Below are 144,179 nucleotides of genomic sequence, written 5' to 3'. Positions count from 1 at the left end.
TTTCAATTCAATTCAATTCAATTCAATTCAATTCAATTCAATTCAATTCAATTCAATTCAATTCAATTTTATATAGTGTCTATTACAACAGAAGTTGTCTCTAGGCGCTTTCCAGAGACCCAGAACATGACCCCCGAGCAATTATTACATAAACAGTGACAAGGAAAAACTCCCTTGACTTGAGGTTCAGGTTGTACCCCGTTTTGATTGCTGATGGTTCTGATGCTGCTCCCCAACAGATGACTGCAGATGTGACTGAACTCTCCACAACAGACTTACAGAAGAGATTCAACATCTTGCTGCAAACGCTGAAGGACCTGAACTTCCTCTATTAGTCCTTTCTTATAAACAGCATCAGTGTTGCATCTCCAGTCCAGTCTGCTGTACAGGTGAAATAGCAAGGTATCTATACTCTTACACCACCTCCACTTCTTTTTTTGATGGAAAAGATATCTGACTCAATCCTGGTTCTCCTACAATCATCTCCTTCATATTCAAGATGAGATGAATGCTCCCACCATGCCACAGAACAGTCCACCGGGTCTCTGTCCTCAGTCTCTGGTCCATCACTGATACCCCCCAAAACTGCAGCAATCTGAGTATTTCTGCAGATTGCAGGACTCTGACTCTACAGGAAGCCTGAGGTGTACAGCGTGAAGGGGAAACCATCAAACCGTCTTTGTCAGTTCTGCTTTTTCTTTTTGCAGGATGTAAAACTGCTGCTACAATAAACTCTCTCGGTAGATAGTCAGGACAGAACAGAACATTTTGAATACTTAAATTTTTATTAATGCTAAAATACGTTTGTTTCACAATCCAAAGAAATTTTAGGCAAAGGAAAGTCCTACAGAAGTTAAATTCTCTCCAGAAACTCTCCAGGGGTCCGTTTCACAAATCAGATTTAGTGAAAACTCTGAGTCTGTTAACCCTGAAATGAGGGAAACTCTGAGTTTTCCGTTTCACAAAGGGAGGTAACTCAAACCAGAGAGAGAGGGGTAACTCTAGCCTGTTTCACAAAGAGAGGTAACTTAAGCTCTCGGTCAGTTACCGTAGTAACAGACTCTCTGAACCTAACCTGGTCGCTAGCAGGTTTTCTTCAATAAACCCTGAGTTTCTCTCCATCTCCTCCCTCAGTGACGTCAATTCAGCCAATGGGCCTTTATGCAATACACATCCGTTTTCTGCACCACGGACAGCAAGCGGCAGAGTTAGAGAGCAGAAAAAGCGTATCTGACAAATGCAATTTAACTCATTCAGTTCATTTTATTCACTATGTCAGTGCAACAATATCACAGGAACATCCGAGTTTAACTTTAAACAGTTAAAGTACAAATGCAAAAAGGAGAAGGAGGGAGCAGAAGACAGAAAGAGAGAGAGTAAAAAAAGTCAAATATTTCCCTTAAACAGATTTATAAGAGGGTAGGGTGATTTGATATCTTACCTTAAAATGAACTTGTGCCTTCTTTCTTTTGTTTTTAAATTGCGTGGTTGTCTGCTTCCTTTTCATTTTTCTAAGTTAGGGTGCTTTCACACCTGTGGCCCGTTTGTTTTGTTCCGATTCAGGGGCTGAACCGATACAGTTGTTCCGTTTCTCGTTCGTGGAGTTTGTGTTCACAAGGCAAACGTCTGTACCGTTTCAAAGCTGATAACAAATTCCATGCGCGAACCAGCTGCTCTCTGATTGGTCAAATGAACCTGGAAGGAGTTTCCTCTTCCGCACCCCGGGATAAACAAACACGCCCCTTTCAGCGCAGCGCAGACTGCAGCCGTTGGCTTTGGCTGATTTATGGTTCCGCGTTACACCAACGCAGAGCCTACGGCATAGAATACGGCGCACATAACACTGCAGAGCGTGCTAAAAACGAGATTGATAGCGACCACTGTCGTCAGGGACGCTGGGACATCACATTTCAAGATATGAGGGGGGGTACAAGTGTTGGGAAAGATAATACCTAGTGAAATCCATCATGTTGTTCTGATATGCATTTGTAGTTATTTTATATGTATTAAGTAATAGAATAAATCGATAGAAATAGACACAGAGTAATTCCATAAATGCATTAAAAAAAAAAAACATTTACATTTTCCCCTGAAGCCGAGGTGTGCGGCTGCCCCTGATCTAAATGACAATAAAATTTCATTCAATACAATTCCACCACTGTTTTCATCTGTAATATTATAAGACAGTGTGCTTAAATGTTAAATGAATGCTGCATTCAAACTTACACATTGACTGCAGCAACTTTCTCCCACGCCAATTGTCTCTCCTTTGCTGCTGCAGCTGTGGTTTTTTTTTCCGAAATAGGCTCTCATACTCGCCATACGCACGTATTAACACGTCTAACTCCAGTGGCGTGAAGTATGTGGATCTTCAGATGCAAACTAATGTTTCCTCAAAGGAATTTTGTAAATTGAAATGTTAAATAAAGTAAAAAAAGAAAAAAGAAAACGTATGTGGATCTTTTGTTGTCGCCGGTTGCCATGGTGAATCGTTGAATCAGGTCTCATGCTGGTTTTTTATAGTTGTGGTGCACGCGCTTAACTCCAGGTGAAACTACTTAGAGTTGAGTAAATTAACTCTAAACCGCTGTTCTGGAACCGAACACTCAGAGTTTCCGATCTCAGAGTAGATCAACTAAGAGTTCAGGATTAGACTCAGAGTTTGTTGAACCTGCTTTGTGAAACGGACCCCTGGTCTCACAGGATGTGGCACAAAGGTCTTTGAAGATGTTGAATGTTCTGTCTTCACCTCCCGTAACAATAACACAAAGGCTGTCAACTCTTTATTCCGATCTTCAGTTTACATACAGTTGGTTGGTTTCTTTTTCTAATTCTTGCGGAATAAACACAGTAGGCCTACTCCATTACCCAGTATACAACTACGGTAACCCTGTTGTGTTGTCTGTCTTTATATAAATGTATATAACAGACAAGGCGTGTAGCTGGTCTCAACAAGACGTTTATTCCCAGACCGATATAATCACCGACTGCCGCTGTCATGGCAACAACAATAACTGACACTTCCAGCTGGCGCTCTGCTGAAGCTACTGCGCATGTGCTAAGCACCTAGGGCATGCTGGGTAATGGAGTTCCTGCATAGTAATCCATACAACACATCTTTCCCCCTAAATAAGAAATGTAATTTAAAGAAAAACCACACTATACTAAAGTGCATTTCAAAAACTTTTCTCAGTAAGAATTCTAACTGATTAATACTCTCTCCAAAGAAAATAATAAATTAAATTAAATTAATTAATTAATAAATTAATAAATTAAATTACATGCAAACAGCGTAAACAGAATCATGTATCATCAACATTGTCTTTGCACCTTTTCTTTTTTTTTTTTTTTTTAAACTCACAAACTTAAACTGTTGACTCAAATAATTGATAGGTAAGATAAACAGAATAAACAGTAAAATCCACGACACATTCTCAGCAGCTCGTAAGAGTAAAACTGTCCGTTTTGCAAAAATCCATTCATATTTAGCAACTCTCAATCAGTCTCTTAGGTGGCTGAATAAGTCTCTTAGGTCTCAACTGTCTTGCAACAGCTGGCGTTGCGGGCATTGCTTTTGGACCACCGGCAGCATGGTCAGGACCACTGTTAGCTGGCTCTGCGGAGTCAGTTGTGTCCTGTTGAACAGTCTCTTGAACCGTTTCGTTGTCAGTCAGCTTAGGCTGTAGTTGAAGATCCGTGCGGTTTCTCCTCAGAGACAGTCCACTCTCCGTCTGGACCCTGTAGGAGCGTGGAGCAACTTCCTCCTCCACCTGTCCTTGTTGTCTCCAAGTGCCCGTAGAGATGTCCCTGAGACGCACCATGTCCCCTGGCTTCAGCATAGGCAGATGTTTTGCTGTCCGGTCGTGCAACCGTTTTTGTTTCACTTTTTGTTCCTCCTTGTCTTTCCTGACCTTGTGTGCACCTCTGGGCGTCAGCAAGTCCTCATTCACCGGCAGGTTGGAGCGTATGCGCCTACCCATCAGCATTTGTGCTGGTGAAAGCCCGTTCTGCAGAGGTGTACTCCGGTAGATCAGTAAGCTCTTTTGAAAGTCGCTTCTGTCCTCTGATTTCTTCATCAAGTTTTTGACTATTTTCACAGAGCTTTCTGCCAGGCCATTAGACCTTGGATAGGTTGGACTGGAGGTAGAGTGTCTGAACCCCCATTCTTTGGCAAAGGTGGCGAACTCACAGCTAGAAAACTGAACACCATTGTCCGAAAACAGTTCGCATGGGACCCCGTGCCTGGCGAAGACCGTCTTGAGGTAGTTGATGACTGCTTTAGATGTGGTCGACTGTAGTGCTCCAACTTCAGGATAGTTTGAGAAGTAGTCAGTGACCACTATGTAACTCTTTCCGTCACAGTCAAATAAGTCAGCTCCTACTTTATAGTATGGTCTGTGGGGCACCGGGTGAGGCATTAGCGGCTCAGCTTGTTGTTTCGGCCTGTAGGTGCGGCAAAGTTCACATGACGCTGTTATCTGGCTGATGTCATGATTGATTCTTGGCCAGTACATGACTTCCCTTGCTCTGCGTTTACACTTGACTTCTCCGAGGTGACCTTCATGTATCTTTTAGAGCATTTGTTTGCGTAGTGAGGATGGAATGACATATTTGCTCCCCTTTAACACAATGTCGTCCACCACAGTGAGCTCTGCCCTGTGATTCCAGTAGTCTTGTACTTTCAATGGGCAGTCTCTTTTGTTTTCAGGCCATCCTTTTTGTATTGTCACCTTGAGTTGCTTCATTGTTTCATCTGCAGTAGTCTCTCTCCGTATTTGTTCTGTTTTGTCCGGAGACACCGGTAGAGATGTGATGATCATGTCCACATACGCTTGGATTTCAGTGGTTTTCTCACTGTCTGCACTTTCGCCCTTATCCACTGCTCTAGACAAGGTGTCAGCGGTGTACATGTATTTTCCTTGCGTGTATGTCATGTGCACGTCATATTTCTGCAGCCTGATCAACATGCGCTGTATCCTAACAGGACAGTCATTCAGCGGTTTGGCCATTATGGACACGAGAGGCTTGTGGTCAGTTTCCACTTCAAAAGCTTGACCATAGACGTATTGGTGGAAACGCTCACATGCATAGAGGCTTGCTAAAAGTTCCTTTTCTATTTGAGCGTACCTGGTCTCAGCACTCGTCAAGGCCCTGGACGCATAGGCGACTGGCAGCCACTGCTTGTCATGCTGCTGCAGCAGCACTGCTCCCAGGCCGTACTGTGATGCATCCGCCGAGATCCTAGAACTCTTCTCTGGATCGTAGAACTTTAGCACTGGCTCACTTATCAGAATCTCTTTCAGTTTCAGGAAGCATTGCTCCTGTTCATGGAACCAGATCCACTCATTCTTTTCTACGAGAAGGCTTTTGAGTGGTGCTGACTGTGTCGACAGCTGTGGTACAAATTTGGCGAGATAGGTGACCATTCCCATGAATCGTCTGACTTCCTCCTTGTTCTTGGGTCTTTCCATGTTGTTGATTGCTGAAGTTTTTCTCGGGTCAGGCTTGACCCCCTCTTCGCTGACAACATCTCCCATGAAGGTAAGTGATTTCACTCCGAACTCGCATTTGTCTTTATTGAGTCTTAGATTCACTTCTCTAGTCTTGTCTAGCACTTGTCTCAGTCTTTCGTCGTGCTCTTGTCTTGTAGATCCCCATACGATGATGTCATCCATCATAGTGTCTACTCCAGGTATGTGTTCAAATATCATGTGTATGGTCTTGTGGTAGACTTCAGGCGCTGACAAGATGCCATACGGCAGACGAAGAAATCTGTACCTGCCCTCAGGTGTGTTGAATGTGCACAGTCTCGAACTCTGCTCATCTAGTCTCATTTGCCAGAAACCTGACGAAGCATCGAGTTTGCTAAACCATTTAGCTCCAGCAAACTGTGCCATGATTTCCTCTCTGGTTGGTAGCTTGAAATGTTCTCTTTTTTTTTTTTATAACTTTTTATTTTTTCCTTTTTCACAAATAACAGAACATTTCCCCCTACACAGACAATCAAAAAGTGCATATTAAGTCAACATTAATACAGACAGCAAGATTACTTATTAAGACAATTCCCCTTCTTTTACTACAACCCATTTCTATCAGTATCCAAATACAACACAACATCTCCCCATCTTTGGTCAAAAGTGTCCATTTTCATTTGTAGCCTTGCGGTCATCTGTTCCATGATGTATACCTGCTTCAGTCTCTGCTTCCACTGTGTTACTGTCGGTGATTTACTGTCCTTCCAATTCACAGTAATCATTTTCTTGGCAATCAGTAACAAAATCCGCAGTATATATCGCTGTTCTGCGTTATACGTTTCCTTTGCTACAGCTCCCAACAAATACACTATAGGATCCAGAGGAACATTAACCTTGACAATATTTTTTATTTCTGCTTCGACATTTTTCCAAAACGCCTGAATTATTGGACAATCCCAAAAGATATGTGTGTAATCCCCAATTCCTCCACAATTCCTCCAACACATTTCAATCAAAGGTGTCTTGACAAACAAAGAAATATTCAGGGGAGTGTTAAAATATCTCATTTTTAATTTCCAATCAAACTCTTTCCATAATTGACTATTTAATCCCTTGTGACTGTCCATACATAATTCTTCCCACAGACTATCTTCGATTATAATATTTAGTTCCAATTCCCATTTTTCCTTAATATTCAGTGTGTTTTGTGTATCCGTTGAGATTCTTTTATATATCTGAGATACATGCTTTTTATTTGGGATACCCTTCTCTATTATAGAAATAAAATATTGTTCAATTTTATTTGGACTTTTACTAACTGTCTCTCTCTCCGTGTGGCTTGTCAGATAGTGTCTTATTTGGAAATATCTGTATAAATCATTTGATACAAGTCCAAATTGTTCCTGAAGTTGTTTAAATGATTTAATCACTGTACCATCAAATAATTGATTTATTGTGATAAGTCCCCTATTGGCCCATATTCGGTACCCACCATCCCCTATTGAAGGGGGGAACTCTGGATTACCTAAAATCGGCATGGCTCTCGAGATTGAATTTGGGCCCCCTAACCATTTTTTAACTGTATCCCACACTTTCAGGGTGTGTTTGATCCATTCATTCTCAATCTTAAGTCTGTTAATAGATTTAATACTAATAAACGGCAGTACACCTAATGTGATCCCCTTTGTCGTACTTTGCTCTATCTTAACCCAACCCGTTTCCTCGTCTTTCGTTATCCAAGACACTATTGCAGCCACCTGAGCAGCCCAATAATAGTTTTTTAAATCGGGCAAGCCCAAACCCCCCTTATCTTTTGCTAAGGTCAAGGTTTTCAGTCTTATTCTGGGTCTTTTGTTCTGCCAAATGAATTTAGAGATCAATTTATTTAATGTCTTGAAGAAAGAGACTGGAACTTTTACTGGTAAAGCTTGAAATAAAAACAGGAGTCTCGGAAGTATATTCATTTTTGTTGTCTCAACCCTACCAAATAGAGAAAGAGGAAGGATCTCCCAACGTGTCATGTCACCTCTTATTTGTGTAAGTAGTTTATCATAATTGGCTTTGAATAGTTGCGTGGGATGGGGTGTGATGACAATTCCCAAGTATCGAAATCCTTGCTTGGACCAACGAAAAGAGACAACATTATTTAGTTGCACGGGCCAATTTCCCGAGATCATCATTGCCTCTGATTTATTTTGATTAATTTTGTAACCTGAGATTTCCCCATATTCACCAAGACAACGCATGAGTGCTGGAATAGAGTTAAGTGGGTGTTTTATCATAACCAAAATGTCATCCGCAAAAAGTGCTATTTTATGAACCGACCCCTCCTCATCCGTCAGCCCATGAATCTCTTCATTTTGGCGAATAGCCTCTGCTAGAGGTTCAATGCTAATCGCGAAAAGGATCGGCGACAGCGAGTCTCCCTGTCTCACACCCCTCTCCACCCTGAAGAAATCAGAACAATGACCATTAATCTTCACTCTCGACTTGGGATCTTTATAAAGCAAACAAATCCAACTGGTAAATTTTTCTCCAAAGCCCATTTCCAATAGCGTATGTTCAAGAAATTCCAGATCAATTCTATCAAATGCTTTCTCAGCGTCCAGGCTGAGAAGCATCGAAGACTGTCTATTTTTAATTGCTATTGACTGCATATTTAAAACCCTCCTTATATTACTTGTTCCATGGCGTCCTGTAATAAATCCTGTCTGGTCCGGTTTAATTAATTTCTTTATGTATTTTTGTATTCTGGTTGCTATAATTGACGTTAATATTTTATAGTCCACACACAAAAGGCTTATGGGACGATAACTAGGACACTGCAAGGGATCCTTCCCCTCTTTATGTAGTACTGTGATAATAGCTTCCGACCACGAGTCTGGGGGATCTCCTGAATTCAGAACATAGTTATATACCTTACATAACACAGGGGCGAGGTCACTCACTAAAACTTTATAATATTCTCCCGTAAAACCATCTACTCCCGGTGATTTGTTGTTTTTGAGTTTAGCTATAGTTTCTTTTATTTCATCTTCTCTAATTGGCTCCACTAATTTTGTCGCTTCTTCATCTGTCAATTTGGTCATTTTTAAGGGGCTTAAAAATCCCTTAATTTTCTCTGTCTTTGATTCTAGGATCAGACATTTATATAGTTGTTCATAATATTTTGCAAAAGCTTGTGATATTTCTTTTGGGTGTGTTTCAATCTGATTGTTTTCTGGGTGTCTAATTCTTGGGATTACGCGACTGGACTGGGCCTTTCGAAGCTGAAAAGCCAGTAGTCTACTTGCCTTATTTCCCATTTCGTAATATTTTCTACTCATGTACCTGAAAGCCCCCTCTGCTTTGTATGTTAATACCTCATCCAGTTTCAACCTGACCTCTTTCAACTTTTTGAGCGTCTCCTCTTTTCTATTTTCTTTGTGTTCTCTCTCTAATCTTTTTATCTCATCCTCAAATTCAAGTTGTTTCGCTAGTCTTTGTTTTTTAAGTTGCGACCCTATAGATATAATTTTCCCTCTTATTGTGGCTTTTCCTGCATCCCATAACACAGAAGGAGAGACAGTATCATTATCATTCAGGGCAAAGTATTCAACCAGAGCTAATTGAATTTCCCTTTTTGTATGAATATCTGCTAATAATGAGACATTGAGCCTCCAAAATTTAAAATGATTGTTAGACCCTAAATTAATTTCCATAGTGACCGGGCTATGATCTGAAATTGTTATTGATCCTATATTGCTGTTTCTTATTCTGTATATGTCCTTTTTTGAAGTGAGGAGATAGTCTATCCTTGAGTAACTACCGTGTACATGAGACATGAATGTAAAGTCTCTATCCTTCGGATGTAAATAGCGCCAAACATCCACTAAACCTAGCTCTCTCATCATATTTAATAGAGCTTTTGACATTTTAGATTGGGGTTTCATTGTTATGGGTTGTCTATCTAATTTATTATTTAATGTACAATTGAAATCTCCCCCGATTAGGATAATACCCTCCCCTTCATCTGCCAAAAGAGCTGCAATTTTCATAAAAAAATGTGGGCAGTCTTCATTTGGTGCATATATATTTAAAATAGTTACTTTTTGTCCCGCAGCTGTTCCAACCACCATAATATAGCGGCCTTCACTATCTTGAAAAGTTTTTTCATTATTATAATACATAGATTTGTTAAATAGGATAGCCACCCCTCTTTTTTTCTCATTCCCATATGATGCACTGTAAACCTGGTCCACCCACTCTCTTTTTAACTTTGAGTGTTCTGATTCAGACAAATGTGTTTCTTGAATCAGCGCCACAGAACATTGCATTTTCTTTAACTGCCCTAAGATCTTTTTCCTTTTAATTGGGTTGTTGATTCCTTTTATATTATAGCTAACAAAATTCAAATAAGTCATTGTCTGGATTGTACCAAAAGTTACATGTCTGTGTATTTAAACGTATGTTATATACAAAATTCTGCCTAGACTGTATGCACATGAACAATTTATGGTCAACTATGTGTGTCAGGGGGAACAACAACAAAAAAACACAAAGAACCTTAATAAAATAAAATCGAACTTCCAAATTTCCAATCGAACACAGAGTTTTAACCCAAACTGTGTCCGATCCCCGCTGGTGTTGGGGCAGAGAGGTGTGACCTACCCTCTCTGTGGGAAAAAACACATAAAGTGCAAATAAAACCAATATTACACCTAAATGTAAGAAAGGTCTAAATGAGTGTAATCCACTCATGGTGAAAACTAACAAAACAAACAACAACCGGCATCCGTCTGGACTTAACATATGAATTGTAAATAAAATAACAACAATACATATCTTTACACTAGTGACTTAGCCTTATATGTATTCATTGTCTCTTTATCACTGTAATTACTGTCGCATTTCAGTCATTTTTTTTTTTTTTTTTTTTTTGACTACCTTGGCAGTTAAAGGTGGTTTAATCTTCTCCTTGTAGAAAGATCTTCAGGTCTGACGTCAACATCCCCCGATCCTTCCTCTTTGCGCTGCTCCTCCACTCCTCCTTTAATTCCTCCTCGACCCGTTCCCTCTCTCCACATCGCACCTCCACTCCCAGGTCCTTCAGCACCGCCGCAGCCCTCGTCAGTGTGGAGAAGGTCTTATTTCCCGTATCCATCTTGAGCTTCAGTTGCGCCGGGTACATGCAATTTGCCTGCACGCCCTGTCTTTTTGAGTTGCTTGATGACTTCGCGGACTTTTGCTCTTTTCTTTTGAAGTTCAGGGGAGTAATCTTGATCAAAAAAGATTCTCTTGTCTTGGAAAAAGATCTGCCCCTGGCTCCATGCTTGCTTTATAACCGCATCCTTAACCGCAGCATCCAGAAATCTCACAATGATGGACCTGGGGGGAGCCGCCGGGTCTGTAGGTTTGGATTGCAGTGAGCGGTGCGCTCTCTCAATCCTGACATCCAGCTCTGGTGGTAGTTTCAGCACTTTGTGGAGTAGATCTTTCAGGAATCCCACCATGTTCCCTCCTTCACTTCCCTCGGGTATTTGAAAGATCCTGATATTATTTCTTCTTAGTCTATTTTGGAGATCGTCGCAGGTGGCTGAAAGTTCGATATCCCGGTGAAGCAGGCATCGGAGCGCCCTCTGCTGGCGCATCACCGTATCTTCAGTTATGCCGGCCCGTTCCTCCAAATTTTTAATTCTCTCTCCATGTTCGCCCATTTGTTCTTTTATGTCTGCCACTGTTTGTTCCAGTCTGTCCAGGGACTTTTTGGTTTGGTTATGCCCCTCTTGGTTTTCCCTTCGAAGTTGTTTCAGCTCCTCCAACAACCCTTGCTCGTGTTGGTCCGTGTGGCTCGTGTGGCTGGCAGCATTTAAGCTAACGTTAGAGGGGCTCCTCCGTTGTTTATCATCTTTTTCTTTCGAATTTTCTTGTTTGCTGGAAGCTTTTTGTCTCGTAGACGAATACATCGTGTATTCTTTCTGATATGTGGACGGCAATTACTGTTGTCACTGATTTAAAAGTATTGTCCGACGGAGCACAGTTTCTAAGCTGCTATTCACTTCATGACGTCACCGGAAGTCGAAATGTTCTCTTTTTATTGCCTTATTAAGGTCCCTTGGGTCCAGGTAAACTCTCAGGGCGCCTGTTTTCTTTTGGACTATCACCAGCGAACTGACCCAGTCAGAGGGCTCATCAATTTTCCTGATGACCTCTAGTTTCTCCATGCGCGCCAGTTCATCTTTTAGTTTCTCCCGTAGTGCAAATGGAACTTTCCTGCAGGGATGCACAACAGGAGGGACACTTTCATCCACATGTAATTTGTGTTTTCCAGGTAAACATCCCAGTCCTTCAAAACAGTCTTTATACTCTTCCATGAGTGAATGTTGATCCTTTGCAGTCTCGGATGATGTCACTACAAACACTCTTTTGACTAGATTGAGCTTTTCACTTGCACTGAGCCCGAGGATTGCTTGAACTTTCTTATCCACGAGCAGTAATTGTGCTTTTATCTGCCGACCTTTGTGCTTGAAGGTTGCTATGCAGCCGCACTTAACAGGAACGCTTTCTCCAGTGTATCCTGTCACTTTTGTTTTTATTGGACGTATTTTGCTCTTCACAGTCAGTGTTTTGTAGTCCTCAATAGACAGCAGGTTTGCCTGGGCTCCAGTATCAATTTTGAACGGAATAACTGTCTTATTCAGTTCAATTGGCACAATCCATTCAGCTTTTTCAGAGTGACTGACCTCATTAACCTGCACAACATCGACAATGAATTCATCATCTTCTTCTTCATCATCATCCTCTTCAACTGTGTGAACTTTCTTTCTTGAAGATGCTTTGCAACATTTTGCATAATGATTGCTTTTTCCACAGTTGTTGCAGGATTTGCCAAATGCAGGACATGACTTTGGCTTGTGCTTGCCTCCACATTTACCACATGTGAACTCTTTCTCTTTTTGTTTGGTAAATGTTTTCGTTTTCCTCTGCTCTTTATGCACTGAATGCACTGCTGTTTCACCTCTCCGCAGCTCTTTTGCTTGTGCACAGGTGGTCTCTGCTGCTCTGCACATGCTGACACATTTATCTAGTGTAAGTCCATTTTCTCTGAGCAGTCTTTCTCTGAGTGCGTTATCCACTGTGCCACAGACAATCCTGTCCCTCACTAGTGAATCTCTCAGATTCTCAAATTCACATGTCTTGCTGAGTGTGTGTAGCTCTGCTAAGTATTGATCAAAAGGTACTCCTTGCTTTTGGTCATGGGTGAAAAACTTGTACCTCTCAAAGGTCACATTCTGCTTTGGCACAAAATACTCTTCAAACTGCTTCATTAGTGCTGCCACAGTCAGATTATCATCATTCAGCTGAAAGCTATTATATATGTCCAATGCATCTTCTCCAATTACATGCAAAAGGATGTTAGCTTTCAGTTTTTCATCATCACCCCCTGCTCCACTTGCTGCCAAATATATATTGAATTTCTGCTTAAAACGTTTCCAGTTATCAGCAAGATTACCAGTCAACTGCATACAAGTGGGCGGACTTAGCCTATCCATGACAGAACGACGGGGTAATGGGGCTTCCTCAGCTTTTTCTGGTTGCTGGTTGTCCTCCAATTCGGGCTCCAGATCCTCTTTTACTTGTTCGATCTGTCCCTCTTCTCCCGTTTCACTGTCACCGTCGGTTGCAGCCAGCGTAGCCGTTGCTGTATCTGTTTAATTCACGTCGAGACCGGCAATTTTTATTTATTTTTTTTAACTTACTCCTCTTCCGTGGCTCTCTCGCGGTAAAAACTTCTTCTTATAATTACCCGCGGCCCATTCTGACACCATGTGTTGTCTGTCTTTCCCAGACCGATATAATCACAGACTGCCGCTGTCATGGCAACAACAATAACTGACACTTCCAGCTGGTGCTCTGCTGAAGCTACTGCGCATGTACTAAGCACCTAGGGCATGCTGGGTAATGGAGTTCCTGCATAGTAATCCATACAACACACCTGTTAATTCAAAACACATAACATTCTAGGACTCCTTTAAAGCCGGGCATACACTGTGCTATTATCGGCTCGTTTTTCCAGTTGTGCGACTTTTTTTTGATCGGGCCCGATTTTGACCCAATCGTTGCTCGTGCCTCGTGCAGTGTACGTGGGGTAACGACGAGAGATTAACACCTCACGACGAGCTCCCGATCACAAATCGTGAGGTCGCAAGAAAATCAAGCATGTTTGAAATCCTGGTCGCTCCTCGTGAAGGAGTCGCACAGTTGAAGCAGCTGCGACCCGATTTGCCTCATCCTTTCACAGAGAGCATGCGCAATATCTGATGTCACGTCAAAAAACTATTATTTGTAGTTTAAAGGAGCCGTCTGTAAGAAATGGCCAAAACTGGTACTGCAGTCACTTTCAAAATATCGTTGAGCGACGTGTACCCTCCCCCTCCTCCCCCCGACCAGAGGTTGCCAGGTAGGCTGCAGAATGCAGCAGGAACGTAGGCTGCCATGGCTGCCATAATTAGAGCTGAGCTGGCAACCCGGATGCCGAAACAATACTGACTTGGTGATTGGGAGATAGGTGGAGGGTGGAGCTTCAGAAACAATACTGACTTGGTGATTGGGAGATAGGTGGAGGGTCTGTTGACATATCGGGGTCATTTTATGATTCGTTTTATTATTGCTCTTACATACAGCTCCTTTAAGTGTTGCAAATTCACATTACAAATCATGTTTTAATAGCAAAAAAAAAGACCGCATTTCCACGTACGGTGCGGGTCGCCGCGTACCCTGCGTCGTAGGCTCTGCGTTGGTGTAACGCGGAACCATAAATCAGTCTTTAGTGTGTGCGCTGTCTGCTGTTCGGAACACCTCTTTTTTCTCTTCTCATTTTGCTGGGACGCCGGGTTCCTCCGCCGAGACACAACTTTTGCGGTATGCGTTCTTTGTTGTGTCTAAAAATGACGCGCAGTGCCCACCCAATCAGAAACGGTACAGATATTTTGGGATTTTTTTAAATATATATATAAAAAAATACAATTATAAAAAAAATAAAGGATCCCCATAACCTTTGATCGTGTGGGCAGGACGCACGTTTGGGTGGACGTATGCGTTCTTTGTTGTGTCTAAAGCTGGGCATACACTGTGCGATATTTTAAATCGTTTGATTCGGCCCCATCTCAAACTGCACGACTAGATCGCGGAGTTCAAAAGTTCACAGCCCACGATTTATGGTCTCACACTGTACGAGCCGATGCTCTGATGCGACCCGTCTCCTCACACTATACGATCATAATCCTCCCGTCGGATCTCTGTGTACTGGAACTCGAGGCCGGTTTTGGGGCAGGGGTGCGCTGTGTCCACCCAAACGTGCGTCCTGCCCACACGATCAAAGGTTATGGGGATCCTTTATTTTTTTTATAATTGTATTTTTTTATATATATATTTAAAAAAATCCCAAAATATCTGTACTGTTTCTGATTGGGTGGGCACTGCGCGTCATTTTTAGACACAACAAAGAACGCATACCGCAAAAGTTGTGTCTCGGCGGAGGGACCCGGCGTCCCAGCAAAATGAAAAGAGAAAAAAGAGGTGTTCCGAACAGCAGACAGCGCACACACTAAAGACTGATTTATGGTTCCGCGTTACACCAACGCAGAGTCACGGCGTAGGGTACGCGGCGACCCACACCGTACGTGGAAATGCAGTCTTTTTTTTTGCTATTAAAACATGATTTGTAATGTGAATTTGCAACACTTAAACTACAAATAATATTTTTTTGACGTGACATCAGATATTGCGCATGCTCTCTGCAAAAGGATGAGGCAAATCGGGTCGCAGCACTGCTTCAACTGTGCGACTCCTTCACGAGGAGCGACCAGGATTTCAAACACGCTTGATTTTCTTGCGACCTCACGATTTGTGATCGGGAGCTCGTCGTGAGGTGTTACTCTCTCGTCGTTACCCCACGTTTACTGCACGAGGCACGAGCAACGATTGGGTCAAAATCGGGCCCGATCAAAAAAAAGTCGCACGACTGGAAAATCGGCTAAAAACGAGCCGACAATCGCACAGTGTATGCCCGGCATAAAAATGACGCGCAGTGCCCACCCAATCAGAAACGGTACAGATATTTGGGGATTTTTTTTATATATATATATATAAAAAAATAAAATTATAAAAAAATAAAGGATCCCCATAACCTTTGATCGTGTGGGCAGGACGCACGTTTGGGTGGACACAGCCCACCCCTGCCCCAAAACCGGCCTCGAGTTCCAGTACACAGAGGTCCGACGGGAGGATTATGATTGTATAGTGTGAGCAGACGGGTCGCATCCGAGCATCGGCTCGTACAGTGTGAGACCATAAATTGTGGGCTGTGAACTTTTGAACTCCGCGATCTAGTCGTGCAGTGTGAGCGATTTAAAATATCGCACAGTGTATGCCCAGCTTAAGCGGCAATCAGGTTTCCTCAAAGTTCTGTACATTGCAGGCATTTCAAGGTTCCATTAAAAGAAGTTAATCCAGGATTAATTCAATAATTTGCAGGAGGTAATTCAGGAATTTTAAGTATTCCTGGAGGAATTTTCTGTGTTTATTGAGCAGCTTCCAGGACTCCTGGAGTTATCAGGATTCTTAGATGGGTCTCCAGGGATCAGTGACAAGTTTCAGCAAGTCATTGAGAACTTCTCAGGGGCCATTTAGAGGTTTCCAGAGGTTTTAAAGGGTCATTGAGGGGTATCCAGGGTTCCTGGAGGAGTTTTTCAAGGTTCATTGAGAGATCCCAGCAGTCCTGAACTGAGTTGACCTGGTGTGCAGCGGCAGAAACGTTGCTATGGTTACCTGGACTGGGCTCAGCCTCTTCATTCATTCTTTATTCTCATCCTGTTTCCAGGCCTGGCCCTGCTCCAGTCCTGGAAACAGGAGAAAAGGAGCCTCAGTCTTTGAGTAGCTGATTCAGTGAGCACGCTCAGTGCACGACTCATAACTCATAATTCAGCTTATTTCATATAACAACACAATTTTATTGCCTTTCTTCTCTTCCTTTTTATAAAATTATGTTTGACACTTTTTTCTCGACATGTATTACTTTTTCTAGAAATTACTGGATTGATTTCTGTATTTTGTTAGATTTTTTATTTCCTCATGTGAACAGGCATATTAGTGACCATCATGCAGGAGTTTGGTGCTAGTTTCACAGTCAGTTTGCCTCAACACGTGTGTCATGTGACCTGTTTGTTGAGATGGTCTACAGAAACAAATAATAACGACACCAATAGTAAAAACCTCCTCTGACCAATTCCGGTCTTTTTCAGACGGGCAACTCTGTCCAACGCATTGATGCTGTAGTTTTATTAACAAGAAAGTAGGATTCAGGCAGCTGCCCCCCACAGCACCAGCAGATGGCAGCGGATACAATGATGATATTTAAATACAGCATCCTCTTTCCAGATGTTGTGTAATCAAGTAAACTCAAAGTTAATAAAAAAGGCCAGATAAGATAAGTTAATAAGTTATTAATGCCTTATGTCAGCTCTATATCAAAGATGTGATTAAGAGAGTAAGTAGGTATGTGTACATTCTGAGAGAAGCCAATTCAATCTAATAAGATATGTGAAAGGCAATAGTTAAAATGTCATTATCGACATCTACATGAATATTAAAACCTCCCACCACAGTGGCCTCATCTGTACTTTTCAAAAAAAGTCTGAGAATTTAGACAAAAACTCAGAATAATGGCTGGTGGACAATGCGCAGCCATAACAAAAATTATTTTTGTGGTTTACAATTTGGATGAGACAGACTTTAAATTAAGTGGGAGGCTGCAGAGGAGTGTGTAAGACTACAACTCTGCGTCCTGGTCTCAACCCTAGACTGTAAAAACAATGGAAAAAGCAGTAAGTCACATGGCCGACTGGTTTCTGGAGACCCATTTTGAAGCCTGTTTTTTGTCGTACGGGGGGGAAACCATATTGTTTGGTAAGCAGATAAGAACACGCCCACTATATGTCAATCAAAGTTACCACCAACTCCGTCAGTGGATGCCCAACGAAATATCTGAAGCCACTTACATCAGATTATACCGTTTAACATGAGTCCACTCAGTCCAGACCATGTCTGTGCAGTCTGGGTTTAGCTGTCTTAAACAGTTACAAACATATTGCTTTGAAAATTTTTTCCACAACAATCCCAACAATTTCTTAACGTTCTGTTAAGGGGTTGTGTTTATTGTTTGCTCTGCTCTTGTAGATGGGACTTTTATCACGTTTCTGGTGTTTTTCTGTTTCAGGTGTTTTGTGTGGAGTGATGGAGCTATGGGATTTGGGTTGTTTGATGTTGGTGAGTCTGACCGTATTGAGCATTTAATTTTTATCTGCTTTGACTTTTTTTCCTTCCTTGTCCAACAGGATTTTGTCTGGCCCCTGCTTTCGGCTGGGACCCCAGGAAATGTTCTGGGGGGATAATTGATTGGGGCAGACCGATCCATGGGAGACTCAAACACCTTTGGACAGACGGACTCAGTTGCCCTCTAGGTAGCTAGTGGTAGGGTAGCTTCACAGAAACATGCTCACATTTTGTCAGCATCTCAAATATGATTTCTGAAAGTGAGAGAAAGCCATTCCTCTAAACACACCATAAGAAAGGCAAGATTACAGTTTACAGCTGCAAATAGAAACCAATACCTTCATTATGAAGACATGTACCGGGGGCTGATGAGATTCAGATTTAATTGAAGGGTCATAATGACCATCGCTATCTTTGGAGGGGGAGGGGGAAGCTTGTAGGCCTCAGAGCACCATCCCCACTGTCACGTGTGGTGGTGGCAACATCGGGTTGCAGGAGGGATTGATGTGTTTCACATTATATACATATGGAAATTATATTCTGCATATCGACTGAAGACCAACAGAACCAGGCATTCAAGTTAGAGCTTGGGTGTGTGTGAAGTCTTCCAAATGTCCAATGGCCCTCAAAGATACTAAAGGGGCCTTTTACAATTTTTCTATAATTATTGACATATAAGACTGTAGGACTTACTTCAGTGTTACAATATTTGTTAACTATCACTAAAGTTGCTTTTGTCAACGAACCTTTATCACCTGAGGAAAACAAGACGAGACACAACGAAAATAATGTTCATGTGACGATAACGATAATTATCATAATTATATAATGCAATATCGTAGACGAATAAAAACAAGACTAAAACGTGTCTTCAGGTGACCAAAACGAGACAAGACAAAATTTTATAACAAAGATCCTTAATATCCATTTTTTAAGTAGTTTCCTCTGGTTTAGTTCTGCTGGGTGACGTCACGTCCTCAATCCCAGTCGCTGCAGCGGGGAATCAGATCCAGAAGATGCAGCTGCAGGTTTGAGGCTGATGCCGTTAACGCAGAGCTCTAGGTTCACGTCAATTAAAAAAAAAAAAAGGTTAAATAGAGAAAGGGTCCGATGGCCGGCCACGCGGGGATCTTCTCTGGGGCTGGGAGAAGAAGAAGACACTCTCACTACATAGACGTGGAAAAGAAAACTGAATGTGTCGTCGAAAAGGAAAAAGATGGGGAGAAATGCGGAAAAATAAATATGTTGTAAACTCAAATTAGAGCATTTTCTGTATCTGGAATGAATATATTCTTGAGTCTATAAGGTAACAATACTATAATAATAAGATAACCTTGTTTGGATTGTAAAATGGGTTTGGCTAAAAACAATCTTTGACTAAAACTAGACTAAAATGTAATCAGTTTTTTCCGACTAAAACGAGACTAAAATAGTCATGGACAATTCTGACTAAAATAAGACTAAAATGCTCAGACTTTCAGCTGACTGAAACTTGACACGACTAAAAGGAGAATGAACGTGACTAAAACTAAAAAAAACTAAACTATTAGCTTGACCGAAAGACTAGACTAAAACTAAAATTGAAAAATTGCTGCCAAAAACAACACTACCTATCACAAGCATTTCCATTGATGCTTTGCATGCTCCATTGATGCTTTCTGGTCTCCAGAAGCTTCGGACGGCAGTTCCACACCCTGTGGGACCTTTAAATGATACCAAGAGCTACAAGATTTTCAAATCTTCTCACAAATATCACAAAACTTTTATTGGTCCAGGTCAGTTATTAGTGCTACTCTACTAGCACTATTAGCCGGTTTATTAGCTCTGACCCTGACCTGATCAAGCTCTTGAAGATGGTCATGATGGCCCTTGTGAAGAAGTGATGAGGTTGTAGTTCCAGGAGCAGGGCAAAAAGGAAATATGTAAATTATCAGCAACTATTTAGAAGTAATTTAGCCTCTTTCTGCAGAGATTACGATGGAATGTTGTTGTCCATTGTCACAACTGAGCACTCTGTCTCCGAGCTATGTGAGGTGTCCATGAGCCTGGCAAGTCCTGTCTTGTTTGAATACTTGAAGATGAAGATCTTCATGAGATCATAGCGGTATTTTCTGTTGATAAAGTTGTAAAGGATAGGGTTGACGCAGCAGTGGACCAGCGAGAAGCACTGTGTTAGGTGCAGTGCCACATCAAGGAAGTTCTCCACCCGGCAGCTTAAGGGCAACACACTGAGCAGAGTCAGAGTGTCCAGCAGAAGAACGGCATGGAACGGCAGCCAGCACACCAGAAAAACCACGATGTAAGACAGGATGATCCTCCGGCTGATGTGTCGCTCCTGGTCTGAGCTGGGAGTGATCACTGCTGCAAGGAGCAGGTAGCTGACAGCTATGACTGGGAAGGGAACAGCAAAACCAAGGATGAAGAAGCTAAGCTGGATGCCCACCATCCACTCTCTTGGGTTGGTGGAGGGGTATACTGGCCGGCAGATGGCCCCGTCGTAACTTGTGGACTTTACTACCTGGAGGAAGTAGATCTCAGGGATGGACGCCACCAAAGCCGCCAGCCAAACCAGAATGCAGATCAGACGTCGGACCCCCTTCCTCCGGCGGCTGTTGGGGGTGTTGGAACGGAGCACAACGGACAGGTAGCGGTCAATGCTCATGCAGGTCAGAAAGAACATGCTGCCAAACAGGTTCATGCAGAAGACCAAGTGGGTGAGTTTACAGACGGCCTCTCCGAAAGGCCAGCGACCCTCCTGCAGCAGCGAAGTCACCCAGACCGGCAGCGTTACCACGACGCACAAGTCAGCCACAGCCAGGTTCAAGATGTACAGGTGCGTCTCGTAGCAGCTGCTGTCAGAGCGCAGGTTGACCCAGATCACGAGAGCGTTGGCAGTGAGGCCCACCAGGAAGATGAAGATGTAGAGGATGGACAGGATGTGGAGGAGGGCAGCGTGGCTGACAGCGCCTGAACACAGCAGCGTCTCCACGTGGGACAGGTTGTCGTGGTTGGCAGCGGTCAGGTTCAGCTCCTCCCACAGCTCCATGAGCTCTGTGAGGTCGTTTGTGCTCAGACTCATTACGATGAAGATCCACCTGGAAAATAGGAAACAAGAGGTGAGAAAGCTGCAAGACCTGAATCAAGAAATTAATCCAGGGCTTGAACTGGATCAAGATCAGGATCAGAGCTTTGAATTGAATCTGGAGTGGTATTTCAATCAGAAGCTACATCTGGGTCTTGATCAGGATCTGGACCTTTCACAGTTATAAACTGAAAAACTATTAGTTCAGTAAAGTTCTGAAACACTTTCATTGTTAAACACGCTTGTCTTTGGCGTTTGAGCCCCGTTCAATGTATGATCTTACACAGACATACAGGGGTGCAGGACTAAACCCCCTTTGAATCGGAGGTGGAGGTGGGACTGACTAGTGCTGTCACTTTTAAAAGGAAATCAAGTTCGAACGAATCTAAAAATTAACGTTATTGTTCGTATATACAACCCCCCCCCCAAAAAAAAAATAATACCCCAAAAAAAGTAATTATTTTTGTTCATTTGGCTTTTTTATTAATTGCAAAGCCTAGTAAACATTTACCCAGAGACGAAATGCTGTTGTATAATCATGGCTGTCACTGTAAGTCTCAACATGTCACAGTATTACCGGAACCGGTAACTGAGCTTGGTGGGTAAGACATCCAAAGGCATTTGAGGACACATCGTTCTTGTTCCTTACAGAATTGAAAGAACAAACGGGGTGAACGTAAACAGGTGCACGCACCTCAGAGGTTACCTGCCTGAAATAAGGTTAATTCAAAATGAAATGAAAGTAAAATCATATCAAATAAAGTTAAATAAAAGGTCAGGTTTATGTAAGGAAAAAAGTAAAAAGGCATGATCAATTAAAACTATTTTAAAATGAAATGCCGCTCTGTGGTGTAGTGGGTTAAGCAGTAGCTCATATACTGATGCTACAGTCCTGCAGCGGTCGCAGGTTCCAATCCCGGCCTGCGCACCTTTCCTGCATGTCATCCCCATTCTCTCTCTCTACCCCCTTCCTGTCTGTATACTTTGAATAAAGGGCCACTAGAGCCCCAACAAATCTTTAAAAAAAAATAAATGTCTTGTTATTTAAATAAAACAGTTTATTATGTAATGTGAAAATGGTGAGTAATGGTATGCAGGTCACAATGAATTAATACAGACATTTATAGAATAAAAAAAAAAAATCATGAACTTTTATATTATGAATGCATTGAGTTATTTCATAATTATCAATTAAAATCAGGTGTCATTTGATTGATTCCATGAGAAAAAGGGATTGTCCAGGATTACCAGGTCCTGACGGGATTTTACTACGTCATTGAACATCTTGAACATCTGCAGCTAAGATTCAGTTTCACCGAAACTGCTCGCCCCAAACATGAGACTGGTCATACTTAATGTCAGATAAAAGAAAAGTGCAAAGAATCTGCATTAGACATATGACATTTGACATTTGACATTTGACAGTTGCTCTTTTCTAAGCTTGAAAATGCAACATCAAATCCCGACGGGATCGGGAACAAAACTGGAAGAGAAAAAACCTCAGAGGTTGTTCAGAACCTGTTGTGGAGTTTGCGCTGCCAGCAGCCGTGTAGTCATGAACCTGGCAGAGGAGGTTGGCTTCATGTTCCCGAAGCGGGGCTTGTTGTCATCGTTCAGTCTGGACTGGAGGAGTTTATTTTCTATATTTTGAACACATTGAGCTCCTAATATCATGTAAAAATACTTTAGCCGAACAGTGGAAATAAAACTGTGGGGTGATGATGAGGAGCTTCAGTCGTGAAGAAAGTTAGAAAAGTTTCATTTCCAGTTTCTGATGGAGTGGTGATGAGTTCAACTGATCACTTCATTGTGGCGCGTTTGTCAGCTTATGTGGTACAGAAGGAACCCCCAGATTCTGGGGTGTCATACAATTATACCTGTCATATAAATTATATATATAAAACTCCATCATGAACAACCCCTCTCACCCCCTACATGACACCATGGGAGCCCTCAGCAGCTCCTTCAGCCAAGGACCACCCGCTGCAAGAAGGAACGCTACCGCAGGTCCTTCATCCCCACAGCCATCAGACTGTACAATAACCAACTCTAGTCATTCAAGTGCAATAACAGTAACTCTAGTCATTCAAAAGCAATAACCTGTTTTTTCTGAAAGTGCAATAACCTGCAATAAGTGCAATAACCTGCACATGTATATATTATTCATTTTTCGGTTTTTTCTTTTGTACATTGTTCATTTTTTATATTGCTCTTTTTTAATTATTTAGCTATTTATTGGTTATTTTTTTAGGATATACTTTTTTTTATATACCTTTTCATACTTTCGTGTATATTTTGTAAAAACTGTTGAGCGTGTGTATGTTTGCTGCTGCACAAGTGAATTTCTCCTCTGGGGGATCAATACAGTTTATTCTATTCTATTCTATTCTATTCTATTCTATTAAACCACCTCATACAACTGATTGATGATCAATGCTTAACCCCTGGACTTCCTATTTCTGATTGATCCTGCATTCTCAGTTTTAAATTATAATCCCAGGCCCCCCTTCAGACCCCAGAGCTCCCATTCACACTGAAGCGCCTGAACGCGGCGCGTAGATAATAGAAACCTCCGCACCGAAGTCGGCCCCAGACTCCGCTCGAAAATCCCTCAGATCACACTTTCTTACGTTTGTGTAAAGTTAAAGAAAAGGACACGCATCAAGAGACCTACCGAACGTCAAAGACGCCTCGCTGTGTTTGATCCGGCACACTTGTCAAGACAAACCGGGCACTCGGTGGGACAGACGTGTACAGAAAGAACCGGGACTCCGGAGCAGTTCTGACACAACAGACGGGATGAAGTTCCGTTAATGCCGCGCAGCTCCGACGTGAGGAGTCTGTGTCCTTCTGGTCCAGCGGGTCCGGTCCAGGGCCAGAGGAAAGTCCGCAGGTGTGAGGAGGACTAGAGGACTCTGCTGCAACAGCGCCGTGGACACAGAGGAGGAACTGGAGAAAAGCCGACAAAGACAATTAAAAACACGGAACCCTGCAGCCCCCCTTATTTATTTATTTATTTATTTATTTATTTATTTATTTATTTATTTATTTTAGTTAGTTAGTTAGTTCATATTTATTTCGGCCAATCACAAGCATAAAAATCAACAAGCAAGATAACAAACATCCACAGGTTTTTCTTTGGTCAACATTATTTTGACTGAAAAGGTACGAGCTTGAAGCATAAAGCTTATCTTGCCCACCTTTTAACATAATAGAATATGCAAAAAGAACAAATGAAGTATCATGAGGTTACACATAATAATAATAATAATAATAATAATAATAATAATAATAATAATAATAATAATAATAATAATAATAATAATAATAATAATAATAAACATAATAATAATAATAATAATAGTAATTAAAGCTGCAAGCAGCGATGAACGGGCCCTCGCACTCATGGCCACCGCCCTCCATAAGCATATCAGAAATGACACCAACCAGACTTTCTATGTCAAACCATCCAAAAGTTATGGCAGAAAATAGGGACTATGAAATATCGACCAATCAGAGAGAAGGGGCGGGGCTAACTTGCACCAATTATGGTCAAGGACTCAAAACCATGTCTGATGACTCCACCCACGAGTCTTTATGTCAAACCATTCAAAAGTTACTACAGAAAATAGGAACTATGAAATATCGACCAATGAGAAGAAGGGGCGGGGATGATTTGCAACCAATGTGGTTCAAGTATTAAAAAGCGAGTTCGATGACACCACCCACAACTCTCTATGTCAAACCATTCAAAAGTTATAGCAGATAATAGGGACAACCAATCGGAAGAAGGGGCAGGGCTAATTCAGGCCAATGAAGGTCAAGGACTCAATACCGTGTTGAGCCATTTTGCCACTCCCATTAATGCAAACCATTAAATATCAAATTTTTTGCCAGGCCTGACTTGCATGGAAAATTTGGTGACTTTTTGGGTACGTTTAGGGGGGCAAAAAGGCCCTCATTTCGTCAGAAGAATAATAAAGAAAAATTCCTACAGATACAATAGGGCCTTTCGCACTGTAAGTGCTCGGGCCCTAATAATAATAATAGCTGTAATAACTGTAATAATAGTAATAGTAATAATAATGATAACTAGACAAAATTCCCGGGAAATTTTGAAGTGCCACGGACTACTGCCGGATGATCGCGGGGCTTATTTGCACCCATGAAGGTCAAGGACTCAATACAGATTCCAATGACACCACCCATGAATCTTTATGTCAAACCATTCAAAAGTTATTACAGAAAATATGTAATAGGCTAATAGAACCGCTAACAAAACCGCTATCGGGACCGCTAACGGGACAGCTAACAGAACCGCTAACGGGATCGCTAACTGAACCGCTAACGGGCCTGCTAACGGGACTGCTAACGGGATCGCTAACGGGACCGCTAACGGGACCGCTAACCGAGCCGCTAACGGGATCGCTAACCGAGCCGCTAATGGGATCGCTAACGGGACCGCTAACGGAACCGCTAACGGGACCGCTAACGGAACCGCTAACGGGACCGCTAACGGGATCGCTAACGGAACCGCTAACGGGACCGCTAACGAGACCGCTAACGGGACAGCTAACGGAACCGCTAACGGGACCGCTAACAACCGCTAACAGAACCGCTAACGGGACCGCTAACAGGATTGCTAACGGGACCGCTAACGGGATTGCTAACGGGACCGCTAACAGGATCGCTAACGGGATCGCTAACTGAACCGCTAACGAGACCGCTAACGGAACCACTAACGGGACCGCTAACGGGACCGCTAACGGGATCGCTAACGGGACCGCTAACGGAATCGCTAACAGAACCGCTAACGGGACCGCTAACAGGATTGCTAACGGGACTGCTAACAGGACCGCTAACTGGACCGCCAACGGGACCGCTAACCGAGCCGCTAATGGGATCGCTAACGGGACCGCTAACGGGACCGCTAACAACCGCTAATGGAACCGCTAACGGGACCGCTAACAGAACCGCTAACAGAACCGCTAACGGGATCGCTAACCAAGCCGCTAACGGGATCGCTAACAACCGCTAGCGGAACCGCTAACGGGATTGCTAACGGGGTCACTAACTGGGCCGGTAACGGGATCGCTAACTGGACCGCTAACGGGACCGCTAACGGGATCGCTAACGGAATCGCTAACTGAACCGCTAACGGGACCGCTAACCGAGCCGCTAACAGGATCGCTAACCGAGCCGCTAACGGGATCGCTAACGGGATCGCTAACAACCGCTAGCGGAACCGCTAACGGGACCGCTAACGGGATTGCTAACGGGACCGCTAACGGGGTCGCTAACTGGACCGCTAACGGGACCGCTAACGGGATCGCTAACGGGACCGCTAACGGGATCGCTAACGGGACCGCTAACAGAACCGCTAACGGGACCGCTAACACCTATAACACTACCATCCCAAAATAGACACCTACCAATCCATAATAACACTAACATCCTATAAAAACACCTGCCATCCCATAATAACACTAACATCCCATAATAACACTAACATCCTATAAAAACACCTGCCATCCCATAATAACACTAACATCCTATAAAAACACCTGCCATCCCATAATAACACTAACATCCTATAAAAACACCTGCCATCCCATAATAACACTAACATCCTATAATAACATCTGCCATCCCATAACACTAACATCCTATAAAAACACCTGCCATCCCATAATAACACCTATCATATGTGTGTGTATGTGTGTGTGTGTGTGTGTGTGTGTGTGTGTGTGTGTGTGTGTGTGTGTGTGTGTGTGTGTGTGTGTGTGTGTGTGTGTTCATCTAAGGTCAAAAGGTCAGGGTTCAGAATTCTCCTTTTTCCAGGTTATACCAGCCCCCGGGTCTGGCACTCAGAAGGCGCGCCGATTTTTTCCAGTGGCCAACCGCGGTACTGCAACCAAAAATCCCATGCGGCCCAGAAAGCTTTTTTCCCATAGACCGCAATAGTAAAAGAGAAGCCTCTAAAACTGTTCACAGGACACCTCCAGCTGTAATCCCCGGCAATTACTAATCTTTGTATTCTATATTTTTAAGTCATGGACTTTATATCCGTCAAAAATGTTTTATAACGGCCAGAAAAGTAAAAGAAAAGTCTCTTTCTGGGCGTGACGTCACGGCTGACGTCACAGCCGTGTCCGTGCATTCCACGGATGTTTTATATTAATATATATTATATAATTATATTATATTAATACATTAATAATATATGTAATGCTATACATGTAATAATATACATTAATTAAGATATTATATTAATACATATTATATTAATACTCGCGTCATTGCCCCGGGGCATGATGGGAGGCCCCAGAGCATCATGGGAGGTGACTCAACTGCGCATGCTCTATGGGCCGCTGTATGCGGAAGTAAACCCGGAAGTCAGAGATTTTTTCGGCGGATGCGCTGGCTGAGCAGAATGCATTGAAATGAATGGGCGGCCATTTTTGACGTCCGATCCAGTTATTATTATAGATCCATGGGTTATACTCATGGATGTATTATAGAACTGGATGGGACACTAAAAATGGCCGCCCATTCATTTCAATGCATTCTGCTCAGCCAGCGCATACGCTGAAAAAATCTCTGACTTCCGGGTTTACTTCCGCATTATGCGGCCCATGGAGCATGCGCAGTTGAGTCACCTCCCATGATGCTCTGGGGCCTCCCATCATGCCCCGGGGCAATGACGCGAATATTAATATAATATGTATTAATATAATATATGAATTAATGTATATTATTACATGTATAGCATTACATATATTATTAATGTATTAATATAATATAATTATATAATATATATTAATATAAAACATCCGTGGAATACACAGACACGGCTGTGACGTCAGCCGTGACGTCACGCCCAGAAAGAGACTTTTCTTTTACTTTTCTGGCCGTTATAAAACATTTTTGACGGATATAAAGTCCATGACCTAAAAATATAGAATACAAAGATTAGTAATTGCCGGGGATTACAGCTGGAGGTGTCCTGTGAACAGTTTTAGAGGCTTCTCTTTTACTATTGCGGTCTATGGGAAAAAAGCTTTCTGGGCCGCATGGGATTTTTGGTTGCAGTACCGCGGTTGGCCACTGGAAAAAATCGGCGCGCCTTCTGAGTGGGAGACCCGGGGGCTGGTTATACTATATGAAGTCTGTACTGACTGGGTCATGTGACCAGTTCTGGGTCAGCCTAATCAGTCAACAGCTGAGCTCTGGTTGCCGGGCAACAGCAACCTCGAAATGAGGAAGGTTCCGGAAAGTTCCGGAAGGTTCCGCACTGACTGTGAGAAAACCCCAGATTTTTGCCTTGTGACAAGCCTCAAATAACTTCACCTTGTAGTGAAACCGTAGCTCTTAGCAGAAAAACGAAAACATTTTGAGAGACGGAGAACCCAGAAGATTCTGTAAATGTTATTTTCATACAGATATTCCTTAAAATGTGTTAGTAACGGCAATTCGAAAACAAAAATGAGATTTTTTTGAAGAAAAGTTTTTTTAACATTATAGTCAATGGAGAGCGAGACAGGAATTGGCGTGTCTGTTGGCCCCCCCGTTCAAATTTTGTGCACACCACGCCTGTCAAAGTCACATTATTTGAATCTCAACATGTATGCCTACATTCTGACCAAAAATGATCTTTCTAGCTTTTACGGTTTGGCCGTCAGCTCGAGTTACAAATACAAATTATGATCATTTTTTGAAAGTCTCTCGCACTCTAATCAATTAGAACCGCACTGAAGATTTGACAAAAAAGTGATTTCCAGTCCTCGCTTGAGCACTCATATCTTGAAAAGTGTAGTTTTCCTCCGTTTTGAAGTTTGAATGACAGTTCTACGTGCAAGTATGAGAAAGATATGTGACTCTGAAAAAAGGTGAATTTGGCTTTTTTTTTTACCTCCTCCCATCCACAGTGTTACATTCTGCCCCATTCACTTACATGGGAAAATCTCCCCATTAGTTTGGAAATTTGGAAATGTTTTTGCACTTCGTGCAAAAACCATTTGTGCCATCACTCTGAAAATCCACAGTACTGTAGTTAAATTCAGGGCCTACAACTTTCTATATTGGTTCAGAATTTTTCGAGTAACGGTGTGCGAGTGGTGAGGCCCCAAAGTTCTCGCAATGCGTTCCGGATGGGGCAAAAAGCGCACGTTTGTGCACGTTGCGCAAAAACGTGCACGCCAATCGCTAAAAGTCATACCACTCGATTCCCGCTTAAGGCGCACGTTTCTACGTTTTTACTTTTCGCGTTTTCTCAAAGCTGCGGGACTAGTTACGTGCCAAAGTTTTTACGGAAGAATATGGAATAAGCCTGAGCAATATTAAGAGTGCCTCGTGCGCAGCACGAGGCACTCCTCCTCCATTGCGAAGCTCAATGGAGGAGGAGTGCCACGTGGCGCAGCCGTGGCACTAATTAAAGCTGCAAGCAGCAATGAACGGGCCCTCGAGGGCCTTTTTGCCCCCTAAACGTGCCCCAAAAGTGAGAAGTTCCTCTTCAAGATTCTCATTTATCACCTTAAACTGATTTAAAACAAACAAAAAAAAGAAAATCAAACAACAAAACTTTATTAACATTTTTAATGTCAGAAAACTGACCGCAAGTAATTTGGCTACTTCTAGACGGGTTGCTGCATCAATATTTCACTTTCAAGAAGGTCAAAGGAGTTTCTGTTTTTACTTCAAACTAGGGCTGAAACGATTCCTCGAATAATTCGAGTAATTCGATTACAAAAAATGATCGAGGAATTTTCTCTGCCTCGAGGAATCGTTTAATTAATTAATTTATTTATTTATTTATTTTTTTCGTTTAATTTCACCAGCTCAAAGCCTCGTATTACGCCCGGACCACATTTAATGCGACACAACACGCTGACGCTGCGCACGTTAAAGGGGGGAGAAAGAGGCGGCGGATATGTTTGTTTTGTAACATGCCATGCTCAGGCAGTCTGCAATGGCCCAGACGGGATACACATGTAGTTCAGTGGTTAACTTTTATTTTTAATCCACGCTATATTCTTCTGGTCCGTTCTCCTAATGTTCCCCCTCTAAATGTTCCGCGTTAAATCGACGCAGAGTCTACGCCGCTCTCCGGCGAGGGCGGAGAGCGCCGGTCCGGCTGGCGGGGCTGCGCTGCCGTGCAGGCTGTCCACGGCTACGCCGTAGTCTACGGCGTAGGGTACGCAGCGCGCGCACCATACTGCGTTGTTGTAACGCGGAAGCATAAATCAGCCTTTACCCGGTATATAAACCTCTGTTCCCGCTACAGTTTTAACTAAAAGAAAAGGCAGAAAATGTCAGAAAAATAAAAACGTAATAAAGCTAACTGGGTAGTTTTCATTTCATTTTATCTCTGTAGTCATTCATGGATAAAACAAGCAGCACTGGTGTCTAATGTGCTCCAATACAGCAGGTCTCATAATTTTATTTTGAACACTGCCAAAACTCTAACTTAAAACTTAACTAGAACTTAAAATTTGCTTGACACAAATGAAAGTTCAATTGAAACACGTGGGAAAAACACCTAACATTTTAAGTTATGTCTGATATCAGGTGTAATGGCATTTTTAGGTTAGAAATAAGAACATTTCTTGGTAAGATCCTTAGTTTTTTGAGTGAAGGCAGTGAATTTGGTCAACTGGTGTAAATTCAGGGTTTTTAAATGCACAGCCATGAACCTACTGGATTATATAATTTAGTCTTGATGTCAATTAACATCTAACATCTTATGTATATTTATAATTGCTCTTTAACTAAACAAATATGTTTTATCCGATTACTCGATTAATCGATGGAATTTTCAGTAGAATACTCGATTACTAAAATATTCGATAGCTGCAGCCCTACTTCAAACGGTTAAGACTTCTCGGCAACTCAAATTCAGATGTTGCTCAGACACCTCTGATCTGACTGATGCTCTTTCTGCAGGACTTCTTTTCTCTCAAAACTTTTATTTTATATTTTAGGTCCCTGCGGAGGATTAAGCTGCTGTAGAAGATAGATGGATATTTGGTTTTTTAACACAACTCTAAGGGTTGTAGCAGCTGTATTTGAGTTTTAATCTCCATGAAAACACATAAAACCTCCCACAAACACGTAGCAACCAGATGCAAATCCAGCTTACTGCTCGTTTTTACACCTTTAGATCATTAAACTTGCTTTACATGAAAAAAAAAACACATTTACATACATTTGGTTTGATTTCCTTTGGTATTCATCCTGCTTTTTCTTAAATTTAAAGCTTAACGTGTGACTGTTTACAAGCTGATTAAACTGGTTTTGATGCTCCACAAACATCTATTAAACTTAGAAAACAAATATTGGCTGATTATTTCATTTGTAAACCTCGACAGACCACTGAAAAAAGGATTTCTTATTCTCTTATTTTAACGCCTGTATTTAAAAAACTGATGTTTGTACCCGCAGAATACATCTCATCCCAAAAGTGCAAAGATAACTTCATCTTGTAGATAATTTATGTCAAATTGGATGTCATTTCATCTAAAAATTCCTTCACTGTAACTTTTGAAACCTATTCATCACATATATTTAACTCTTTCATGGATAAATCACTGAAACGATTGAATCTTTACACGCAAGACAGAATATGAACCTGTCACCTGAGGCAGAGATGATGCACAGAAGAACCTTGTCCATCCTCGACGTTTGGCACTTCATGTCCGACCAAAGAAAAGCAGCTGCCTGCTTCACTCATCTGTCCGAGGTCATATACATGCAGAACGCATGAAAACATGCAAACGTTGGTACTGATTTACAAAAACTAATGCTTGATGTCACAACAGAATTGAGTAAGTTAAAAATATGGTTCACTGATAACAAATTATCATTAAACATGAGTAAGACAAAAATTATGTATTTTGGTAATCGGAGAGGTGATATGCAAATAAAAGTTGAATTGTATGGCGGCGATATTGAAACAGTAAATGAAATCAGATTTCTTGGAGTAATAATGGATGATCAAATTAGCTGGAAATCTCATATTAAGCATGTACAAAACAAAGTTTCAAAGAGCATTGCAGTACTTAACAGAGCAAAACAGGTTTTGGATTACAGGGCCCTTCATATTCTTTACTGTTCACTAGTTCTTCCATATTTTACTTACTGTGCAGAAATTTGGGGCAATAACTATAAAACCAGGTTACATTCATTACTCGTACTTCAAAAGAGAGCAATACGATACATTCACAAGGCTGGATATCGAGATCACACTAACTCACTATTCTTACAGTCTAAAGTATTAAAACTGGCATTTCAATCTGCACAATTAATGTTTAAAGCAAAAAATAATTCGCTACCGGATAACATTCGGAAATTATTCATTGGGAGGGAAGGGAGTTATAATTTAAGGAGAACCTAAACTTCAAATCTTTATTTGTGCGTACAACAAAAATACGTTTTTGTGTATCAGTTTTTGGAATCAAACTGTGGAATGATTTGAATTTGGAGTTAAAAGAATGTACAAACATAAAACAATTTAAAAAGAAATATAAAGACATAGTTTATTTGAGGTATAAAAATGAAGACTGATCACCAGCTGTGTGTGTTTTGCTATTTAGTCATGCTGTCTTTGTATATTTGTATAGATATACGTATTATATTCATATCATAGTTATATTTATATCATAGTCATAGTATATTTATATCATAGTTATATTATATTTATGATAGAGCTTACATTTGGTATTAAACAGGTTATTTTTGTAAAAATGATATATATTTATTTATTTATTTATACAAATTAGTGTATAAAGCGTAAATACAGGCATATAATTTATGTTTAGTTGTGGAAAGGGGGTGGGATTAAATAAATTTATACTTCCTCCCACTCCTTTTCGAACATGTAACTGAAATATGTTTTTTGATGTTCTTTTTTTTTTATGTGGCGGAATGCCCACCTGTATTTGTTTCTCTCTTCCCTTTTTTCTTGTTTTTTTTATATATACATGTTCGAAATAAATAAAAACGAATGAACGAACGAACAAACGAACGAACGAACGAACGAACGAACGAACGTTTTGCATTTTAAGGTATTGATATTTGAACTGATGTACGCACGCAAGTCAAAACAATTCAAACCAGTTTATTTACATCCAATTAACACAAATAAGCAATTTGACTGAAAGGGGCTTCTAAGCATGCAACAACAACGTTTTTACAGGTGAAATATAAAGGGAACTCATAGAAGTAAGATACGTATGTAAAAAAATACTTGAAAAGTGCTGATCCAAATATCTACTCAAATAAGAAAGTACAGGCTCTGAAAAGTATGATTAGCTGCGAAGCTGGTAAACAGTATAATTTATATGGAATCTACTTCATTAATGTTATTGTCTGAACAAATCATTAGTATACTAATGTACTTCATGATATAGTCCATTGGGCATTTTACACATCAAACTTGTGAATATTGAATTTTGGACCAGGATTGGCTTCTAAAATGTGGTGTCACAAATCCTGCTCATAGACCCGTCTCTTAGTCGACTTTTTTCAGAGCGCTTTCATCAGGCAACAATGGTTTCTCACTGCACAGGTGGTCTGTTATTGTTTTTTTTTTGTGGCCCTAGTGGCCCTTTATTCAAGTTGCAGACAGGAAGGTTGTAGAGAGAGAGAATCGGGATGACATGCAGCAAAGGTGCGCAGCCCGGAATTCAAACCTGCGACCACTGCAGGAGGATTGTAGCCTCAGTACATGAGCCGCTTGCTTAACCCACTGCGCCACCGATCGGCCCGTAGTGTAATATTGTGAGTGGCACACCCAGCAATAGTCTCTGGGTGAAAATAACCAAGCTTCTCTAGCGATTACCTGATACGATGAACATTGTGCAATGTCTGACAAATAAATAAAAAATGGAAGAAAAAAAAAGAAAAGGTTGCAGCTCAATGAAAAACCATTCACATTAAAAGACAGTTCTTGTGCTCCTCAGATAAGTTTAAACCTACACGACACATGCTACATCCTCTCTCTCCATCTCTACACTGCATCACTCCATCCCTATATGGGAGTCTAATGTAAAAGAAAATAAATCTAACAAAACCTTTTGTTAAGCTTCATGAAAAGCAGGGTTTCAAAGTTTCCTGAAAGTAGCTTAGCCCTCTTGGGTCTAAAAATCATTCCTGCCATGCTAAAAAGCCTCTCACAGGCAGTTGAAGCAGGCAGTGGCGTGTTGAGCTTCAGAGAAAGGTGGCACACAGATGGAAATGTTTTCAGGATGTCCATGGCATCCATCGGAACGGCCAAGTAGGACTCTAGCTAATTGGTGTTACGGTCCAACTGATCTGTCTGCTTGACTGTTGAAAAGAAGTCGTCCTCCTCCGACGACACCAGCGAGACAAGTGATGGGGCTGCACTACTCTGGTCCTTCAGGTGGGTTCAGGTGTAGTCAACGCCTATGGGGGATCCAAAGCCAGATGAAGAATAAAATAAAAAAAATATATTTTTTTTAAATTGAAAGTTAAATATCAAAAACCGTAATAACTAGCATGATGAAGTTGTACGGACCTTTAGTGCCAATCGGGCCAAGTGTTTGTAAATTTGAACGATGTCTCTACGATAAAGTTCGGCCGAGCAATAAGCGTCCGAATTTTTTTTTTTTGCTTTTTGGCATCTAACGTTGCCACAGTAACACTTTTGACTGAGAAAAGTAATGCCCATCGAGGCACGATGGAGACGCATCCAACGATGTATGCCATGCATGGGTGCACGTTGCGGTTCGGGCCGTATTAACGGACGGAAAAAAGTGCGGAGAACGAGAACATTTCAGGAAATTTTGATATGGGCATGCCCTACCGCCCATTTGTCCCCTCTTGCTGCTTTGGTTTGGGGCTGTAGTGTTTGTGTTCGGGGTGGTTCTATGTCAGTTTGAGGTGTTGACGGTTGTATTGCATTCATTCCTGTGCTCCCAATAGTTAATAATGGGGCGCGCTTTTTGGCATCTAGCGTCACCATGGTAACGCTTTTGACTGAGAAAAGTAATGCCCATCGAGGCACGATGGAGACGCATCTAACGGTGTATGCCATGCATGGGTGCACATTCCGGTTCAGGCTAGGTTAACGGATAGGTTTTTTTTTCACCATGGTAAAAAAACGTTTTCACCGGAATGTGGGCGTGGCCTTATTTGCTACTGTCATCTATCACTGGGTACGTGCATATGACGGTCCGCGTGCGTATGACAAACCCAACAAGCATGCTAAATCATGTTTAGCTGACTAAATTCACTCGCTAAAGTTACTCTAGAGACCATCTGGTGCCATGGCCAAGAGGTCTAAGGTGCTGGATTAAGGTTCCAGTGGTCTCAGGGGTGTGGGTACAAATTCCACTGCTGCCATGCAATATTTAGAAGCTCTTTAATTCCTCTTAATCACTTTTCTTCAGCTGCTCTTGATAAAATTTCATGTAAAGTAAAAGATTGGGAAACCACAAATAATGTATGCTGTTGTTGAAAAACCTGTGTGGACACCAAGGTCGCTTTAATGCACAGGCTTACCTGGGCTGAAGCCCAGGGGCCTCCCATGTTCAGGTTCAAATACTTTTGTAAAGTTTTCACTCGCCTTAAAAGGAACCCTGGCTATTAAGACATGTAGTCCCTAATTAGCCACAATTGTTCTCTTATACTAAAATATGTTGTTAGAAACACATAAAATAATCGAATTGCTTTAAAAATCTACAATGTTTATCACATATTTTGACCTGCGGGAGGCGCCATGTTTTACCTGCGCAATGCATTCTGGAGGCGATGACGTAGAGCGGTGGCTCTGGGAAGATAAGCCGCGTTAGTTTAACTGGGACGGGTATCTAAAACATAGATGAGCAGCACTCTCCCGGCCGTGGAGGCTGACGAGGGAGCCCATAAGACGTCTCGGTTCAGGCAAACTGGATCAAAGTTCTGTGATGCACGGGAGATCTGCAAAAATGATCAATGTCGTGCGCATCTTACCAGTGCATTAGGCTCCTGCGTAGACGGCGTAGGCTACGGCGTAGACGGCGTAGGCTACGGCGTAGACGCCGTAGGCTCCTGCGTAGCCTGTGTAGCCTACGCCGTAGACGGCGTAGCCGGGGCTTTAGAGCCTGCGGCGCACCGCCATCCGCTCTCCGCTCTCCGCTCTCCGCTCTGGCCGGGATGGAGACGTCGGTGGGCAGGAGGCACGTTTGGGTGGGCATAGCCCACCCCTGCCGGCCCTAAAACCGGACTCGGTGTTGGGTGATGACAGACCAGAGGCTGAGGGGACTGGCCCGGGACTTTGACGAAACGGGAGGCGCAGACTTCGCGTCAAATAGGCAAGAACATCTTTATTTAATTTAATGACACCAGATCTGGCTGGGGTTTTTATTGTAGCATCGGCTATCTGCTAGTTGAAACGTGTGGTCTGTTAGTCTATCTGAGTTTTATGGTGTTTTTGTAGTTCATGCTGTATGGTGCGGTACTTTTTTTTTTTTTTTTTACTTTTTTGTAGGTGCGCCGTCACCTTAATGTTTAGCTGTGTTTTGATCTGTGTTTCTGGTGCGCCGTCACCTGTTTAGCTGTGTTTTCATCTGTTTCTGGGTGTCAAAACAGTGTACGGGGGTTAGCAGGAGCCACCGTCTGACGTCACTACCCAGAATGTAAACAACAATGGCGACCTACTAGTTAAATTATATTTTAACATTTTATAAAAACGAAGACATCAAAAAGGTTTTTTATATCACATTGTTATAATTGATACCAACATTTATCTTTTAAGACCTACATGTCTTAATAGCCAGGGTTCCTTTTAAGCTCAAGAGCACTCTCAGCACCAGAAGCACAAGAAAAACCAGTTTACCTGAGACAGAAATGGGTACTTCATCCATTTTCAGAATTGCTAAACCTGACACAGACACAGAAGCGACGGGAACTTAATCCGTTGTCGGCAGTGCCACGGTTGGCATAGCGACAGATGCAACAGGGCCGTCATTGGTTGCTGCCGGTGGAGGCAGCTCCCGTCTCCCGGTGGACAGGGCTCAAAAGTGTGAGGTTCTGAGAGGTGGGGAAGGTGGATTTTGGTCAAAAGATTATACAGTAATTTCAGTTTTATTGCTGTTGAGTTTTTTTTTTTAAAACACTTTATTTATAGCTTTTTCCATGTTACAGAAGAATGAACAATCAATAACAAATCAACCCCGCCCACCCACCCCTCACAAGGTCAGAAACGATAAGTAAAGGAATAAATAGAATAAATAAAATAAAATGAAAATAAATTAAACAGAATCAACAAACAAAGGTAAACACATTATATCTGTATGAAGATATGCACTCACACACACCTTGATAGACTTATATTTTGGATTGAAAGCATGATGGGGACACTCTCTATCGTGCGCACAGATCCAGCTGGTCACTTCATATGCAGCATGTTAGGATAGTATCAAGTAAGAGATATGTTCTCAATGAATTCTATGAAGGGAGTCCAGACTTGAATAAATCTGTCCTTATGACCACTACGACTATATTTCAGCTTCTCTAGTGGGATCATAGAAAGCACCTCCTTAACCCAGTGTTTAAATGAGCCGACCTCCACTGCATAAGAATTAGCCTCCGAGCCATCAGTGTTAAAAAAGCTATGGCATTTAACTGCAAGATAATAAATTGTGTGTCTGAGGGTGTTGTTCCAAAAACAGTGATTACAGGATCGGGATCCACGTTGACACCCCGTATGTGAGATATAGCCTCGAAAATGTTTGTCCAGAAGCTGTTCAGAGACCCGCATGACCAAAACATATGACCCAGCGTAGCTGGGCTATGGCTACATCTTGGCCAATTTCTCGTTCGAATAGTGTAACCGATGCACAACTTTGAATTGAATAAGGCCATGCCTGATGCAGAGAGATGTGGTGTGGATACGTTTCAAACTATTTTGCCATGTCTCATCAGATGCCCAAGTCCTCTTCCCATTCCAATCTGGTGTTTTCCCATGATGGGGGGTCAATGTCTAGTAACGCCTGATAAATCTTGAGTATCCTCCTCTTCCCACTGGGATCCAGCTCCAACATGATATTCAAAACATTCTTAGGTGGTAAGTGTAGAAATGGGAAGTGCTTTTTCGCAAAGCTGCGCACCTGCAAATATCTGAAAAAATGACTCCTTGGAATGTTATTGTCCTTCTGCAGTAAGTCAAATGAAGCGAATGTGCCATCCACAAAGAGGTCATCAAAAAATACCACCCCGTTTCTGTGCCATGTTTCAAAAGCAATGTCGGTTTGTGATGGGGGAAACAGATGATTCCGTACCAGGGGAAGAAGAGTGATTGCCTGGTTAAGATGGAAATGCTTCCTGAATTGAAGCCATATTTTAAGGGAATTTCTAACAACTGGGCCCAAGCTTTGAAGACTTAAATTAGTGGGAATGGAGCTACTCAGGATGGAGACTGGAGAAAGTGACGGGTTCGATTCGAGTTCCATAGCAACCCACATTGGTCCCTTCTTACTTTCGTGCATTGAGATCCAATAATTCAGTTTGGAAATGTTAGCTGCCCAGTAATAAAATAGGAAGTTAGGCAGGCCCAGTCCCCCCGAGCCCTTGGGCATCTCTAATGAAGTTCTCTCAATTCGTGGAGAGGATAAAGCTAAAGATAAAGCTTGTGATGTGACTGTTCAATTGTTTAAACCATGACTTAGTTAGTAAAACCGGGATCATCTTGAACAGATATAAAAAGCGTGGTAGCACTGTCATTTTTACCGTGTTACCTCGACCTGCTAGTGTAATGGGGAGAGCTGACCACCTAAGGAAGTCCTGTTTGGTATGCTCTGGCATGATTGCAACTCAGTCTTTACCGTGTGGATGTCGCCTCGCAGCCCCGCCATCTCCTTCTCCAGCACCTCTCTTATCTCCACCTTCAGAATAGAACCAATATCTTCACGTAGTGACACGAGTAGCTCCTGCCTGAAGGTTTCCGTGGCCAGTGCTGAAGTCATGTCGGCGCGGGTCGGGCTGTCACCTGCGGCCGTGGACGTGCCAGAGGGATTGGGCCTCGGTGCAGATGCAGCGGTCTTGTGGGTTTTTGGCGCGTTGCCAGCCATGTCTTCTCACGTAAATGTTTTTAGGAACGTACTACTAAGCTTAAATAACTCCAAAAAACAAACACTTTGTTCCAACTAGTGCTATATTAACGGCTTTTAATAAGAAGGTCCTGGGAGCTTCAACACGGGCAAGGGTTTTGAGGGTTAATGGTTAAACTTCATTCTTCTCTCGTAAATATCCAATGCTATTGTCTTTTGTCCAGCTGCAGGGAGCAGGTTCAGCATACCAACCAAAAACCGGTATAACAGTTTCAACCCATTAACAGCAAAGACCTCGAGGACATCTTACAAAGCTGAATTTCTCTTTGGGATCTTTCAAAGTTGTCAGTTGTTTTTTGAGTTTGTGTAGGGATGAAGAGTGTGCTGTTGTAGATGTTGACGAGGTCCACGGTTGGATTTTTGCTGAAAGCCTCTGACCAGAAGAAATAATAAGAAAATAATAAATAATAGGATACATATTTGCCTTTTTAATTCTTTGTTCTTTCTGTCACAAAGTCAGCCATGTGGTTCTGTTCAGCCGTCGGTGATCATTTGCACAGAAGGAGATATTTTTTATTAAGTTTTCTCTTAGTGTTGGTCCTGGTTTCGATAGCCATCTTCTCTGGTGAAACTTTGAAAATCATTCCGGTTTTCTCTGCCACAATGCAAACAAGAAAAGACAATCTGATGGATCAACCTGACAACGGGGCTTCAACACCTGATCAGCTATACATTCCAACACAAAAAGGCGAATGCCCAGTGGAGTCTCCATTGCTGCGTAAGTGTAAACCAAGACTAATGAATAAATGTTCTGGGTTTCATATTCTGACTATTGGCTATTTTCAGAAGTTAATGAAATCCAGTTGCAAGTTTGTAAGTGATCTATGTTTACTTTGACTTAATGATATCATGATTGAAAGACAAAAACAACAAAAAACCAATTGCCCTAGACAAGTTAAAACAAGATACAGCTTTGTCACAACAATTCATCCATGAATTATCTTGGTTGGAGTTTTCAGCAGAGTGTGGTTCATAAATCAGATCTCACTATTCAGATTATTTGAATATAATCTAAGCTTAATTACTGTTTTTAAGCCAAGAATTTAGATCCATGAATAGAATGTATTAATTTTAAACTGGCTTGTGAAGCATAAAATTGTAGTGTTTGTAATCTTGAAACATTTCTGAATTATTAAAGCAGCACAAAAGACTTTATTTTATGTTATAATATTTGTTTTAATTTTATTTGAGGAATATTTGGTTAGAAGTGACTAAAAGAGTCAAAAGCGTAATCATAGAAGCGGACCAACCAAGATGCTAAGCAAATCTTAGTGTTATAAAACAAACTTCATCTCCAGGCTTAGAGGGTGACCTCCTGAGCCTAAATTTGTTTATTTGTGCTCTTTATAGACAGCTGAATGTAGCACAAAGTCCTTTAAAAACTCAAGATCTTGTATTTTTAGATGCTTAGGGTTGTCTGTCATCTAACAAGGCAGCAGCATTTGAAAAGAGACTGAAACTATGTGAGTTATTCATCAGCAGATCCTCATTAAAATGTGACATTTTGTTTGTATCTTATTCTAATTATCTGTGCTTATGTGACACAGAGGGACTCGTGAAGCCGTCCTTTGAGTCTTCTCTGACATTGAAGAATGTAGAGAATGAGACTAAAGGAGTGTCTGAGGGGGAGTATGAGCCCTCGGGCTGTACAGCGCGGCAGACCGTAGCTATCATCATCCCACATCGCAGACGAGAAACCCACCTCATCTACTTCCTGTATCACCTGCACCCATTTCTACAGAGACAGCAACTACACTATGCCATTTATGTCGTCCACCAGGTATCTGTCCCCTAAATAGATATGCAGTGTTTCATATCAGAGAATTTATGCTTAAACTCTTATTTCTGGAGTGAACATGTTTATTGTCGTGGCATGCGTTTTCTTTTCTTTTCTTTTAAACAGGCTGGCGATGCAACTTTTAATCGAGCCAAGCTCATGAATGTAGGGTATTTGGAGGCGCTGAAGGACCACAGTTGGGACTGCTTCATCTTCCATGATGTGGACATGATTCCTGAAAATGACAAGAATGTATATATCTGCGACGACAATCGGCCCAAACACCTGATATTTGGCAGCAATAGCACAGGATACAAGTAAGTATACAACTAAGATCAGAGGTTTATATAGACTAAGGGTTATTGGTTAAACTTTATTCTTCTCTCGTAAATATCCAATGCTATTGTCTTTTGTCCTAAAAGAATTGTAATTTTCCACAGGCTGCCTTACCAAACCAACTTTGGTGGAGTTACCGCTTTGACCAGAGAACAGTTTCAAAAAGTGAATGGTTTTCCAAACGTGTACTGGGGTTGGGGTGGGGAAGATGATGACCTTTACACAAGGTGAGAAACATAATAGAAGATCATCGCTGCTCTGTCATGTTTACAGTAGATGTGATGCATAGTCCTTCATTCATTTTCTCGATCATGCTGCTGTGATACACACAGGGTTCGGCTGCAGAATATGACGATTGTGCGGCCGCCTGCTGATGTAGCCCGCTATACCATGATGTTTCACAAGGGAGACCCTGGCAATGAGAAAAACCCAAATAGGTCAGTACAAGTAATTAATCTGTTTGGGGGTTAGGGGTCTTGCCAATGATTGGTTCAAATTATGAGACTAAGTAAGCAGACATTTTTCCCCGAGTAATGCCTTTTGCTAATTGTACTACTGTACGTCATCGAGACAACAGGCTGGCTGAGTTAATTGTCTAAGCAAAATTAAATCGAACAATAAAAAAGCAATAAAGTAGATGGAGGGAGAGTGACAACAGGACAATGTGGCATTAAACATATTGCAGGAAACTGCTCTTTCCTGGGGCCACAGCTCTGCCGCCAGCTACGATGAGATGCTAAAGTTACAAAAAAGTGGGCCCTGTCTATGTTTTATTGGCAAATGTCTCCATGGATCACTAAATGCCAACCTCCTGAGCATCTACTCCTCTTGAAGTTGTACCTTTTAATGAAATGAAATAAAATCAAAGATCATGATCGGCCATGTCATGTCATGAGAATCTTGACATCCTGGCCAGTGTCTTGCATGCAGCCATTCTAAGTAGTGAATATGTGGCTGTACAGCTGAAGGCCTCTTCCAGAATCCAGAGTTTACAGGAAAAATACTGTGCAGACCTTTTTTGATGACCTCTATGATTTGGGTTGATTTCAACGTGTAATTATTGTTGGAGATTTTAACATCCAGTGGAGAACCCTCACGACAAAGGGATTAAAGACCTGAGTAACACTCGGGACAACTTTGAGCATGTAACAGAGTGGGCACACTCTAGATATTTCAAAGGTTATGTGTCTGGTGTGGGCCTGTCTGATCATTCCTGTGTTTTCTGTGAGAGTACAATTTCAGTCCACATAAATGGCTTAGCAGTGATCTCAAAATGGTGTATAACTGAAAACAGTAGTGAGATCTGTAACCACGTCTTCTCTCTTACACCTGCCCTGTCTGGGGGTTCAGTCAATGAGCTTGTCAGTAGCTTCAATGCTTAAAGGAGCTTGAGGCTCCTTTTAAGAAATGAGACTCTCTAGCGCCACCCTTCACCACGATGGCCGTTGGGGGTACTGCAGTCAACAGTGAAGCCGTCACGGGAGAACGGGGAGAACGCACATGCAGCGTCATGTGACGTCACATCCGCAGGACAGCGCGGGAAAATCGGGACCGAATTGCAGCACATTTTGCAGCACACAGCCTGTTCAAGGCAACGGAGAGATATACTAGAGGGCTCATTCTTTTGGGTTTGGAACGCTTCATCTGACATTATTACTAGAAAACTTAAAATGTATACGGATTTTTTTCATAAATCCTGCCACAATCCGGCCTCAAGCTCCTTTAAGTGTTAAATGTTATGGACACTATTGCTCCCATTACGGTTAAAGTTATCCCTGGAAGGAAGAAATCTCCATGATGAAACTCCATACTGGTGAAAAATGGGAATAGACAGTGTCAGAAAACTGAAAGCAGATGGAGAAAAAGAAACCTCCAGATTCATTATTACAAAGAGAAACTCCACTCTCGTAATTTACAGCTGAGGAACGCAAGGAAGTCATGCTTCTTTGACCAGAAGCAGTTCTGGCTAGATTTACGCCCTGGGCTACATGTAGGTATATGGGTCTATTTAAATTGTAGGGATGAAATACAATTTATTTGGGAGCAGTTTGTGTTGTGTGGCCTCACTGGCCCGGGATCAGTCTATCCCTCGCCCCCCTTCCCCTTGGCAACCTCTGCAGTCGCAGGTTGTGTCAGTAGCAACTGAATTTAAATCCCCCGTGGCCTACAATTATATTAGACAAGCAGCAGGTTCAGCATATCAACCAAAAACCGGTTTAACAGTTTCAACCCATTAACAGCAAAGACCTGGGGTCCATTTCACAAATCAGATTTAGTGAAAACTCTGAGTCTGTTAACCCTGAAATGAGGGAAACTCTGAGTTTTCCGTTTCACAAAGGGAGGTAACTCAAACCAGAGAAAGAGGGGTAACTCTAGCCTGTTTCACAAAGAGAGGTAACTTAAGCTCTCGGTCAGTTACCGTAGTAACAGACTCTCTGAACCTAACCTGGTCGCTAGCAGGTTTTCTTCAATAAACCCTGAGTTTCTCTCTGTCTCCTCCCTCAGTGGCGTCAATTCAGCCAATGGGCCTTTATGCAATACACATCCGTTTTCTGCACCACGGACAGCAAGCGGCAGAGTTAGAGAGCAGAAAAAGCGTATCTAACAAACGCAATTTAACTCATTCTGTTCACTTTATTCACTATTTCAGTGCAACAATAACACAGGGACATCCGAGTTTAACTTTAAACAGTTAAAGTACAAATGCAAAAAGGAGAGGGAGAGTAAAAAAAAGTAAAATATTTCCCTTAAACAGATTTATAAGAGGGTAGGGTGATTTGTTATCTTACCTTAAAATGAACTTGCATAATTAATCCATCAGTGGCGGACAGCCTCGTTAATATCTTCTGCTGCTGGGGCAACATTGGACCATCACTTGCCTTCTTTCTTTTTTTTTAAATTGCGTGGTTGTCTGCTTCCTTCTCATTTCTGTAAGTTAGTAACACTGCAGATCGCGCTAAAAACGAGCGACCACTGTCGTCAGGGACGCTGGGACATTTCAAGATATGAGGGGGGGTACAAGTGTTGGGAAAGATAATACCTAGTGAAATCCATCATGTTGTTCTGATATGCATTTGTAGTTATTTTATATGTATTAAGTAATAGAACAAATCGATACAAATAGACACAGAGTAATTCCATAAATGTATTAAAAAAAAACATTTATATTTTCCCCTGAAGCCGAGGTGTGGCGGCTGCCGTACCCAATTGACGGCCCTGATCTAAATGACAATAAAATTTCATTCAATACCATTCCACCACTGTTTTCATCTGTAATATTATAAGACAGTGTGCTTGAATGTTAAATGAATACTGCATTCAAACTTACACATTGACTCGGGCAGCAACTTTCTCCCATGTCTCTCCTTTGCTGCTGCATCTGTTTTTTTCCCGATATATGCTCTCATACTCGCCATACGCACGTATTAACACTTCTAAGTCCAGTGGCGTGAAGTATGTGGATCTTCAGATGCAAACTAATGTTTCATCAAAGGAATTTTGTAAATTGAAATGTTAAATATAGTTTAAAAAAAAAAGAAAACATATGTGGATCTTTTGTTGTCGCCGGTTGCCATGGTGAATCGTTGTATCAGGGCTCCATTGATGCTGGCTTTTTATAGTTGTGGTGCACGCGCTTAACTCCAGGTGAAACTACTTAGAGTTGAGTAAATTAACTCTAAACCGCTGTTCTGGAACCCAAAACTCAGAGTTTCCGATCTCAGAGTAGATCAACTAAGAGTTCAGACTCAGAGTTTGTTGAACCTGCTTTGTGAAACGGACCCCTGGAGGACATCTTACATCAGCTGAACTCCTCTTGCCTTTTAGACATCCTGCAAACAGGTTTTTGGAGTCAGATCTGTTACTGATCATGAACTTGTCCTTAATGTCAGCTGTGTTTCCAGAGCCACTAAAAACAGCTGTAATTAAACCTTTGCTGAAAAAGGACAAGCTAGAGAAGAGATAAATGAACAACAACAGGCCCATCTCAAATCTCCCATTTCTACGTAAGGTCATTCGAAAAGCAGTTTTTTCAACAGCTCACTTACCCTTTAACCCAAAACAACTGTTATGATGCCTTCCAGTCAGGTTTCAGACTGAACCACAACACTGAGACGCTCTGACCAAAGTGTTTAATGACATGTCTGAATACAGACGGGGGAAACATGTCTGTCTTAGTTTTACTGGATCTCAGTGCTGGATTTGATACAGTTGGACACAATATTTTACTTGGAGAAGGTCAAATATGGAGAAAAAAAATGAGGAAAACATGGAGAAGCTGCATTCAGCGTCTCTGCTCCACATGTCTGGAACAAACTCCCAGAAAGCCTCAGATCAGCTGAATCACTCATGTTCTCAGCTGCATCTGAATAAAGCTCAGTTCCAAAACTTGATCATATTTTAACTACATATTTTACTTGTTGTTCTTATTTCTTTCTTTTTTGTTTACATTTTAAATCATGATTTTTATTTGTGTTTTATTGTTTTTGTAAAGCCCTTTAAATCACCTTGTTGTTTGAATTGTGCTATAGAAATAAACTTCCCTTGTCTAGTAGGGGGAATTAAGGGCCCTGTTTTAAAAATACTGTACTATAGTCTCAGTTTGTTTCAGCATATTCAAGATCAAGTCAAATATATCTGTCATGCCTTTTGTCTTTTAACTAAGCTCTTCTTTTCTTTTTTTTTCAATTCAAGGTGGAACCTCTTGGGACAAACATCTTCTTTGATGAAAACGGATGGAATCAACACCTGCTCATATACAACTCTGTCAGTTGAAAGATGGCCGCTTTATGTAAATGTTACTGTGGACATCGGGAAGCCGTAGAGCTGACCTCTCAATACAAAACCCTTTTATTGACCAGAACAAAGTTTTATATTTTATGAAGTCCAAGCCTTTGAGTGCACAAAAAAGCTGTCACAATCTGATATATAAAACTCACACAATGCACATTTTCTTTATTTAGGTCTTCAAGGTTAAATCTGAAATTTTCAATTCAATTCAATTTTATTTATATAGCGTCTAATACAACAGAGTTGTCTCTAGACGCTTTACAGAGACCCATACCCAGAACATGACCCCCGAGCAGTTATTACATAAACAATGGCAGGTAAAAACTCCCCTAGTGGGAGAAAAACCTTAAGCCAAACAGTGGCAAGGAAAAACTCCCCTTTAGGAGGGAAGAAACCTTGAGCAGGACCAGGCTCATAAGGGGGGACCCTCCTGCCGAGGGCCAGACTGGTGGGTCAGGGACGGCAACAGCACAGCAGGCAGGTGGAAGCAGCAACGGGATGACCAGGGGTGGGGACCGCAGGCCAGCACGAAATTCAACATTTTAGTTCACCTCCACTTCTGGTTTCCACCTTAAAGGGAAAATGTTTATACTGTGGATACGGAAAGTATTCAGACTCCTTTAAATTTCCCCCTCTCCGTTTCATTGCAGCGATTTGCTAAAATCAAGTTCATTTTTTATTTCTCATTAATGCAGACTCAGAACCCCATCTTTACAGAAAAAAGCAGAAATGTAGAAATTTCTTACGAGTGTTTCATTAGCCTGAAATATTGACCATAAACGGCATCAATCAGTAATCGGCTTTACTGTTGTCTAAAAATTCACATTGGCCATGGAAAACCTTTAATAATGACCAAGAAAAGTTATTGAGTACACAATCTGAACAATTATTGTGATCAATTTGTCATTGAAAGTAATGAGTTGTTGGGATGAAGAGTTTAGGATCACTTGGCAAAGATGCAAAGTCATAGTCTTAAGCATGTTTACATTAGTGTGGGATGATCTTTTATGTTTTGATATTCGTGGAGGACCAGACTGGTGGGTTATCTTCCTCTCGGCCCACCATATTGACTTGTTTCTTCCACAGAAGAGACAAATGAAACGCTTGTTCAGTTGGGGCGCCTTGAACAGTTTCAGTAGTCAGAGAAGTTTCTCCTGCATGACTGGAGGTGGAAGATGCATCAGGTGGTTAAGCAATGGGATATGGCAAAATTGATGGAAGAGCAACAGGCTGGGAGACATGCTATGGGAAGAGGGAAATAGTGGATTTCTTTTTGTAACAGGGTTTTTCCTCTTAAGAACATCTATAATAAATGCTAAATTGTTCTTATAAGCTGTCTTGTGACTTTATGTGGTATTGTTCTGCTTGTTCCACAATATCATCAGGAAATTAATACATTATCTGTCTCAGTCAGCACTGGCAGCAATCATCTATGCCAGTATAAATCTGTATCTTATTCTAAACTGTATCTCTGCTTTAGTCCTGCAATTCACTTAAATCGCTTAAGTACTCATCAGTTATAAATGAGAGGCTCAACCACACCAAGCGGGCTGCAGCGTGTGGGTGTAACCAGTAGATGGCGTCGAGACCACAATTACATCTTAAATATCCCAAGAAACGTTCTTCTTACCACACAAAAAAACGTGTATATATATATATATATATATATTATATAAATATGCATATATTTAAACATCTTCAAAAATCAATCCGAAATCAGTCTTTACTTGTCGGCCAGTGTGCTAGAAATTGTGTTTTTGTGCAAAAAGGAAAAGGCAATAATGAGTCTATGAATGACAACTTTAGAGTTGTTCATCCTCCACGACCACAGGCATGTAATTAGAAATACAATTGGACAAGTCTAGAATATGAGAATTTAAAGGGTTAATTTGTTGCCTTCTGTGGCGAGGATTTAAAAATATCTTCACATTCATGTCCAAGAAGAGTGAAAGCTTCTATGTAACGTGTGCATGTGAATAAAATGCCATTACTTTCTGTGCTGGTGTAATGCAGGTGTAAAACTATTTTGGTCCACATGGTGTTTCAGAGATGTCCAAAATCGCTTAAAACATTTGCTCTTTGCTGAACTACATTTTTTTCTTTTTAAACATGTTTCCTAAAATTCTGTTAAATTTGTCACAAGACTGCAAACAAAGAACACAACGCAAAGAAAATGAAGATAAAACTTTATTTACAAAACTCCTTGTCGCGCTTCATCAGCTGCTTTCTGCAAATGTGGCTTCAATTTAGGCCCCGTTTACACGGAGCAAAAACAGAGGCGTTTTCATGCGTTTTGGTCGTTTGTTTACACGAAAACTGAGGTCAAAGTCACCAAAAACGATCATTTCTGAAAACGCCGGCCAAAGTGGAGATTTTCAAAAACTCCATTTTCACGTTTGCGTCTAAACAGAGGAAAACGGAGGAAAACGGAGATTTAGGCTCAGAACGTCACAGAAACGTCACCAGCATCAATTGTGCGACCTGTGTTTACTGTAAACACAGGTGTGTTATATTATTATATATATATTTCCCCACCTCCGTTTATAAAATAATTTGTTGTTTTTTAAAAAAAAAACCCTTCCACACATAACCGAAGATCTGCTTTTTCGACCACATTCATAAGCATTCTAAACCTGTAGATCATCTGCGCCTCCCGGGGAAGCTCCAGCTTCCCAGCGTCTCCTTCTCTGTAAAGGTGCGGGTATGCTTCTGCGTCACACACACGCAGAGCACACGGCGCACCCGTGACGCCGTCACGAATCGTTCAGAGTTCTCCGTCTCTCCATTTCGTCGCGGTGCAGTACCCCCCGCGGCCACTAGTTAGCGATCTTTTTCTGAATGGTTTATCCGACTTTTTCCGGTCACAGTAAATCAAAGAAATAAGGACAACTATTGTGCAAAAAACAAAAACAAAAAAAATCACATATAAACGAAGAAAAAAGCCCTGGAAGTTCACTACTGATTCAAACCGGAAACCGGAAATGCTTTGCTTTCAAACGAACCAATCACAGCCCTCTCGGTCTGCGTGTGGTCGGCGTCTCCTCGACGCGTAGTTACAATTTTCGGGAGGTGCACGTCACTGACGGCGCATGTGACGGCGTGTCCTCTGCGTGTACAAAAACCACACGCCGTAGACACGGCGTCGTTTTGACGCAGAAGCATAATTCAGCCTTAAGCCGCAGTTAACGAGCCCGAGTCCCCCCGTGTCCCGGCCGCCACGGAGCTGCCGCGTTAATATCGGTTTAGCAGATACCCGGCTACGTGTGGACGGGGTCTAACTCCACTTCTCTGTCACTCCAAACGAAAGACTCTCGTTCAGTCTTGGAAGTAACTGGCAGTCAAGGCTGATTTATGGTTCCGCGTTACACCAACGCAGAGCCTACGGCGTAGGGTACGCGGCGACGCGCTCCGTACTGCCCCCTGCAGGTTTGGCTGCTCATAGCACCTTAACAGCGTTTTCATGCCGCTTCGTGTAAACGAGGATTTTTTTTAAAACGTAGAGGGGGAAATATCCGTTTTTGTAAATACCCGGCTACGTGTAAACGTGGCCTTAGTCTAAACCTTCCCAGAGGCTTTGATTCGGGGGTTTTCAACTAGAAAACAAATTATGTAAATAAGAAAACTAAATAAACTGTAAAGACCCCGATCAGCCTGACGAGGAACAAACGGGTAACTTGTTGAGTTAGCTGAAGCAGCCAGGATCTACAAGAGAACTTCTTTCAACTTTGTATGACCTTTTTTCGCTCCTTCATTTGGTCACGCACATGCAAACTTAAAATGGAAACTATTTGCATTGGAGGCTATGGATATGCAGACTGATGTATGCCAGGAATTCAAACGAATTTAATTTCATACTGTTCCGCCCTCTGGCGTTTGTTTTAGTTCCTAGCCGGACCCGTTTAGTGACGGACCAAAATAACGGCAACAGCTGGCAGTTAAGAAAGTCTAACTAACGGGTCTAACGGGTCTGCTTCATAACAGCGCTGGTGAAATCTTTGTCTGTAAGTGTTTTTTCTCGCCAAGCATTAAGATATTTGTGTTATTTATTTGTTTACCTTTGGTAATGCAGTTTATTACATTTGGAACTGAGTTTTGTTTATGAGCAGAAGTTGCGGTAATTCACCTGTCGTCCTGCCGACGCTATTTTCCGTTTGTCCAGTAGAGGGCAGTGGCGCTATGCCATAGAATTTACATCTGTTTTATTTATACATGTTTTTGACTGTGAAACAGATTTTATTGTTGTAAACAGCAACACATTACTACATTTTGTAATGTCTATTTCCTTTTGTCATTTCAGTTTTACAGAAAAGATTGTAATAGAAGAATTAAGAAATAAAACTGAGGAAAGCAAAACAAAACACTATCCTCAACGCAACTCTTGGATTCTTCATCATTATTATCTGGCTGTTGACTATCTGTCTAGTTATTCAGAACATAGCGAGGGCAGAATAGTAAAAAGACAGTAATAAACCAAGCTCTTCACGAAGCAACTCTACGCTTATTCCATCGTTGCCATCTTCATCCAAAACAAGCAAGATGGCTGAACGACAAAACAAAGAAGAAACACAACAGTCCTTGGTGACTAGATCCATCGCACAGTCAAGTTACAGATCATCAACAAGCTCTGCTGCACTCAAGGCTCGAGCCAGAGCCGAAGCTGCTCGCACACAGGCTTCATATGCTAAGAGAGAAGCAGAGATGATGGTTGAGGAGGCAGCATTAAAGGCAAAAATGCACATTCTAAAGACAGAAAAAGATGCAGCTGCTGCCACCGCAGAAGAGGCCGTTTTCGTGGCTGCTGCAGAAAATATAGAGACAGACTCTCGTAAAGACGTTGACTTACCCCTCTCGCCATCCAACGCTGCACAAAGGACAAGTGAGTACGTTTTGCAACACAGCCGTGAAGCATCAGAACACCTATCGATGCACACATGTTCACCACCAGAAATAGTGAAAGTTGGACAAAAGATGAGCAACCTTGAAATCAAACATGAAGATACTCACCTGCAACCAACTCCGAAAGACATGAACATCCATCCAGCTGTTAATGCCACACAACATATTCCTGCAAGCGTGCCTCCTGTGCAAACACAGAAAAAGAGACATCTAGACCCACAGGCGAATTCAACCTACCTGAGTCAGCCTACACAACAGAGATGGGCCCCTGACAATTCTCCACAACAGACAGCAGCCACGCCAGATGTTGCAAAATTCCTCATGAGAAGAGAAGTGGTCACATCTGGTCTAATGGAGTTCGACGACCATCCTGAGAACTATTGGGCGTGGAAAACCTCTTTTCTAGGCGTCATTGATGAACTCGCACTAAGTCCAAGAGAAGAGTTAGACCTCTTGGTTAAATGGCTCGGCCCAGCGTCCAAAGAACAAGCAAAAAGAATCCGAGTCATACACAGCTACAACTCAGCTGCAGGACTGAACATGGTCTGGCAAAGACTAGAGGAGATCTATGGATCACCTGAGGCAGTTGAGCATTCACTCCTGAAGAGGATCGAGGAGTTTCCCAGAATCACAAACAAAGACAATGTGAGACTAAGAGAGCTTGGAGATCTCTTGCTCGAACTGGAATATGCAAAGGAAGGAGGATACCTCCCTGGGCTCGCATATCTTGATACGTCACGTGGAGTGAACCCCATCCTAGAAAAGCTTCCATTCAGTATTCAAGAAAAGTGGATCTCCCAAGGGTCGAGGTACAAAGAATATCACCGTGTCCCTTACCCCCCTTTCACTTTCTTCTCACAGTTTGTTCGCTCTGAAGCTAAAACCAGAAACGACCCTAGCTTTATGATATCTCAAACTAATTACTCAGGGCCCCCCAAGACAGAGCGACTAACAAAGTACCACAACAAAGTACCAGTGTCTGTGAAAAAGACTGGCGTGTTTCCTGAAGCCACAGGAGAAAACAGAGCTATAGATCCAGACGGACTATGCCCGTTACATAACAAGCCTCACCCACTCAGTAAGTGCCGCACTTTCCGCAACAAACATATAGAAGACCGCAAAACCTACCTCAAGGAAAAGCAAATCTGCTTCAGGTGTTGCAGCTCGACCAAACACAGAGCAAAAGACTGTGACAAAGACATAATCTGCAGAGAATGTGGCAGCAAGAGTCACACATCAGCTTTACATCCTGGCCGCGCACCTTGGGTCTCAGAAGTCCCAGCAGGTCAAGGTGAGGAGGAGGAGACAAGCGAGAGTCCTCCAGCAGCTCTCCCTGCAGTAACATCAAAGTGCACAGAGGTATGTGGGGGAAACAGCAACGCCAAGTCCTGCTGCAAAATATGTTTGGTCAAAGTCTATCCTGAAGATCAACCAGAAAAGGTAATGCAAACATATGCAGTATTAGACGACCAGAGCAATCGTTCACTCGCTCGCCCTGAGTTGTTCAATCACTTTGGCCTTTGTGAAAAAACAGCTCCCTACACATTAAAGACTTGCTCTGGTGTTATGGAAACATCAGGAAGGAGAGCAAGAAACTTTGTGGTTGAATCCTGTGATGGAAAGATGAAGATCAAGCTTCCAACTCTCATTGAGTGTGAAATGATTCCAGACGACAGGGCTGAAATCCCCACACCTGAAATAGCCCGCCATTTCCCACATCTCCGACCTGTTGCAGATAAAATCCCACCACTCAATAAAAATGCCCAGATCTACATTCTGCTGGGAAGAGACATTTTGCGAGTGCATAAAGTGAGGCAGCAGTATAACGGTAACCATGACGACCCCTACGCCCAGCGTCTGGATCTAGGGTGGGTTATCGTAGGAGATGTTTGTCTGGACCGCACTCACAAACCAGACAGTGTCAGAGTGTACAAGACACACACTCTGCCTAATGGACGAACATCCATGTTAAGCCCCTGTCCTAACAAGATACAAGTGAAAGAGACACTTCAGACAAAAAATACTCACCAACCAAGTCATGTGGGCTGCTCACTCCAAGGCGAGGAGAAAAGAGAACTTGGAGCCACAGTCTTCGACAGCCATCCTGATGATGAAAAAGTAGTTCTGTCAGTCGACGATCAAACATTCTTGGACATCATGGACAAAGAGGTTTATATGGATCAAGCAAACAGCTGGGTAGCACCACTGCCATTCTGTAAGCCCCGCCGCTGTCTGCCAAACAACAGGGAGATGGCTCTGCGTAGACTCTTATCCCTCCGACGAACACTAGACAGACGCACAGACATGAAAGAACACTTTCTTGAGTTCATGAAAAAAGTATTTGAGAACGACCAAGCAGAACTAGCCCCAGAACTAGAAGAGCATCAAGAAAGGTGGTACTTGCCTCTATTTGGAGTCTATCATCCTCAAAAACCAAATCAGATCAGAGTGGTTTTTGACTCAAGCGCCAAACATGACGGTGTGTCTCTGAATGACGTTCTGCTCAGCGGGCCAGACTTAAACAACGCTCTGTTAGGTGTCTTAATGCGCTTCAGGAGAGAGAACATTGCAATCACCGCTGACATTCAGCAGATGTTCTACGCGTTTGTCGTCCGAGAAGATCATCGTGACTATCTACGTTTCCTTTGGTATAAGGATAACAACCTGAACAACAACATCACAGAGTACAGAATGAAAGTACACATATTTGGTAACAGCCCCTCACCATCAGTTGCCATATATGGTTTAAAGAGAGCTGCACAAGAACATCAGGGCGAATATGGCACAGACATCAAGGAGTTCATCATGAGGAACTTCTACGTGGACGACGGGTTGGCGTCAGTACCAACAGAAGAGGAGGCTGTCGATCTGTTAAAGAAGACTCAAAAACTGCTAGCAGCATCCAACTTAAAGCTCCACAAAATCGCTTCCAATAGCAGCAAAGTGATGACAGCATTCGCCCCTGACGAACTTGCAAAAGACTTAAAGGACCTCGACTTAGGGGCAGATCCCCTCCCGCTTCAGCGGAGCCTCGGACTGATATGGAATCTTGAGAGTGACAGTTTCAGTTTCCAAGTATCTCACGAGGAGAAACCATTCACAAAAAGAGGGATCTTATCAACAGCTCAGAGTCTCTACGACCCTCTGGGCTTCGCAGCTCCCATCACAGTTCAGGGAAAAGCTCTGATCAGAGAATTGTCATCCAAAGAATATGATTGGGATGATCCGCTGCCATCAGATAAGCAAGAGACTTGGAAGTTGTGGAAAGAATCTCTCTCAGAACTAGAGAAGCTACACATCAAAAGGAGGTATGTGTCTGTCCCTCTCGCTTCATCTAAAAGTTGTGAACTCTGTTTATTTTCAGACGCCTCCACACAAGCTATCGCCGCAGTAGCCTACCTGCGTGTGACCAGTGATGAAAATCAGTGCCACGTGGGATTCATCATGGGCAAAGCAAAGTTGGCACCGCATCCAGCTCATACAGTTCCACGTTTGGAATTGTGTGCCGCTGTCCTGGCAGCTGAGATGGCAGACACAATCTGCAGTGAGATGGACTTTGACATTCAAGCGGTGAGTTTTTTCACTGATAGCAGGATTGTTCTCGGTTACATACACAACACCTCCAGAAGATTCCACGTGTATGTTGCCAACCGAGTCAACCGCATCAGGAAATCAAGCAATCCTCAACAGTGGCAGTATGTTGCCACTGAACAGAACCCAGCGGATCACGCCACCAGACCCACATCAGTAGAGAGCCTCAGAAACTCCAACTGGTTCTCGGGTCCCAGATTCCTGAAAAACAGCGGTGAGTCTCTTCAAAACAGCAGCTTTGATCTCGTCGAGCCAGACCTGGATGTTGAGGTGAGGCCTCAAGTTGCTGTCAACTGCACCAAAGCCACAGAAGGTCAGTTCAGCTCAGCACGCTTTGAAAGATTTTCTAGTTGGAAGAGACTGTTACAAGCTATTACAAAACTGATTCATGTGACAAGAACATTCACTAAGACTCTCAGAAAGGATGCTGTTGATGCACGGTGGCAAGCCAAAACAGTCGTAATTCGTTGTGTCCAACGAGAATCCTATGAAGAAGAGCTAAACTGTTTGAGAGATGGGATTCAGATCTCGAAAAAGAGTCCGCTGAGAAAGTTAAATCCTTTCATCGACGAGGATGGACTCCTTCGGATAGGAGGCCGCCTCACCTACGCTGATCTGCCAAGAGATGAGAAACACCCTGTCATTCTGCCGAAAACCCACCACATCACCACTCTCATAGTGAGACATTACCATGAAGACATCTTCCATCAAGGTCGTCACCTTACTGAAGGCGCCGTCCGGTCAGCAGGAGTGTGGATCGTAGGAGGAAAACGGCTGGTGTCCAGTATCCTCTTTAACTGTGTGACCTGCAAAAAACTGAGAGGGAGGTTAACAGAGCAGAAAATGGCACAAAATCCTTGAACAACAAAAACCTTCATCAGGCCCATCTCAGAGCTAGTGTTTCTTATGTCTAAGAGCTCATAAAGTGTTAGACATTTTGATGAGTAACAGAAGTGTTTTTACATATTGATTGATTGTATGCTATACAGATATGTTTAATCTGACAGTTTGGTTGATTAGCATTTAAGTAACTGAGATGTTTATTGTGTTATGATAATATACCAGGCGAGGAGTGTTCCGCCCTCTGGCGTTTGTTTTAGTTCCTAGCCGGACCCGTTTAGTGACGGACCAAAATAACGGCAACAGCTGGCAGTTAAGAAAGTCTAACTAACGGGTCTAACGGGTCTGCTTCATAACAGCGCTGGTGAAATCTTTGTCTGTAAGTGTTTTTTCTCGCCAAGCATTAAGATATTTGTGTTATTTATTTGTTTACCTTTGGTAATGCAGTTTATTACATTTGGAACTGAGTTTTGTTTATGAGCAGAAGTTGCGGTAATTCACCTGTCGTCCTGCCGACGCTATTTTCCGTTTGTCCAGTAGAGGGCAGTGGCGCTATGCCATAGAATTTACATCTGTTTTATTTATACATGTTTTTGACTGTGAAACAGATTTTATTGTTGTAAACAGCAACACATTACTACATTTTGTAATGTCTATTTCCTTTTGTCATTTCAGTTTTACAGAAAAGATTGTAATAGAAGAATTAAGAAATAAAACTGAGGAAAGCAAAACAAAACACTATCCTCAACGCAACTGTTGGATTCTTCATCATTATTATCTGGCTGTTGACTATCTGTCTAGTTATTCAGAACATAGCGAGGGCAGAATACATACAGTGAATGAAAAATTTGCTAAAAAAGATTGAGAGTCTGCAAAGCTCACAGTGCCCTCCACAATTCCAAATGCATGCAGTGCCGAGCTACGGTTTTGGGTATTTCGTAGGAATATTTAAAAATGTAACAGAATGCATCGACTGTTTAAGAGAGTCGGTTCCAGCCAGGCTTCACAATCACTCTTCAGAAAACTCAACGATGACATGACAACGGGTTTGTCCAGTTCGTCCTATCGCAACTTAGCTTAAGGCAGTCACACAAATGATATAACAACAGGAACAGGGTTTTTGAAATAAGGAGTACATTCTTTGCTTTTTACAATTTGTCATTTTAATACACGTCCTCCAGCTCAGTTTGACGTCTGCGTTCACCCCCTGGTCCTTCAGCTGCTGTTTGAGCTGGAAACAAAGAGAGAGAGAGAAAACAGACTTGTTCAAGCGCGTCCCTCAACCCTCCTGGCGTCGCCGGACAGCTGTTTCCAGCAGACTCTGCTACACATTTATATGCTACAGACTACAATTCATTGACTGTTGAATAGCTTGAAAAGTCCTCCTTTTATGTTTCAGTTAACTTTCTCTGAGCTCCTCTCATCTGCCTCTGACACTCCCATTTCTGCCTTTTCTTTTTGTTCTGCACCAAAACATATAAAACAATGATCTAGTGCTCCACCGTCAGGATATTAGACAGCTGTTGAATGACATGAATGGGGACACCCTTCACAGCAAGGGGCTGCAGCACCTATTTCCTGAAGAGGCTGAGGGGCTGTAGCATCCGCCAGAAGAGGCTTTAGGCGTTCTGCCAGTCTGCAGAAGAAGCCTGGTTCTGGAGTGGGTAGAAACATCCCTCCCCCTCTGCACTCCTCCACGAGGCAGAGGAGCACCTCCCCAGCTGGCCCGTGAGAGAGAGACTTCAGCTGCACTGCTGTAGATGCTGCAGGACAGCACCGCCTCCTCTCTGCTCCTTTCCATCAAGCACGCACTATTGTTGGTCAGTCTCGCACACAGGAACGCTCTCCTTTGTGACGCTATTTACTTTTGGCATTTTTTATCTATAGTTAAGCACCATTTGGGCCTTTGAAAATACTTGTCTCATCTCTTCCCCAGGCTGATAGATGGACAGACATTTTTTTTTTAATCAAGACAGAATAAGAGAATAAAAATAGAAAATTAAAGCTGCAAGCAGCGATGAACGGGCCCTCGCACTCATGGCCACCGCCCCCCATAAGCATATCAGAAATTATACCACCCAGGACTCTCTATATCAAACCATTCAAAAGTTATGGCAGAAAGTAGGAACTATCAGATATCGACCAATCAGATGAAGGGGCGGGGCTGATTTGCAGCAATTATGTTCAATGACTCAAAACCGAGTCCGATGACACCACCCACGAGACTTTATGTCAAACCATTCAAACGTTATTGCAGAAAATCAGAAGTATCACATATCGACCAATAAGTAGAAGGGGCGGGGCTAATTCATGCCAATGAAGGTCAAGTACTCAATACCGAGTCCGATGACACCACCCACGATTCTTTATCACAACCCGTTCAAAAGTTATGGCAGAGAAGAGTATTCTAGGGGGCGCTGTTGAGCCGTTAGGCCACGCCCATTAATGCAAACCATGAAATATCAAATTTATCACCAGGCCTGGCTTGCATGCAAAATTTTCTGACTTTTGGGGAACTATCAAATATGGACCAATCAGATGAAGGGGGGGGCGCGCTTTACGGCGTCTAGCCTCGCCACGGTAACACTTTTGACTGAGAAAAGTAATGCGCGTTGTCGCAGGATGGAGACGCACATTTTAATGTATAACACACCTGGGTGCACGTTACGGTTCGGGCCGTATTAACTGCCGAAGGAATGGCATAAATTGCGCCAAAATTACACGATTAATTAAAAATGGCCGACTTCCTGTTCGGTTTCGGCCATGGCTCCAAGAGACTTTTCTTTAAGTTGCGACATGATACAGGTGTGTACCGATTTTCGTGCATGTCAAACCGTATTGTGGGGCTTGAGGCACAAAGTTTTCTAGGGGGCGCTGTTGAGCCATTTTGCCACTCCCATTAATACAAAACATGAAATATCAAATTTTTCGCCAGGTCTGGCTTGCATGCAAAATTTGGTAACTTTTGGGGCACGTTTAGGTGGGCAAAAAGGCCCTCCTTTCGTCAGAAGAAAGAATAAAGAATTCCTACAGATACAATAGGCCCTTCGCACTGTAAGTGCTCTGGCCCTAATAATGATACTGTAGCTCTGAAAACAGAAAGTGAAAAGATGCTAAAGAAACCGACAATACCAATTTAGGTTGTCATTTCATCTCATGCATGTGTATTATGTCTATACATCAAATCCTACATACTATTCATGCATATGTTCATACTGGTACACACCCACACACAGTTTGAGTTTGCTAGTTTAAGGTCGTTGTCTAATGAGTTCCACAGTTTTACTCTTAAAACGGATATACATCTGCCCTTTGTATTTGTTCTTACCGTTGTTGTCTCAAACATTGCTGTTCCCCTGAGCTCATGTTTTCCTCTCTTGGCTCGAACAGTTCCTGCATGCAGCCCGGAAGTAAATTATTATAAGCCTCATATATTATTACAGTGGTGTTCAGATTAACTATATCTTGCAATTTAAGTGTATTGTTTTGAATGAAATGTGGGTTTGTTGATGCAAGATAGTCAGCCAAGTTTACAATTCTAACTGCTTTTTTTTGTAAGATATAGATGGGTTGGATTATTGATTTATACGTATTCCCCCACACTTCCACACAATAGGTAAGGTATGGGAGTAGTAGGGATCTGTATAGTGTTTCTAATGATCTTTTATTTATAATACCTTTCATTTTATATAATATTGCTATTGTTTTAGATAATTTTCTTTTTAAGGTATTAATGTATGGCTTCCATGTGAGATTTTCATCAATAATTATTCCTAAGAATTTAGTAATGTTTGTTTGTTCTAATTTTATATTATTGATGATTAGCATTTATCATTTACTGTAGGTCTTTGTACTAGATAACATCCACTTTAGTTCACAATTCACGTGTGATTTATGATTAGAATTCTACTTCTGTAAATGTAGGCTAAATATTTATAAACTGTTTAAGAAAAGATTAAATGAATTAAACAAGTTTTCAAGTAGCCTAGTACCCAGCAAAGAAAAGAAAAACAACATTAAACCATCAATAGATCATCATAGATGCTGCCATCTAAAATCAACCAAGTTTGCACCTTTTATTTATGAATACATGTGTATTAATATATCTCTTTAGTATTTTTTTATTGTTTGTATAAAACCATAAAAACTGATGACATGTAAAAGGAAGAAAAGGTTTTTTCTGTCCTGCTTTAATAAAGTTGGAACTAAGAGCAGTTATTTCAAAGAGTCGTTAAAATATCCAACGTTAAGCGTCTTAAGTAAGTAAAGTTTATTTATATAGCGCTTTTCACAGACATTTGTCACAAAGTGCTTTACAGATTAAAACAGTTCAGAACAATAAAATACCTAGAATACATAATAAAAAATAAAACACATAAAATAACTTAAAACAATGCAGTTTTTCATAAAAGCCTGTTTAAAAAGGTAGGTTTTTAGTTGGCTTGTAAAAGAGCTCACAGACTCAATAGATCCAAAAGGTGCAGGCAGAGCATTCCAAAGTTTAGCGGCCATAACTTTGAAAGCTCGGTCACCCCGAGTCTTAAGGCGGGTGCGAGGGGTAGCTAGTTCTGCATATTTGATCTGAGCGGGCGAGCTGGTGAATACAGTTCCAGTACGTCAATTATATAAGGGGAGCCCGACCATGCAGTGCTCTGTGGGTGAGGGTGAGGATTTTAAACTGTGTTCTAAATGAAACTGGGAGCCAGTGGAGAGATTTACTGTAAGTATGGGAGTGATGTGTGACCGTCTATTTGACCTGGGGCCTCATTTAAAATGGAGTGCGTAGAATTCATACTAAAAGTGCACGTACACCCAAAAGCCGAAAATGGCGGGCGCAAAAAAAAATCCGGATCTATAAAACCGCATGCACGGAGACTTCCACGTAAGGTTCTCTTTATAAATCACAGTCCAGCTGGAAGGTTGCGCAGGTGAATCCGCCTCATATCCCGCCCTCTGCACGCCCACTTCATACCAAAAATGGTATGTTTTTGCATATGAATGAGCCTGCTGAGCATGCGCAGTGGCTTCCTGCAGCCTGTTTGGCGTCAGAATGAATGAGGGTGTCCAGCCACCGTGACACTGAATTTCACTGAGATCTGAGATCGAGATGTTGTGGATGAGGTGGAGGACAGGAAAACAACATTATTTTGTGGTCACAGTAAAAGTAGAAAAATAAATAGTTTAAAATACAGCGAGTGAGTGGCAGCACGCCGTTGCTGCGCGGAACACCGTGAGTTCCCCGGCGCAACAGGGGGGACATGACCCCCCATCTTTTCAAAATCATGTTTTTGTCCCCCCCACTTTTTATAGTTCAAAAACTAATGGTAGGATCAGCCATTAACTGCAAATCACACCCTGTGCGAAGGGCCCGGCAGCACCGCTTCACCCCCCGCTCCCCCTCCTCCCCTCCCGTCTCCCCTCAGAGCTGCTCAGGGCGGGTTTATGGTTCCGCGTCACCAACGCAGAGCCTACGGCGTAGGTGCACGTCGCCGCGTACCCTACGCCGTAGGCTCTGCGTCGTTTTAACGCGGGACCCTAATTTAGGCTTACACCTAAGCCTAAAGGTTTCCTAAAGGTTTCACGCGCGCGTAAAACTCATTATATATATGAAAAAATCTGTGTCCCTTTAGGGAAGAAATGAGGGGCTCCGTGGAGCCCCTAAACGCTCTACAAAGCCCCTCATTTGTTCTGTCCTAAAGCGGTGGAGGAGGTTCCCCGCGTGTCACCGCGGCTGCTGCAGCACCAGAGTCCTGACTGACGCTGTGCTTCACACACAGAGGAACACGATCAGCGCTATTTTATTATAAGTCTGATATATGTTGTGATATGTGATGACATTATTAAGAGTATGACATGAATCTGGCTTCATTTCACCACCTCACAGCCTGCATCGCCAGTTCCCCGTGTCTTAAGTAAATTCTTACGGGAGGCCCCTGGTTGCCGTAAAGATAAGCAGATTTTTCGGTTAGTTTTTTCTTTTTAGATCCGAGGCTTTGCGTAGATGGCGGCTTCCGCAACTTTCAGGCGCTTTTTCTGCGCAAGCAAGCTTTTTCTGCGCAAGCAAGCTTTATAGATGAGGCCCTGGGGCCTCATTTAAAATGGAGTGCGTAGGATTCATACTAAAAGTGCACGTACGCCCAAAAGCCGAAAATGGCGGGCGCAAAAAAAAATACGGATCTATAAAACCGCGTGCATGCAGACTTCCACATAAGGTTCCCTTTATGAATCACAGTCCACCTGGAAAGCTGCGCAGCTGAATCCGCCCCATATCCCGCCCTCAACACGCCCATAAATCCATATGGATGAGCCTACTGAGCATGCGCAGTGGCTTCCTGCAGCCTGTTAGGGATGAATGCGTCAGAATGAATGAACGTGTCGAGCCACCGTGCCACTGAATTTCGCTGAGATGTGAGATCTAGATGTTGTGGATGATGTGGAGAGAGGACAGTGAAACGAGATTATTTAGTGGTCACAGTAAAAGTAGAAAAAGTATATAAATAGTATAAAATAAAGCGAGTGAGTGGCAGCACGTCGTTGCTGCCCGTTAGTGCCACGATCGCACGACGCAATTTCCACTGGGGACAGGGGGGACATGTCCCCCCCACTTTTCAAAATCATGTATTTGTCCCCCCCACTTTTTACAGTTTAAAAACTAACGGTAGGCTCAGCAAATAATCAAGACACTCGGGACGGCGGCCCGGCAGCCCCCGCTCCCCCTCCTCCCTCCCGTCTCCCCTCAGAGCTGCTCTAGGCTGATTTATGGTTCCGCGTCACACCAACGCAGAGCCTACGGCGTAGGGTACGCGGCGACGCACACCTGCGCCGGACCCTACGGCGTAGGCTCTGCGTTGGTGTGACGCAGAACCATAATTCCGGCTTAAAAGTAAACAACATGAGCGCACGTACCCGTGCATGACAGGCAGACACACACAGGGAGAAGGGACTATTTCTTTAATTTTTATTTTTTTTAAAACTTTATCCTCATGAAGGCAATTGTTATATAGTCCAACTTTCCTTATTTTAATCAGAACACTTTCTTTTTTCCTCTTCGGCGTGGAGTAGTGGGTTCGGAGCGGCAGCCATCCCCGCCCCCGCCCCCCCCGCCGCCTGCTCCGTTATCAGCACTATTTTATTATAAGTCTGATAAATGTTGTGATATGTGATGACATTATTAAGAGTATGACATGAATCTGGCTTCATTTCACCACCTCACAGCCTGCATCGCCAGTTCCCCGTGTCTTAAGTAAATTCTTACGGGAGGGTGAGGGTTGCCGTAAAGATAAGCAGATTTTTCGGTTAGTTTTTTCTTTTTAGATCCGAGGCTTTGCGTAGATGGCGGCTTCCGCAACTTTCAGGCGCTTTTTCTGCGCAAGCAAGCTTTATAGATGAGGCCCCTGTTCTGTCTCCCCTCCCTCACCTGTCCCGTCTCCCCTCCCTCACCTGTCCCGTCTCCCCTCCCTCACCTGTCCCGTCTCCCCTCCACGAAGACCCATCTACTATGTCAGGAGCTGTACTGTGTTTGCTGAGAGACGTGCTGCTGTGTTGGGTTTACATTTGCAAGGTTTGATAGAAGCGGTTGCCAAGTTTTATTGAAATCTTGAACTCTTGTTGTCTAATTTTTTCCAGGTGAAGAGTGTTAGTTATGCCCTCTACCCACATCTTAGATGTTGGCGCATTTCCACTTTTCCATAGTGTGAGAACCAGTTTCTTTGCTATTATAGTAGCAATACAACCTCTGACCAGACGGTGGCAGCAAATTCCAAAAAGTTAATGTGTGTCAAAACAGCATGTAGTCAAAAGTGGTTTAGGATTCTGTCAGCAAAGGATTATTTTATCATAACTGGAGGGGTAAGCTGCACTAAGTGTTTTATTATTATAATTTGTTTATTAAATTTAATGTCCTTGTCTAAGAAATGTAAAAATCACTGAGTTCTAGATCATTATCACAGAAAATATGAGTTTTCATATTTCTGGTGTCTTGAAAAAGAAAAGAAAAGAAAAGAAAACAATGAATTTTAGTAATTGTGAATCAAATTTGTAATTTATATGAATAATTGTCTGAAGATAAACTTTAGTGGGTATCCAGACTTATTATAGCTTTGTATTTTTCATTAGTTTCAGTGTTAGTTTTAGTTTGTTATTATAATACAGGGGTATTTGTTGTGGGTAAGGTTTAAGAAGTTCAGCGCAGGTATTACAATACAAAACACAACAGCGTTTTGTATTGTAATGTAACAAAGTAACAAAGTTATTGTCGGAAAGTGTTAAAGTCGTGTTCCATGTGTCCCTTTTTAAATTTCAGCACCTGCCCCTCCAAAGGTCTCTGCACGTCCCTGCCTTGGCGTTTACCTGGATAACTAACTGAACTGGGCCAAGAACACTGAGGCTGTGTACAGGAAGGGCCTGAGTAATCTCTATTTCCTGAGGAGGCTCTGGGCATTTAACGTTTGTAACACCATGCTGGAAATGTGCTACTAGTCGGACGTAGCCAGCACCATTTTCTTTGTTGTACTGTGCAGGGACAGCAGGCTGAGGGCAGCAGATGCCAACAGGATCATCAGGATCATCAGGCTGGCTTGGTCCTGGAAGTTCAGCTGGATTCCTTGGTGGTGGTGTCTGAAAGGAGGATGCTGTGTAAACACTCACCCTCTCCACCAGGTGCTAACCTCGAGCTGGAGCTCTTTCAGCAACAGACACCCCCCCCCGCCAGGGAAAGTCTTTTCTCTACCCCTTTTTCCATCAAAGAGGTTCAAGGGCTGGTTCTGGGCCAGTGCTTAGTTTGGGACCGGGGTTTCTGTTTCCACTGACAAAGACCTGGCTCTGAGCCAGAAAAAATGTTTCCAAGGTAGAAGCAACTCTTTGCTGGGCTTTAGGAAAGAACTGCTTACAAAAGCGGAGGAGGGCAGAGTTGTTAAGACCAACGGCAATAGCAAGACTGCGAGACGGCACTGGCCCAGAACCAGCCCTGGAACCAGTTTGGTGGAAAAGGGGAACCTGTGGCCATCAGACTCTATAATTCAGCTACCTCCTGCCGTGAGAGGGACAGTGGACACGCTGATGTCTTCACTTAACCAATCATCACTTCATCACTTTACTAGTTGTTCTGTGATTTAATATAAGCTACTGTTGGGCCACAGTCCTATGTGAACATGGGGAGCCTCATTTCAACTTTAAGGCCTAACTCTTAGACCAGCCTCGATTTTAAGACCACATTGTCTTAACGTTGTCTGCATGGTCTTAAAACAAATGAATTAAGGAATGACTCCAAAGCCCAGCTGGCTTTGCTGTTTATTGCCTTTAGGGGAAATAAAATGAGGTACGATGAAAGTGACACGCGGACTGTGCATTGGTCAGTGACCCAGACTTACAGCAGGCCCCCCTGCTGACGCGAAGAGCGCCCTGCTGGTGGTTAAATAACAGTGGCTTCCCAAATATCGCTCTCTCCAACTTTCTTCACCGCAAGGGAAACGTCCACGGTCCTTCCGTTTTGTAAGGACTACACCTCACACACAAACACACATACTGACGCACACACACATACGCACTGACACACACAGACACACGCACGTAGATGATTTGAAGTTTGTGTTTAACGTGTAGTTGGTGGTTGATTATGTGTAATTTAGGCATCGGAATTTGTGTTGTATCATTATCTTTTAAGACTCGTAAAACACTAATATATTTCTGATTAATTTGAATGAGAGAGGTTCTTTGTGTTTATTTTATACATATTTGTCACAGCTGCTGGTTGCAAAGGTCTGTGCTCGGACTCCTTCCTTCACTGTGATTCTGTAACGCCATCCCTGGCAACACGCTGGCATTCATGTAATAACAGCTACTTTGAGATTGATTTAGCTGTTTAGTTATTATTTCCTGATAAAGTCAGATGGTGCCCCGTTTTGATTTGTTCATTTTGATCATTGATTTTGCTAGTTATCTTCCTTATTAATTATTAATAACTACCATAAGAATAATAAATAACAATATTGCAGTATTCATCAGAGCTGGTGACACAAGAAGGGAAATTACCACACATATGAACATTAAAGTATTTTATTGATAAACAGTTGAAAAACCAAAAAGTACACCTTCATAAAAAGAAATCCTTGCAATTTACAAAAACTGAAATAAAAATGAAGCCTTTAAGTACTGTATATATGTGAAAACGAGAAGATTTATTCTTGTAAGTTCTGCCATGTGATGCGGTCAAATGTCTAAAGCCGTTAACTTCAGATCATCCTGTGTTGGTAAAATGATTTTGTTGCTAATTCAGACAAAGGAATGAGGATTAAGCTTCCTGCGCTGCGTCACGATCAGAGGTCAAAACTCTCCAGAACGGCCTGATGTCAGATTAAACTTCCACTGATAACGTTTTCATTTAGGACACGTTTCCAGTTTCAGAGAGCAGACGGTTACCTGACCTCCGCACGCATCAATAATCCATGTTGGCACCTTCATGCACTGATCAGTCGCTCTTGAAACCTTCAAGGCCCTGAACGGTAAAGACAGTCTTTATACAAGAATCCAGGATTATCTCTGTGCTCATGGTAGCCTTCCAGTGATAATTCTTACTAACTTGTCTCAGTTACGATACCTAATTACACTTCAGCTCCATTCCTTGTTTCCTTTCTCTGCTCCACTGGTGTTTTTAGTGCTGTAGTTCGCCTGTAGTCTGTGGGATTCGTGGAAATTTACGAATGATCCATAAATCTTTTGTGTTTTCTAAGTTTTTATGGATTAGAATACAATCTTAATGGAAGTGGACATCTCAGCAAATGATCATGGTCAGACCGAGCAGGAGAAAACCTTTGTCTAAAAACACCATGGAAGGACATAAACCTGCAATTGAACAAACCAGCAGACTTCTGGAGCCATGTCCTCTGGACATATGAGACCAACGTGGACATGTCTGGTCTCAATGTCCAGAACCAAACAAAGCATTTCATCAGAAACACCTCAGACCCATTATCAAGCCCGGTGGTGGAGGGATGACGACTGGACATCTTGCAGTGACTGGGCCTCATTCAATCTCATTCAATCTATCTACGGCATTCATAAAAAATTAGTATCTCTTAACCTTTTGTAGGTACGAACAGGATAGTGTCAATAGTTACGTCACAGTAATATCACCAGGCTTACGACATTGTGTTTTACAAATTCTGTTATTTTTACACCGTGCTGACACATTTAAAAACACTTTTGTGATTCATTCTCATTTTTAAAACAACACGTTTGGAAGTGTTGCATGTTTTCAGAGAGTGTGCTCACATCAGCTCAAACAGGAAATGATTACAATTCACACAAAGATAAAATGAAAAAACCTTGACATAATTCTTGAAGGTTCCCTTTGTCTGTGTGGAAAAATTAAATACCAATGGTAAGGAAACCAGTTATATTCCTCCCCCTCGTTCCTTAAATGGGCGTTAAAAGCAGCACATGCCCAGGCCGCCATGATATGGCGAATAGAGAGAAATAAAACCTCAATGACGCGTAGAAGCGTACCTTCAGAGGTCGCTGCATGTCGTCATCGGTGTGATCCTGATAACAGTCTCTACGGTTATTGAGTTAACGGGGTTCTCCGTAGCAGAGAGACGTCTTCCTCTAGTATCACTAATGTTTTATCCGTGTAGAGAAAAGCGTGGGTGTTTTATTCATGCAACTTCCCTTTTAAAACCATTTTCTTCTCAACTCTTGATTGATGAAAATGTCGTGAATGAGGACCTCTAAGTGGGCCGTAAACTCCTCCGTTTAACTAAATCACGTGACATGAAATGATCCCAAACATAGCAGCAAATCTACATCAGAATAATTAAAAAGAATCCAGGTTTTGGAACGACCTGGTCAAAGTCCAGAGCTGAACCTGACTGAGATGCTGTGGTGGACCTCCAGAGGGCTGAGTATGAACGTCCAAAAACTTCATGAATTGATGCAACGTCGGGGAGAAAAACGAACCATAATTCCTCCACAAACAAAGAGAGACGGCTATACTTGTTAAAAATGTCATGTGACCACAGGCAGCGCGGCAGCGTCCCAGAACGACGCTGCTGTGTAAAAGCGCCACAGAGGCGCCGCAAGCCGGTGCTGATGTTCTTTTTCACAAACGGGCTCTCCATCGTGGGTTAGTTGTAGCATTAATTATGACACGGTGCAGCGTGTCGTTGTCCGTCTGAGGTTGGCCTGACCTCATTTTCAGACCTGCAGGGTCCAGAGCAGTTTTACATCTTGATATATAATAATAGTAATAATAATGGATCAGTTTTATATTGCGATTTTCTCGGACACTCAAAGTGCTCACAATGTTTCCGTTATATATCAAACTTAAGAATTGAAAGAGGGCGAACTTTCTTTTCCACATGACAACATACACCTCTAAAAGTTCATTTTGTCCATGGCTTTACAATTTCATTTGCTAATTCTTTTTGTCGGACAAGAAATTTTTAGGTTTAAGGCCAGAGTCATCCGCACTGAAGACAACAAACACCGGTGCTGTCAAATCTGACAGGTGAGTACCACCTGACGGGTCACACACACCATCTTGTGACTCTGATGAAGGCGAAAGGAATCATGTCAGGTATTTAAAAAACCTAAAAAATTATTTTCTGACAAACAGAATTAGCAAATTAAAAAGGTAGGATTTCCTGTTTAGGTTTGTTAAAATCTTGGATAATCTAAGGCCAGATTTAATTTAAAGATTCTTTTCTTTTCTTTGAAAGTATTTCATAACAAAGTGTGGTATTTTTATGGCTGAACTAGGAACGATGTTTTTGAGTCCAGGTCCTCTCAAGTCTCTCTGCTCCAACACACCCAGATCAGATTCACGGGTTGTTGACGGCCTTGTATAAACTTACTGTACATTGACAATGTGAAGGTGATCCGTTCATTTGAATCGCGTATTGGAGCAGGGAAACATCTCAAACATGCAGGACGGGGGCTCCTGAGGGCCTGGACTGCCAAACACTGGGGTACAGTATCAGACATCTACCTCATTCTTGACTGAACCATACACTTCTTACTTGTCAGTGAAGAATTTGTTCTTTGTCAACTCCGCCGTCGATACTGCCGCTCCGTCTGAATTGCAAGGCAGCTAAGGTTGAAGCCGTGAGACCACCGAGTAGGTCGACAGTCCCTTTAAACCGGTAAATATTTATGGATGGAGTTCACACATCACCCCTGCTGTGTGAGCAACCAGTTCAGGGAGTGCTGCATGTGTTCATGCGTGTCTGGAAGTCTGCATGAACGAGTATAAATGTGTGTAAATGTGGTGTTTACCATAAAAGTTTCTTGTTCAATAATAAATGTTTGGCACAAGTGTGACGTTGATTCCACTGAGTCTTTGGAGCACAAGTTGTCCAGTTTTTGTACATGTCATCTCATACGGGGGTAATATTTGGATTCCTTTTGAACATTTTCATTTCTATGTGCAGCATTTACGTTGCCGCACATGGTGGTTGAACAAGTGAATGTTGGCAGTGCATGTATGGACTGACGCTTCTACTTTTCACATAATCTGTGGCAGTTTTGGGACACATCTTTGTTTTCCTCACATCTGATTGGCCAGTTGCTCTTCCAGTGGTAGGAATGTTCTGGACATGTATGTGGACCTGAGCTAGAAGCTACCAGCCGGTTTGGACTTGCCACCTCAGCGTGAATGCTGGACACTCAGAAAGGTTTGTCGCTGCTGTGCTGTTTGGAACGAGGATGAGCTGTTGTTGTGTTGTTGTTGCTGCTGCTGCAGTTCTCCCTGGGGTTCGATGCATTATTCTTGTCCAGTCTGTCCATCTTGCCCTGTTCCTCCTTCATGAAGAGGTCAACCAGTAGAATCTTCTCCTTGTGAATCTGGAGGCTGATATCTTTGGGGATATCAGGGATCAGCCAGTCCACAATATCATTCATCAGCATAACAATGTTCTGGCAGAAATAAAAGGAAGAAAGGATTACTGGGGTGTTTCCCAGTTCACCCCACGGGCCTCAGCTGGGTCTCGACCAGCGGGTCGAATCAACCCTAGAACTTTACAGGCAGCTTCATTTTCTTCTTTTTTACATTATTATTATTATGCTCTTTCCCCCTCTTTTTTTTCCTAAAAGGCTCCTCTGAGACTATTGATCAATGTGTGAACATACCAGTATTAAAAACAGCTTTCCCTTTTTATTTTGGTTAAGTCTCACCTGGAAGATGATGACAAAGGCCAGTCGCACAGCCAGCACCGCCCAAAACTCCTTGGAGATCTCGTATGGGGTGGAAGACCAAGGGGGTTCTCTGTAGTCTTTGTACCTTTCAGACCCAAACAGACCGGTTTTGTGATTGGACTTCCAATACAAATTCTTGTTACGGACAGAATAAAAAAAACATTTTGTAATTCAATAACTCAGTTTTCAATCGTGACCAATGTATGAAGTTCTCAGAAGAGTTGCTTCACCGGAGCTAGGTTAAATAGTCATTCTGCTGCCCTCTTCTGGAACCAGCTTCCCAAAAGCCAAATGAGCACTTGCTTTGGGTGTGATATTGTAATCGTCATTTTTATGGTGTTTCAACTACTTTAATCCTTTTTTATTCCCATTTTTATCTTAATGCCCTGCTAACACCCTCTGAGTTGTTTGTGTATGAAATGGTTCAGAAAATGGTTCATTGGATTAAAAGCAATTCACCTCGCGTAGATAACAGAGATAGATAACCGTCACATTTTCCTACCTGCATATCTCAACGTGGCGTCCAAGGTGCATGGGGTCCACGGTTCCTTTGCCTTCCTCAAAGTGGCTAACATTAAAGTAGGAGAGTGTGTGGTTCACAAATCCGTGCATGGAGCCATCCGGACTGTACATGTACTGGTACACCATCCGAGGGATGAAGTCTGAGGTGAACGAGATGACAAATGCCTGGAAGAGGTGGAGGTTCACATGTTACCTACAGAAAGGAGACTGGAGCAAGAGTCAGTAAATGTTTTAGTCTCTTGGAATTAATTACGGGACTAAATCCTACAAATTCAAACCAAGTTAGGTTGGAATTCTTAATTCTCTTAATTGTCCCTGTATATATACAGTGTAGATATATCTCCATACATAGCTTAGCATATATGTATTTGTGGTGATCTTGCCGAGAGGGTTCAGGACTATGCAGAGCAACATCTCCTCCATTTATGCCACATTTGATAGTGACTTGTTCACGTGCATGCAAATGGGGGCTATGTGCACGCTTATTTTGGCCGCTGTGATAATAATAATAAAAATACATTTTATTTATAAATGACTTTTATGACACTTGAGGTCCCCCGTACAGATAAAGTCAGAATGTACAATAAAAACAATAAAATACCATATAGATGAAAATAAAAGGAAGAATAGAATAGAATAGAATAGAATAGAGTAGAATATAATAGAATAGAATAGGATAGGATAGGAGAATTACTTTATTGTCATTGCACAAGTGCAACGAAATTGAGATCGCAACTTTCAAACTCTGACAGATCTGGGGTAAAAACAGACTTTAAGTCTCTTTTGCTTTGATAGTCCTAAAACACCTCCCTGAGGGCAACAATTAGGTGGTGACCAGGGTGGGATGGGTCTCTGAGGATGCTGTGGGTGCTGAATAGGACAACAAACAACCTTTTCTGCGGTGCTGGTGACCGTCTGCAGTGCCTTCCTTTGTGTGTGCAGCTGGCGAACCACAGAGATGCTGTCGCTCAGGACAGATAACAGTGCAGCGATAAAAGGACATGAACACCTGCTCTGTGAGGCTGTTCTCCCCGAGCATCCTCAGGAAAGTCTCCGTTGTTTCTTTTTTAGTAGTGCTGTGGTGTACAGGTCAGGTCTTCCTGAATATGGGTGCCCAGGAACAGGAGGTCTGGGACCCACCCAGTGTTCATTTCTGATATTAGGCTGAATGTCTGATTTCCTCCTCCTGAAGTCGACTATCAGCTCCTTCACCTTGGAAGTGTTGAGGATGAGGTTATTTCTCGAGCATCAGACTGCCTCTCCACCTCCTCCTTGTATGCGGTCTCATCTCCTGCAGAGATGAAACTGCTCCGGTGGCGTTGTACCCAAACTTGATGATGCCGTTGTTCCGGTGATGGGGGATGCTGTTGTGGGTATAGAGTGTGTAGAGGAAGGAGCTTAGTACGCAGCCCTGTGGGGATCCGGGGCTGATGCTGAGGAGAGATGTGGTCCTACTCTCACCCTCTGGGAGCAGTCTTTCAGGAAGTTATAAATCCACATGTGTGTTGAAAACCCCAAGTCCAGCTGTTTTGGTGACCAATCTGCTGGGTATGATGGTGTTAAAAGCAGAGCTGAAGTTCCTGAAGAAACTAACTGAAACTGGTGCTGGTCGACACTTCATACTTTATACGTCCTGAACATGAAGGCCATCAGGACCCATTAATGGGCTAGATACCCAGACCCCAGACCTGTCGTCCTAGCTCCCCTGGCACATCAATCAATCTCTGCTTGTGATATCAAGACACTTCTGGATGTCGGAACCCTGAGCCACCAGGCACTGATTGTTTAACTTTTAAGAATTTTGAAAGTATGGAAAGGTCACACATCACTTGTATATAAGCTCTGTCATTGGTGTTGTTTGTATAACAATCCATTACCGTTGTCTCTCGTCCACAAATGTCTTGTTCCCTTGCTCCCGAACCCATTGATGATTCATGACCCACGACCCCAACAACTGACACAGATGTTGTTATCCAGGCTATGTCCAGGTCGGCTTGGTGCTTCCACTCATATGCATACATATATGAACATATGTGTATGTATACACACACACACATATATACACCCATATACGTGTGTGTGTGTGTGTGTTGTGTGTGTATATATATGTTTGTATATGTTTGTGTTGTGGGTGTTACTTACATTAATAATGATAGCCACCTTCGCTACCCCTCTCAATATATTGTACCATATACCTGTAAATGTGGAAATATGTAAGAACTGTAAGAATGAAAACATAGTTTTGATATAAGTATTTCCAGCAACGTCTTTTCCTGCCACTACATCATGTTTCACGAAACCCACCGATATCTTTTGCTCTTGCTGCCACTGGTCTTCGCAACTCGGTGACAAATTTCTTGGCATCTAGTCGTATTTCAATGATGTTGTTGAGCAGGGCGAAGAGTGGAGCCAGCGGGAAGGACGCCACGAACAATGTGACGAAACCAAACTGGATGACTAGAGACAGAGGGACAAAATTATCAGCATGTCCTCACTGCAGAGCGTCTTCATTTATGTTTTACTCCCACAAATCCCACTCATGTTTTCTCTTTTGTCATTTCTGATGTTCTTGCCATCCTGTTTAGAGATCACGTAGTGGCGCTTTTTCCCGCTCCTACGGTAAATGGTGTTGGAACTCAGCTCTATATATGAGCAGTCTCGCTGGTAAGTCGGACCTGATGACTTCGCTCCTCATGTATGACAAGAGGTCTATTTCAGGATTTATTAACTGTCACCACTCAGTTTATGGCAGCGGTGAAAAAACTCTTTGCCGTGTTGGTGTGAAACTGATAACTGCTTTCCACATTATAAAACTGTGTACACGCTTTAACGCCTTCACATTTGGGGGCTCAACTCGTACATCATAAATCTCACGCATCACCCTTGAGCATTCAGCTGGCTACACCGAACTGCTAAACAGACAAAACAAGAAACCTTATGGGATAGAAGATGTTACCAAGCAAGTTGTGGTTAATATCTGTCTCATGTCCCACATGACCCACAGGATTTGTGGGAAACTCAAGCTCTAGTCATTTTTAAGTCTAATTTATGATCAAATTCACCCTTAATCATTCAAAATGCAAAATACTGCAGAAACATGATCATGACATTGTTTGACAACATTTTCACTTTACTTTTTTTAATACTTGAAATATTTTGTTTTCTAAACTATGCAAAAACCAAAACAAACACAAAAAAAGCAAAGAGGTTGAAATATTTCAAGTGACGGTGACTCAAGACGATCTGGCTGCAGACTGTGCAGAAACTGTCCAGACCAGGGCTGCTGAAGTCCGGTCTTCCAGGGCCGCTGTCTTGCATGTTTTAGATGGTGTCAAGCTCCAACACACTTGATTCAAATTCAAATTCAATTCAATTCAATTTTATTTATATAGCGTCTAATACAACAAAAGTTGTCTCTAGACGCTTTCCAGAGACCCATACCCAGAACATAAACCCCCGAGCAGTTATTACATAAACAATGGCAGGTAAAAACTCCCCTAGTGGGAGAAAAACCTTAAGCCAAACAGTGGCAAGGAAAAACTCCCCTTTAGGAGGGAGGAAACCTTGAGCAGGACCAGGCTCATAAGGGGGGACCCTCCTGCCGAGCGCTAGACTGGGGGTCAGGGACGGCAACAGCACAGCAGGCAGGTGGAAGCAGCAGGGGTGGGGACCACAGGCCAGCACGCAGCTCCCGAAGCTCCGGCCCAATCAGCAAGTCCCAGGTTGGGGTGCAGGGTCGGGGAAAGGTTGAGAAGGGGCAGGGCCAACTGAATGGCTCATTATCACTCAAGGACCAGAATTAAAGACCTCTGCAGTAAACCAGTACAAAGCAGTGGAGAAACCATTAAGTCACTTTACCCACTGGACCTGAACGCCCTTCCCAGGAGGATTACTGGAACACGCCCATCGTATGAAGGAATTAGATATTAGATGGTTAATAGAAGTTTGATGATTGGCACCTAGCTTGGACTGCATAAACAGCCTCTCTAGAAATAAGTGTAATAATCCATAAATCTTGTCAAAATTGTCTTTTTTTAAGCAAAATATCTTAACCAATTGGGTAATAAAAATGTTCTTGACGAGAAAACTTAAAACTAGCATAATAGTCTACTGCAGTCTTTTAATGTCCTTCTTAGAAATTAATTTTTGCAGTGTGAAGCATTTATCTTCATCTGCAGTTGAAGGCTGCTAATCTGGAATAACTTGAGGCCATCGTCTGGACTGCTCCTGATCATCAGATTCTACCTTTTGAAGCAGTTGGATCCTTGGGTCAGGTGACCTGTACCTCAGAACGTTGCAGAACCCACCGCAAACAATATTCAAAACAATTGCCATCAGAGCTGAAAAGGGGACTTGCAGAGCTCTTCCGGGACCTGAGGCTGCTTCACCCACCCACCTGTGGGTCTAGGCTAGGGTTGCCACCTTTCAGATAGAAGTAAGGGACGCCCCGATTTCAGCAGCGCAGGCACCAAAAAAAGGGACATCCCCAAAACTTCTAAACTGCATAGAAATGTATTTATTTTATATGAAAAAACAAAATGCTTTGATTTCAAGTTTAAAGTGCGTTAATAGCATTGAACTTGCATGACTGTACAGACAGCCAACCATATAGCAACTGAACTAGCCTCTGCTCCTATGCTATGTTTGTCCACATCAGCCAAGATGTATAATATAGCCTTCAGGTGAAGAATATGGTGTAAAAGTTCATTTATTTCAATAATTCAACTTAAAAGGTGAAACTAATACATTACATAGTCTCATTACATGCACAGCATTTTTTATTTGGGGTTTTCATAAACTGTGAGCCATAATCACCAAAATGATAACAAATAAAGGCTCTAAATATCTCACTTTGAATGTAGTGGGAAATAATATATTTGTTTCACCTTTAGTTGAATTTACTATGAATGAAGTTTTGCAATATATTCAAATTAACAGACCTTCTCCTGTATATGATGACATCAATAAATAAGAGCATAATATATGTCCGTATTGGTTCAATACGGAACGCAACTTTTAATTCCCAATTACGTAACAATTCAGTATTTCAAGGGATGGGTGGCAACCCTAGTCTAGGCTGGTAGGCTTGGTCGACCTGCAGGACTGCTTCAAATGTGGTAACATCATAAATGAAAAATGTTTGATCAGAACACCATTAGGCACCATTAGCTAGGAGCAGAGGTTAGCATAAGATTAGCTAGCTAAGAGAAAATAACTAACTGACTAAGGTGGGTGTGTTCCAGTCAACTTCCAGTCCTGCTCCTTCCACCCATTTATGTATTTTCTGGATTAACTGGGGCTGGGCGGAGTCGGTTCATACGTGCTACACAGACACAGAAAGCTGTGATTTCACAGCGGGTTCATCCAGGTCTTTCATACTGTTTCTGGTATTTAGTCATCACTGAAGTTCATCATGGAGTTCTGCAGGGATCTGTGTGAGACCTTTCATAGTTTGTGTGTGTGTGTGTGTGTGTGTGTGTGTGTGTGTGTGTGTGTGTGTGTGTGTGTGTGTGTGTGTGTGTGTGTGTGTGTGTATGTGTGTGTGTGTGTGTGTGTGTGTAGAAGTGACGTGTGGTACTGACTCATCTCCATGTATTCAGGCGTTAATCCAGCAAACGGTTCCAGGAAGTGGTCCACCTCATACCTTTGCAGCTTCTTCTGCCTCTCTTCTTCTTGAAAAGCTCCTTGTGTGGAGCGGATGTAGCGAATCAGTTTCTTCAGCTTGCTGAGGACAAACCAACACACAAGTGAATACATATGACCAAACATGTGATCTAAGAGGGGTAAAAAAAAAATTGCAACTTGAGTCTAGACCTGCTTCTGTTTTCTATTATTGGTTTTTGATTCTGGTCCAGAAAGAATACTACAGTTTCAAAGTGAATCCAGAAGCAACAGATGACTGAACTGAGGTGGTACAGGATGAATGTGAAGATTTAATCGGAGAGGCTTCGCTGCCAACATGAGCAGTGATGTCAGAAACAATGCTGCTGGGACTAGCTTAGCTGATGTTTAGGGTCTAACCCCTACACGATGTAAGTATTCATGCAACCTCCTAAACGCTGTTGCTCTATCATGATTTCAGTTACTGTGTCCACTTAAAACTGTTTATTTCATGTAGCTGCACTGACTGCAGGTTCACAATGAAATGGTAATGTACTTCCTGTAGGGTACTTCCTGTTTCAAGACATTTTAACTGAGGATCACATAACGTGTCGTGAGACAAAAAGTATTCAACTGGGAACTTCAGCTCTAAATGGATTTAATCTGTAGAATGATGCCATTTAGTGTTGAGTTAGCCACACGCTGATAGCACATTACATGCTGTCTCTGTGATGACCGAGTCCTGAAATGATCATTTAGACTGAACTCAACTTACGGTATTCCGATCTCAAAGAGGTTGTTTTGGATGAGTTGTTTTCCCAACATGGTGATGCTCAGCTGGATGCACAACTCCATCAGACAGCCGCCGTGAGCGCACTGTCCCCAAAACCCAGAGGAAGAAAACAAAAACAGCTGTGTTGGTGGCTGAACCACTAACCCCCTCAAAGATGATCCAGAGTCCCGGAGACTAATAATGGCTCTGGTCCCACTGACTGGAAATTTAACCAGAAAGCAGTGAGTAGGGATGGGAATTGATAAGATTTTTTCGATTCCGATTCCATTTTCGATTCTGCTTAACGATTCGATTCTTTATCGATTCTCTTATCGATTCTCATTTGGAAAAAAGGATAAAAAACAATTTTAGTATCAACTTTGTTTTAATAAAACAAAGTTGATACTTAAATTGTTTCTTTGTTTCAATTTCTTTGTTTCTCTGATATTTTTTGTTCAAAGATATAAAACTTTTATATCTTTGAACAAAAAAATATAAGTGAGGTCTTAAGATGCCCCCAGCCTTGGGCTCCTCGATGGTGCCAGGGGGTCCCCACAAAATTATTTGTAATATACAGTAAAATATGTATTTAATATAAAATAATAATAATAAAATAAATATTCTTCTGTACAAATTAACTAAAAACAACAAATTACTTTGTAGCAATATTGCACAAGAATTTCCAGTAACATGTTCAACACCACAAACTTAGTCCCTGCTGGTGACATTCATCTATTCTGGCCTGATACTCTTCCCTGTCTTGATAAAAGGAGAAGCTAGTGGTAGAAGCTCTTTAACTTCTCCATAGATGAGCTGACGAGCTGCAGCTGTGTCAGGAGCTCCGCTGTCCGCCGGAGGGCCCGGCACGTCCGCGTGGCGCAGCTCTTCTTCTGCGTTAAATCGACGCAGAGCCTACGGCGTAGGGTACGCCGTACGGTGCGTGTCGCCGCGTACCCTACGTCGTAGGCTCTGCGTTGGTGTAACGCGGAACCATGCATCAGCCTTACCACACGCCGGCTGACTCCGCGCTCCCAGCGCATCAGCTGGCCGAGTCCTAACAGTTTCCCCCCTTTGGTAAAATGTCCACATTGCAAGAATTGTCGCCCTGTTGTCATCCTTTTTGGTAAAATGTAATCAAACTTGCGAGCGTTTATGCCGCTTTGTCCCCGTGTTTTCCTGCTGGGCGCGAATGCGCACGTTGCGCAACGTGCTTGGTGACGTCATTCGCGCCGACTGGAATCGATAAGGGAATCGTTTGCGAAAAAGGCAAACGATTCCAAGGAATTGACACACTGGGAACAGGGTCCCAACAAGACCCGGTTCTCGATTCCCATCCCTAGCAGTGAGGTAACTTCGAAACAAGAAGGCTCGATTTCTTCTGAGCCTCTGCTTTACCAGCAGCTGATCAGAAGTGGAACATCAGAGCTTTTTCATTTCTTTAATGTTTTTATTGGATTCGCTGCAGGGATGGAGAGAGCAACAGCAAAGTAACTTTCCATCAGCAGGTCTTCACACGTTAATCTGTACGTGGTTTTGGATTTCATGTCATTCTTCTTCAGACAGAATAAACATCTTGAAGAGCTTCAGATAACAGCTAATCTGGAACTTTGGTTCAACAAGAGACTTTATTCCTGACTGAGGGAATGTGAGTTAAGTTCAGTTTCAGATGTGCCTGGTCATCTCAGGCCTGGATCCTGCCAGGTTTGGAGGTGGTTCAGCTTTACTGGGATTTTTCTCCATCCGCCAGGTTCACCAGAACGTTTCAAAGGCGCTCTGGTTTAAAACCCGTTTTGCTCTCTATTTTATTTCACACCCATGACAACTCTGAGGAGGCTGAATTTTTTTGTACCGCGTAAAGTAAATTTATATAAAGCAATAAATTTGGTCCTAATCCAAGAGTTAGCCATTTGATTGACAGTTGGCTCAGCCAATGGCTCGCCATTCTCACTTCACCATGCTACAAAGCTTGGTGAAGTTTATACTAGGCCAGTATCGGCTAAACACGGTGGTCTTTTCCTGCTGTAAATGTCCAGCAGAAGCTCTGGAGCAACTCCAGCGGCAATCGGCTGAACGATCTGGTAACCACAGCTAACTTTGATTGACATGCGGTGGGCGTGTTTATGTGGGTTTTACCAGGCAACGTGGCGGAACGAGAAAAAACAAAAACAACTGCCCTCCAGAAAAAGTATGGAGGATGTCATTGATCCTTTGTTCATTGTTTTACGGTCTATAGCTGGGATCCAGGGTTCGCTCTGTTACCCACAATGCAACCCTCTGAATGGAAAAGGCTTGTGCAACAAAACACTTTAAGTGCTTTAAGCACTTTAACTTTACACATTAAGAACCATTTTTTTTTTAAATCTTAAAAAAATACCACAAATTAAAATACATTTATGATTCATTTGAAAGCATTTGAAAGCAGTCATGATTGACAGCCACTAAAAACTACCTGTTACGATCACCATTGTTCTTAATTAATGAACAGTGTTTCTCTCAGGAGTAGAGCGGATGCGAAAGTGTAGAACAGCAGCTCAGTTTAGAAGTTTACTTTTCTACTTGACAGACAGCAAGTGAATGTAAAAATCCCTTAATCTTCAGTTAATTGATTCAGAAGTTTAAAAATGTAAAGCGTACCTCTTCCATTCTGTAAGACTCAAAAACGTACAAGTATCGGCCCGGTCGGCCTACCAGTCTGGAAGAAAAGGGAGTAATTAGCTTAGATTCTAATTTTGACAGCTGTGAGAAAGACAGAAAACATTCAGGATTGAAGTGCGGTTACTCACCGTCCCCTAAAGAAAGCGATGTAGATGATTGGGGTGAAAGCATTAACAAATTTGAGAATGAAGGTCTTGAAGATGAGTCGTTCCTCAAAACTCTTGTCTGTTTTCGGAGCCTCTGAATGTAAAATAAGAAGTAAAAAAAAGAGATACAATCATGTAATAAACCAGCAAGTCTGCAGTGTCTCATTAGTGTCACACAAATTAGAGAACAGCTTCTTCACCCCCACACCTGCTCACACATCAGCATCATAAGCGGGAAGAAAGTAATTGTGATGTCATGGTACATTTGACAAGTGGTCAGGGTTTCATAAAACAGCATATCCTCCATTCTAGAGACATTTCACCATTTATTGGATCACGATTGATGTTCCTGTTGAGGAACAGAGAGTTTCCAGAATTTACTGAAAAGGAATGTTTAGACAGATTTTCGGTGCATTTAGTCATACCTGTGTCACGGAAGTTTACCAAACTATAAAACTAAATGTATAAATTCCTTTCAGACACAACAGTTCTGGGTTTGTTTGTATCAGCGACCTCTTCAGAGTTTTCTAGCGCCCCCCATGTGGAGCAGTTGCTGAGTTGTGGGTGTTTGCTCAAGGACATAACTGATGGTGGATCCGGATGATTGACAGCTCTATTTTAAATCCATGCATTATGTAGCCAAAACAAGGAAAATATTTTATGCTCATGCATTTACAGTAGATGAGTTTGTTTTCTTTATTATTGTCTGAGATCATTCACTAGGATTTAATGTGTCCAAACAAACATCTCTCAGTGATTTTAGTCTTTATTCATTGGTGGTGTCGTTTTTAGAACTTCTTCATGAACGATTGTAGCAGGGCGAGTGCTACGGGGCCCGACCGACAGGATAGAGGAGGACACAGAGTTTTGTGCAGAACCCTTTTATTCACTCCACACACCGCCACACGTGCACAAGCGCCACACAGGTCAGCAGATCCAGCCTCAGTCTCACCAACAGCTCCTTCACAGCAGACTCCTCTTATAAGGCTGGCAGGGTGGAGAGGTTGACGGGCCACACCTGTGTCCCGTCAGCCTGAGTGGCTGCAGCTCCTCCACTCTGCCACACACCCCCAACGCCAAACTCTCATCGGGGTCCGTCCGGCCGAGCCTACTCCCTACTCCCCCCGGAGCCGCCGTCTGCGCCCCCGGGCCTTCCTGGTTCAGACGGCTGCCGAGCCCTGTCGGGAGGTCGCCCTCGGCGTCGGGCCGACCAGCGGGAACGCCGCTCTCGGTACCAGGGGCCCATGGTGGTCTCGGGTCAGACGGTGCGTCCAGGACCACCCCTTCCTCCGTGACGCGGACCCGCGCCGGCCGCTGGTCCGCCTCCAGGACCGCCTCCTCCACGGCGCAGCCCTGGTCTGGAGCTGGTGTGTCCAGGACCGCCTCCTCCGTCACGCAGCCCTGCTCTGGCCGCGGGTCCGCCTCCGTCTCCGCGGGTCCCGCCGTCGCTAGCACCGCCGCCTCCTCCGCAGCCGCCACCGTCTCAGGAGCCATCGCCTGGCGGCCAGCAGCCTCTGCCTCCCGGCCTGTGGGCTGCTGCGCTGCCGCGGCGAACCTCAGGCGTGGTGCCGGGGTGGGCTGCTCCGGGGGTCCCGCCGCCTCGGGCGCCGTCGCTTGGCGGCCCGCACCTTCTGCCTCCCAGCCTCTCAGCTGCGGCGCCGCCAGCTCCTCCCGCGCTGCTGCAGCGAACCTCGAGCGTGGCGCAGGGGTGGGTCGCTCCGCGGCCACCAGCGCTTCTAGTGCCGCGAGCTGCTCTCCCTGGCCCTGAAGCACGGCTGCCAGGTCCGCCATGGCAGGGGGCGAGCGCGTCCAGGGCCCGCTCCGTGCCTCCCTTCTCCATCCCGTCGGGCCCCACGTTGGGCGCCAGTGTAGCAGGGCGAGTGCTACGGGGCCCGACCGACAGGATAGAGGAGGACACAGAGTTTTGTGCAGAACCCTTTTATTCACTCCACACACCGCCACACGTGCACAAGCACCACACAGGTCAGCAGATCCAGCCTCAGTCTCACCAACAGCTCCTTCACAGCAGACTCCTCTTATAGGCAGGGTGGAGAGGTTGACGGGCCACACCTGTGTCCCGTCAGCCTGAGTGGCTGCAGCTCGTCCACTCTGCCACAACGATGTTTTCATTTCATTTCATTTATTTATTTAAAAGGGACAACGCACATGAATTAACATGAGCACTTGAGTCCATCATGTAAATGTGCCAGATTTAGCCATACAGGCTAATTTACATCTGCAGTCCATGGCAGGTTGATGGCATATATAAAAAACATTGAAAGAGAACACCCAAAAACACTAGAGCACAGAGTACAAACAATTAGTAAAACCATGACATAACTCTGAATAAATACAAACAACATAAATGAAGAACAAGAGCACACAAAAGCACATAAGCACAAACAGGTAGTAAAAACAATAACCTGACCCCTATACCAGATTATGACAGCATGTTTGATTATCAAGTAACCACTGTTCTGTGTTTTTAAAGAAGGAATAAAGAGATGTGATGTTCCTTAGTTCTATGGGCATAGTGTTCCAGCCAGGTATGAGCTGCTCGATAGGAAAAGGCTGACTGTCCAAAGGCACTTTTTCTATGTGCAGTTTTACAATCCCCTCTGGTGGCAGCTCTGGTAGAGGAGTTTAGATTTTGTTTAATAAACTCATTGAGTGGAGGGGGGGGGGGGGGGGGCAGACCATGAAGGATTTTATATACAAGTAAAATATCTGCAAACTTGATCATATTTCCCCAGTTTAAGAAACCATATTTAGTTAGAGATTACAATGATGATATCAATTTGACCTTTTATCCACTGTTTTCAAATACACGGTTGAACACGGCTGACAGGGACAGGCCTGTTGTCCTAGCTCATATAGTTATACATAATTAAATGTTTGGTTTCCCCAATACTTACCAAGCACAGTCAGCCACCGGGCCACAGCTCCGTAAACCTCATCCAAGATGAGGATTACCACAAGGTTGATGATGGCTGCAGTGGTTTTAACCGTCAGTTGTACGTGGTTCCTCGTGATGGGACTGGAGCTCATATGCAGAGCAGCTTTGGTGGAGATCCGGTAAAGGATAACACCAAAGACGATGGCAAATGTAACACCAATCTGCCGGTGAACAGGTTCCAAAAACATGGATGTGAGGGTTAACTGTTCCACCTGCCTCAGGATGAATTACACAGAAACAGGAAGTCTTTTCTCACCATCAACAGCATCATGACAATGTTGGTCATGTAGGCAGGCAGGCGGTCTCGACATGTCAGCTTTTCTATCTAGAGCAAAACAAGAAACAAACTGCATTAAACTCATTTTCATGTCAACTTGAATAACAAAGTTGGTATCCATCTTTCCATCACTCTGTCCAGCCACCCTTCCATCCACCCATTCTCTTCTTATTCAGGTTCAGGTCCTGGAAGCAGCAGCTTTAACAGCCACCAGCCGCCAGGAGGACTCTTGAGCATTTCCAAACTGGCTTAGAGGAAACTCAGTGCAGCCCACTGGGTCTTTAACCTTGTTCATTTGTTCAATACCCTCAACTGGTGACCACAGATGTAGTGTAGGAACATCCATCATCTGGTACATACAGTACAGTCTCATTTCAAAACTAAAGAAATAGTAAGTAATAAAAGCTTATTTAAAAAGTTTGACAAAACTTGGATCAAATTCAGCTCCATGCGCAGTTGACTCCAGCGGAGAGCAGCTTAACAACTGTAAGCCATTTTACTTGTTTGGTTTGAACACAGATCTAAGACACTGTCCAGCTTCAGATTGAGTGATCTAGGCAGCAGTAACAAGGACAACCTCTAAACCATCGACATGTTTCTTAGACCCCATTCTAGCCAGGTGGAGCATGTTGGGTGTAATTAGTCTATCTTTATCAGCAGACTATGAGCCTCAGTCTGAGACTATGTATCATCTGTATGGTCAGTAGTATTCTTACCTTGTGCTGTGATTTTGGTTCTTTCTTCAGAGACTTTTGCATTACCCTGAATTCATATTCAGCTCGTGGATGGTCCTATGATGGAGACAGAAACACAAGAGCTGGACATTCATAGTGAAACACATCAGCTAATTAAAATGTGAGAATTAACAGATGTCTACCAGTGACTGAGGACACAATTCTGTTAAAGAATATATATATATATGTGACACCAGAGGGCTGAAACCGCTGCAGAACTGCTGCAAAACCAGAGCACAGCAGTTCTGTGCCCTGTGGAACTCAAGCTTAAGATTTAAGGTCTAGTATACTCACCACTGAAGATTGTCGTAAACAGATTTAGGACAAACATTTTGTCCAAAAATTACACTGAATGCATCTGTGAAAATTTACAGAAGGCATGAAAGAGAAAGGGGAGAAAGGCAACACCTCAAGAGAGAAAACATGACAGTAAAGATCCAGACGGGAACCACAGACGTTTCAGTTTATTGAACCTGGATGGAGCCTCAATAAATGTCTCCTTTATTATCCTCACCAATGTGACCGCCAACTACTGCTCACGAGCAGTACTTTAGTTTAACGCAAGTCTGTTGTCAGGTTCATCGTGCCTGTCCGCAACTGATGTTTTTTTAACCATGGAAAGTTTTATAGACTCCATCCAATCTCCATGAAACTGTCAAAAAATAGTATAAAATAATATAGGTCTTGTTTTCAGGACATAACATATAACATTTTGTTGTACAGTGCTGTTCATGGCAGCTGCTGGTAGGGGGCGGGCTCAGACACTAGACATGACTCCACCCCTTTATTAAAGTCAGAGTTTATTTTTCCAAACTAGCGTAAAGCTTTGTGCACGTCCTCAGAACAGTCATTTCAGCGTGATGTGAGGTTGGATGAAGATAAAGATGGAGGCAGGATCATTCTGGGATGTTCTGAGACGTTTTCAGGATGAAGTCATTCCAAACCAAGTGACGGGTTTGTGTTATCACATGAATTACAGATCTACTCCCACCTGCCTCTATCACACCCCCTTCGTCAGTGAGAGTGAGCGTCCACAGAGACCAAGAATTAAATAGGTTTCTTGTAGGGGTGTAACAATAGATCGTGCCACGAAATATCGCGATACAAAAACGTCACGATACGTATCGTGGAGGTGACAAGCGGTAGTGCGATATTGGGTTATTAATATTAATATATTGTGTTTACTAGTAACTGCATCCTATTGGTGCAGCGGGATCACGTGACGGCCGCGCCTCTACCCACGGACCAAAATCTGACTACGCTCAGAAGAAACTAGTACCGTTTTGCGGTCGCGATCACGGGACTCTTGCAGGGTTTTGCTCTGAACTTTTACTTATAAGGTGAGCATGAATCAATCTTTTTGATGATGTAAAGATTGTGTCGTCCCCAAAGGTGGGAGGATGAAACGATAACGGGGTTCACCTTACGGCCTCAGGCTGGAGCAGGTGAAGCTCTGAGCTCTGGCAGAAGATCAATAACAGTCATGTTGCATTTTGAGTTTGGGACTTTTCATAGTTTATTTATTTAATTTAATTTATTTATTTATTAATTTAATTTTAGTTGTTAAATTTCTGGAAAAGATAAAAATCAAGTCATACATGAGAGAAACTATTCAGTTTGTGGCAAAATATTTTTACTTGTATGAAACTGAAGATGCATAATGCAAACCTGACATTTACTTTTAGTTCAGTTTGTGGAAAATGGTTGGCCTGGCTTTCTCTTTAAAACTTAAACAGTTATAAAGCATTACAAACTGTAACAATAGGGCAAACGCACAGCATTGTTTTGTATTTTCGTGTCTTTCAAATAAAAGACCATTTCTTCCAGTCATATGTTCCTCATTCAAGGATTTAAAAAAAATACTGCTAAAATATCGTATCGTTATCATGACCTCAATATCGTGTATCGTACCGTATCGTGAGATTAGTGTATCGTTACACCCCTAGTTTCTTGTCACATATAACAAAGGCTGTATTCTGACTCCTAAACATGTTTGTCAGACGTAGCAAAGTAGCTGCATCTTCATGGCAGCCGCTCAACTCCGTGACATCATAAATTCTGGTTTGTATGAACTGGTCAGAAGTCTTTTAAAGTTAATTCTGTTGTTTTGTTTCTGTCATTGTCGGATATTAAAACTGAGCTAAATTGATTTTATTGCTCTGCAGACTGGTGTAACGAGGAAAACGAGTGCATCTGTGAAACACGAATCAAGCATTTAGGCAGAAAAACTCTAAAGAGAAAAGACAGAAGTTTAACGAGTAAAAAAAAGAAATCCAAACCTTAAGAGCTTCCTGTAAAAGAGAAAAACAACAAGAAAACAAGGATTTAGTGCCTTTATTCAGGTCATGAATTTCTGAGTTCAGTCATGGAGACGTGATATTAGCTCAGTGTTGGATGCTGAAAGTGGTTCACAAACTCTTTGCTGTAGCGGTTCCGTAACTGAGGTGGTTTTGCATCATTACCTGATACCTGTTCCAGCTATTCAGACAATATCGGGCTGATAATTTATATTATTGATCGATTTAAGTTTCTACTCTCATCATTTATAAGCTCATAAATAAATAACACACACACACACACCATCTTGTGACACTGATGAAAGCGAAAGGATCGCCGAAACATGTCAGGTATTTAAAAAAAAAGGACTAGCAAATGAAACTGATATTATTGTTCGATTTACGTTTCTAGTTTCTTCATGCTCAGAGTCTTAAATGAAGGTACAAAAAGTTCTGTTTCTTTAGAAAAGCTTCAACTCGAAGAACATTTTAATTGTGATCACACGGTGGCGTGTTTTTGTGGTGCAGTCTCCAGCCCATCACCACAAAGTCTGTTGAAAAATTGATAGAATTTCATTCAAATGCTCAGAAATAAAACCATGCTGGAGCTTTTTAACCTCCAGTTTAGTAATATCTGAGGCAGTACTTGCTGCAGAACCTTTGGAACAGTTTTGTGTTCCTAAGATTCCAGTTTTTGCCTGTTTTAAGCTATAAACTCTCTGGAACCTCTCCTTTATCTTACTACTACTACTACTACTACTACTACTACTACTACTACTACTACTACTACTACTACTACTACTACTACTACTGTCATTTAGCAGACGTTTTTATCCAAAGCGACTTACATCTGAGACAATTTAGGGTTATGGCCTTGTTCAGGGGCCCAAGGTGGTTCATCTTGGTTGCCATTCCGGGGCTTGAACCTGGTCCTCCAGACCCAAACCCACTGTAGCCACAAGACTACCACCCCTCATCTTTGAGCATGTCACACAGCTCTGTCACACTGGGTTCTATGTGTCTGAGGTGATTTGCTGAGTATGGCCCGCTCCCGCTGACTCTCACCTCCTCATCTTCAAAGCCTGTGAGGTCCCACTCGTAGTTGAGTCTCATCTGCCTCCTCTTCCAGTGCTCCATGAACATGGCAGCTTTGGACCCAGGACAGAGTTGAGTTAACAAAATTCACTTTTACAGGATAAAGTCTACAGAGGTGGCAGTCAGAATGGTTGGTGGACGACAGAGGAGACGGGTCAGTGGCAGCCAGACAGCTGAACGGACCTCATGCCGACTCACCCCACAGAGCCATGAATACGGAGAAGAAGACGGTGGCGGGGTTGTCGAACAGGTGACTGGCGCGGGCGGTTCCACACGCCGTGCTGAGTTTCCAGTAACCACACACTCGGTCACACGAAGGACACATGGTGAGGTTGTTCTTCGGATGGCAGATCTCCATGCTGCAAGTCACACATGAGGACACATGCATGCTCGCGTCACACACGTGAAGACACGTGCACAATCGAGTCATACATGTGAAGACACATAACCGCTTGAGTCACACACATGAGGATACGTGCACGCTCGAATCACACTTTTTGAGGACACATGTCTGCTCAGGTCACACGTGAGGATATGTGCACTATCAAATCACACTCATGAGGACACGTGCAGATGCACGTATAAATGATTTCTCCCTCAAAGTAAATATATTCCTTTTTATACATATTCGTTCACTAAACGCCATGTTTATGACAGGGATTATGTTGTTTTTTGTCGGTTTTAAAAAGAGAATTAATTTCCCTTAACTTCTCTTCAAGCAGGCCAGTTTCCCCAGGCCTTGAAAACTGCAGTAATAAAACATCTTCTAAATAAATCAAATCTGGATGCTACAACACGTAGTAATTATAGACCAATACCAAATCTGCAATTTTTAGGGAAAATCATTGAAAAGGTTGTTTTCCAGCAAATTCATGCTTTTATGATGCAAAACCATCTTTTTACCACATTTCAGTCTGGATTTCGGCCACACCACAGCACTGAGACTGTACTCATCAAAGTCTTAACTGATATTCATCTGAATAATGATGCAGGCAAATCCTCTGTTCTGGTATTACTGGATCTCAGTGCTGCATTTGACACAGTTGATCATAACATGCTACTCAGCAGATTGGAAAAGTGGGTGGGACTTACCGGCACTGTGCTTCAATGGTTTAAATCTTACTTGCAAGATAAGGCCTTTTTTGTGTCAATTGGAAACCATGAGTCTGAGAGAACCAAGATCACATGTGGGGTTCCTCAAGGGTCCATTCTCGGACCGCTTCTATTCAACATGTATATGCTACCCCTAGCTCAGATTATGGAACATCAAAATATTTCCTACCATACTTATGCCGATGACACACAACTCTATATTTCAGTGTCATCACATGACTACAGTCCCTTACTCTCATTGCTTAACTGTATTCATTAAATCAATGAGTGGATGTGCCAGAATCTTCTCCAGCTAAATGCAGAAAAGACAGAGGTGATCATTTTTGGCCCAAAAAATGAAAGGGAAAAGATCAGCACTCACCTTGGCTCCATGTCATTGACAGATACGAATCAAGCCAATTAGAAAGTGTAATTATTGACTCCTGAACTTCAACTCCTGAACTTCAACAGCCATCTAAAGTTTATCACTAAATCTCCCTATTACCACCTGAAAAACATTGCTAGAATTATGGGGTTTCTGTCTAAACAAGACATGGAAAAACTTATTCATGCATTCATTTTCAGTAGGTTGGATTATTACAGGCCTTAACAAGAAATCTATCAGGCAGCTGCAGCTGATCCAGAACGCTGCCGCCAGAGTCCTTACAAACATCAGGAAACTGGACCATATTACACCGGTCATGAAATCACTACACTGGCTTCCAGTGAGTCAATGAGTTTAAAATCTTACTGCTGGTTTACAAAACACTGAATGGTCTTGGACCAAAATACATGCTTGATCTGTTAGCTCCTATGAAGCTCCCAGACCCCTTAGGTCCTCTGGATCTGGTTTGCTGTGTGTCCCAAGAACCAGAACCAAGCAAGGAGGCAGCATTCAGTTATTCTGCTCACTCAAATGCTCAGAAATAAAACAATGCTGGGGAACAGCCAGGGTTAGATGTCCCAGAAACCTGTCAGTGTGTTTACCTTGGTATGTTGTCATCCACTGTTGCACATCCATACAAAAAGACGATGGCCCCCACCACAGAGGCAGGAATTAACATCTGGGTGTACAAGCCCAACCAGGCAAAGTAGAGGCCGATCTTCTCCCCAAAATACTTCCTACATGAAAGGATGGAGAGCCACAAAGTTAATCAGACATGACTGCAGACAAAAACACAGAAACAGAGTATCCAGAAAACACCGATAGAGCAACATCTGAAGGGTGAAGCTACAGGAAGCTAGAATGCCGAGCCATCATAAATCTGATTCTAGTCGACAAAATCACCAACATGTCTCTTCAAATACTGAACTGTTATCTTATCATCAGTATTGCACAGGTCACGCTGGTGTCCTTCACAAACTCCTCCTGGTGGTGAGTTGATGCTCCTTTTCAAATAGAATCTAATCATTAGATAGATTTTCATCTTTAGAAGAAGCAGTTATCGATCATCTTCTGAGGTTTGATTGTCTTAGCCACATATGAAAAATAGCAGGAGGAAATTTCAACAGAAAAACCAGGAACATGCCTGAAGTTTGAACAAAATACTATTTCCACAAGAAAGATGGTGAAATACTAATGTGGTCATGGGGATAGCTCACAAGACTGGTAAAGACTTCATGCTGGAGTGAATTTAAAAAGTCTGTCACTGAACAATTGTTGTATTTGTAATGTGATATGAAACATGAAAGTCCTGTCAGGTCCTGAAGCCAAAGGACCTACGGTACAGTTGTGACTGACAACAGAGAAGTTCTTACCGCACCAGTCCGATGGGCTGGAACTTGTAGAAGACACTGTAGTTGGCCCACTCCTCGTACAAAAGCTGTGGAGTGGCAGCATGTAGTCATTCCAGTGGTCAGGTGGAGCTAGCTGACATTAAACCAGGTAAACGTCACCTAGACAGTGTCCACACAGCAACAGAGTACATGTGGTCTAAACTCCACTCATAGCTAATTCAGAGGTTTTATCGGTCTGAGGAAACCAAAGTGATGAAAAAGGTTTGATTTGCTACGCTCATGAGAAGAACATAGCGCTGTAAATCCTGACCAGGATTCAGATCAGAAGTCAGTTTCAATATTGAAAAGCAAGTTTTTGACTGGACTCTTGCCTCAATCCTCACTAGTTGCCTGAAGTTAGCGTTGTCAAAATCTGTTCACTTCAATACAATCTTGATTACTTCATTATGTCATTTCATATATGTTTTAGATGAACTAAACTCAAAAACCATAGAATAATTAATTAATCAAATATATTCAGCCTCAAAACTGTAAACTGTAAACCTTAAACTGTAGTTTGGTGTCCCCCAACTGATAAATTAAGACTGGCCACATCCCAAAAGTGCTCTTTTGGATTGAGATCTTGTGACTGTGGAGGCCATTTGAGTGGTGAACCCATTGTCATGTTCAAGAAACAGTCTGAGATGATTCACACATTATGACATGGCGCTGCTGGAAGCAGCCATCAGGAGATGGGTTCACTGTGGTCATAAAGGGATGGACATGGTCAGCAACAATACTCAGGTAGGCTATGGCATTGAAACAATGCTCAATTGGTACAATATTTTGTCATGTTAGACAGCCAGCTGACCTTTTAAGGAACATTTTACCTCGGTTTCCCAGTCTTGCCGATTTGCTCTTTACAACATCAGGAAAATCACACCCTACCTGACAGAACATACGGTATAGCTCTTGGTTCAGGCGCTGGTCATATCACAAACTGACTACTGTAATTCCTTGTTGGTCGGCCTTCCTGCGTGCTCAGTCAAACCTCTACAGACTATCCAGAATGCAGCATGTCTGGACTTCAACCAGCCCAAGACAGCTCATGTCACTTCACTGCTTATATCTCTGCACTGGCTTCCAATTGCAGCATCAAGTTCAAAGATCTGCTTTTGGCTTACCAAACAATTACCCAAATGGCTCCTGCCTACTTTCACTCCTTCAGCCAGAGCTACACTCCCTCTCCACAGCTCCGCTCAGCCAGTGAAAGACGCCTGGTGATTCCCACAATGTGGCATGAAATCAGTAGCCGGACTCTTTTCCTCCATTGTTCCCCAATGGTGGAATGACCTACCAAACTCTGTCCAATCTGCAGGGTCTGTACCTACTTTCAAGAGCAAGCTAAAGACTCAGCATGTCTGCATTTAGTTTAACTTCTCTGCTCATGAGAATGAGTTAGATGATTTGTACCTAGCATTACTCAGCACTGAGAAAGCTGCATGCACTTATAACAAGATGATCATATGAAGCTGTATTTAAGACGTAGTTTTCTTGTATAAAGGGACCTTTGTGTTGGGTGGGAGGGGAACAGTTCAACAAAAAATAATAATTTTAAATCTAACACTAGCATGGCAGCACCTGTGTCCAACTGGACTCAGCAGTCTGACCAGTACTTATCCATGCTGGACCCTCCTATGAGATTTCTTACTTGTGGTGTTATCTCAGATGTAAGTCACTTTGGATAAAGGTGTCAGTTGTAGTATCCCCCACACCATTACACCGCCACCACCAGCCTGAAACATTGATACAAGGATCCATGCTTTCATGTTGTTTACACCCAATTCTTACACTACCATCCAAATGTTGCAGCAGAAATCGAGACGAGGCAACGTTTTTCCAATCTTCTGTTGTCCACTTTTGGTGAGACTCTGCGAATTGTAGCCTCAGTTTCCTGTATTTAGCTGACAGGTGTGGTCTTCTGCTGCTGTAGCCCATCCGCTTCAAGGTTCAACATTTAGAGATGCTCTACTGCATACGTCGGTTGTAACGAGTGGATATTTCTATCAGCTCCAACCAGTCTGGCCATTCTCCTCTGACTTCTGGCATCAACAAGACATTTGCGCCCACAGAACTGCCGCTCACTGGATATTTTCTCTATTTCAGACCTGTACACCCTAGAGATGGTTGGCCGTGAAAATTCCATTAGATCCGCAGTTTCTGAAATACTCAGTCCAGCCCGCCTGGCACCAACAACCATGCCACGTTCAAAGTCACTTAAATCACCTTTCTTTCCCATTCTGATGCTCGGTTTGAACCGCCTTGACCATGTCTACATGTCTAAATGCCTTGAGTTGCTGCCATGTGATTGGCTGACTAGAAATTTGCGTTAGCAAAAAGTGGCCGGTGAGTGTAGTTTCCTACCTTTCTGTCGTTGACTTCTGCAGTCTCTTGATTAATGTCTCCCTGAAAAGAAGCAATGGACATCCTGACATTGTGATTGGTCACAGACCTGGATTTAATCATCTGAGATTTCTCAGGGTTACAAACTACACATTGGAATGTTATCCAGGCTCTGATCCGGGGTGGCGGAGCTTGCACACTAACAACAAATTACAGATTATTATATACAGTAACAATATATCCACAGTAACAAGTGCAAAGGAGAACAACGACTGTGTATTTTTATTAAAGTAGTTTATTTATTTTATCGGTAACAGAAAAAAAAAAGATTTTTGAGACAAAGTGCTGAGTGTGGCGGTCTGGTTGTTGGGCTGTGGTGTAAAAGCTCCACGGTTGGAATCAACCTCGGGCAGACTCCGCGTGTTTGAGCTTAAAAGTCATCCTTTGACAGCTGGGTTGTGCAGTGTACATGGTGAATACTTTGACAGTCTTTGGTTGTGAAGAGGCACGTAAAAAATGTAACGCTGGTGGATAAAAGACTTCCAACCGCAGTCACGCTTTAATTACAAACTGTATATTTGTTGGTACAAACTGTAAAAAAATTTTAAAGAAATTTGACTTTTGAATATCGTTTTCCTACAGTGGTACAAGCAAAAATGCAAAATCTGGGCCAAAATGTACTTATGTCTATACTCAACGCTTCACTTCTCGTGTGGATTTGACAACACAACACAAACCGAACTATGCTGAAAAATGATAGCGTGAAATCTGGTGTGTGCCGAGGTTCAGCACCGGACAGCTCCGACCCATTTTAGTCTCTGGTTACAAAGTTGTTGTTAGTCCATCTCAACCAATAACACCCAGCATGTTAAAAGTGGGGGGTCATTACTGTAAGTTGACAGATCATTCAAAGATCAAATCATTCAAAGATCAGACCGAACTGTCTAAAATCTTCACATGTTTGGACTTCAGGAAATCTACAGTGGGGGTACGATGCTACCTGCTCCTGTGTTGATTCAGACTGCAGCGGTTAATAATCATGTGTGACAGCCGTGGTACTTACATCATGAAGAGGGTATGCTGCGGTGTAAACTCCACTGCCCAGCAGACTGGTGATGCCTGTCAAAAACAACATGGATGAAGCTGTTTACAGTAGGGGCAAGGGAGAGAGGGATAACAGCAGAGAAAAACCTCTACAAAGTCCTCTATAATTTAACATTTCTCCCACACATCCAACCCATCAAGTTTAAAGTTAGATTTATGAGGTACGTAGGGTACTGTATGTGCAGCCCCTATGACGTCTCTGACATTTATACTTTATTATTTGTGTTGGTCTGAAATTAGACCACCAACCACTAGGTGGCAGTGTATGTTCTGTTTCTGCAGCACCGTGGCTCGAGGTGCTGAGAAGAACAAGATTTGGTATCAATCCGATACCAAGTAAATACAGAGCTAGTATCGCCAATACCAATAGTTTTGAATAATTAAAGTGGATACATCATTAAATTGACAAAACTGAATGAATTGTCATGACCTTTAATTATTTTTGGATTATAAATCTGTTTATGCCCAGGTTTCAATTTTGGGCAAAATTTACAGGTAAATAGAAAATATCTAATCATAATAAAAGTTTATTTTCATAAACAAAAGAACACTAACAATACATTAATCATGCCTAAATACGCGCATTAGTAACTTCTGATTGTTGTGATGTTAAACAGTTTATTCTCCTGTAAACGTCTGCAGGAAGCTCTGCAGATATTTCGGTGAATTTCAGCTGAAGTAACTGGTAGCCAAAGCTAACTTTGATTGACATATGGTATGGTGGGGCTGTTCCTGTTAGCTTCCTCAGCAACATGACTGCGCCACGTAAAAAGAAAGAGAGGCTTATAAACTCCTCTCATAAACCAATGGGTTACGTGACTTAAGGCAGATGTCAATTGCATGCGACAAATTGCTGGCATCACAGTTTTTATTGCCTACAGAAGGGATCTTAGGAATGCAGGGTTCCAGGCATCGTGTCAAAACATTGGGAATCACACTTTATGCAAATATGGATATCAAGCGCATGGTAGTTATCTAGTGAGTCAAAGCTGCCATCGCTCTCTGAGTCATTGCAATGGGAATGCTCTGGGCACACTACACGTAGAAAAAAACAAAAAACAAAAAGGGCCGCTGCACGTTAACATGAATCCCAAAACAGTATGAAGAAGCAAGAAGTTAATTGTTGCTGTTACAGGTTACAACAGTGCATTAAACTGCCACATTGACATTCTACAGTACTGATAGAAAATATTTTCATTCAGATGAGTTCTTGGACAAGCTGGTGGAATTTTCCATCCTGCTACCGGAACACCGGGTTCATCCGTCATTTGATGAAGGTAAATTGTAAAGTGTAATAACACCAGAACTGCTGAGGCAGCCTCAGAGACAGTTAGGGGTTTTACTAAGTGAATAACTTTGTCTAGACAAATTCTACAGGTCTGTCACCCCATGACTTCACCTAAAAATTTGCATTATATGTGCAATTTATATTTTCTGAAGTCTTGAACACATTAAAATAAAATACATTAATTGTGAGCACTTATTCCTTGGACCACCACCGTTCTTTGGTGGCACCATGGCGGTCCTCTAGACCGCAATCATTTACACAAGGTTGGTTCAGCTTCAGAGTCATTGTTAAATTAGAGATCGTCACATTCCATTTTCACAAGATGTTTCAATAGCTCAGCGTAATTCCCTCCTCTCATTTTATTGTTTTTTTCTTCCTTATATTACGCTGTATATCCTGATCTGGAGAGAGGAGGAGAGAGAAGAAGAGAGAAGGTTGCCATTCACTGATTGGATTTGGAATGCCAGCAAAGACATGCACAAAAAAACAAAAAATGGATAGACAAAAAGAGAAGACTCTCCAAGAGAGTTTGCAACTTTTTGCAAGATGTGAGTGAGGGGGAGTCTGATGGAGGAGAAGTTTCAGACTTCAGTGATGAGGACTGCACTGATGACAAATGTTTGAACTCTCTATGATGTCCACATGAAGTACAGAGGTTTTCTATTCAGACATACTTTTGTGAATACAAATTGATACATGAATAAAGAATTAAAACGCCTCTCAACAATGTAACCAGCAGCTGCTGAAGCAGAGGTGGCTGATGCCCACTCCAGTGCTGACATCACTACAATAAAAAGATCTTTAACTATTATCATCATTATAAAAACAGAAACAGAAAGTAGGCAAATGCTAAATAATAACAATACCATAAACCCAATAAATCTCAACAGAATCGAGAGAAACAGGTTTATCCATGAGCACACACAGACCGTCTTCTGTGTGCACGCGTTTTGCGGGTTTGCTATATATTTAGTTTGTTAAAAATATGTTTTGATCACTGTGATGGTGCCATGAACCTGTTTCATATATATTGAAACTTAATATTTTATACTTCACAGGACATCTGTAATACATTTCAAATGAAAAATTAAACAATGACTATATTACTTCAGTCCCCCCACACGCCCCCCGCCACCCAGACACACACAAACAAAATATAAAGGACAAGAAGTGTTCCCACAAATCTTTTCACTTCAAGAACTGATTTCTGTACCCTACCATTGAAAGTATATTTGGCAATCTGTGAGACGGCTATGGCCCTTGTATGGGCGGGGTAGAAAGCTGGCGGTTCTAGTGTTAAACAGGCATGTGAGGTTCGAAAATGAGCGCCTGTTGTGAATGAACCCGGTTTGCTCTGAAGAGGTGACCAAGGAGGAGGATCGATTCTACAGGTAATGCCAATAATTTGTAGGAAATATGAAGTCAACATTCAACAAACTGATTGGACGATAAAGAAGTGCACTCTAATTATAGATAAACATTAAGGTCATTAGTATCATAACTAACAGATGCTAAGGACCAATGGATGCTGGAGTGTCTGCAATTTTAAGTTTATTAAAGTAACTCTGAAACAGATACATGTTACACTTGTTAATTATGGGACATAAAAGGATTAATGTGTGATGGTTTTGTGTTGGTGGTTTTGGAGTCCAGAACAAGAAGGAAACAGTTTTTTACAGTGACAGAAGATGGTTGAACTCACCCATGCTGTACTTCGCTCTGCATTTAGTTCTTTTCAGGATCTCAAACACCTAAAGGGAACCAGAAACAGCCGTCATATGGAAAACAGAATTATGATTAATCATCATTGATTAACAGTAAAACTGATCAATCTGAAGAAGCAGCTGATAATGACTTTCAGGGTAAGACCTATTCATGTTAACAGCATCCATGCCGAACGCTGAGGACAACTCCAGGAAGGAGGAGGAGCAGTTTGTTAACAGGAGGAGTGAACTCTGAACACTGGGCTGATGATTTTGATCAGAAATACGACTTTATCTGCAACACTGTTGTGATGGTGGATGTCAACATAGTAGATCACACAAACCTACAAACCATCTTATGGGTGAGATGAGCAATAATGGTACTTTTAGACCTTGATCAATACAAATGCAATGAAGGCAGAGCATTCCTCTGCATCAGTTGTGTCCCTGCCCCTCCCCTTTCTGGCGTATCCAAGGATCTCTACCACGGGGGTCTCCAGTGGGGTCAGGTTAGGACGTGTCCTGGTGTCCACCACTTACTGACAGCTTGAGTATCAACCTATTTTTTCTTGGAACATCCTGTCAGTGGGACCAGTGCAGCAGTGGCTTGTTGCTGCCTCAGTAATTAGCGTCTGTTGGTGACACCACTGTTCACTAATGAACACCTCAACCTTAATGTTGAAAAGGTGCATTTTCTGGCTGTCAGATGTTACTATGGTCACGTATAGGAAATATACAACAAAAAACAGGGGGAACATAAAAGAAAACATAGCACTGATGCAGGCAGACATAACAACATGCATCCAAGCCCTAGTCTGATTTAAAGTCTATCTAAATAAATGTCTGATTTCCCTGAGTGTCAAAGGAGGACATCAGAACCAGAACTCTGGAATCCCAGGGGTCAGCGGAAATCATGATGTCACAAGAGACTTAGGGTGCTTTCACACCTGTGGCCCGTTTGTTTTGTTCCGTTTCAGGGGCTGAATCGATACAGTTGTTCCGTTTCTCGTTTGTCTGTACCGTTTCAAAGCTGATAACAAATTCCATGCACGAACCAGCTGCTCTCTGATTGGTCAAATGAACGCAGAAGGAGTTTCCTCTTCCGCACCCCGGGATAAACCATGGATGTGGGATAAACCGTTTTATAATAGATCCATGGGATAAACGCATCCATGGATAAACGACACGCCCCTTTCAGCGCAGCGCAGACTGCAGCCGTTGGCTTTGGCTGATTTATGGTTCCGCGTTACACCAACGTAGAGCCTACGGCGTAAAGTACGGCGTAGGCACTGCGTCGATTTAACGCGGAACCATAAATCAGGTTTATGCGCTGGCGCAGAGCGGAGCCCGGCAGCGGACGAGAGGCTCCTGCCGCAGCCGGGTTTGCGCTGCTGTTCAATTCGGGCAGGGTTTGAGCTGCGCAAACCCTGCCCGAATTGAACATTGTTTAATTTCATACAATGTTTAATTTGTGCCGTGCTGGGACGACATCTCGGCATGTCCAATAGGAGAGAAGGTGGTGGAGGCTGCGCCGACTCTTCTCCTTGCGCCGCGGCAGCACATACAGTACACAATGAATGGAGTTTTATCGGTTGCTGTCTCGATTATGTTCTCTCACTACAAATAAAAAAAATGAACCGTTTCAGGTCTCGATTGGAATCGGGCCGAGACCACCTCTCCTAGGTGATCTCGGATCGCTTGTTTTGTACCGTTTCACAGCGCGATTGCTGTGTTCACATGTACCAAAACGTTCCGATCTTGAGGGGGAAACGTTCCCTGTTCCGGTACAACTGCTTGAAACGGTACAGGTGTGAAAGCACCCTTAAAGTAAAGTTGTTTTTGTGGAACGCTGTTTACGGAAACTGAAACCTTTCAAAAAAATCTCACATTTTCTTTTCTTTTTTTTTTTAAAAGTGATACGTTGCTTAGCTACAACTTTCTCAAGATTTTTGACACAAAGAGGAGCTTAGAAATAGTCCTGTAAGCAGTCAAGGATCCAAACTAAGCTTTTTCAGTGGTGGTTCAATGACTGCATGTCAGGGTTTGACACTTCCCCCCAGTCTTTGAGTTTCTGTTTTGCCCCGCCTGTGTCCCATCTGCCCTGATTGTCTGCACCTGTGTCTCGTTGTGTCTCATTATCCCCTGTGAATATCTGGTCTTGTCATCCCCTTGCTCCTTGTGGTTCCGTACTGTGCTTCCCTCCATGTGCGCCATTTGCTCTAGTTTTTTTATCCCTGTTTGTGTGAGTTTTGATCCTGCTGAGCAGCGCTTTGTTTTTGGTTATTGCCTTTTTGTTAATAAATCCTTGTTTTTTGAGAACTCCTGCCTCCGGCCTCCCACTCTCTCTCCTGCATCTGGGTCCTCACCATACCAGCCTGACAGAAGGCCTGACACTGCATGTGCATTTGGTTTGCTTGATGGAGTTAGAGAACACACTGGGGTGTGTTACATATTTTGAATACAAGGGCCAATTAAGTTAAAATAAAATAAAAAATATAGCAGGAGGAAATGATTGGACACGTGGATTAATTTTGTCAAGCAGGATTGAGATGTAGTGAAGTTTTACTGTTTTAAACAAAGATGGCAAATGGTGAGGATGCAAACCACAAGCAAAGTGAGGGCCCTAAAGTAAAATATGGTTCCTGTACAGAACTGGGATGTGTTTGTTCATTAATTCTTTCCTTTTGTAGTTAGTGGTTTTGAGAGTTTCCCCCTCTTGGTGGCCATAGAGATAAACCAATATGTTTGATGTCTACTGAATTTGAGGTTTGTTTTTATTTTGGTAACAAAGAAGTATAAATTGTGATAGAAATGTGTTATTTCAGCTATTCTGTAATTCTTTCCCGTGATTAGTTCTTGTGGGTATGCTCAGTTCAGACCAGTATTGTGACTTTAGAGTTGGGTTCAGCTGTCTTACACAGCTGCAAGGATTGTTTGGGGAAATTGCACATTACTTTGTCCATCTGTTCTGTGAAAAATGCTGTAATAGCAACTCTTTGCGTCATTTCCTCATCAACCCTCAGATGTATGTTTTAACTGTTTGTGTGCAAATAGTAATTAACTAAAGCCAAGCCATATGTCAAGTCTTCGTTATTTTCCAGTTTTTATTATCAGTCTTACCCAGAATAGTCACCAATTGGTTAAAATGTATATACAAAAGCTATTAGATATTTTTTCCACATCAACAATGACGGAGAATGTTCGCTCTGACGTTCTTGACTTCGTCACAAAGAAATTAAGGAAGTCATTACAGTCAGACATAGAAGAAAACGTGGGGACAGTGGAGGGGAAACAACAGAATTAATTGTGTCTGAAAAGATTTTTATTATTTGATGCTGAGAAATATATATGAGCCACAGGTCTGAGTGTACGATCATCTGAACAACACCAGTTCAGAGCAGACTAGAAGTCTTCCTGGTGGAGCTGCTGAGCCACTAAGGGGAGGGACTAACAAAGAGGAACAAACCCTAGACAAGAATAAAGCTGGACTTTTGTCTGCTTGGTCCAAATGGAAGATTTTTAGTTCCAACCACTTCTGTGATATACAGCAGAGTGGAACAGTTGGTCCTTGAATGGTTCTTCTCATGATGAGGCAGAGAGGTGACACCATGGAGTACAGTCGCGGCCTTCAACCCTGGTCCTCAAGATCTACTGCTCAGCATGTTTTAAATATTTCCTTACATCAACACACCTGATTCTAATTAATGATCGTTATCACCTTGTTATCAAGTATCATTAACACGTGTGTTAATGACAGTAATTTGTGTCATGGTGTGCTGAAGCAGGGAAACATCTAGGACAGTAGATCTTGAGAGAGACCGCTGCTGTACAGTCATGTTTAACCAGCACCACAGCTGCAGTTTATTTATGTAGCACTTTGATCAACTCATATGTTTTAAATGTGCTTTATTTCTTAAAGGGGACCTATTATGGCATCTAATACCTATTTTAAACAGGGCTTGAATGTCTTAAAAACAAGCTTTTGATTTTTTTTTGCTAAATAAATTAGAAATTTAGCCTCTGAGCCATGTCTTTATCTTCCCATTCTCTAACCTAATTATCTATGCAGGATTCTGAGTGGGCGGGGCTATGATAATGAGGCTCTGTGCTGATTGGCTGCCTGAATGACACGATACACCGCAACGAAAAAATGGCGGAAACTCCGGCTGGCGGAGTTAGTTGTGGGCGTGGTTTCACGCATCGGAGGCCAACCGATGTAAATCGCATTTTTGTTACGTAACGAAAGGAAGCAGAATCTGAACGGCTCGTAGATCCACATCACACTGGACGGCTCATCCGGGCGGCTGTACAGACACTGCAGAATGTGGTTGCTTTCCTCCTTCTCTGAGTTGGCAGGCTGAGGGGAGACCACTTTATATATGTTAAAGCAAGAAAAAACATGTTTTTCATAATAGTTCCCCTTTAAGATTGGACTGGGTTTGCATGTCAGCACGACAGGGTCCAAAAACAAAATGGAATGTGAAAAGTTCTCAACTAAAATAAATGCAGCCAATCAGAACCCAACACATGTGGAACTTCTCCAAGACTGCAGGAAGTAAACCCTCCTGGTGGCGGGGGAGCATGCAGAGACGTCATCAAAGAACTATGAAAATGAAGCATATTTTGTTTCATACAACATGAACCTATAGGTCCTGTGCTCATATCTACCTTGTAAAACATGACTGAAGTCACAATCTACACTAAGATGTTCCTTCAACTACCACATCCAAGGAAACAGGACTACTCATAAAACTTTGGGTTCACTTACTTTATCTTTCCACTTTACAACACACAGATCACATGCCAGAAAAGTGTGTTGTTGGAAAACATATGAGAAGCAGAAGTTTTGTTGGACTTACGATGGAACTCCTGGTTTTGCTGTCAAAGAAGTTATCTCTGTCTGAGAGGTCAAACCTGTCGACACAAACACAAACCATGTACATTTATTACAGCTGATGCTGAATCAACACAAAACTGTAAGTTTTAACACATTCCTTCAGCACTGTCACATTTGTGTCAAGCTCATATTTGAGACTGCTGTGAAAATTTTTGGAAACTTTGGAAACAGAACATTTCAGCAAAATAACGATTTGAATAAAAATATGCTGTAAATCCTTTGTTTATCAAAGTCTCCAGTAATTTTATAAGATTATTCACGACATGTCCAGGACATTTAGCATGCTGGTTTTTAGAGGTTTTTCAAGCCGAATGTTTCAACGAACCTTTGGTACATTTAGTCATTCCTTTGTCATTGAGGATATTGATGATTGTAAATTGACTATAGGAGTGAGTGTAGTTTTCAGTCTACATGTGGAGCTGCGGTGGACTGGTGTCCTGTCTGGGGAAACTGATTTTGCTCAAAGACAGCTGGGACAGCAGACCCCCATGACCCTGAAAAGTCATAATGGATGGATGGATGGATGGATGGATGGATGGATGGATGGATGGATGGATGGATGGATGGATGGATGGATGGATGGATGATGGATGGATGGATGGATGGATGGATGGATGGATGGATGGATGGATGGATGGATGGATGGATGGATGGATGGATGGATGGATGGATGGATGGATGGATGGATGGATGGATGGATGGATGGATGGGTTTTGGTTTTGTTTCTATCGGTGATGTCTTCATGATGCTCTAGTGGCCCATGTGGAACAGTTGCTGAGCTGTGGGTGTTTGTACAAGGACATATCTCAGGAATGGTGATGGATCTGAATGATTAACACCTCTGTGGAATCTTCACAGCCAATAAAATCAACAGCCAGTTCACAAATTATTCATGTCTTTATCTGGATTTACACACCCATACTGCGAATGTTTCTGATTTGTCAGATACTTGTTATAATTCGTGGATCTAGTGGAGTTTTACACTGGAATCTTGTACCTGCTGGGGGAATAGGTGATGTGGTGGTTATGTTTTCTGTGGGGTTTTTGGTCCCTGGCTGCTGGTTGTTGTGCTTTCTTTTTCAGGTCTGTGGAAGTCTGTAAGCATCACACGTGCTGGTCGTTGGTAATGAGGCACGGTTAAAAGCCTGCACCATCCTGGAGTCCGATGTCAGATTATTACCTCTTTTGGAAGGAACACAGAAACCTGCTTGGTTGCCTTCTTGGTGGCTCCTGCCCACTCAGCCTTCACCTTACCCAGCTCAGCAGCCCACCTTGGAGCCCTGCTCCTGCTGCCCCCCCCCCCCCCCCGGACTCTCCTCTCTGCCCTTCCACCTGGACCCCTGATACACCCTCCACTTCCTGCTGTCTCCACTCCCCCTCTACCTCAATAAATCCCTTTACTCCTTCATCCCACAGTCTTGTGTTTGCCTTTGCGTCCAGCCATCACCAAAGCCGTAACAGATGAGATATTGGATGTAGAAAGTGGAGATTTTTTGTGGCATCTTTGACTTGGAGCTCACTGAGGCTTTTTCTCGGAGTGGTCATCTCTACACCATCACCATCTGAGCCTTAGCTACATGTAGTTTGTACATGTAGCAGCTGCCCGCCCTTTTTCTGTGACATTCTCATCTTTTTGTGATGCGCTGTCTTGGCTGCTTGGTGTTGGAATGTGTTTAGTTTAGGTGGAATTAGCCTTTACAGATTTAAAGCTACGCTTTTACTGTCTGATTGCAGTTCTGCAAGTGGCTGTTGTATAAGGTTTTTGTGTGTTTAAAAGTGGGTTTAATGGCTTCTCTGTCACTTGTAGCTGGTAGAGGAAGCAGGTCGTTGGGTAGTTAGACTGGTAGCTAGGAGCAGGTTAGAGATCTCATATTTCCGGATTATCCCAACACAGCTCAACCCGCAAGTTTACTGGTGGTTCCTGGATATTCCAGCCTTCAGATATCAGGCTCCTGGTTCTGCCTCACCCAGCTCCTAGTTAGTGTCTAGGATGCAGATAAACTCTCTGCCTTCTGGATTGTGATTAAAATTTTATTTTTTATAAAGCTTATAGAATGATGCTGAAATGGAAAGTCCAGATGATTAAGACTCCATCTCATGTTGCCATATCCAGTCTTGTCAACCATTCCACCAGGATCCTGTTTCACAGTCCACTGTTTCATCCTGACTCAGTCCACTGCACCACCTGAAGACCCTTCTGTGCCGCTCTTACTGACCTCTGGACTCACTTCCCGTTTGTCCTGATAAAAATAGGTGTAATCTCCACACTTTTCAAGTTTGTTTTTACATTTGTAACTACAAATCATAATTGCCAGCGGGACACAGTACCCATGTGAATGGTATTGTACTCATTCTTGAGGCGGTCGTTCTAATTTATCTGGAGGTAGTTTATCAATGAATGCTGTGATGAAATTAGTTTTATGTGGTACATTCGACACATATTTACTACTTACCCACCACGGTCTCGTTTAGGGACCGTCAAACTACCAACTGCTGAAAGATTTTTCTTTTCAACAGCCTCCAAACCATCTGACCAAGTCACCCTAAACCCAAGCCGAATATCTGTGCTAAAGGAGACAAATAAAACACATTTATTGTATTGTATTTGAGGACTCTTTTCAATTTTTAAAGAACATATTTTTTTATATGCGGAAACAGTGTTTGTTATTTTATTATATTTTCCTAGTTTTTCCAATAGCTTTATAACCATGTGACCTAGATCTTTCATATGTTTCCCAAATTGTTGGACTGAAATAGAAATATAAGACACAGCTCTTTATTTTGCATTCAAACACTTTTTTATATTTTGTATTTTGTATTTTTACATTGAAATAAATGCTGGCATTGATTTTCTTTTTTTTTTAATATTCTGTCTGATTTTTGTCCTGGTAAATAGAAACAAAGATGAGACGGCAACAGAAACTCAGATCTGCAGTAAAAAGGTGATTTTGAGTCATTCACAGTAATAGTAAGACGTTTACAGAACGTTTACAGAAGAACTGAAGATGAAAATATAAAGCTGAATTAAAGAAAAAGCAGGCCTACACTAACAATGCTTAAACGTGGTTTTTTCGATCCTGGTTCCTGTCAACATTGATGCTTGTGTTTTCTTTAATGTCAGAAGACAGAAGAGGAGGAGCTAGATCAAAATTGAAGACAAGAAGAAGCACAAAAGTTATTTGAACCCTTTCCTGCTCAAAGTTATAAACACATAAGAAAACAGTGGACCAGACTCATTATTTCAACAATAATCCCACACGAAATACAAATAAATGGTGAAGATTCCTAGTTTGATACCATTATTCTCTCAAGTCTTGGTTGATTGTCCCTCCATGTAATAATACAGACGTAGGACGATTTCTCATAAACATTTTACAACCATGTTCTCTGGCAGCTTTATTAAAATGTCCTTGGGTCCTAATATCCTTCATATCCCTGGTATCGGTTGGGTTGCTCCTGTTTTTCTTCTTCTTCTCTCTTTCTATAGGTAGTATGGGGGGGCAAGAGATGGATCTGCCTGTAGCCCTGGGCCTGTGGGTTCTGGCCCAGGGCCAGGTGTCCTGTTATTGGGGGTCTGGCCTGAGAGTGGTGGCCCAGGTGAGGCAGGTGCCTCTTGGACTGGCCTCCCCGCCCTGGTGTGGGCTCCACCAGCGGTTGCATGCTCGTGGGGGATACTATTATTTTTGTAGTACTACAACTTATGATACCAGCAATAAGGATACTATGATTGTTAATGTCATCATTGTCCTTATGGTTGTTGTAAATGTCTTTATTGTCACTATTATTATTATTATTATTATTATTATTATTATTATTATTATTATTATTATTATTATTATTATGTGCAAGTGTGTTTTTACAGGCAGGTGTAGCGCCCTCACTCTGTTTATTTTTATGTTACCTAGAAATATTTATTAATTTTATCTCCCCACCCCCTGAACCTGGACACAGACATTCAAAAATACCTGAATGCAACACACACACACACACACACACACACACACACACACACACACACACACACACACACACACACACACACACACACACACACACACACACACACACACACACAGTTTTGTATATCCTTTGCGTTTGTCTTATGTTAGCATGTCTGCCCTTTTCACTACAACACAATCTCACAAACACTACAGTCATCACCACACTACACACACACCGCACCTTCAAATATTAATTAAATATGTTGGATCAGACTGTCAAAGAGGCATGGTGAAGGACACACCCTTATGAACACATCTGCTGCAAGATTAAAATGAATGTAATATATCAACAGTCTATGTATTTGCAGGAATCCTATTTCTTCAAGTATTTCTATTCTTTCGAATTTCCCGCAGCGGTAAAAAAGTATTTGTCTCCATCTCATGGACTGAGTTCATAATGAGTTCAAAAAAAGTTTCCCAGATTCGTTAAGAAGCTCTTAAGCGCTAAGAGCTTCTTGCGAGCAGTCTTAAGAGCGCTGTGAAAGAAGGACGTGTTTCCCAGAGTTGTTCTTAGCTTAAGAACATCTTTCACCAAGAAGGAAATGTAAGATCACCCTGACCCACTCTTAACACTATTTTTCGCGACCACTGCAGCTAAAGTTATATATGACATTCAAAGGATTACTGAAACCATGCATAATGATGAATGTGCGATCATAGCTGTAGAACACTGACACAAAAAAAATAGCATAAGAAGAAAAATAACGATATAAAAATGAGAAAAAGAAGAATTGCCCATGTGTTCCTGTAGCTACATAAATAAAATGTATCATCATTACTGTCACTCATTACATTTTCACACACATTCGGCATTTGCATACGAGTTTACGGTAGCTATAAAAACATCAACAACCCTGTGGTACTTCGCAGATATCGGCGAAACTGACAGGTGTAATCGAACTCGGCTGGAACCTCATCAAGAGACGTTCCAGCTGCTAGTCTATATACTGTATGTGGCGTTGCTTAAGTCCACGCATGTGAGACACATTGGCTGCAATACAGCATATTCTCACTGCTAACTAACAGTTTTGCTGTGCGCGAAGCCAGATGGTTTACATAAATGCCTATGTGTGTCAGCACTTCTCCCCACTTAACGTGCTGTCGGACCGGGCTGTCCAGTCGAAGTACAGGCTTCCTCGTGTGGAGATCCAACGCCACTACACGAGGCGAGTGACACTACACTTGCCTCATGTAGTGTCACCATACATTCAGAGGGCAGAGGTGCACCTCCTGGCTGCACTTTGTTTTTACGCGCCTCCTGTTACGAGCCTCCTGGAGGTGGTGGGGAACGGCACTGGCCTCAGCAGGGGACTGGTTTTATGCAGTGTGGCAGCCGTGATACCGATCCTTCTGCTCCATGCCCGGACACACATCAGAATGCCCACCACACCGTGGATCATGTCATAGCTGGGATCCGCCGGGTTATTGGTGTCGTGGATGGCACACTGATCCCAATCCACAATCCCTCCCTGGTGGATCCGTGCTGGATTGGGAGGAAACATTACGCTGCCATCAACACAGACATAGTTGCCAGGTGCCCAGGAGGCACAAACGACAGCTTCTTCTGGGCCAACTCAGCTGGGCGGCAGACGGCTGGCAGAGCGGACTTCGGCAGGAGCATCTTCCTCGGGGACAGTGGCTACCCTCTCTGGAGTTACCTTGTGACACCGATAACCAACACCACAAGAGGAGAAATTCAATGAGGCCCACGCACGAACGTGCCTAATTGCACCTTTGCGTGGGGACCATAGGGCGTTGTATGTGATTTATGCGCTGATAAAGTGGTGAGTGATCGATTTGCCTGACATTGATTGATGTAGTTTCAGCACCACAGCGGTAGACAGCTCCCACTAAGAGCTTATTAAGAAGCTTCTTTGGTAGGATCTTAAGAAGGCAGTTAAGAACGTTTTAAAGTTAGAGGATTGTGCTGGAGCTAACTTTCAGTAATCGCTTACTTGCAGCCCTGAATATTTTCAGCAGGTATTGGTCCTTTTAACTGAGGTTTTTAGGAATGTTGCCCAGAAACATGGAAACAAATTAAAATCTGACCAAGGTTTCCAGAAAACTCTCAAATTATGGCAGGACCAAAAATACATGAAAAAGGTCTGCAGAGACCACCCCACAGTCCATTATTCTTGATTTCTGATGTAGGGTAAAAAAATAAATAAATAAATAAATCGCATAAAATGTAACCAACAGAAATCTGTCCAAACTAAAGAGTTTGTAGCTGAGGATATTATCAAGGATTTTTAGATTTTTGGAATTACAGTCATCCATAAATATTTGTATGAGCAGATCATTTTTAATATACTTTCACTCAAAAATATTGGATTAAAGAAGGGGCCACAACGTTGTGCATATTTTTTGCAAGAAAAATGGTAGTATCAAACATAAACTGGGAAGTGAAATGGAAGAAGCATTAAGTCAAATGACCAGTCGGTATATGAAGTCATTTTGAAGCCTTTTCATTCCTCTTCTTAGTACCGGCCGCAGGCATGTTGCCCGGAAAGCTGACGGGAACACAGCCACCATGTCAACCTGTGGCTACCAGGTTTTTTTGGTACTTCTCCCCACTGAATCAGAGCTTTTATTGCAGTCATACTGTATACTGCATTTGGATCATTCAGCAGTTATGTAACATGGATGAGTGATAGAAGGAGCGGTGGGGTGGGAGTGGTTATAATATTAGTATATTGCATGAGTTATAAGTGTTGGAATGTAGTTGTACTGTAGCTAATACTCACCGGACATGTCATTGCTCATTGTTCCCTATGTGAAATGGAAAACTAATTTCCTCATTTTGGGATTACCTTACACAGTTTGCACAAAATCTACTTTCTGCAGGAGACCCCGGGGGTTACAGGTGTGTCTACAGTTGTTACAGGTGTGCTTATATGTGTGATGGGGTGCTTACAAGTACTATGGGTGTGTTTACAGGTGTTCTTACAGTACATGTGTGCTTACAGGTGTTACTGGTGTTTTTACAGGTGTTCTTACAGGTGTGCTTCTTGGCCCTATGAGGATGCTTAAAGGTGTAACAGTGTTCTTACAGGTATTATGGGTGTTTTACTGTGGTTACAGGTGTGCTTACAGCTGTTACAGGTATGCTTACATGTGTTGCATGCGTGCTTACTCTTACAGGTCTGTTTACCTGTGTGTTTACAGATCTTAAGAGCATGCTCACAGCTGTTATAAGTGTTCTTACAGTTGTTAAAAGTGTGTTTAAATGTGTTACAATTTTACCATAACTCAATTGTCTTCAGGTTTGTTTGCGCATTGATTTAAAGTTATTTTATTTGTTTTTAAATGTCTTTGTGGTCTCGTTCCAAAGTATCTGCCTGACCTACCTCAGCCGTACACTCCTTCACTCTCCCTCAGGTCGGCAAATCATTTGTTAGTCATCTTCTAGACTGAGAAAGCTAAGAGGTGACTGTGCTCAGCCGCCGGCTCAAAACAAATCTACCTTCACACATCAGGCAGACGGACTCACTTTCCGTTTAAAACCCCCCCTAAAACATACCCATTCACTTTGGCTTTTTAACTTAGTTTGATCTTGGTTTTAGTGGATTTCTCTGAATCCATGTTTGTGCTCAGCACTGGTCAACTGGCGGTGTTTTTACTGCTTTAGAAATAAAGTTACAGGTGTACTTAAAAGGTGTTGCATGTATGTTTACAGGTGTGCTAACAGGTGTAACAGGTTTTAATGGCATGCCTACAGGTGCTACAAGTGTTATTGCCAGGGGTGCACACAAGCCGGTACTCGAGGGCCAGTCTACTGCACGTTTTAGATGTTTCCCTGCCTCAACACAACCCTGATAGACAAGGCTGTGTCTCCAACAGAGTTGTGTAAACCTTGATGAGATGTTGATGACGACCAGCGATTAGAATCAGGTGTGTTGAAGACAGAGAAACATCTAAAACATGCAGTAGACTAGCCCTCGAGTCCCGGCTTGTGTGCACCCCTGGTTATTGCAGTTGTTATGAGCATCCTTACAGATGTTACAGGTGTGCTTACCGGTCTTATGAGCATGCTAACGGGTGTTACAGGTGTGCTTACCGGTCTTATGAGCATGCTAACGGGTGTTACAGGTGTGCTTACAGGTGTTGTTTCTCCCTGGAGAAGGTGTGCGACAAGTGTTTGATGTTCTTTGGGTGATGGTCCTCAACATGCGGGTAGAGGGGCTCCAGAACTTTATCAACCAGAGAACTGATCTTCTTGACAACCCCGCTGGACTGCTTCATTTCATACACCTGGAAATACAGATAACTAAACTCAGGATTAAAGACATAGAAATCCAAATAACTCAAGTCAAACTTATCTAGATACATCTGGAAGTTCAGATACCTCAAGTCTGGCTAGTGCACATGGAAATCCGGGCTGTTTGTATACAGGGGATTTCATTAAAATCACAATAACTTAAATGAACAAAGGACAAGCCTTTAAGCCAAAAGTGTGCCCCATATTTACAAAAGTTAAAGAAGGTGGTGAATCCCAAGGTCAAGGACTTGCAGTACCTTCTTGGTGGGCATCTTCAGCTTCATCAGCTCAGCTTCACGGCAGAGAACATTCCAGGGAGCATGAATCTTCACAAAGCCCACTCCTGGAATCTTGGCCTTAAAAACAATGTGCAAACTAAGCTCAGACTTCATCATGATGCTGAATAGAAAATTATCCCTCAATATTTATAAAAATGTGTCTCTAATCTCTTGTCTGGGTTGGTGAACATTAACTCAAATGTAAACGACTAGCTGCATTTTCACTGCTAGTCTGGATGGGCAGATCTGGATAAAACCCTGTATCAGTTTTTTGTTTGTTTTCTTGATGTTTTTTTAAGTTGTTTTTATAATCTTTTAAATGCAACCTCAAGGGTCACAGTGTTTTTTGGAGGCCGGATACATCCAGAGGGTTGTGTCAGGAAGAGCATCTAAAATAAAACCAATGCCAAATTAAACATGTGAATCCCACATGGACCCATACTGGACCTGTTGGGGCTTGACTTAACAATCAGGGGCACTGTGGACCTACGTGATGGACCTACATGATGGATATTGGACTACTGTTGGTGGAAGAAGGAGAGGAGGAAGGCAAGAAGAAGCAGCTGGCGTACCCTAAAAAGGATTATATTTTCTGAAGAAAAATGAATGTGACAAATGTTTGTCAGCCCTTTATTGACCTTCATTCCCATCAATTCCCAGCTATTCAATCACCCGTTCCTCTACTAGAGGTGAAACACATCCCACAAGAAAATAGAGATGTGTACACTCAAACCCATAAAATAAGTAAAATTATTTAAACTGGAATTTTCAATTCAATTCAATTAACTTTATTTATGTCCGAAGGGCCATTAATTCCAGTACAGCCCGTTCAAGCGAACAAATAAACAAACAGACAACATAAGACCTGGGTAGACAGGTGCCTGAGGACGCAGTCAGTGTGTGTGTGTGTGTGTGTGTGTGTGTGTGTGTGTGTGTGTGTGTGTGTGTGTGTGAACTATGGCCCAGATCATCAGCCATTGTCCTTGACAGCGATGTGTTTTCAGCCGGCTCGGTAGAGTTCTGATTCACTTCCATAGGGTCCATTGTGAAAGGGGAGGGCTAGTGGGGGCAGAGCATCTTATCAGCAGAATATCCAGGGGGAGATTTGAGCTAGCTTGCCTTCAGGGCCGGCAGCCGGGGGCCAGATTCAGATAACAACATTTGTTTTGGGTCAGGCCGACTCCAGTAATTTTCCGTTTGCCTTATATGTCCCTGGTTCATCTCAATGGCGACTTCAAACAGTCAAAATAGTGGTCAATTTCCGCCTGTTGATAGCACGACATCCATCAGACACGCCAGGCAGCCTTGAAATGGGCAGAATAGCTGCAGACGTTTTTAGAATTTGTCGATATGCCAGGTAATGGCCAGCTCCAAAAAGCAGAAATCCTGTTATCAGGAATCCAATTATGTAGACATCTTCAACATCCTTGACTGACTGAGTCTATCGTGTATCCAGCTGCAGACGTCCCATTGGGGGAAGAGGGCTCCCCTCTGCCTAGTCTTCTCGTCAAGGAATTTGGTCAGTTGCCTGGAGAGACCAGCTAACCAGACCCATGGTTTGAGAATTCGGAAAATATGCAGAGAGAGGCCCCAAAACAGATTAACAAGACAGAACAAGACAGAGAGCAAAAGCCGGGCAGTTATGGGAGGGAGCGGGAGAAGTAAAAGGGTCCGCCTTCACCGAGAGCCAAGAAGACCCTAACCACTAACCTCTAGCCCTAAACCTTGACGCGTCTGTTAACTGGTTCCCATCAAAAATGTGAAATTCCAAATGAAATGAAAAACTATTCTAAATGTACAACATGTTCATCAACATGTATCAACCTGCTATGTGTTGCAGTGGACAGTATTTGAACTGTTCATCTAATCACTGTCCACAAAAAGAGATCAGTAAAACACATGTTAATGCCCAGCGTATCTTGGGAGAATCCCAAACAGCATTTCAGCAGAAACACCTCAGAGCCACTGTAAAGCACAGTGGTAGAGGGATGATGCTCTGGACCTGGACACCTCTCTGTCATTAAGTGGACCAGTAACTCATCTGTACACTGCAAAAACTCAAAATCTTACCAGGAATATTTGTCTTATTTCTAGTTAAAATGTCTCATTTTTAGTCAAAAAATCTCATTACACTTAAAACAAGAGTCATTACCAGAAAAATAACTTGTTATTTGACAATTTTCACATGTTTCAAGTAAATTTTCACTTGAAATAAGTAGAAAAATCTGCCAGTGGGACAAGATTTATCTTCTCATTACAAGCAAAAAAATCTTGTTTCACTGGCAGATTTTTTTCTACTTATTTTAAGTGAAAATCTACTTGAAACACGTGAAAATTGTTGTTTTTTCCAGTGATGAGTCTTGTTTTAAGTGTAATGAGATTTTTTTTGACTAAAAATGAGACATTTTAACTAGAAATAAGACAAATATTCTTGTTAAGATTTTGAGTTTTTGCAGAGTAGAGTCTTCTAGAAAGAAATGTGAGAAAATCTGTCCAAAAAATAAAGATTGGCCAAAAGTGGGTCATGTGACAGGAAATTATCCCAAACACAGCAGAAGATTTAGGCTGCGTCCCAATTGACCCCCTCGCCCTCGTTTTCTTCACTACCCCTAAATTTTGCGCGTTCCCGTGAGGGTAGTGGTGTCCCAATTCCTCTTTTCACCTAGGGGGAGTGGGCATATCGAGGGCTAGGGGCTGAGAATAGCCCCAACGGATCGAGTGATTTCACATGCTGACTTCACGAGCTTCGCCCAGAATGCTTTTCGTCGTCATTTGCAAACTGAATAAAAAAAAAAAACATGGCAGACATTTCTTAGTGAATAAATCAATATTTTGAGTTAGTTTCTGCATAAAAATGCGTTTTTATTACATTTCTAGCGACAAATGTAATATTTTCCTTTCATAATATTCACTCAGTGAATGTACATAATCCCTTTTTTGTCCGTTGTTCACGAAGAATCGCGCCGGAGTAAAGGCTGTTAGGTTACGCCGTAGGCTACGTAACCTACGCCATAGGCTACGTAAGCTACGCCGTAGGCTCTGCGTCGATTTGACTCGCCGACAGAAGGCAAACAGGCAGACTCATCAGAAATAATCCTGTGACTCGTCAGATTTGTTTTGGATGTTTCTGATATAATAGTTTTCAGAAACCACAAAGTAATCCAGCTGTTATCTGGGTAATTTACACACTTTAAGATAAATTTGCCGAAGATCACGCCAGAATAAAGGGATTTATGGTTCCGTGTTACACCAACGCAGAGCCTACGGCATAGGTTACGTAACCTACGCCGTAAGGTCTAGGTCGATGTACGCGGCGAGCGTAGGGTACGAGCCTACGCCGTACCCTACGCCGTAGGCTCTGCGTCGATTTAACGCGGACCTAAACTCCGGAGCCGGCAGACAGAAATCTCTAAATTTCTGAGCAAATTTCTTAACAGGCGTAGCTTCAACTGTTAGATTTCATATATTAAACCAACATCTTCCTAAATGATTTATTTCAGCCAGCGTAATTCTCAACAGAGCTGCAGGTTTCTCTCCCGGGGCTGACGCAGCAGCCTGACCCGGCGGATACGTCTCTTCTCGGGCTGTGAGCTGCTGCTGCTCCCCGGGGGCGGCGACTATTCTCATCTCCGAAAACATCGAGTCAAATTTCTTAACAGTTTTGGATAAACTGAGCCCAGGTTGGGGATCTTAACGGTTACTTTTACGCCTGAAAAAATATTAAAACTTAATAAACTGGCATATTAACAGTGCTACAGCTGAAATTAAAACAGCTTTTGGCTCTCAGCTTCCTGATCAGGGTAGGGATGAAAACGAGGGGGAGTAGGGGAATGGGACAGGCACCTGGGCCAAGTGCCCTAGATCTCAAGTGCCCTAAAATCTCCCCCTTCTTTTTTAGAGGGTAGGGAAGAAAAGAAGGGCGAGTGTAGAAAAGAAGGGCGAGTGAAGGGGAATTGGGATTGGGCCTTACAAAGTCCAGGTTAAAGTCCAGACCTGAACTTGGTTAAGATGCTGTGGTGAACTTCAGAGAGGTGTGTAGAAGTGAATGTCCACAAACCTCAATTACCTGAAGCAACGTAGGGAAGAAGAATGGACCAAAATTCCTGCAGAACCATGAGACGCTGATGAAGTCAGACAGTAAACATCTACTGAGAGTTCCTGCTGGTGACAGTCCAGGAACAGTACTGTATCCAAGTACGTTTAATTTGGACAAAATTACCCAGTTCTAGCCGATCAACTACAAAAACCTGGAGGATATTATGGATCAGCTAAACTCATCCTCCTGTGGATCCGTATTTTACCCACTGCTTTCTTCAGGAAAGTTTTACATCTGATTTGATTCAGATAGTAAACTCATCCCTTTTGTTCAGTGTTTCCCCAAGGGGGCTTGGGACGGCTTGATATAACAATGATGCTGGTAGCGGTAAACAGTGATGATAAGAACCACTATTGTTACTGAAAGAATAACCATTGAAATTATTGTTATTAGTACTAGTAGTAGTAGTAGTAGTAGTAGTATTAGTAGTAGTAGCAGTAGCAGTAGTATTATTATTATCATTTTAGAGATGGTGATTATAATGATAGTAATAATAACTGTATTTGTTTGACACACATAGCTCTATGTTGGTGTTGATTTGAGGATTTGTGTGCTGCAGAGACCCTCTACATTCAGATCACTTTACTATATTTTTACACAACAACAGAATTAAACATGAACATGACTATATGTGTATGGAAACTTGATTTGAGACTCTTGCAGAAGGAGTTGTGCTAAATTTCAGAACAGAGACGTTAACTCACTTCTTCGTCCTTCTCCAGCTCCAGTCCCATGTCTCTTAGCTTCCTCTCAAACTCCTCCCTCCTGAAAGCCTTCTCATCATCATGGTTGCTCAGGGTTTCTCCAAGGGAACCCATTTCCACGTCAACTGGTGGCGATGATGAGGAAGGTGTGGCGTGGTGGAGTCTGGGAGGTTCCCTTCGACTCCGGGCTTTGTTGCGTATGCTGCGGGTCAGAGCGTTCTCTGTAAGGCGGTACACCGGCTGTCGTATGGAGCGGCCTGCACTCGGCTTCTTGATGGGGTAGGTGAGGACGTAGTCGACACGACGCTGACCATCCTGGAAGAAGAGGCCGTCGTGGGAGCGGGTGGTTTCCTCCGGGGTCAGGGCCTTCAGCAGCTGACATAGAGAGATGGAGGTTTAGGAAGCAGGAAGCATCTACAAACTCTCAGCTTTCACACAAAACAGCAAAAAAAAGATCTGTCAAAGTAGTTTCAGCAGGACACAAGGAAAATTACGTGAAGCTTTTAGACTTCTTGTCATCTCCCAAATAGCTGTAGAGTTTTGCTTCTTCATGGGGAGAAACATCTGACGGTTGGCATAAAAGATGGAGTAATTCAGAAACGTTGAAAGTGGTCATAAAGCAGTAGTATCTAGTAATCGTTATCCATAAAAACCCAGTCTACTAAAACCGTTGGATAATGAGAAATATGGCGTGTTGGAACACTTCTTATTCTACAAAACCCATTACAAGCCAGCCTATCAAACAAGACGGTTCCTGTGGTTATTGTTATGTCTTCATTCTCAGTCTCATCAGATCTGAGTTGCTCCACAGTTTAGGGTCTCTGTCATATACTGTATTGCCATCTTTGATCATTTAAGTGGGTGCAATTAACAATCTGGGACTATGAGGCACATCAATCCTTCACCGTGTGTAAGTCTGAAACAAGCAGATGGTTTGGTGTGTTGGTTTTTGCTTTGAAGAGTTTTCTTTATTTCAAATGACTTTTAATGGTAGCTAACATTAATATACTGGTATGTAAGTGACCGAATGGTCACAATGTCCCTCTGGAGCTGAGTTAAAAACCAGGATTTGTGTGAAAACATAATTTTGTCTTCTGCTTTTATGGCAGAGCTGCAGTTTTGAAGGCACATCTATGGTCCCTCAGACTGTTGTTCTCACTTTTCTATCACAATGTGCCAAAAATCACCAACATCACGCCCATTCACATATTCCATCCTGCTCAGCAGTGCAGAACCTCCCCCGATTTCCTGAATACTCTGGAAAAGAGATTTGTGCTTTCTGGAAGTGTAGTTGCACTTGCATGCCATAGTAGATGAAGCAGCTGTTGTGGACACTGTCACGCTTCCAAGAAATTCAGTGAGACATAAATAGTGCGTGAATTATGAGCTATGTCACGACCTCAGCCCGCTACCTCTGGCTGCATTTTGAGTGCAGATTTCTACAGCTCAAACTACAGCAACCTCACCAAGACACAGATGGACCAGAATCAGATTTAACCTGGTTCCAGTGTGGTTCAGGATCTGACCCTCCACAGAATTATTTTCTTTTTTTTTTGACGAAAGCAGTTGAAACAGATTTGCCTATAATTGAATTTCTTTCTGACCGGAAAAGTTTTCCAGTCATGTCCAACCTGGAGAAGTTCCCAAGGCAAATCCAGGACAACCTGGGCAGATGCAATCTGTCTGGTCTGGAAACAGCTCAATAGAGGAGCTGGAGGCCAGCAGGTCTGGGCCTGTCTGCTCTGGCTGCGGCCCCAAACACCTGACCCGGGAGGAATGAAAGTTATTGGATGTATATGCTGAAATAATTCTGTAGTGCCAGATGCTCTGCAGTTTGTCTGCCATCCCCCACATCAGTAGAGGATATGGTGGTCATGGGTCCACACGGTAGACTTTAACATCCAGACTACATCAGGACACCATCTCACTAGGTGAAACCATCAGCTCTCATGGCTTCTCCTACCACTGCTACTGTATGCCGATGACACCCAGCTCTCCCTTTCCCTCCCACCTGGCGACACTGCCGTCTCAATGCGAATATCGGCCAGTCTTTCTGATATCTCTGCAGGGATGAATGACCACCACCTTTAGCTAAATCTGTCCAAGACTGAGCTATTGTCTGTAGAGCCAGTCATTCCTTACCTCCTCAGATTAGCATGCAGTTGGATTCCACCACACTTGTGCGCACATCTGACCTCTAAGGACCATGTTGCACCAGTTTCCCGATCTTGTTAATTTGCGCTTTACAGCATCAGGAGAATCACTCCCTACCTCACAGAACAAACGACAAAGCTCTTGGTTCAGGCTCTGGTCATGTCATGCGTTGACTACTGTAATTCCTTGTTGGTCGGCCTCCCTGCGTGCTCAGTTAAACCTCTGCAATGATCCAGAATAAAGCAGCATGTCTGCTCTTCAACCAACCTAAGAGAGCTCATGCCACTCTCCTGTGGAGAGAACATGACGTATGGACGCTTGTTTTCTGACACAGTGAGGGGCACTCTGAGAGAAAAGATTCAAATATGCTTTGACTTCTTCGAGAGTATGGACAGCAAAATGTTGTGGTCAACTGTGTTAGACAGCAGCTGAAAGTCTGAGTAGGGTATTCTTGTTTGTGACCTAATACTGTTTGAATACCCAATCTTCAAACAGTATCACATATTATTACTGTATTAATTTAGTTTAAATAATTAAATTACTAAGATAGGAGTTATTGAATTATTGTATCGTTCCATTTGGCAGTTTCAAGTTACTTGAGTGACCATTGTAGGTTTTTCTTTAATGGAAGGAAACCAACAAATTTGTCCACGTGTGTAAATGCAGGAAATTAACCATTACATGTTCAGCATCTACTTTTCGCTGTCTGTTCGCATCTGTCTGTTTAAGGCTGCTCTCATACAGTCGACAACCGAACACTTCCTCCTCTGTGTCTCCATGCAGGGGTCACAACAGCAGATCCCCCGTTTCCATCTCCCCCCATCTCCCTGTCTTCTCCATCTCCTTCTGTCACACCAACCAATTACACATATTTTCACGTCCATAAACCTCCTATTTGGGCTTCTCCTGCCTGCACGGCAAAAACTGGTTTCTCAAAAAGTTAAAATAAATAAATAAATGCCTTGTTTCAAGAAAATTAAAAGTCTATTTTAGTTTATTTTGCTCATTTGAATAACTCAAGTCAATAAAGTTTTTCTTACCCCAAACATGTTTCTCTTGAAATAAGACATTTTTGAGAAGATTTATGGACCGGTAGGCTCACTTGCAGAGGGCCTGTTTTTGCTGACACCTCCAGTCTCCGTCTGCCAGCGTGATCACTGTCATCCTCTTCATGTGTCCAGACCATCAACCATACACAGCATCACTTTAGACGGTCTAAAATCCAACACCAGCTTTGAAAGTTAACACCAGTGTAAAATATTAAATATCAGCTGTGTGTAGTGTCTACATTTTGACACCAGCCATATTACAGCATCTATAATTAAACATGAGCTTTGGTGTCTAAGATTCAAGATCTGCTTTTAACCGCCGACGCGGCTCCGGTCTCTTAACTTTTTAGGAACTTATTCCACAAATAATATGCGACTTTACAAACATATAACTATGAAAGTTTTAAAATGTGCTTTCAAGATTAATACCAGAAGGGAAGACTTTGTGTGAATCCGTTTCAATGGCACTAAGTACTTTTTCCTTTCACCTGCTTGACATAAACCTGAGAACTTTAATCCGCCTGTTTTCTTCGTGTGCAGCACCAACAACAGTAACAGCCTGTCTGGTTGGTTGGTTGACAAACAGCTGTGGCTCCAGACTTCTCCCATCTGTTTTTGCATCATCTTTCTACTGTTTTTCTCTCTGATTTGAAAACTCTTTTCAGGGCTGGTTTAAATGACTGTGCTTGACTAGTTTCCTTGTGATTCAGGACCTGTTATATCTATTATGGTGGGTAGTCGTGACAAAGCAACACCTGGAATAACCCCCCAATTCAGGAAACTTGATAGGAGACACTGACGAGAGGACATGGAGATCAAGAGGGGAGAGGTGTTACAGAACCATTTTTCATTGATTACCAGGATGTAAATCTGAATATTTCCCCCTAAAAGAGAGACAGCTGGAAGATTCGGGGGAAATCGGTTTTGTGTTTTTCACTCAATCGTGGCTAAAGAAGCATTCCTCAAGCCATTCCTCTGACCAGATTTTTGAGAAAACATACTTCTGAGGGACCAGCAGAAGACTTATTGATCTCTGAAGGTCTGAGCATCTCCAAGGTTACCATGTCTGATGTGGGCATGTCTGATCACTCCTGTCTTCTTTGAGAGGACAATTTCCGTGGACCCAAATGTCTCAACAGTGATCTCTAAACGGTGTACAACTGAAAACAGTAGAGAAATCTTTAAAACCAGGTATTTTTCACTAACACCTGCCCTGTCCGGGGGTTCAGCGAATGAGCTCTTCAGTAGCTTCCATGATAAAACATAATGTTATGGATACTATTGTTCCCATTAAGGTGAAGGTTATCTCTGGAAGGAAGAAGTCTCCGTGGTGAAACTGTGCGTAGATGGAGAAAAACAAACCTCCAGGTTCATTATGACGTCTATAAAGAGAAAATGTAACTCTTATAATTTACTACTGAGGAATTCAGGAAGTCCTACTTCTCTGACATCATCACTAACACCATGATGCAGTTTCAACCCATTAACAGCAAAGACCTGGAGGACATCTGAGGTCAGCTGAACTCCTCCTCTTCCTGTTTAGAAATCCTGTCAACAGGTTTTGGAATCAGACCTGGTACTGATGGTAAACTTCTCCTTAATATCAGGTGTGTTTCCAGAGTGACTAAAAACAGCTGTAATTAAACTTCTGCTGAAAAACGATAATCTTGACAAGACACAAATGAACAACTACAAATCTCAGATCTCCCATTTTTAAGTAAGATAATTGAAAAGCGGTTTTCAAGAGGTAAATCAATTTTTAAACACAAAACAACTGCTATGATGCCTTCCAGTCATGTTTTAGACAGCACCACAGCACTGAGACGGGCTGACCAAAGCGTTTAATGACATATGTCTGAATAGAGACGGTGGAAACATGTCGGTCTTGGTTTTACTGGATCTCAGTGCTGCATTTGATACAGGTGACCACAATTTATTAAAACCACTGGAGAACTGGGCGGGTTTTTCCGGACCTGTACTAAACTGGTTCAAAACATACTTAGAGAACAGGAAGTACTTTGTGACAATAGGTAACTTTACATCTGAACAGACAAGAATCACATGTGGAGTTCCCCAAGGTTCCATCCTGGGACCTCTTCTGTTTAACATCTACAGTACATGCTCCCACTGGCACAAATTATATATGTATGTATATGTATATATATATATATATATATATATATATATATATATATATATATATATATATATATATATATATATATATATATATATATATATATATATATATATATCAGAATATCAGAATCAGAATCAGAAAGGGGGTTTATTGCCAAGTTTGTTAACACACACAAGGAATTTGTTGTGGTGATTGGTGCAATACAATAAAAATAAAAATATAAAAACAAACAAATATATAGAGATAAAATAAGAGATAGAATAAAATAAAATGTATAAACAGAAATAAACAGAAATGTACAATATGAGGATTAAAAAGTGCTGGATCTGAGTCTTTACAAAAAGTGACGTAGGATGACAGATGACAGATAAAATGTATAAACAGAAATGAACAATATAAACAGAAATGTACAATATGGGGTTTCTAAAGTGCCGGATGTGAGTCTGTACAAATGTTACGGGGTTGGAATATTTACGTTAATGTAACATAGAGTGGGATGGGGGGGCAGTCCTTGGTAGACGGGAGGGAGGGGGGACCGGGGCCTTGTTGACGAGGACAGCTGCAGACGGGAAAAAACTGTTCTTGTGGCGTGAGGTTTTGGTCCTGATGGACCGCAGCCTCCTGCCAGAGGGAAGAGATTTTACAGAGCACTCCTGCTGATGTTTTACCTGCATCATGTGATTTTATTGTTGATAATTTTAACAGGAAACTAGAATCCACTCTGAACTCAGTTGCTCCACTTTTAACAAAAACTATAAAAACTAAGCCTACACCCCCATGGAGAACTGAGGAAGTCAAAAAATCAAAAAGAAAATGCAGGAGTGCTGAGAGAAGGTGGAGAAAAAGCAAACTTACAATACATTATCAGATATTTCGTGATCAACTCAAATCCTACAATAAAACCGTCAAACAAGCAAGAATTGCCCATTTCTCAAAACTCATTACAGACAATAAAAACAATTCTAAATTTCTTTTCTCCACCTTCGATCTTTTAACAAATGTACATTTTAAGAATTCCTCACAACCACCAACAGACAATCTTTGTGAGGATTTTGCAGACCACTTCAGAAGTAAAATTGACAACATTAGGTCCAGTCTTTTACCACATCAAAATGTCATTTTTAACACATCTGGACAGTTGCTTTTACCCGAGGAAACACTGGAGAGTTTTGCCCTGGTTGATGCGAGGACACTTGGTCGAGTTTTCTCCCAGGTAAACCCAACAACCTGCCTTTTAGATCCCATTCCCACATCACTTTTAAAGACATTTTATGAATTCTTTGAGGAACATATTTTAAATATAGTAAATTACTCTCTTCAGACGGGTGTCTTCCCTGCCGCCTTTAAAATGGCGGTGGTGAAGCCCCTTCTGAAGAAGAGTAATTTAGATCACAGCATTTTTAATAACTACAGACCTGTATCCAACTTACCCTTTTTAAGTAAGATTTTAGAAAAGCTGGTTTTTAACCAAGTAAATTATTTTTTAATAAGAAACAATATTTCAGAGAAATTTCAGTCTGGCTTTAGGATGAACCACAGCACCGAGACAGCCCTTTTAAAGATTTTAAATGACATCAGGTGCAATTTAGATAACCGCAAACTGACAGTCTTGGTTCTACTGGATCTTAGTGCCGCCTTCGATACAGTAGACCATCACATTTTATTAAACAGACTGAAGCACCTGGTGGGCCTCTCTGGTGCTGTTTTTAACTGGTTCCGCTCCTATCTCACAGATCGATCTTTCTTTGTAAGTTTGGATACATGTTCCTCCAGAATGCATGAAATTAAGTGTGGGGTCCCCCAAGGGTCAATTTTAGGTCCGCTTCTTTTTAACCTTTACATGCTTCCCTTGGGGACGTCATCAGGAGACACGGCATCAGCTTCCACAGCTACGCTGACGACACACAGCTGTACATCGCCGTGTCTCCTGATGACACAGGGCCACTTGATGCCCTTTTTAACTGTATTTTAGATATTAAGTCATGGATGGCAGATAATTTCCTACAGCTCAACCAGGACAAAACAGAGGTTTTAGTTATTGGTCCTGAAGGCCAGAGAGAGAAACTTTTACCAAAACTACAAGATTTTAAACCTTCGCAACGTGTAAAGAACCTGGGTGTTATTTTTGACTCTGAGCTCACTTTTATTCCACACATAAAGAATATTACGAAAATAGGTTTTTACCATCTTAAGAACATAGCCAGAGTCCACCCGTTTCTCTCTCAGGCCAGCACGGAGGTGCTGATGCATGCTTTTATCTCTAGTCGTTTAGATTATTGTAATGCCCTGCTCTCTGGTCTTCCTAAAAAGAGTATTAAGAACCTACAGCTATTACAGAACTCAGCCGCTCGCGTGCTGATGAGGACCAGAGGGCGGGAGCACATTACACCTGTTTTAAAATCGCTGCATTGGCTCCCCGTCCGTTTCAGGATTGATTTTAAGGTTCTTTTACTGGTTTTTAAGTGTCTTAACGGTCTTGGGCCATCTTATTTATCTGATCTGCTTTTACTGTATCAACCCTCACGGACCCTGAGGTCCTCTGGCACCGGCCTTTTAACCATTCCCCGAACCGCGACCAAAACCCACGGTGAGGCTGCATTCAGCCATTATGGCCCCTCTTTATGGAACAGCCTGCCAGAGAACCTCAGGACCGCAGAGAACGTTGATACTTTTAAAAGGAGGCTCAAGACACACCTTTTTAGTTTGGCTTTTATCTGATCTCATTTACCTAGTGTTTTTAGCTATGTATTGTGTGTACTTCTTTAGCTCTTTTATCATCTCTAAAACTTTAATCCATTTTAGTGACTTTTTACTTTATGTTATTTATTATTCATCTTAAGTTTTATATATATTTCTCTAAAATTTTACACTTTTAGGCATTTTTTACTTTCTTTTAATCTTTTAGTTTTTAGCTCCAGTGTTTCCTCAGGGGGGTCGTTCACACTGGGAGGTGTGCCTGCTCCGCCCATGGGGGTGTCGTCATGGGGGTCCCTCAGGCCTGGGTAGCTGGGGGGGGGCCCCACCTTCTGTGTGGGGTCTGCCCCGGTCTGCCCGGGTTGGGGGGGTCTCTGTGGCGATGCTTCTGGTGGTCGTGGTCGGTGGAGCTTCTCAGTGTGGACGGCCACCCATAGGTAGTGTTTTCCTCACCTGGATCGTTAGTGCTAAGCCATGTCACCAGTCCACTTATTGTGTGTGTGTGTGTGTGTGTGGGTGTGGGCGTGTGAGTGTGTGCACATGTATATGAGTGTGAGTGAGTGTGTGTGTACGCGTGGGGGGTGGGGTCGTATGGAATGTTTTAAATTGTGTTTTTTATTGTTATTTTATTTTGCATGTAAAGCACCATGTGTTGCATTTTATATTGTATGATTTGGCGCTATACAAATAAATAAAGTTTAAGTTTAAGTTTAAGAGTCTGGAACAGTTTGTGTCCGGGGTGGGAGAGGTCTGCTGCAATCTTTCCTGCACGCTTCAGGGTCCTGGAGGCGTGCAGGTCCTGGAGAGATGGAAGATTGCAGCCAATCACCTTCTCTGCAGAGCGGATGATACGCTGCAGCCTGCTCCTGTCCTTCACAGTGGCAGCAGCGTACCAGATGGTGATGGAGGAGGTGAGGATGGACTCAATGATGGCCGTGTAAAACTGCACCATCATTGTCTTTGGCTGGTTGAATTTCTTCAGCTGCCGCAGGAAGTACATCCTCTGCTGTGCTTTTTTGGTGAGTATATAACAATGTCACCAGGAGACCGAGGCCCTGTACAGGCTCTTGGTTAATGCATTGAGGACATTAATGACTGGATGCGCCACAACTTTTATCACGATGAGGTAGTGATGGGTCCGGCAACAGCGATGTGTCGGCGCACGCATCGTGCTCATAGAGCAGAACCCTGTATATCACTTGGTCACTTGAGCAATACACGCACTGTATCAACTGACATCGACGCGCCAAATTGTGTTAAAAAAGATGCCTATCTGATGCTTCTGCCAAAAGAATCGCTGATGTTTTGTGGAATATCATTTAATTCATCCCGAATTATGGAGCAGCCTCAACCAAAAAGGAAGGTTTCCGCCGTTTGGGACTATTTTGATCTCATATCGGAAAATAAGGTATTTGTTTTTTTTATCTCCCTTAGAGGTAAGGTGAGAAGCTCAGTCGCTCGGGAGGAGTCGAGCCGCTGCTCCTTCACATTGAGAGGAGTCAGCTGAGGTAGCGCGGGCATCTGTACCGGATCCTCCTGGACGCCTCCCTAGGGAGGTGTTCCAGGCATGTCCCACCTCCCTAGGGAGGTGTTCCAGGCATGTCCCACCTCCCTAGGGAGGTGTTCCAGGCATGTCCTTCCGGGAGGAAACCCCAGGGAAGACCCAGGACACGCTGGAGAGACTACTGTATGTCTCTCGGCTGGCCTGGGAACGTCTCGGACTCCCCCCGGAAGAGCTGGAGGAAGAGCTGGAGGAAGAGCTGGAGGAAGTGTCTGGGGTGAAGGAAGTCTGGGCATCTATGCTGAGGCTGCTGCCCCCGCATGGATGGATGGATGGATGGATGGATGGATGGATGGATGGATGGATGGATGGATGGATGGATGGATGGATGGATGGATGGATGGATGGATGGATGGATGGATGGATGGATGGATGGATGGATGGATGGATGGATGGATGGATGGATGGATGGATGGATGGATGGATGGATGGATGGATGGAATCCTTGTTGTTTCGTCCTGTTCCTCAGAGTTTCCACTTGATCTTTTTGAATTCAAATTCATTTCAAATTGACTCTTAGTTTACAGTTCATATTATTTCCTGCAGGTTAAATGTCACATTTGTTCGACAAAACTTTCTTATTTAAATAAAACCTCCACCTCAGTGCTGAGGGGCATGAGATGAAGTCCCAGATACAAAATAGTCCCAGATAGAAAATGGAAGTACAGCAGTAAAGCCGTGGCAGTGAGTACAACAGCTGATGTGTGGACATCTATGAATATGGAGGCTTACCTGTTACTGCATTAATGAGGATGTGCAGTGGTGTACGTCTGTGTTGGGAGTGCAACACTCTCCACAAAGTCACACTGCTCACAATCTGGCCCAAGTCAAAAAAGGGCATGATGGAGGACTGGGCCAGAACCAATAAAGTACAATGTTTTGTGACTCACGCAGCACCAAACATCCACCAGACAGTTTCAAATTCGGCACTCAATTCGCACTGCACATTGTCTCAATTTATGAGTTGTGGGTATCTCTGGCCTCTCTAAAAACAGATCTGACTCCACTTACAGCTGATAAGTATACCATCATACACTTCTTGTGCTTGCTCCTTTCCATCAAGCTACAGTTGAGTTGTCTGAAGAGAGGTGAGTGTCAGGGTCAAAGGTCATCCCAATGATTTAAATGCTATATCTTGACACACGGCCAGCCACACAACCTACATGAACACCTGAAGCGTCGCATCAGATGCTGCTTTCAGTCTGAAGTCATTAAGTGTGTTGACCCTAGCAACACTTCTAGACCCCAGATTTAAATCACTCAAGTCCAGCAGTTCCTCCAAGTGCAATGAGGGAATAATTAGACTGCGGTCTGTAATTGGACACACAAATGAGCCCCAGCCAGGACCTTCCTCACAACAGCTGTCTGCATCCACTTCAGGCATGTTTTGGTTTGGAAATCATATGCTAAAATGCCAGGTTGTTGTTTTTTAGTGGGCAGGCAGACCAAAAGTGCCACAGCTGACGCCATCCAGGAGGTGCAGCGATACCTGGCAGAGGGCGATACTGCTAGGACCCGGGATCCTCTGAGATACTGGAACCACCACAAGATCCTCTATCCAAACCTCTCCCAGCTGTCATCACACTTCCTCTGCACTCCAGCCTCATCTGTGCTGTGTGAGTGGGTGTTCTCCACAGCTGGAGAAGTAGCATCAAAGAAGCGCATCAGACTCAACTTTAAAACGTTGGAAAAACGTACTTTTTGGAATAAAAATTTGTTAAAAAAAAAAAAAAAAAAAAAAAGTTCCAGTTCTCAAGCATCCACATCATAACACGTTCACTTAGATTTTTTTATGATACATGTTCACATTATTTATTGACTGTATAAAAAAAAATCTAAATATTTAATATGATGATATTAAATAATAAAACATAAAATTGAATGACTTAAATTATATCATTGTATATCTACTAAATCATCAAATCAGTGTCAGTTGACCGTCAACTTGGTTGCCTGCAGGGATTCTTAAGGTCCAGCAGGGGGCAGTATTCAGTGACACAGTATCGACACAGGTTGGCAAAGTGTAAAAACGCTTCATGACGCCTTACCATAGATATATATAAAGGCTTTATATATATCTATGGCCTCATCTACCCGTCACTAAGATGAGGCTCAGTAGGACTCAGATGCAGGAGACGAGGAGGCAGGAGCTCCCGAAAACGTGGTTTGTTTTCTCAACAAAAACAAAAACGCTGCTGAGCAGGATTTACAAAAACCACAAAAGCCTCAATGTGACAAAATCCAAATAACTAACATGAAAACAGTAGGGACCAGCAGGGAACAAAGGGAAGGCAAGACCAGATACACACAGATATCCTGACGAGACACAGGTGCACACGATCAGGGCAGATGAAACACAAGAATGAAACAGGAATTAAACACCAAAACTGTGGAAAAAAAAAGTGACAGCTTTCTCCAGTTAAACAAAAACAAAACTGAGGTAATTGGCTTTGGAGCAAAAGAGAAACGATTACAGCTCACCACAGAGCTTCGATCTATACACCTAAAAACCACCAGCCAGTGTAGTGATGGACTGGGACCTACATTTTGAAAAACACATTAAGGAATAACAAAGTCAGCCTACTATCACCTTAAGAATATATCAAGGTTAAAGGATCTGATGTCTCAGCAGGACCTGGAGCTACTCCATGCATTCATCTTTAGTAGCTTGATTATTGTAACAGCTTCTTTACAATCCACCTTAAAAATCATACAGTTAAACACCTGCAGCTCATCCAGAACTCTGCTGCTCCAGTCCTCACTGAGACCAACACGGTGGACCACATCAGTCCAGCGCTGAGGTCTTTACACTGGCTGTCTGTCCATCAGAGGACAGACTTTAAAGTTCTGATGCTGGTTTATAAAGCTCTGAATGGTCCAGGACCAGAATACATCAGGGACCTCCTGACCCGGTATGAAATTCCAGACCCCTCTGGTCATTTGGTACCAGTTTTTTATCAGTTCCCAGAGTCAGAACCAGACATAGAGAAGCTTTATTCAGCTTCTGTGCTCCACATGTCTGGAACAAACCCCCAGAAAGCCTCAGATCAGCTGAAACACCCCGTTTATTTAAGTCCAGGTTGAAGACTCACCTGTTCTCAGCTGCACCTGAATAAAGATCAGAATCTGCAGTTTAACTTTTAAACTTGAGTTTAGAAACTTTTATCTGATTGTATCTGTTGATCTTTTTTTCTTTCTGTCTTTTTGCGTACATTTTAAATCATACTTTTTATTTCTACTATATTGTCTCTGTAAAGCACTTTGAATCATCTTGTTGTTGAATTGTGATATACAGATAAACTTGCCTCGCCTCGCCTTAAGGGGGACCAGCAGATGCCTGAACAACCTGCCGACGCGCATGTCTGTGCTTGTTGTTGCCAGGAGCAACACAGCAGAGCATCTACTATGCTCTCGAACCTAATGTTTATTTTGATTTAATTTAATCTTGTTTTAAATCATTAACTCTGTAGTGATAATTTTCCTTTAAGATTTTTGATTAATTAATTCATCAATAACTATTCAAGTATTATTAATTTGTGATCACTCTGAAACCTCACGAAAGCGATCAGCTTTAATCACGTTGTGTCAGGAACCAGCGTTCAGCATCGTTGCTTCTCTGCTCCACCGGCTGCTCCTCACCATCAACCGCACTGCAGAAACTCAAAATCTTAACAAGAAATATTTGTCTTATTTCTAGTTAAAATGTCTCATTTTCAGTCAAAAAAATCTCATTACACTTAAAACAAGACTCATCACTGGAAAAAAAAAACAATTTTCACCTGTTTCAAGTAGATTTTTACTTAAAATACTGTAAGTAGAAAAATCTACCAGTGGAACAAGATTTTTTTGCTTGTAATGAGAAGATAAATCTTGTCCCACTGGCAGATTCTTTTACTTATTTCAAGTGAAAATGTACTTGAAACAGGTGAAAATTGTCAAATAAGTTATTTTTCTGGTAATGACTGAGATTTGTTGACTAAAAATGAGACATTTTAACTAGAAATAAGACAATTATTCCTGGTAAGATTTTGAGTTTTTGCAGTGCGTGACGTCACCCAGATGTCTCTGATGACGGTTGTTGGACCTCTGGAGAATACCATGATGGCAGGAAGTCCCACAGTTTCCCAACAGAAGCTAAACAATTAAGCGTCATCTTAAAATGACCCTTAATCCAGTTAGGCTGCATATTGTAGCTCAGCTTGACTGTGATGTTGTAGTAACGTTGGTAAAACATCCACATTCTCCAGTTATAGTCCAGTTACAGTCCTCATGGGCCACTGTCTTGAATGACTGAGATTTTGCTCTGCTCCATCACACCTGACTCAAAAGAATGGGTCAAGCTGATGGTGATCCATTTATTTGAATCAGGTTAGTTGGAGCCCCCAACCCCCCAAGAACCTTGAGCCATACCGTCTTCAAAATCAGAATAATTATTCTCTGTTAGATCTCTGCTCATGGCCCAGATGTCACGTTCACTGAAACTGTTTCAAGGTCAATTTTACAGGGTGGTCAAAGGAAATAGACGCCGTTTTCAGCCCTAGTTGTCAGTAGAGGAACTGCACCTCCATTTTTCTGGGGTCACATCAGTTAGCAGTCCAGATGTTGCCTCTTGGCCTTTACAGAAATCTTCTTCCCACACATGAAGGAAGGTCCCAGACGGCGCTGCAGCGCTTCCTGTAGGATCTCTGCAGCTCACAGCTGCACGAGAGTCAGGTTTCAACTGAGCTAACTAGAGCATGTTCTCCGTGTGTTCTACGTGTGTTCTATCAGTGCCACGTGTTTGTCATTGTCTACATGTGTTCTCTGTGTTCTAAAGTCGTTTCCAGGAGTAACTTTTCTCGTAATCACTTAATTAATTAATTAATTAGATTAATTAAGTACTTTGAATTAGAGGTTAGAGCTAGGGTTGCCACCTTTCAGAAATAGAAATAAGGGACGCCCTGATTTCAGCAGCGCAGGAGCCAAAAAAAAGCCCCTAAACTTCTAAACTGAATAAAAATGTGTTTATTTTATATGAAAAAACAAAATGCTTTGATTTAAAGTTTAAAGTGCTTTAATAGCATTGAACTTGCATGACTGTACAGACAGCCAGCCATACTAGCAACTGAAATAGCCTCCTATATGCTCTGTATGTCCACATCAGCCCAGATGTATAATATAGCCTGCAGGTGAAGAATATGGTGTAAAAGTTAATTTATTTCAATAATTCAACTAGAATATGGTGTAAACGTTAATTTATTTCAATAATTCAACTAGAATATGGTGTAAAAGTTAATTTATTTCAATAATTCAACTAGAATTTGGTGTAAAAGTTACTTATTTCAATAATTCAACTAGAATTTGGTGTAAAGGTTAATTTATTTCAATAATTCAACTAGAATATGGTGTAAAAGTTAATGAAAATACGGTACAAATCGCGTCCTGTATTAGTTCAATACGGGACGCAACATTTTTTTCTCAAATAAAGGACAATTCCGTATTTTACGGGACGGGTGGCAACCCTAGATGGAGCTCAGCTGGAGGCAGAAGCAATGGTACGGAGGTCAGGAAACCAGCTGATGAACGACCTCATGTTTATGATATCTGGACATAAAGGAGGCGGGAAACCTGCAGGACACGATCTGCAGTGCTGCACCATCGTTTCCTCTTATTAATCAGCGTGAGAACAACAACCACTTCTGATGCGGTTTAAACGGCCCACTGCGACATGAAAAGGAACGATCTGTCAGGGGAGTTGATTTTTCTTCGGCCTAATTTTGGCAAAAGATCAGCCGGATATATTTATCCTCTGAAAATTTGGGATCTTCACTGCCATCCTGAAGTTTAATCAGACTGGTCGGAATATTTTCAGTCAAACGTCAGTGATGATGAAGATTCAGTCAAAGCAATGAAAATGACTCTTAAAATAAATGGTGCCGGTGGGGTTCTTTGAGTCCAGTAGAACCAGAGCCACCTGAACTAACAGGTTCGTTCCCTGTCCAGCTGCTCTGTCCTCCTCATCTCTGCTTTGACACCACTGCTGCCATTTCTGGATGTTCCTCCAAGTTCAGGGTTGAAACTCACCTTAAACTTGCCGTGAAAGATGACGTCTCGTAGAAAATGTGGCGCCTGTTGCTTGGACTCAGAGTTTGAGGACGGGTCGCCTCGCGGCTCGGCTTCCTCGCTCATCTTGCAGGTAGAAGGAGGTAAACTGCTGTGAGGAACGTTTCCACAGAGGATAGTCCAGGTGGTGTCTACATTTCCCTGAGCGTCTCTGCTCTGAAGGATCCTGTTAAGGGGCAGAGCCTGGCATTAATAACCCGGGTCTTTTCTGATTTTAACGGGCCGTTTCGTCTCCGTAAAGCTTGGTGTAGAGCTGTTTTTCTGTCTGTGCAGTCTCTGAAATGAGCCTGCAGCCTTGTTACTTGAGAAGCCGACTGTGAGCCAGATCTAAACTTAGACAACGATAAAGTCAAAGTCCCCTCCCTTACTTTCTCTGGATTTGCTCAACCGTGATTTCTGAGCCCCCACCACCTCGATTCTGCTCTGACAGAGGCTGATGACCCCATCAGGTCAGAGGTGATGTGAAATATGTGTGGAAGAAAAGCCAACATCGTCCAAAGCAGGAAAACACAAACAAATGTCATTATTCACTCAGAACCCGTGTGTGAACACGTCAGAGGGCTGCAGGGTGAGGACACGGGAGCTTTGAAGATCCTCGGTCATCCAAAACTGAACAAAAACACATTTGTTCATACTGTCATTTGGATTATAAAGGGCATCCTCTTTTAATTTAACCCTACTGTTTTATGTTTCAGGACAAATCAAGTCACCTGGTTCTTACCTGGTCAGAATAGGAAATAGATCCAACCTGAAATGAAAAACAACAAATGAAAGGCGACACTGTGTTATTGACTGAACAAAAATGACATAAAAACACACATGAGTGTCCGAAAACTAATTACATAATTAACCATTCTACTGGGATTAAGAAAACAGAACTACACAACTATACAAAGGCTGGATGAGAATCTTCTAAATGGTTAACATACAACATCCATCTGTAGACTGAATTAGGACCTGGACCAACCGTCTGTGATGTCACCGGCAGGTTTCTGAAGAGCGCACAGGGACGGACTCCGCCCAACCCCAATTAACCCAAGAGAGGGCAAATAGCTGACATGAACAGACGTGGAAGCAGAGACACTTGGTTCACCCATAGACATATATACGTAGACGCCTCATAGACTGACGCTGCCTATTGGAGATGACGTTCAGCGCGGCCGCCATCTTGGATGGGTCTCCAATGAGGCCCCAGTGCATTTATTTCTACTAAGGAAGGTTTTATCCCCGACTACAATCATCCATAACTCCCCGAATTTTTACCCGATTTTCACACGGTTTGGTTTGTTACAAACGGCAGAGATATAGTGATGATACAGGACGCTGTCACACATTAAAAATACATACTTTTATGCTGAAAGACTTTGTATTATGCTCTTTAACAAAGACATATGATATGGCGTATTGATAAATGTATAAATTAATTAATTTTATATTTTAATAAAGAAACTAATTTGATTGTTCATTTGAATGTATGAGTCATGAGCTGTCATTAGACCATTATGTGAAAGTTTTTATACATGTCATTTCATTCTGTAACATTTCATTCTGTATACATACAAGCTCGCATACAGTATATACTGTACCAGCTCAGTAAATTTTTTTAAAGACCTGGAAAAGTAAGCATTATAAATCCAGGTCGTACTGCGGCAAAACATTTTATTTAAAAAAACTTGAAATCAGAAAAAACTTGCATCATATAGCACTCCAGAAAAAAATACTGTATTCTGTTAGAAAAAAAACCTAGAGACTTTTTGGATTTTTTGCCTTTATTGAACTAGCTCACAATCTGAATCATCTAATGCATTAATGAATGTGTTTTTTCAGCACTTGATTATTTACTTTATTATGCATTTGCTCTAGTATTGTTATGCATATGTGAAAAGAAGCTAAATGATTTTGAATTATGTAATGTACTGACCATATGAGGGAGGGAAAGGGAGAGGGGTGTGTTGTTGTATTTATTTATTTATTTATTTATTTATTTATTTATTTATTTATTTATTTATTTGTTTATTTATATATTTTTTTCTTTCTTTCTTATTAATATTATGTATTTATTTTTGTTTAATTATCGTTATGAAAAGTTTAAAAAAAAAAAAAGGGAAAATATTGATATTTCTATTTTTATTCTCATTTTTTTTCTCTCTTATTGCCCTCAATAAATATATCTATAAACAAAATAAAAAAATAAATCCAGGTCATTCCAGGGTCTTATACTACCCTGTTAGGCTTGCAACTAGGGCTGGGGAGCTAAAATCCTTGAAAAAGAACTGTTTTGCAGCTTCTTGCATGTGCTGACTGTAACTGTAACTCTATAACTCCAGTGTAGTTAATTTTGCCTGGAGTGAGGAGACCCATCCAGTATGGCGGAGACGCTGGATTACGTTCCAACATGTCATGAGGCGTCTACGTATATATGTGTATGGGTTCACCTGCCCCTGCTTATGCTAAGCTATGCAGCTAACTTTTATGGCCATTCAGATCAAATCTGTACTGACATCCTCATTTCAAGTGTGGCTACCAAAACAGCATCTGAAAGCTGGAACAAGGACCAGCGGAGCACTGCTGGGACCCATGCCGGGACCCGTGCCAGGACCACTGGCTGCTCAGTCTGGCACTACCACCTGCAGCTCAACCAGTCCTACCTGCAGCAGCTAGTTAAGACTAGCAGCAGAACTCAACTGGATCCAGCTGCTGCCACAGGTGTTCTAGAGATAGTCCACAGGTGCCATCTGGTTAGTCTTGATTAGCAGTCTTTAACTGAGGACAAAGATGGCCGCTTTAGCTTCATCCAGAACCTTAGTCTCTTAGTACCCCTTAGTAGGCTACCATTAACAGCACTTTATATTTAAAATAGGAATAACTTTGCCCTGTTAGGTGGTTATTAATTATGTTTACGTTCAACACACGCTAAATGAGTGACCGCTGAGTTTTTGCAGCAGGCAGTAGTAGCAGTAGTGGTAGTAGTGGTAGTAGTAGTAGTAGTAGTAGTAATAGTAGTAGTAGTAGTAGTGGTAGCAGTAGTAGCATAATTAGTAGCAGTAACGGTAGTAGCAGTGGCGGCTTGTCAATAGGGGGTGCTAGGGCGCCGCCCCCATTAAAATTACAGGAAAAAATATAGACACAGTACACATAAATTACGTAATAAAAAGTAATTATCACATCTGTGCACTCATAAAATGTGTCTGACTTTTAATTTTTCAAGCCTTCCCATCCCAAACTGGGTTTATTCAGTTGTTTTTTGTGCAGACCGAAATACATAGGTTTCAATGGCGAGGGGCGCCGGCCAAATGAGTGTGTATTGTATGTTCTTAAACTTTTCTTCCATGTGACTTCATGCTGGTCTCTAATTGGTTACTCAAAGACTCTCCTCCGGGCCCAGCTCTCTGCGTCCGTGGCCAATCAGCGTGTTTTCTGTCATTCTTCATCCAATCTGATTGATTCATGAGCTGTCAATCAAAGTCACATCCCTGACAGTGTAGACATGCGACTGCATCCGTCACTCGCATACAAACGTGTCACAACGACAAGACAGGAGACAGGAGACAATGGCAGCAGAAAAACTAAATTCGGTTGTTTCATTACAAAATAATAATTTCACGAGGCCTTCGCCTCGGAAAAGAAGCTGATTAAGGAGCTTGGACCGGACCAACCAGACCTAAACTTGTAATCCCCACTCGCCAGTGCGCCCCCCCACAATCTTTTATCACCAGCCACCACTGGGTAGTAGTAACCTACAGTACGCGCTCAGTTAAACCTCAGATGATCCAGAATGCAGCAGCACGTCTGGTCTCCAACCAGCCCAAGAGAGCTCATGTTACTCTGCTGCTAATCTCTCTGCACCGCCTTCCAGTTGCAGGGCGCATCAGGTTCAAAGCTCTGCTTTTGGCTTACCAAACAATTACCAATATGGCGCCTGCCTACCTTCACTCCTTCATCCAGAGATAAATTCCCTCTCGACAGCTCCGCTCAGTCCACCGCAACGTGGCGTGAAATCAGTAGCCGGACTCTTCTCCTCCAATGACCAACCAAACTCTGTCCGATTTCCAGGGTCCGTACTTTTAAGAGCAAGCTAAAGACTTATCTCTTTAAGGAGCATTTCTGCATTTAGTTAACTTCTCTGCTCATCAGAATGAGTTAGAAGATTTGTACAGCTCTTTTGCATGACTCAGCACTGAGAAAGCTGCATGCACTTATGACAAGATGATCATATGATGGTGTCTTTTAAGAATTACTTTTCTTGTATAAACAGACTGTTGTGTTGGGTGGGAAGGGAACACTTCAACAACAAAAAAAATAAAAAAAAGCCTAGCATTAGCATGTCAGCACCTGTGTCCAACTGAAGTCTCAGCAGTCTGACCAGTTTGTGGTACTAGTGAACCTACGTGTATTAGGTGTGGTACTAGTAAACCTACGTAGATTATTTGTGGTTATAGTGAACCTAAATGGATTACTTGTGGTAGCTACTAGTGAACCTATGTGGATTATTGTGGTATTAGTCAATTTACTTGGATTATTGTGGTACTAGTGAACCTACATTAATTAATTGTTGTACTAGTGAACCGATTTGGGTTACTTGCGGTATTAGTGAACCTACGTGGATTAGTTGTGGTACTAGTGAACCTACGTGGATTATTGTGGTACTAGTGAACCTACATGGATTATCGTGGTACTATTGAACCTCCATGTATTAGCTGTGGTAATAGCAAACCTACGTGAATTAATTGCCATACTAGTTAACCTATGTTGATTAATTGCCATACCAGTTAACCTATGTGGATTACTTGAGGTACTAGTGAACCTACCTGGATTAGTGGGTTAGTTGTGGTACTAGTGAACCTACATGGATTAGTTCTTGTACTAGTGAACCTACACAGATTATAGCAGTACTAGTGAACCTACATGGATTACTTGTGGTACTAGTGAATCTACATGGATTATCATGGTACTAATGAACCTAGGTGGATTATCGTGGTACTGGTGAACCTATGTGAATTTTTGTGGTACTAGTGAACCTACGTGGATTTCTCGTGGTACAAGTGAACCTACATGGATTACTTGTTGTGCTAGTGAACCTACGTGGATTACTTGTGGTGCTAGTGAACCTACATGAATTATTGTGGTATTAGTGAATTTACATGGATTACCTTGGTACTAGTGAGCCTACGTAGATTATTGTGGTACTAGTGAACCTACGTAGATTAGTTGTGGTACTACTGAGCCTACGTGGATTATTGTGGTAGTAGTGAACCTACGTGGATTACTCGTGATACTAGTGAGCCTACGTAGATTATTGTTGTACTAGTGAACCTACGTAGATTAGTTTTGGTGCTAGTGAACCTACATTGATTACTTGTGCTACAAGTGAACCTACATGCATTATTTGTGGTACTCGTGAACCTACGTGGATTATTGTGGTACTAGTGAACCTACATGGATTATTTGTGGTACCAGTGTACCGACATGGGTTATTATTGTACTAGTGAAACATACATGGATTAGTTGTGGTACTAATGATCCTATGTGGACTAGTTGACATACTAGGCACTATATGCAGATGACATTGCAAAAACCATTTTTATGAAATAAATAAAAGCCCTATAAAGACTTCTAGTCAATATGATTTTTGCTTAAAATAATAAAAAAAAACCTTAACTTTTATTCATCCCACAAGGGGAAATCAGTCCTCTGCTTTTACCCATCACCGGTTAGACTAGGAAAAGTGGGCTGCCATTTTTCTGGCACCCAAGGATTAAGGGAAAGGTCCAAAGTGGTTCACTTCAGTTGCAATCCCGGTACTTGAAGCTGGGTCCTCCAGAGTTTGGAGGACCATCCAAGATCCAAGATCTGTAACCACTACCACTCCCCCACTCCCATTTTGACCAGATTTATAGAATTTGTGGCTTTTTTCTAGAGGGGCTGTTTTGGCAGTGTAGATGTAGTACCAGTGAACCTTAGTCGTCATAGTGTTGTGTAGCATGAACACGAGTACAATAGTGTTAGTATATTTAGTCTTCATACTATAAGTGTTGGATGAGTCGTCTTCCCAATGATTCTTCATTATACGTGGATTCATTGCTCTCAACGAGTACTTCAGTTTGAAAATGGAGGGTGGATAGACCCTAGGAAATGTTTTATTGGACTGGAGTCATACTGAACATTAAACTACATTTATCCCAATGTTAATGTAATCGAAACAAAAGTCTAAACTTTTTTCAAATAATATGATTCCAGCTTTGCCCAGTTTTCTTTCAGTATACTTTCTTACCAGAAAGACCCCATTGGATTTCAGTCCTCCAAGTGTTTTTAAGCTCTTTAAAGACCAACTTTTAGAACTTTTGTGATGTTCACACACCTTTCTTGTAATGACAGGATCAACCAATAACTGCTCAACCTCAAGGTCCAAATGTGGTACATTTTAGTCACAGATGGTTCCACTATTACTGGAACGTTTTTATTCAAACTGGACTTCCTGCAGCATGGACACAAGAAAGAAGATTAACTTCCTCCAACAGAACTACAGTATGAAAAGGTTTTTATGGTCTTCAACAACTTTTATGCATTTATCAATTTCTTAAACTTAATGTTCAAAAGTTAGAACCCCTTATTTTAAAGCAGCACTATGTAACTTTTCTACCTTAATATCATATTTCCAGAGTCAAATTTGTGATGGTAGATCAACTTCCAACAGGTTTAATGACACCTCTGTCATGGTCTGGGGGGTCTGTTTCGCCTTCACTAGCACTATGTAACTTTGAGGAACATGGTAGGAACCCTTCCACACTAAAAAACTACAATTTTTTACGACTTTGACTGCTTTACGGTATACGTCACTTCCCCCTCCTTCCCGATTCTTAGTCGAGACGAAAATGGGCGGGACGTGGAGCGAGAGCTCAGGAGAAGCTGGTAACCTGTTGCTGTGTTGTAGCTGCAGCAGCTCCACACATAACAGACATAAACACACATAAAGATCGCTAATGGTTTAACTTTTCACCGCTTTCCTGCTTGGAGGCAGAACCACGGAGGCCGAGTATCTGAGATAACAGAGTAAAAGAGTTGTCGGCTCGGTTGGATCGCGGCTGTAACGACCAAACATAACGTTCCTCAGTAAACAAACAAACACACAGACCGGGGTCGGATCAAAACACGGGTTTTATTCCCCACTTCTCCAGCTAAACGCAGTTGCTGGCCAGCTCTCTGCGGAGCAATTTACCCCAATCTTCAGATAAAACTAGTTTGTTGAGGAAAATATATTAACTCTATTTGTAGCTGCAGAGGAAAAAATAATCTCACGAGGAAAACAAAAATATTGCTCACGCCTCGGAGCCTCTTCAGCATAATATAGCAATCAAAAAAAAGAAAAGAAAAGTAAGAGTAATACAAAACATGTACTGTATTTTGTACTATTATACTAATTTATTGAAACACATGGCGAGTCAAACATTTACCAAAGCAGCTGCCAAACACTCCTAAACAAGGTAGCCGAAGACGTCGGTTGTGCACAACTGCGGCAGTAAATCCTCATCGGAGCTCCACTCTTTGATGGGGATTTCATATGAACCCAAACCGTTAGTAATCATTATTTTCTCCATATACCGCTCCCTGGCTTCCTTGTTTAAGGTATCCCGGTAAATTCCAGTTCCTTTCCAGCAGTTTAACATTTTTGTTTTGCGTTCCGTCTGTTCACTTGGTGAAACAGAAAAGTAGTTTTGAAAGTCCGTCCCGTCTTCATTCGCTATCAAAACAAATGCACGCGACGGGGACAGGAGTTTTCCAGCAGCATGCGCTGGTGCTCATGGGAAACGTAGTGTTCTTTCTGGTAAAGCACTACCACTTTTGTCCAAAGGAGCCACCAAACTCAACAAAAGCTGAAAGTTACATTGTGCTGCTTTAATATTTTTGTGTAAAAACATGTGGACCTCAGTCCTGCTTCCAGATTTTCTCCTGGAAACTCTTCCAAACAGACCAAACTGGTTCAGTCTTCTGTTTGTGCTCCAACGTCAGTGAGGCCTGTAGGCTTAGGTTGTTTTTTTACATGATATGACTTGGGGGTAACTCTGTTGGAACATCCACTCCTTTTTTACACTTGTGAATAATCTTTCTCACTGTTTGGAAATTGTTTTTAGCTAAAGGAGTTGTTTCTTTAAGACTTAGCTGATGTTTTCCTTCTTGTCCCTGTGTTAACACACCTGGATGCTGCAGACCAGCAAACTGCTAAAACATCTAAATATCAGGGGGGCACTTTTGACTGCCCACGTAACTTCGCCCCTTTGGCTTCGCTTGATTAAATAAATGATGGCATGTAATTCCAGATATTTTATCTGAAAATGTGTCTATAGTCAATCACAGAGTGAGACGTGCACACTAGCAGTCTGACATTATTGGCTAAAAGCTGGTCCTGAGCTGCAGCTGTGGAGGGTGTTTGACAGAGAACAGCCTACCAGAGATGTTATCCAGGACTCATTCGAGGGATGAGGACATTTTCTTTGTTACTGTGCTGATGTGGTCCTTAAACCCTGGAGTCTAAATGCAGATTTCAAAGAAGATTTCCAGAGAACTGTGTGCAGTTTTCATTAAGTATAAAAATGTGACCAGAATGTGAAGGGTCTGTGTGAATTTTCCTCTGTGCAGATTTTCCTCTGCATGGATCTTCTTCTCTGAAGCTGTTCCAGGAAACCGTCCGATCTCCAGATTTGTTTACTTTGTGGGAACTGAGATCCTTAAAGTTTCTGTCCAACCTCACATTCTTGACACTTCAGTCCCTCGGGGTTACGTAACACAGCAACAACATCCGCACTGTGGCATATTTTTAGACTTTAAGATCTGAAAACTAAACTGAGAAGCGGGCTGAGGACAGCGGAGGCCTTGTTGAGGACAGTTCCCGGGGGTACCATGTGAGATGTGGGGGTCAGGGTCAGTTCTCACAGGAAACACCAGGAAGTGTTGTTTGTGTTCACATATAGTGAGTCCAACAGCGGTCAGAGCTCTTTCCACTTCTGAACGTTAACCCCAATATTCTGCTACTTTTACAGACTTTACTCCAACTCTAAATGTTTTTTAAATCAATCAAATCAACTTATCTTAAGGTTTCACATTTATTTTAACTGACAGTTGTCTAATAAAAGCAACAGTTTCGCAGCAACACAGAGGAATGGTCTCTTGTTCAGATATCACTTTGAATTTAAGTAATTACGTTCATCCAGCTGCCGCAGTCAGCTGGATGCCAATACTACCAATAAAAACCAACTAAAGTATCTTTGGACAATCGTCTTGGTCACGTCTTGTAACATCTGTGCATCACTTTGCAGAACCTTGTCAGACACAAACAATCTGCCAAGAGAAAGAAGTGGTGGTGCTTAAACACCGGTTAACGGGGAAGGACAAGTGCATCATGCACTGATGCAGTATTCACAGTGTACACACCTAGAAATGTCAATTTTCTCCCACAAATACCCCGTAATAAAAGTCTCCTTTTTATAGAGGATTTCTTCTGCATCTGCAAGAGAAAGAATCCTGATGTGACACCCATCGATCACCCAAAGAGCCCAGTGAAATGCTCTGTGACGAGCAAGGCCACTTCCCCAAAGGCTCTGGATCACTCAGTGAGGATGTTCATCTTCTCCGACACCTCAAACTTATGGGATTTTTTTCTGGAGCATAAGTTGATATTTGGCCTTAAAAGTTCTGGTTTTGGATCATCATCACTAAAAGAAATATGTAGGAGAGTCTGGAAATGACCACCCAGCTAGCATCCTACCCACTGCACATCTGTAAACCTGGCTGATCATGATGACTGAAACCACTGATCAGAGAGGAGTCGTTGGTTGTGGGTGACTGGTATCTGCTACAAGGCTGTTTTCATACAGAGATCCACTGATCCTGGCTTCAAAGAGACATTACCATCATGCTCATTTTTGTTCTGTTCATGTAAAGATGAAGGCGACTTCAGACAGGAAGTCAGAATTAGACTGGGAGGGCCGGGCCATCTCCAATTGGAGACCGATATCTAATGTTTCTTTTGGAGATTCCACATTTGAGCGACAGCCAATGAGAGAGCAGCCACGGAGTCGTGTTATACTGAAGAAGGGAAATCTGTAAAACAGGTGGGTACTTTCATGACAACAATCAAAAAATGTAATAATGTACACGATTTAATTCAGTTTAATTCAATTCAATTTAATTTTATATCAATAGCGTCAACTACCATACTAGTTGTCTTCAGAATCTTTTCCAGAGACCAGAACATTACCTCCGATCAATTATTACATAAACAACAGCAGGTAAAAACTCCCCTTTAATTAAGAGGGCAGAAACCTGGATCAGGACCTGGATCATAAAGGGGGGCCCTCCTGCTGAAGACCAGCCGGGTAGAGCAGGAAAAGAGAGATAGGAAAGAGAGGATAAAGAACACAGAGAAGAGACACAGATATAAAAGAGCAGATATATTAGTATTTATGATCTGTCAACTGGAGAACTAAGAGTTCTATGTACATATACCTGGTTAGTTGGTGGACTACAGAGACCACTATATGAACAGGTTTAGACAGCAAACACTGAGGGGGTGAGAGGGGGGACTGCAGGTCTGGATCCAGGTCCTAGTGGTCAAAGGGTGGGACTGCAGGTCGGTGTATCATGTTGGTGTCCCCCTGCAGCGTAGGTCTAAAGCACCATATTTTTTTAACTATGGAGTTGATGTTGGCTGCCCACTTTAGATCCTGGGAGATGGTAGATCCCACACACTGAAGGTTTCTATAGCAAAGTTATTTAGAATGGAGAATGGCTTTCTCAAAGTCAGTGCGGTTACATGCACATCTAAATCAAGCTATTGGCAACAATCTAGCTGAGGAATAAACTGGAGTTTCTGAGAAATCCAAGTATACATGCGCAAGAAGACAATCGATTATTGAGTGAGGTGCATTCGACTCCGCAACGCTAGGTGGTTCCATACGCACTTTTGCGTTGGCGTTCTTACGGTTAGGTCTTTGTTGTTCGCCTTCTTCTTCTCCTACAGTGTTGATATTATGGCCTATTCGACTTTCTGTTAATGCATTTTAACGTACTAAAGGACAATGGCGAACACTATTCTTCAGTCACTTTACCCAAGTTACCGCACTGACACTTGCAAGATTTAACTTTTCATCAATCGTATATTTGAAACAAAATGAAAACAACATTTTCTCAAAAAAAGCTATGAACTCTCTTTAAAGCTAAACTCTTGTTGGACGACCATTTTCCTTTAAAGGAGCTTGAGGCAAGAATAAGAAATGAGACTCATTAGCGCCACGACGACCGTCGGGGGTACTGCAGCCAACAGCGAAGCCGGCACGGGAGAACGCGCATGCAGCGTCATGTGACGTCACATCCGCAGGACAGCGCGGGAAATTCCGGCCCGGAATTGCAGCACATTTTGCAGCACACAGCCTGTTCAAGGCAACAGAGAGATACACTAGAGGGCTCATTCTTTTGGGTTTGGAACGCTTCATCTGACATTATTACTAGAAAACTTAAAACGTATATGCATTTCTTTTCCATAAATCCTGCCTCAAGCTCCTTTAACACGGAAATTCAGAAATGAGTGTCAACGAGATGTTGGCGATTTAATGTGGCGTGTACACATAGATTGTAAAAAACAATGGATGAAGTATTACGTCACATGACCCATTGGTTCCTGAGAAGCAGTTTTGAAGCCTCTCTAGTCTGTACTGAGCACAGCCACGTTGCCCGGAACGCCAATCAAAGTTAGCTTCAGCCGATTGCTGCTAAAATATCTGCAGAGCTGCCGGCAGACGTTTAGAACAGAATTTCCTGTTGAACATTTTGGCTTGACAGATAAATCAATAAATATGCTTGTGTTTAGCCGACGCTGGGTTAAAAAATCCATCCATCCGGGTACTTTCAGTGTATTGCCTGAAGACATACTTGTCAAAGTGAATGCACTGCACCCAAAATGTAAATATTCAGCCACGAGACCCCAATGAACCCCCCCCCCCCCACAGAATTGTTGTGAATGAGCAGAAACATGTCGAAACTCAGGACACCTTAGGATTTTTTTAAGACCTTATGTTCCAGCCCTGCCCCTCTCTTTGATTTAAACATGATGATACCTGTCTGTAAATCATCCTCTCTACTAATCTTATACTCCAATCATCTGTTCCTCCTACACTCTCCCTCCCTTCTTCCCCTTCTCCTTCTCCTTCTGCCCATCTTTAAAGCCAGCCAGATGATCTCCATCACCAGATGATTTTGGTCAGTTTCACTAACTGCCCCCCCCCCCCTGCACTCTGGACTGATTCATGAGTCTGCTTCCACCAGGCAACTGAAATCCATGCTGTTACTGTCAGTTGTAAAGGGGGAGGGGCTCTGAGGATTAGCGAATAATGCTGAAGAGAAAGACGTCAAACTCGACACGATCCAGACACTTCTGTCTGCTCCATTAATGTAATCTCCACTGACAAAGAAGTAAATACACTTTTATTTGAATGCCGCCTTTCCAAACCTGGAATATGTAATGATTTCCTTGACAGCGAGAAAAAAAAAAGATCCTGGAAGCAGGAGTTGTATGAAACCATTTCAAACTTCAACCCTCACTTAAAACAAACATCAGGTACCAGACCCTCTGAGGTGACCAGACCTTCCAAAGTGACCAGACTCTCTGAGGAGACCAGATCAGATACCGCTTTTCCACCAAACCGGATCCGGGGCTGGTTCTGGGCCAGTGCTGAGTTTGGAAGCGGGCTTTCTGTTTCCACTGACAAAGAACCGGCTCCGGGCGAGACAAACCAGTTCCAAGGTAGCACCAACTATTTGCTGCGCTAGAGTAAAGAACCGCTTATGTAAGCGGAGGGGGGCGGAGTTGTTAAGACCTACGGCAATAGCAAGACTCGGAGACGGCAACATTTTCAAATAAGCGACTTATTAATATGGATACAGCAAAGCAGCAGTGGTTTGTGGAGGACACAACCTGTCTTTTAGCGATATGATCCACGGAGGTTGCTATGCGGACCAAGTTTGTATTAGAGCAAATACGTTGTTGTTGCTTCAACTTTTGCACCAATGCAAATGCAGCGACGTAACTGACGTTTGCAGTGACGTAATGACGTGGCTCCCCATAGCGTCCGAGCTTAAAAAAACAAACCGGTTCTCAGCTGGTTCGCAAGTTGAACTAGTTTGTAACCAGCACCAGCACTGGCCCAGAACTAGGCCTGGAACCGGTTTGGTGGAAAAAGGGTATGACGAAAGCAGACCTTCCAAGGTGACCAGATCCTGATCCAGATCCAGATCAGAGGGCTTGTAATACATCAGGTTTGTGGTTGGAATAGTCTGAGTGTCTTCAGCCTGTAGAGAAAGTGCCGACTCAGGTGAAGTTGGGGTCAGTTTGATGTAAAACAGAGTCGTGGAGACACTTGCAGGCGCAGGAGAGCTGCTGAATGAGTTGTGACAGGATGCTGTAAACTCAACATTTCCTGTGGAACAAGACGGACGTTTCCTTCCTCAAACAATAACCACAACCCTGACTGACAGCTGAGTCTTGAATTTATGTCTGTTTTCTGTCAGGTGAAGCTCTTGGAAAGTAGTCCATGATCTTAATACAATAAATCAGTTCATGCGAGCAACTACACGCTGCATTTGAAAGAATCTAGTATCACCATCAGGTCAGAGTAAATGACATACAACAGCAGAAATATGACTACATTTTCCACTTGTACAACTCATACCTGTCTGGATTCATGTTTAAATCCACCCTGGAACATCTGACCATTAGACCAAGACAGATGTTCCTGCTGTGGACCAGAGAAGTGGTCGAGTTTAGTGAGGGAGAATGTGTTCTAGATGCTTGATGGTGGTTGCTTGGCAGCGCTACATAAATAGTTATTGAACGATGTCTGATGGTGCAACCCGTATCCAACCAAGGACGACTTTAATGGGTCAGGTGGACCGACCATCAATCAAGTGGAGTGGCTTCGTCGCTACCAAAATCACACAGATCTTTGAGCGCAGTGTTCCAAATAAAACTGGTTTGAGGTCATAAACTGAACAAAATTCATACATAAGGTACCCCAGATTATTGGGGCACTGATGATTTTTGAGAAAATGTAAGGATTTTAAGTGCCTTAAAGTGCAGAAAATACAGTACTCACAGAATGTCAGAAAGTATCTGCCAGGATCTAAAATGTGTTGGGTTTTTCTTCCGGCCTCCATCCGGTCTACTGGTCTGCTCACTTGTCCGTCTGGTCAAAAAGACAAGACGTCTGAGTCTGATGAGTCCAGCACGGTTGCATTACCACAGCAACAACAAAAGTAAAGGCAGCTCGTCTTAGTACTGTAACTCCGCTTTAAGTAGTTCAGTAACAGATTTTCAAGAAGAAATAATTACAAAAATCTGGAAACTAATAAAACCGTAGGCTACATGGATCTACCGGGCCAGACTAATCCGGTTCTATCTAACCGGACAGAAGTGGACACAGCATGGGGGATCTTTGACCTTGTTTATACAGTTACGGTCATAGGTGTA

At 42.4% G+C, this 144,179-nt stretch overlaps 3 protein-coding genes and 1 long non-coding RNA gene across 7 annotated transcripts; 2 read left to right on the top strand and 2 right to left on the bottom strand.

Moving 5' to 3' along the window:
• Window positions 1-19,601: 19,601 nt before the first annotated feature.
• Window positions 19,602-23,631, bottom strand: ackr3b (atypical chemokine receptor 3b). Its single transcript, XM_061722596.1, has 2 exons — window positions 23,543-23,631; window positions 19,602-20,881 (listed from the first exon to the last, which is right to left on the bottom strand). The coding sequence occupies exon 2, from the start codon at window positions 20,863-20,865 to the stop codon at window positions 19,759-19,761; it is 1,107 nt and encodes a 368-aa protein (XP_061578580.1). The 5' UTR covers window positions 20,866-20,881; window positions 23,543-23,631; the 3' UTR covers window positions 19,602-19,758.
• A 15,643-nt stretch (window positions 23,632-39,274) lies between these two features.
• On the top strand, window positions 39,275-41,073 carry LOC133444882 (beta-1,4-galactosyltransferase 4-like). Its single transcript, XM_061722776.1, has 3 exons — window positions 39,275-39,693; window positions 40,523-40,755; window positions 40,879-41,073. The coding sequence occupies exons 1-3, from the start codon at window positions 39,438-39,440 to the stop codon at window positions 41,071-41,073; spliced, it is 684 nt and encodes a 227-aa protein (XP_061578760.1). The 5' UTR covers window positions 39,275-39,437.
• A 125-nt stretch (window positions 41,074-41,198) lies between these two features.
• On the top strand, window positions 41,199-47,372 carry LOC133444721 (uncharacterized). The gene is made up of 3 exons (XR_009782736.1): window positions 41,199-41,315; window positions 41,421-41,525; window positions 45,781-47,372. It is a non-coding gene; the product is annotated as an uncharacterized LOC133444721 (long non-coding RNA).
• A 17,876-nt stretch (window positions 47,373-65,248) lies between these two features.
• On the bottom strand, window positions 65,249-129,966 carry LOC133444097 (anoctamin-1-like). Of its 4 annotated transcripts, XM_061721596.1 has the most exons (25): window positions 129,626-129,966; window positions 113,965-114,339; window positions 109,144-109,242; window positions 108,728-108,879; window positions 100,590-100,644; window positions 95,730-95,778; window positions 92,699-92,754; window positions 91,657-91,698; window positions 89,275-89,339; window positions 88,504-88,638; window positions 86,623-86,783; window positions 86,395-86,477; window positions 85,333-85,344; window positions 83,036-83,110; window positions 82,299-82,367; window positions 82,002-82,203; window positions 79,069-79,180; window positions 78,920-78,977; window positions 76,289-76,389; window positions 75,495-75,637; window positions 72,217-72,369; window positions 72,055-72,107; window positions 69,893-70,077; window positions 69,370-69,475; window positions 65,249-69,111 (listed from the first exon to the last, which is right to left on the bottom strand). In XM_061721596.1, exons 1-25 carry the CDS (start codon window positions 129,728-129,730, stop codon window positions 68,863-68,865), a joined length of 2,895 nt encoding a protein of 964 aa, XP_061577580.1. In that variant the 5' UTR covers window positions 129,731-129,966; the 3' UTR covers window positions 65,249-68,862. The 4 variants fall into 4 exon arrangements, 3 of the variants coding, with proteins under 3 accessions (XP_061577580.1, XP_061577581.1, XP_061577582.1); XM_061721597.1 differs by lacking the exon at window positions 85,333-85,344; XM_061721598.1 differs by lacking the exons at window positions 65,249-69,111; window positions 69,370-69,475 and having other exon boundaries at window positions 69,935-70,119.
• Window positions 129,967-144,179: the final 14,213 nt, after the last annotated feature.

Source organism: Cololabis saira, chromosome 5 (assembly GCF_033807715.1).
Source record: "Cololabis saira isolate AMF1-May2022 chromosome 5, fColSai1.1, whole genome shotgun sequence".
NCBI lineage: Eukaryota > Metazoa > Chordata > Actinopteri > Beloniformes > Belonidae > Cololabis > Cololabis saira.
The sequence above is the reverse complement of the archived record's forward strand: the minus strand, read 5'-3'. Positions and strand labels throughout refer to the sequence as shown.

What these genes read in the sequence shown, in the direction of transcription:
- ackr3b (XM_061722596.1), bottom strand. Translation starts at nt 20,865, where the DNA reads ATGAGTCTGAGCACAAACGACCTCACAGAGCTCATGGAGCTGTGGGAG.
- LOC133444882 (XM_061722776.1), top strand. Translation starts at nt 39,438, where the DNA reads ATGTGGTTCTGTTCAGCCGTCGGTGATCATTTGCACAGAAGGAGATAT. An exon ending in AGTGGAGTCTCCATTGCTGC is followed by an intron (nt 39,694 to 40,522) that starts GTAAGTGTAAAC and finishes TATGTGACACAG; the next exon opens with AGGGACTCGTGAAGCCGTCC. An exon ending in CCATTTATGTCGTCCACCAG is followed by an intron (nt 40,756 to 40,878) that starts GTATCTGTCCCC and finishes TCTTTTAAACAG; the next exon opens with GCTGGCGATGCAACTTTTAA.
- LOC133444097 (XM_061721596.1), bottom strand. Translation starts at nt 129,730, where the DNA reads ATGAGCGAGGAAGCCGAGCCGCGAGGCGACCCGTCCTCAAACTCTGAG. An exon ending in AGTCTTACAGAATGGAAGAG is followed by an intron (nt 76,390 to 78,919) that starts GTACGCTTTACA and finishes TTTTGGGGACAG; the next exon opens with TGCGCTCACGGCGGCTGTCT. An exon ending in CGCCACGTTGAGATATGCAG is followed by an intron (nt 69,476 to 69,892) that starts GTAGGAAAATGT and finishes TGGGTCTGAAAG; the next exon opens with GTACAAAGACTACAGAGAAC.